The sequence below is a fragment of the Medicago truncatula genome, chromosome 7 (genome assembly GCF_003473485.1).
Source record: "Medicago truncatula cultivar Jemalong A17 chromosome 7, MtrunA17r5.0-ANR, whole genome shotgun sequence".
NCBI classification, from domain to species: Eukaryota; Viridiplantae; Streptophyta; class Magnoliopsida; order Fabales; family Fabaceae; genus Medicago; species Medicago truncatula.
The window spans coordinates 26,281,687-26,396,213 of record NC_053048.1 but is presented as its reverse complement, the minus strand read 5'-3'; the positions used below and the strand labels follow the sequence as shown (position 1 = coordinate 26,396,213).

The following is a 114,527-nucleotide window of genomic DNA, read 5'->3' as shown; positions in this document are numbered from 1 at the left end:
AGTGGATGTCATAATTTAGAAACTGGCTACCAAGATGAGAATGATATTATACTTGTTTATCACACTTACGAGTGGAGCACAAACTAATATCACACTCTGTTTTCAAATAAAAGCAGGTTGTCGTTCTACAACACTAGTCAATGCAGTTGCAAATTTTGATATCCATTACTCTTTCCCACAAGTCCACAACAAGACTACCAAAAAATGACAGACATCGATATAACCCAAGTAAAAAAGAACCATCAATAAGAAAATAAATGAAAAAGTTGAGAGGATCTAGTATCAATTAATTACGTGAAAGTCAATACATATTTGAAAATTTAAATGTTATAGAGGTCAAAATGAAACAGAGGTCATGCCTTTGAAAGCATCAGATCTTACCATTGCATACGAAGAATCTAATTTAAAAAGTAGACATAAGAACTATTGTAAACTATGACATAACTTTCATCAATCAAATAAGAGTTTACATGTTGATGAGGCCCTTGTGCACGAAGCTAGTTTCTTCAAAATTTGGTGCTTGGCATTTGTATCTACGGAAGAGGTACTCTTGATTGACATGGTCTTCAATACTTTTGAATTCTGCATAATATATTTTGCAAATTGAAGCTCACAATCTGTGTATTTATAACCTTTAAGCAAGCATGTCTTGAGTTGTGTTGAAAGGCATTTTGGAATAGTCGTTGGATCCACCCAATTATCCACAACTTCCTCTTCATTCTCAACATCCTATCAACAATTCACATTTTTTTTTTTATAAAAATAGGTCAAAAAGTGGTGAGGTAAAATAAAACAAAATCCAAGACACAAACCGAACCGAACCGAACCTCATGAATGGTAAAATGTTGAAGTTTGGGACAGTGTTTCAGCATTCCTATCAACCACTTCTACTTATCACGATGATTATGCTTAATGATAAGCTCTATGTTGGTTAGATTGTGAAACTGATTATTATTTCCGATAATCCTATCCTGTTGCAATTTAGAAAAGTTAGTCAAACCCTATAAACCTAGAGTGAAAACTCATAGAGGAAGAAAAAAAATCTCCAAATCACAACAGTAAATAAAGTTAGTTAATTAAAATTCATAACCATAATATTATTCTTACAAGTTCTGCACGCAGAATCTGAGCCTCTGTGCAAAGGAGAGTGACCAGATTCATCAAATAAGAAGGTGATTTTGTAATGCTAACTCTGATCAAATTTGGTAGTAAGCTTATAAACTTTTTCACTATAACAGAATTTTCCTGTATAAAAACCCACTCCACATTGTCTACACTTAAATCTTCTGCTTGCAATTCCTCGAGAATGGGACAACCTGATAGAATCTCTACTAAATATTCAAAACGTTCGAAAAGTACACTAGACAAATGGAGAGTTTTGAGCAGAGGGAAATCTACAACCCCGTGAGAAATGTCATTCACTTTAAGCCCTTTCAAATGAAGAGAAACAAGGGTCCTACAACTGAAAATGCTACGAGGTAATGTTACCCTGCCAGGCATTTCAAGATTGAGGTCCTCGATTCCACGTTGTACAGCAGCGTGAACCTCTAAAGCCCCGATACTCCAAAAATGGTGAAGTATCGTATCCGACACGTATCCGATACCGATACGCTCCGATACATCCCGATACGGGTATCGGGCAATTAATATTTATTTTTTTGAAAAACAATGACCGATACGTGTCGGATACGTCCCGATACGCGTATCGGAGAAGTATCAGACAGTTAATATTTATTTTTTGAAGGAAAAAAAATGACCGATACGTGTTGAATACGACTAACTTGTACTCCGACACAGCTTACTTATACCTTGACACTTATCAAGTCTGGCAGCGCTATCAAAATCATAGTCTCTTCTAACCTAAAAAAATATGGTTTCTCGTCACCACATAGCAATAGCTATTCTCTCTTCTAACCATTACCACTGATTGAATTCTACTCTGTTTCTCTTCTCTCTAATGTTATGTTTCTTCTGCTGTTTGTTTTCGATATAAATTAGTGATAACTGTTAAGTAGTCAACATTAGATAAAGATGTTCTTTTTTTATAGTACTTATGATGTTCTCTTTGGATGATACTAATGATGTTTAGCTATATTCTATCTAATTTGTGCGGAAAAAATATGTAATTGTCACTTGTTTTGATCATTTCATTAATGTGAATGTTTGTTTATCATCATTTTTAGTTATGTTTATACATTGTACACTTATACTATTAATTTTAAATTTAATTTTTTAAAAACGTATCGAGTCCGTATCGTATCGGGAGTTTTGAAAATTTTCCCGTATTGCGGTATCGGTATCGTGTCAGGTATCGAGGCTTCATAGGCAGTGGCGTTGCTAGGACCTCGGATCACGAGGTTCAAATTTTTCAACTTCAAGTAATAATTAAAATATATATGTGTGTGTGCATATATATAATAAATATTCAAAAAGAAAAGTATATTATACTAAACAATTTACGTACAAACTTACACATGATTGTCCTCTACGCGGTTTTATATCCTAAAATCGGCGAATAATCAACTCATCGAATCAACTAGCATGGCGGTTCATTGAACTATCGATTAATTTTTTTCCGGAATACTAGAGTATCAAACAAATTAAAGATTATCAAATTTGAAGAATATATTTTTAACCAAGTGATTCTACAATAACCGTCATCGGTTAAATTAATTAAATCACGTAGATTAGTATTGAGTTTTTTTTTGGTGTCAATTAGATAGTCTAATGACTTGAACTTATACATTTTAAATGTGAAGAAACGAGGAGTTTGAGGTTCAAATCCCTACATTTATCATGTAATGTCTCTATCAAGTAAGTTAAGCTCATAGGAATGTATAAAGTTTTTTTTAAGTCATATATAACTAATGACATAGTTTACACATTTAAAATATGAATTAAATGTTGTAAATATATTCCCTCAAAAAAAAAAGTTGTAAATATATGTTACGGGTTGTAATATAAATTGCACTGCACATGTTTTGTTCACGTGTTAGCATTCTAATCCAATGGTAAAACAACTAATCTACCCAAGCAAAGAGATTTGGACAGCAATAATAACAATGTAAACAAGAGGGAATTGTTGGTGCAATTTGGTGCAAACATATATTTTCAGGAGGTTCATAAGTAAAAATTACAAAATAATAGGTGGGGATTGTACATATTGAGGGGTAGCAAGTGCACACCCTGGAATGAACGTGGCTCCGCCACTGTTCATAGGCGTGAACAAATCGATTGATATCTTGTGGCTGGATGCCAGAGGCTTTTGAACATTTGAGGTGGAATGATCGGAGGGGTAAAGTAATGTCTCGTAAAAGAAAGACAGAGGACATAAAATGGCTAAAGGATTCCATGTTTTGAAAGGTTTCGTCTTCGAAGTGAAGAATAAGAACTGATAGCCATAATGGGTTCCATCTCTTTGAGAGAATGCTTGTGATCGCAGCAGTTTTGGTTGGAAGAAAAGAAAGGATGTGCCATATAATTGGATTTGGTAGAGCACTGATCCTATCTTCTTTTGGATTTGAGCGCGACATTTCAATTTCAAAACACTAATCCAAAAGCAGAGTTTTAAACAAAATCGAACTGTGTTTAGAAATTGAGAAGAACGATTCGCTATTTAGAACCCTCTGGATGGGTTGAAATCATGGTAGGTGCAGTGGGTTGAGAGTGGAATATGAATTTAGGGTTTTGTTGGTGCTGAGAGTGGAGAATGGTTTGAGAAGAAGATAGGAGTGGGGGAAAACGGTTTCGTATAACGTGAGGAGTTGGTGTTTAAGTCGACTTACTCTCACTCAGTATATTGTTATTTTTTTTTCTTACAAGTTACAATTGTTTTAAATATGTTTTTTATTTTTATAAAGTATTAGCGAAAAGCCGCGCACGTCTTCCGTTTATAATTGTTTTAAACATATTATTAATGATATTTTTTTCTTTTTTATAAAACTAGTATTTACCCGGCGTTGCTTGGGTTACACATATTTAAGAAGAAAAAAAAGAATTATGTAAAGTATCCGCAAATAAAAATTTTAAAGGATCGTTATGGGACGAATATCTTAATAGGTACACGCGAATAGAACAAAATATACCATATTATAAATACTCGTAAATTTATAGATGCGCAGACAAATAAAATTAACTAAATTTACTAAAAATATTAACACAGAATAAAATTATCTTTTTTTAAGTTTTCAGGACTCGCATAAATCCGTACCCGTTATTAAATTAATAAAATTATACAATTGTTGTTGTGTTACTTGAAAAATTATCTTCTCTTCATGAAACATAATGTTACTCAATTTTCTAATTAATAATTTTTGTCTAATTAGTAATTTGTGAATACCTGATTTGAAGTTGTTGAACTTTATGAATAACAACGTTAATTATTAGTTTTGAATTATTACTGGGTGTGTTTTACTCCCGTTTTTCCTAAAAGTCTAAAATAAAATAAAAATTAAACATAAAATATTCGAAATTCAATAAAAAGTTATATGTTAAATACCACTTTTGGTTCTTTTAGTTTGACAAAATTCCCAACTTAGTCCTTTAAGTTGCGAAAGTTTTAATTAGATCCTTTTAGTTTGACAGAATTCCCAAGTTAGTCCTTTAAGTTTCAAAAGTTTCAAATAGGTCCTTTCAGTTGATAAACTATTTCACCATCACTGTTTCAAAAGTTTCAAATAGGTCTTTTTAGTTTAAACTTAAAGGACTAACTTGGAAATTCTGTTAAACTAAAAGGTCCTATTTGATATTTTTGAAACTTAAAGGACTAATTGGAAATTGTGTCAAACTAAAAGGATCTAATTGAAACTTTCGAAACTTGAAGGAGTAACTTGGAAATTCTGTCAAACTAAAAAGACCAAAAATAGTATTTGGCCTAAAATATATAATAGATAAGATCAAAAATTTGTTGAGATATTATGCCAAATTAAATATTAGTTTTAAAAAATAGAAAAATAATAAAAATATTGAGAATAAACGTGGAAGTGACACATGACATATAAAACCTTACTTTATATATATATATATATATATATATATATATATATATATATATATATATATATATATATATATATATATATATACATGGCAGTGGCTAGAATTCACTTTTTTTAAGGTGAATAAGTGGGGTATATGGGATTCGAACTCTCACTTCTGCATATAATAATGCATGTCCCTGCCAACTGAGCTATTTGGAACGAAATGTAATATATTTAATTGCTCCACATTGAGGTACTCGTTATTCTTCTTTTATTATATATCTTCAACCAATCTCCTCGTTGCCAAATAATAAAATATCTTTATTTTCCTTCCAATTTCCATACCTTTTTTTTTTCCTTCCCTTTAGCACTGAACCAAACAATGCTGAAAAGACCTTTTTTTTGTGTGTATGGAAATGCTTAAAAGACTTGTAAAGCAAAAAATAAAACTTAGAGAAGAAACTTTATTTATCTCATTTACACAACATTTAGTTCAAGATATTGATCTCATTTACACAACATTTAGTTCAAGATATAAAATTGTACTATAAACATGGGATATGGTGAATTTTGACAAGACCATGTTGACAAATAATCGATAAACGCTCTCTAAACTTTGATGCTTCCTTAGTTTTGGTGAATTTTGAAACGCACCTCATATATTACACTTTTTATTTATCAAAGAAAGTTATTATTATATAAAATCTCTTCACCTACATAACCATTCTCCTCCACGAGTACCCTTCAACTTATTGTACATGTCGACGCCTCTTCTTCGCGCAAGCAATCGTGGTGATGACCTACATAGCAAGGCCCACTCCATCCATAACTATCATACACGGGCCTCCCATAAAACTGTGGGGGGCCACCTTGTCCAGGACCATAAACATGCCCGTAAGGAACAACTGGCGAAGGATATGCAAGAATGGACATTGGCGCTGTCTGAGGAAACATTACAGCTGGTGCAGCCGCGGAAGGAAGTGGAGCCGGTGCCTGAGCCGGAGCTGGTGCCGGAGCTGGAGCTGGACTTGGATTTTGTTTAGGCGGGCCAGGTTGTGCAATCGGCTTTGCCTCGGGCACGGGCTTTTTTTCTGGCTCTTTGGGCTTCTCAGGTGCTGGCTTGGGTTTTGGTGGTTCAACTATTTCTATGCTTTTGATGGTACCACCCCCTTGACAACAAATATTGTCTCTTACCTTCTCTGGGCTGCAGCACACCACTCTTATGGTCACTATACCATTCTTCTCATCATATATTTGATCTCGAATTTCTTTCATTCATGAAAATTGCAACAACATAAACAACGCAAATACTAAAAAATTAAGAAGGTATTGTAAAAATAAACAAATTAAGAAGGTTTAAAAAAAAAATCAAGAAACTAAAATTAGGTGAAATTGAATAGGAAAAAAAATACTTGTTGATATAATTTTGTCAATTTTCAATACAAAGTCTATATTTAATGGGAACTATAGCCTAATAATATATTAACACCACCATACAAAAATATGTATAAGGAAAAATAATAAAATATGAGAGTAAAAGAATTATTATTGAAAGACTCACGAGGGTATTTGCAAAGGATCTTCTTGACTTTCTTACAGCATTTTCTACATTGAAGGTCAACCTTGAGTCTCATTATAGCAACCTGCATAAGTTCAAGAAAAGAAAGTTGCTTAATCAAAATTCAAGCATTTAATTTAATGGTAATTACTAGAAGTCATCGTTGTTTTCTTCAGGCGACACCGAGCTCAGCATATTCTGCTTCAGGATGAATGCAGGTTTCTTTGGAGGAGGAAGATCTACAATGTCACTGTTCAGCATAGAAATTACAGCCGCCATGGTAGGTCTGTCTATGGAAAATTCCTGTACACATAGAAGCCCTATGTGTATGGACCTCGTAATATATTTATGATGGATATGATCATATATTTCTGGATCTATCAGTGGTAGAATATTGCCTTCTTGCCATTGAATCCATACCTAAATTGACAAAACAAATGTCAAACATTTGAGAAAACTTTAGAACATCCAAAATTGAGTTAGATGAGAATTTAAGAGACTTACAAATCCTAAAAGGGTAAGAGAGTCGCAGTCATAAAAGCTTGAATTTCTTCTTCCACTAATAATCTCAAGAAGTAAAACTCCAAAGCTAAAGACATCAGATTTATCAGAAAACAGTCCTTGCATTGCATATTCTGGAGACATATAACCACTGCATTGAAGTGCAATTAGATAATTGAAATTGAATATCCAATCCAAGTATGCTACCATAGTTTTGAACAAAGGAAAAGGTGTATTGGTGTACTTACTAAGTACCAACAACTCTTCTTGTATTTTCTTGATCTTCACTCCCTCCAAAGATTCTGGCCATACCAAAGTCTGATATTTTTGGATTAAGCTCATTATCTAGCAAGATATTACTTGGCTTCAAATCTCTATGTATAATTTTTAGTCTGGAATCTCTGTGCAGATACAACAATCCTCGAGCTATTCCTTCTATTATGCTAAAGCGTTTCCTCCAATCAAGGATTTTACTTTTCGAGGCATCTAATAAATCAAAGGTAAAGCTTTGTTACTTTAATTTAAATGTAGCATTATTACAAGGTAAATTGTGTCATCTAAAACTCAAGATTGGACTCCACGCATTGAAAATATAATTAGCACGTTCCAAGACATCATAGCTGTTTAGCAATTGTTCATTGCTACGAAACATTTTCATATATGACGAATAAAGTTTAACCTCAGCTTGAATTGGGTATGGAGAAATAGGAAAAGGAGTGTCAAAGACTAACCAAAGAGAAAAGCATCCAAACTTTTATTTGGCATGTACTCATATATCAACATCTTTTCCTCTCCGTCAACACAGCAGCCAAGAAGTTTTACAAGATTGCGGTGTTGAAGCTTAGAAATGACCGCCACTTCATTCATGAATTCTTTTAGACCTTGTCCAGATGCTTTAGAAAGTCTTTTAACTGCTATTTCCTGACCATCATGCATTGTCCCCTAGAAGAGAAATAAAGATATAGCTAATATTGATAATGAGCTTAAATATCATTAAACTTGCTGAATTTAGTTTACCTTGTATACCGGTCCGAAACCTCCCTGCCCAAGTTTGTTGGATGAGTGAAAGTTGTTGGTTGCAGTTGCAAGCTTGCCAAAATTAAATAGTAATAGCTCTTGGAGTTTAACTTGTGACAGTTCTCCAATCGCATTGTCACTTCGGATGGTTGCTGATTTATTTGAAAATCATGAATTAGTGGTTGGAAAGAAGCATGAAACAATTAAAAAATTGACGGTGATTGTGATTTGAAATTGTTAAATTAAAGAAAACAGAAACTAGCTACTGTAATGAGATTGATTTTATCAAAATTCAGATTGTATATGATTTGAATTAACTTTACTAATATGTAGAAAACTCGTTTATAGTATAATTTGAATCCAATAAGATGATATATTACCATGGTGGTTAGTTCTCCTTCTCCACATGATATACGCACAAGCAAGAACTATGACAGTTCCTGTTAGCACTGTTATAGTAATGATGATGACTTTCATGTTTTTCTCTTTATCTGTAGCCGAGGAAAGTTGAAATTTTTAAAAACCCTAACAGGTGAATTCAATTAGTAGATCAAATAACAACTAGCATACAATGTTTACCAAGTTCTGTGTGTGCTACACGAATATACAAGTCAAGTCCTCCATTTGAGAATTTTTGTATGTCAACTAGGTTCCCAGTCCAAGACATACAACCAATGTCAGCATCATAAGAATATGCAACACAAGAGCAATTCTCCAGACATTGACTTTTGCATGTTTCTGATGACAGTGTGAGAGATGATCCGTCTGCAAAATCGGGAACTTTGACCATCGGCAGTTTCAAAAAACCATCAGCGTTACTGTCTTCACTTGTGTTTTGATTTCTGTATCTTTCGCACTGTTGAAGAGGTGTCCTCCTAACACATCCTTCGGTCCAATTTTGTTTATTCCATTCCTCTTTGTTCCTTGGCTCAAACCCTTTCAAACAGCTACATATTGGTGAGCTTTGTGAATTACAGCTTGCAAAATGTCCACATACACCATAAACATCACATTCCATTTCATGACTATTCCATGTTACTTTCCATTCTTTCTTCTTTTCATCCCACCATTTCTCTTCACAATTTCCTTCTGAACTCAAATTATAGATTATAAGACCAACTGTATCTGATGTTATTTGAAAGAATGAAACATTTCCTTCTCCATCATCTCCAACATGTAAACCACCGAGATAATGAGTTGTCATATATGGAAGCCCTGTAAAAATCTTACCATTCCACGGACCAGTTCGCCAATATGGTTGATTTTCATTCCATATGAACACTTCAGGTATAGTAAGCCTTTCAACACTCAAAGAGAAGCTTCCAATGGATGGATCATAAGGTGTTTTCCATGATGTTTGTTTTACTTTCTCACCTGTTATTTTGTTGCTAGTAAGTTTCATGTTTGGCAGCATTACATTTGAAGGATGCTGGAAACTCTCCCACATGGTTCTTTCTGTTGTGCCTTCAAGTAGTACAAGGTTCCCTGAATCTAAAAGCTTCGAACTTGAATTGGTTGCAACATTCGGTGCGTTGGATGTCCAAATCACCTCTTTCTTTCCGTTCAATACCACGAGATCATTACCATTATCAGATATTTTAACAACACCAGAAGAATCTTTGAGAGGTTGGTCTCTGTTAAGCACCCATAGGATTGTGAAATGAGGCTGCCACCAAATTCCAACATAACGATTCGTAGAATTTTCAGGACTAAAAAAGCCTAAGGTGAAGTTACCACTCTTGGAGCTTAGAGTTTCAGGGTCCTTGATAAACTGAGTTGATGTAATGGTGTCTATGGCATCACTAACATCTAGAAAATTAAAACACAGCATGGTCAAAATGAAGAACATGAACATATTTTTGTAATTGTTGAAATTCATTACTGAGATGATTGCTTCTAGTTATGATAAATTATGAATTTTATTTTTCATAAGTGACTAATTTTCCTGGCATGCTAATAGTCAACAACACGTTTTGATGTGACTTTGCAGCTGCGTATTGAAATTTTCATGCTATGTAATGTATGGTTCACATTATCATGGAGATGGACCACTTATTCAATGTTGTATTTCTTTATATTTTGCATGAATTTATGTTCTTTCGAGTTGACTTTCATTGCTATACTCATGATAGAAAATTGACTTATGTTTCTAACATATAACTGTATTTATTATAGCTTGAAGAAAAAAATGTAATATAATCAAAGGTATATTGGTAAAGAAATAATTTATTTATTTATTTAAAATGAAAAATAGGAAAGAATTTCCCTCAAAAAAAAAAAATTTGCACACATATCTGTTTTCAATTAAAAGCACGTTGGCATTCTACTACACCAGTCTATGTAGTTGGAAAATTTGACATCCATTACTTCTTCCCACAAGTCCACAACAAGACTACCAAATAATTACAGACATTGATATAACCCAAGTAAAAAAACAATCATCAGTAAGAAAAGAAAAAGTTGAGAGGATCTAGCATCAATTAGTTACGTGAAAGTCAATACATATTTGAAAATTGAAATGACATAAGAGGTCAAATTGAAACAGAGGCCATGCCTTTGAAACCATCAGATGTTACCATTGAATACAAAGATTCTAATATAAAAAGTAGACATATAAGAACTATAGCAACTATGACCTAACTTTCATCAATCAAACAAGAGTTTACATGTTGATGAGGCCCTTGTACACGAAGCAAGTTTCATCCAAATTTGGTGCTTGGTATTTGTATCTATGGAAGAGGCGCTCTTGATTGACATGGTCTTCAATACTTCTGAATTCTGCATAATATATTTTGCAAATTGAAGCTCACGATCTGTGCATTCATAGCCTTTAAGCAAGCATGTTTTGAGTTGTGTTGAAAGGCAATCTGGAATAATTGTTGGATACACCCAATTATCCACAACTTCCTCAAATTCCTCTTCATTCTCAAAATCCTGTCAACAATTCAATTTTTTTATATATAAAATTGGAGAAAAGGTGCTGAGGTAAAAAGAAAAGAAAAAGCTAGGCATCAACAAAACCTGATGAATGGTAAGATTTTGAAGTTTGGGACAATGTTTCAGCGCTTTTAGCAACCACCAGTTCCACTTCTCACAATGATTATGCTTAAGGATAAGCTCCATGTTAGTTAGATTGCGAAACTTAAGATGTATGAGGTGACTTGTGTCCTGGCGATTTACAAAAGTTAGAAATCAAATCCTATTTCTTTTAATCACTCAAACACTAGATCCTACCTAGGATCAGAAAGGGTTAAGGTGCAATATCATAACTCAAATTCGTAACACAGATCATAATCGAAGGGCAAAACTATAATTAACAAAGTTTATTAAAAAAAAAATTAACCATAATATTCTTACCAATTCTGCACGCAGAAGTTGAGACTTTGCCCTGCAAAGTAATGCGAGAAAAAGCGCCAAAGAATGGGACGATTTAGTAATGTTTGCTGTGATTAACTTCGGTAAGCTTGGAAACTTTTGTCGTACAAAATTCAGTGAAACAAGCCATTCCTTGTTTCTGACAATTAAACTTTCAGCATGCAATTCCTCTAGAATGGGACATCCAGATAGAAGCTGGATGATATATTCAGCACGTTCCAAAAGTACACCAAACAAGTGAAGTTTTTAGGAGAGGAAAATCCACAACCAGTTGAGAAAGGTCTTTCACTGTAATCCATTGCAAATGAAGAACAACGAGGGTCCTACAGCTGAAAACGCTACGAGGTAATGTTATACTGCCGGACAGTTCAAGATTGAGGTTCTCGATTCCACGTTGTGCAATAGCGTGAACAAATCGATTGATATTCTGTGTCTCAATGCCATAACGTTTTGAACGGTTGAGGTGGAACGATCTAATGGGTAAAGTAATATCTCGTAAGAGAAAAACAGAGGACATAAAATGGCTAAAGGATTCCATGTTTTGAAAGGTTTCGTCTTCGAAGTGAAGAATAAGAACTGATAGCCATAATGGGTTCCATCTCTTTGATAGAATGCTTGTGATTGCAGCAGTTTTGGTTGGAACAAAAGATAGGATGTGCCATATAATTGGATCTGGTAGAGCACTAATCCTATCTTCAGTTGAAATTGATCGTGACATTTCAAAACTCAAAACCCTAACCCTAATCCTAATCCAAAAGCAGAGTTCTAAAGAAAACCGATCTGTGTTTAGAAATTGAGAAACATGACTCACTTTTTGGAGGGACCCAGAAAGCGATTGAGCAAAGGGTTAGAAGAAATGAAATGGATGAGCTGAATCATTTTGTAGATCATTCAAGATGAGAGTTGAGAATGAATATGAATATGAGGGTTTCATGGTGTTGTTGGTGTTTTTGAGACTTTAAAAAGAAGATGGATGGGACATACTGTCGGTGGTGTGTGGGATGTTGAGCTCACAAAAATATTCGGAATTTGTAAAGAAAACATATAATTGAAGAACCAACTTTTAGAACAATCTTGTTGTGCTCTCTTTTTGTTGGTCAAAAAAGAAAGAAAAATGAAAAAAGAAAATAAGAATATAATGTGAGTATGAGAGAGAAGATTGTATAAAAGTTATACAAAAATGTATAAATATCATTTCTCTTAGAGAATTTATATTATTTTTACAATTTTTGAAATTATAATTTTTTTTTGGATTTATATAATTTTAGAATTTAGAATTTACTAACGTTTTCATCGGTAAGGAAATGGATCTATTTCCTTTTCTCTGATACATAGCACTTATTGATGAAATAGTGTATTGATGAATTTCTTGTATTATTTGTGATTTAAAAAATCAGAGGTATTTTAGTACTTTTAAAAATAATAAACAATTCTCTTTTCTCTATTTCTTCTCTCTTTCTCTTATACTAAATTATACATCAAATTTATTCTATTTCTTATTTTTTACTCTTTTACTAACTTCTCTTTCACGTATTTCTCTCTTTAGAACTTCTCTTTTAAACCAAACACACCATTAACTTTAAGTTTCAGATCTTCTCCAAAGAACATTGATACATTTGCATAGGATCCACGTATACAAAGGTAAATTTCAAAAAAGAAAAATATATATTAACTAAAAAACCACACCATCTCTTTTTAAAACAACCTTTAAAAAAGGGTTTTAATGTAATTTTGTTTTTTATTTTTTAAAAAAGCTTAAATCATCACTTAGTACTCCCTCCGTTCTAAAATATAAGCAAAAAAATTTCATTTTCTTTATCTCAAAATATAAGCAAAAAAGATAAACTTTTATGCTATTTTTATGTTTTTTCAAACAAATCATCTTTTCCAATGTAAAATTAAATGCAAGTTGCATTTAATTTGTTCTCCTTTTTATTTTCTCCATAATTTTTAACCAATGAAAATTATTTTTACATCTTTCCATGAAACTTATTCCAAGGAGAACACAAAAAATCATACCTCAAATCACTAAGTGTTAGTTTTCTTAATAAGTGTGAATTAGTGTTTTTTGCTTATAAATTAGGACGGAGAGAGTAACTTATAAACGTTGTCTTGTTCCCTCTAGTATCTTTTTACATGTGACAAGCATTATAAACATATTCGATAGTAGTTGAACGTTTGCTTAATATGTTGAGCTTATCAAAATATTCAGAATTTGTAAAAAAAAACAATAAAAAATTGTAGAATTTATATTAGTTTTGCGTTTTTTGAATTTATATTTATTTAGAGCTTATATTATTTTAGAATTTACTACTATACTATTTTCATTTGTAAAGAATTGAAGAATAAAAATTAAAATCCAACACATATAATGACAGACAATTATGTTGTGGTAAAATATATGAGTAGGAGTATAAATATGATTTATTTACATGTTACATTTACAAATGCACAGTGCATAATTGATGGTAAAATTGTTTTTCTCTAAACTTTTTAAAAAAATAATAATTGAATTCCCTCTAATTTTGAGGCCCTTTGCAAATGACCTTGTTACACTCACAGAGGATCGTCCTATACAAGGTAAATTTCAAAAAATATATACTAACTAAAAAACCACATCATCTCTTTTAAAATTGTAGTGTCTATAGAACTAGTCAAAATAAATTGAATTTTCTGCTAAATACATCAATATATTAGCTACCTCAAGAGTTAGAAGGTATTTTCTCAAGCAAAGATTTTTTTTTTCTTTTTGTTGACAAACTACCTATATAATAACTTTTTTATTTTTACAAATCAAGCAAATAATACTTGTATAAAGCATTATTTATGAAAATTAAATCTTTTTTTCGCATAAATCAGCTATCCTCCATGCACAGATGCGGATGCTAATCCCTCAAAGCTGGTAAAGATCAAATTTCCTGAAAATTGGATATCGCAAAGCAAACTAACTTAATGATCACAAAAACACACCACTTTAGCCTTAGGGAAAGCTGTACAAAGGATTTCTGCTCTTTACCAAAACTGTTTTGCTTGTTCCCAAAATAAATGTTTATATTGCTTATGCGTGAGTTAAGTCACGCTAGTGTTAAATTTGCATGACTTAACTCACATAACGTGAGTTAACTCACGTTGGTTTTCTTATTTTTATTTAGCTTCTTCACTAGTGTTGTCATTTATAATGTGATGCTTACTTTCAAATGAAGTGACATTTCTTTATTGGTATTTGCTCTATTTAGCTTCATAATATATGGCTAGAGGTATTTTATTATGGCTAGAGTTATTTTATTATGATAGGATTGCTTCAAAATATATTAAAAAATGTGCAACCAAAGTGTAAGAGAAAGAATATTGCCGACACTCATAATAAAGCTTTGAAGGAAGCTAAATAAAAGTAAGAAAACTAGCGTGAGTTAACTTACGCTCGAGTTCAGTGTGTGTTTTTCAGTGTGAGTTAACTCACGCAGCGTGTGTTAACTTACGTTGACAATTGCATTAGCGTGAGTTAATATGCGTATGTGTATTTTAGTCATTTACTTTGAGAACGAGCAAAACCATTTAGATAAAGAGCAGAATTCATACAAAGCCCCAACTGGATTCTATTGATTCACTTTATGCAACTATACACACATGACACAACCAACTAATTTCCAAACAAAGTCACAAACAAAACATACAGATACCGGACATGACACGGACACGTGGACACCTATCTTTTATTGCATTTTTTTTTTTTGTAGATTCACACATACACACCTATGTGATACTAATGGAAAATAGAAAATTGTACTTCAATTTTATTTTTGGCAAATAGCAAAATGATATATTCAAACAAAATAAATAAGCATAACTGCATAAGCTATGCCCACAAGATTGCAAGATCCTTAAAAACGACCAAGGCCAATATTGTATTTAGAGAACAAAAACCAACCCGCATTTCCTGAAAAATGGTAAAAGCAGAACATCCATCACAAAGCAAACTAATGATCACAAAAGCACACCAGACACAACCTATGAAGCACATGCTCAAACACGGACACCGGACACGACATGGACACGTCGACACCAATACTCAATAATTTGATAAAATGACATAATTCAATGTAATTATATGTGTCGATATCGTGTCAATGTCAGATACGTATCCGAAACCAGGACAAGCCTACTCCTAGGAGTAATTGTGTATCATAGAACAAAACTAGTCTCCAAAACTAAGGCCATGCCTATTGACACAAGGGGAGGCCCAACTAAGACTTAGAAAAGGAAATCATCCCTTAACTGAATTTGAATTTTGCAATCAGTTTAATCTTTTGTTTTACATACTTTCACTCTACTTTGAACTTGCTCAAAGGTGAACTTTAAAGGCTTTGTTATGATGTCAGTTACATGATCATTTGTGTTGCAATGAAATAGCTTAATAACTCCTTTAATTCTAAATGTTCAATTCTATAGTACTATGTACCTATTAAGAGCTAATAACTAATCCTCACATTAAGCACTACCACACTTCATAGAGATGAAAAATGAAGTGCATACAAGTACTCAGGGCTTTGTTTGACCACTAATAATGTCTCCACCATACTTTCCTCCATTCACGGACCTCGACGTCTCAAGGACAATCCTTTTGTTAAAGGATCTGTATGATTTCTCTCATTTTTCACATACTCAAGCCAGATAATACCAATTTCAGTTAAGTAACAATGTCTTATATGAATATGTCTTCTCTGGCTACTATAAGCACTATTATTAGTCACACAAGCTATAAATACTAGCAATAGACAATAGCAAAGTGCAAACTAGTACAAAACAGAATGCCATAATTTAGTAAATAATAAACGCAGAAAAAATACCAAACCAGCATTCAATTACTAAGTTGAATTACACCTAGAATTAATCAAACAAAAACTCAATAAATGAAGGTTATATATCATAAGAGTAAAATATCTTAGCAAAGATTAGTTCATGTCTCTTCATCTCAATTTGCTTTTCTTGAATAGTGTTAATAAAAGAGCTTAGCAACCTAAATGGTTATATTGTTACCTGATATTCAAATTAATGGAAAAGAAACCAATCAGAATTGTTGTACCATTTAGTCAAGCAAGTGGATGTCATAATTTAGAAACTGGCTACCAAGATGAGAATGATATTATACTTGTTTATCACACTTACGAGTGGAGCACAAACTAATATCACACTCTGTTTTCAAATAAAAGCAGGTTGTCGTTCTACAACACTAGTCAATGCAGTTGCAAATTTTGATATCCATTACTCTTTCCCACAAGTCCACAACAAGACTACCAAAAAATGACAGACATCGATATAACCCAAGTAAAAAAGAACCATCAATAAGAAAATAAATGAAAAAGTTGAGAGGATCTAGTATCAATTAATTACGTGAAAGTCAATACATATTTGAAAATTTAAATGTTATAGAGGTCAAAATGAAACAGAGGTCATGCCTTTGAAAGCATCAGATCTTACCATTGCATACGAAGAATCTAATTTAAAAAGTAGACATAAGAACTATTGTAAACTATGACATAACTTTCATCAATCAAATAAGAGTTTACATGTTGATGAGGCCCTTGTGCACGAAGCTAGTTTCTTCAAAATTTGGTGCTTGGCATTTGTATCTACGGAAGAGGTACTCTTGATTGACATGGTCTTCAATACTTTTGAATTCTGCATAATATATTTTGCAAATTGAAGCTCACAATCTGTGTATTTATAACCTTTAAGCAAGCATGTCTTGAGTTGTGTTGAAAGGCATTTTGGAATAGTCGTTGGATCCACCCAATTATCCACAACTTCCTCTTCATTCTCAACATCCTATCAACAATTCACATTTTTTTTTTTATAAAAATAGGTCAAAAAGTGGTGAGGTAAAATAAAACAAAATCCAAGACACAAACCGAACCGAACCGAACCTCATGAATGGTAAAATGTTGAAGTTTGGGACAGTGTTTCAGCATTCCTATCAACCACTTCTACTTATCACGATGATTATGCTTAATGATAAGCTCTATGTTGGTTAGATTGTGAAACTGATTATTATTTCCGATAATCCTATCCTGTTGCAATTTAGAAAAGTTAGTCAAACCCTATAAACCTAGAGTGAAAACTCATAGAGGAAGAAAAAAAATCTCCAAATCACAACAGTAAATAAAGTTAGTTAATTAAAATTCATAACCATAATATTATTCTTACAAGTTCTGCACGCAGAATCTGAGCCTCTGTGCAAAGGAGAGTGACCAGATTCATCAAATAAGAAGGTGATTTTGTAATGCTAACTCTGATCAAATTTGGTAGTAAGCTTATAAACTTTTTCACTATAACAGAATTTTCCTGTATAAAAACCCACTCCACATTGTCTACACTTAAATCTTCTGCTTGCAATTCCTCGAGAATGGGACAACCTGATAGAATCTCTACTAAATATTCAAAACGTTCGAAAAGTACACTAGACAAATGGAGAGTTTTGAGCAGAGGGAAATCTACAACCCCGTGAGAAATGTCATTCACTTTAAGCCCTTTCAAATGAAGAGAAACAAGGGTCCTACAACTGAAAATGCTACGAGGTAATGTTACCCTGCCAGGCATTTCAAGATTGAGGTCCTCGATTCCACGTTGTACAGCAGCGTGAACCTCTAAAGCCCCGATACTCCAAAAATGGTGAAGTATCGTATCCGACACGTATCCGATACCGATACGCTCCGATACATCCCGATACGGGTATCGGGCAATTAATATTTATTTTTTTGAAAAACAATGACCGATACGTGTCGGATACGTCCCGATACGCGTATCGGAGAAGTATCAGACAGTTAATATTTATTTTTGAAGGAAAAAAAATGACCGATACGTGTTGAATACGACTAACTTGTACTCCGACACAGCTTACTTATACCTTGACACTTATCAAGTCTGGCAGCGCTATCAAAATCATAGTCTCTTCTAACCTAAAAAAATATGGTTTCTCGTCACCACATAGCAATAGCTATTCTCTCTTCTAACCATTACCACTGATTGAATTCTACTCTGTTTCTCTTCTCTCTAATGTTATGTTTCTTCTGCTGTTTGTTTTCGATATAAATTAGTGATAACTGTTAAGTAGTCAACATTAGATAAAGATGTTCTTTTTTTATAGTACTTATGATGTTCTCTTTGGATGATACTAATGATGTTTAGCTATATTCTATCTAATTTGTGCGGAAAAAATATGTAATTGTCACTTGTTTTGATCATTTCATTAATGTGAATGTTTGTTTATCATCATTTTTAGTTATGTTTATACATTGTACACTTATACTATTAATTTTAAATTTAATTTTTTAAAAACGTATCGAGTCCGTATCGTATCGGGAGTTTTGAAAATTTTCCCGTATTGCGGTATCGGTATCGTGTCAGGTATCGAGGCTTCATAGGCAGTGGCGTTGCTAGGACCTCGGATCACGAGGTTCAAATTTTTCAACTTCAAGTAATAATTAAAATATATATGTGTGTGTGCATATATATAATAAATATTCAAAAAGAAAAGTATATTATACTAAACAATTTACGTACAAACTTACACATGATTGTCCTCTACGCGGTTTTATATCCTAAAATCGGCGAATAATCAACTCATCGAATCAACTAGCATGGCGGTTCATTGAACTATCGATTAATTTTTTTCCGGAATACTAGAGTATCAAACAAATTAAAGATTATCAAATTTGAAGAATATATTTTTAACCAAGTGATTCTACAATAACCGTCATCGGTTAAATTAATTAAATCACGTAGATTAGTATTGAGTTTTTTTTTGGTGTCAATTAGATAGTCTAATGACTTGAACTTATACATTTTAAATGTGAAGAAACGAGGAGTTTGAGGTTCAAATCCCTACATTTATCATGTAATGTCTCTATCAAGTAAGTTAAGCTCATAGGAATGTATAAAGTTTTTTTTAAGTCATATATAACTAATGACATAGTTTACACATTTAAAATATGAATTAAATGTTGTAAATATATTCCCTCAAAAAAAAAAGTTGTAAATATATGTTACGGGTTGTAATATAAATTGCACTGCACATGTTTTGTTCACGTGTTAGCATTCTAATCCAATGGTAAAACAACTAATCTACCCAAGCAAAGAGATTTGGACAGCAATAATAACAATGTAAACAAGAGGGAATTGTTGGTGCAATTTGGTGCAAACATATATTTTCAGGAGGTTCATAAGTAAAAATTACAAAATAATAGGTGGGGATTGTACATATTGAGGGGTAGCAAGTGCACACCCTGGAATGAACGTGGCTCCGCCACTGTTCATAGGCGTGAACAAATCGATTGATATCTTGTGGCTGGATGCCAGAGGCTTTTGAACATTTGAGGTGGAATGATCGGAGGGGTAAAGTAATGTCTCGTAAAAGAAAGACAGAGGACATAAAATGGCTAAAGGATTCCATGTTTTGAAAGGTTTCGTCTTCGAAGTGAAGAATAAGAACTGATAGCCATAATGGGTTCCATCTCTTTGAGAGAATGCTTGTGATCGCAGCAGTTTTGGTTGGAAGAAAAGAAAGGATGTGCCATATAATTGGATTTGGTAGAGCACTGATCCTATCTTCTTTTGGATTTGAGCGCGACATTTCAATTTCAAAACACTAATCCAAAAGCAGAGTTTTAAACAAAATCGAACTGTGTTTAGAAATTGAGAAGAACGATTCGCTATTTAGAACCCTCTGGATGGGTTGAAATCATGGTAGGTGCAGTGGGTTGAGAGTGGAATATGAATTTAGGGTTTTGTTGGTGCTGAGAGTGGAGAATGGTTTGAGAAGAAGATAGGAGTGGGGGAAAACGGTTTCGTATAACGTGAGGAGTTGGTGTTTAAGTCGACTTACTCTCACTCAGTATATTGTTATTTTTTTTTCTTACAAGTTACAATTGTTTTAAATATGTTTTTTATTTTTATAAAGTATTAGCGAAAAGCCGCGCACGTCTTCCGTTTATAATTGTTTTAAACATATTATTAATGATATTTTTTTCTTTTTTATAAAACTAGTATTTACCCGGCGTTGCTTGGGTTACACATATTTAAGAAGAAAAAAAAGAATTATGTAAAGTATCCGCAAATAAAAATTTTAAAGGATCGTTATGGGACGAATATCTTAATAGGTACACGCGAATAGAACAAAATATACCATATTATAAATACTCGTAAATTTATAGATGCGCAGACAAATAAAATTAACTAAATTTACTAAAAATATTAACACAGAATAAAATTATCTTTTTTTAAGTTTTCAGGACTCGCATAAATCCGTACCCGTTATTAAATTAATAAAATTATACAATTGTTGTTGTGTTACTTGAAAAATTATCTTCTCTTCATGAAACATAATGTTACTCAATTTTCTAATTAATAATTTTTGTCTAATTAGTAATTTGTGAATACCTGATTTGAAGTTGTTGAACTTTATGAATAACAACGTTAATTATTAGTTTTGAATTATTACTGGGTGTGTTTTACTCCCGTTTTTCCTAAAAGTCTAAAATAAAATAAAAATTAAACATAAAATATTCGAAATTCAATAAAAAGTTATATGTTAAATACCACTTTTGGTTCTTTTAGTTTGACAAAATTCCCAACTTAGTCCTTTAAGTTGCGAAAGTTTTAATTAGATCCTTTTAGTTTGACAGAATTCCCAAGTTAGTCCTTTAAGTTTCAAAAGTTTCAAATAGGTCCTTTCAGTTGATAAACTATTTCACCATCACTGTTTCAAAAGTTTCAAATAGGTCTTTTTAGTTTAAACTTAAAGGACTAACTTGGAAATTCTGTTAAACTAAAAGGTCCTATTTGATATTTTTGAAACTTAAAGGACTAATTGGAAATTGTGTCAAACTAAAAGGATCTAATTGAAACTTTCGAAACTTGAAGGAGTAACTTGGAAATTCTGTCAAACTAAAAAGACCAAAAATAGTATTTGGCCTAAAATATATAATAGATAAGATCAAAAATTTGTTGAGATATTATGCCAAATTAAATATTAGTTTTAAAAAATAGAAAAATAATAAAAATATTGAGAATAAACGTGGAAGTGACACATGACATATAAAACCTTACTTTATATATATATATATATATATATATATATATATATATATATATATATATATATATATATATATACATGGCAGTGGCTAGAATTCACTTTTTTTAAGGTGAATAAGTGGGGTATATGGGATTCGAACTCTCACTTCTGCATATAATAATGCATGTCCCTGCCAACTGAGCTATTTGGAACGAAATGTAATATATTTAATTGCTCCACATTGAGGTACTCGTTATTCTTCTTTTATTATATATCTTCAACCAATCTCCTCGTTGCCAAATAATAAAATATCTTTATTTTCCTTCCAATTTCCATACCTTTTTTTTTCCTTCCCTTTAGCACTGAACCAAACAATGCTGAAAAGACCTTTTTTTTGTGTGTATGGAAATGCTTAAAAGACTTGTAAAGCAAAAAATAAAACTTAGAGAAGAAACTTTATTTATCTCATTTACACAACATTTAGTTCAAGATATTGATCTCATTTACACAACATTTAGTTCAAGATATAAAATTGTACTATAAACATGGGATATGGTGAATTTTGACAAGACCATGTTGACAAATAATCGATAAACGCTCTCTAAACTTTGATGCTTCCTTAGTTTTGGTGAATTTTGAAACGCACCTCATATATTACACTTTTTATTTATCAAAGAAAGTTATTATTATATAAAATCTCTTCACCTACATAACCATTCTCCTCCACGAGTACCCTTCAACTTATTGTACATGTCGACGCCTCTTCTTCGCGCAAGCAATCGTGGTGATGACCTACATAGCAAGGCCCACTCCATCCATAACTATCATACACGGGCCTCCCATAAAACTGTGGGGGGCCACCTTGTCCAGGACCATAAACATGCCCGTAAGGAACAACTGGCGAAGGATATGCAAGAATGGACATTGGCGCTGTCTGAGGAAACATTACAGCTGGTGCAGCCGCGGAAGGAAGTGGAGCCGGTGCCTGAGCCGGAGCTGGTGCCGGAGCTGGAGCTGGACTTGGATTTTGTTTAGGCGGGCCAGGTTGTGCAATCGGCTTTGCCTCGGGCACGGGCTTTTTTTCTGGCTCTTTGGGCTTCTCAGGTGCTGGCTTGGGTTTTGGTGGTTCAACTATTTCTATGCTTTTGATGGTACCACCCCCTTGACAACAAATATTGTCTCTTACCTTCTCTGGGCTGCAGCACACCACTCTTATGGTCACTATACCATTCTTCTCATCATATATTTGATCTCGAATTTCTTTCATTCATGAAAATTGCAACAACATAAACAACGCAAATACTAAAAAATTAAGAAGGTATTGTAAAAATAAACAAATTAAGAAGGTTTAAAAAAAAAATCAAGAAACTAAAATTAGGTGAAATTGAATAGGAAAAAAAATACTTGTTGATATAATTTTGTCAATTTTCAATACAAAGTCTATATTTAATGGGAACTATAGCCTAATAATATATTAACACCACCATACAAAAATATGTATAAGGAAAAATAATAAAATATGAGAGTAAAAGAATTATTATTGAAAGACTCACGAGGGTATTTGCAAAGGATCTTCTTGACTTTCTTACAGCATTTTCTACATTGAAGGTCAACCTTGAGTCTCATTATAGCAACCTGCATAAGTTCAAGAAAAGAAAGTTGCTTAATCAAAATTCAAGCATTTAATTTAATGGTAATTACTAGAACTAATTGGCTTAGTTAAGAGGAATGGAAAAGACATTATATATTTTTTCATTGATGATTCAAAAATATATCAAATTAAAGTAAATATTGTTACTTACCTTCTGCTCCATGGCTTAGGGACAGAGCTTAGATCTAAGGTGTGCTTGCTCAGATAATAAGAATGAAAAAGGAGAAACTGGTTTAAGATAATGACAAATGTAATATAGAAAAGAGATAAAGAACATAAGCTTGAATATAAAGATAGGTGGATGATATTGCATCGCACTCACTAAACCTTCCCACCAATCATATAAAATTTGGTTGGTACTAATGTATTGATGATTCAATATCCCACATGTCATAGTGATAAAATTAATTAAAACTAAATTAATATTAGACTTTATCATTTCATCTTTTATTATTATTAATATGTATTTTTGTTCTACTAGTAATTTTATTTTGAGTTAATTTAGTTCTCAAATTTTTACTAACTTTTTAAATATTATTATATTAAGTTCCTTCATAATTTTATATTTATTTAAACTCTATTCAAATTTTTCACAACTTAATTCAATTAAACTGTTTAAATATCTTTTATAAACTTCAAACATATACCAAATCTCATAATAAAAATTAAATTAAATTTTCCTTCTTTAAACTCTAACTATTATAAGAAAACTCTTCTAATTATATCAAACTTTACTACCATTCCTACCTTTTGTTGACTCGCACATTTCTAACTTTTAAAATCATACCATGTATCAAATCCATCATAAATCATCAAATATCTTAATGAAAAGTTTAAAATGAAGGAAATCGCAAGGAACTTTTTTCTTGGAAATTATCAGAAAAATTATATATTATTTTTTTGAATGGATTGTGCTGAAGTGTAATTGCTACATAACAACAGAAGTAGCTGCCAAGGCTAGTAAAGGAAAGTGCAGACTGAAGTGAAACTGTATATATTTTAGTCTTTGTTATTGGAATGTTGTAGCATTCAGGTGATGAAAACAAAATGTACTGATATAAGACGGGAATTGAAAACTTTGATATAGGGCGTCACTTGTGCCTATCATTTTAATAAAATTTTGGCGTTTTTCAACCAAATAAACAGATCATTAAAGAATCCCCGTGAGCTTAGCTTAGTTGATAGGGATATTGCATTTTATATGTTGGGATCGGGGTTTGAACCCAGACACTCCACTTCTCTGCAATTAAATTGTATGAGCTCTAGCCACTAGGCTACTTGACAAAAAAAAAAAAATCATTAAAGAAATTAATCTTGTAAAAAAAGGGTGAAACAATGAATTTTGCTCAAAGATAAGAAATTGCTTATCTTTAAGTAGAAAGTGAGTTTCTCTGAAAAGAAAAAAAAAAAAAACAAGTTGAAAGTGATTTGAAGGTGTTAGTCTATATGGTCACATAAGAAATTACGATGAAAATGAAAATGTTTCTACCTTGATCAAGCACATTTTTTATCTCAATAACATGAATTGACAGGTCTAGATTAATCATATCTGACGCGAAGAAGATAGATCATTCAATATGTTAACTAATTTCAATCTAACATTGAACTCCTCCTAGAGAACTACTTAATACAAATGCACACATTTCTATAATATGTGATATTAATTGAATATTTATACACCAACGTTATAGTCTATAGTAATAAACTTTGCCATTTATTGTAGGAAATTGAGAGGATCTTAACTCGCCTCAGAGTGTTCATTTTGATTTTTAATCTCTCTTTTTCTCTTGAATTTTGCTCTCTTTTGATACAAAGTCATAACATTTTTCATAAATTGATTATTGCAATTGATTGACAATATAAAATATCTTTACAATAACAATGCATATGAATTTAATCCTTATATGAATTTAATTGATATACTACACTTTTTTGGAGGTTGATACACACACTTAGAGTGTAATCTTTTTTACAGACCAATTTTTATTTTATTTTTATTTTTTTTTAAACTGATGCAAAAGCATCATACCATTAGATTAAAACAAAAAAAGAGTACAAAAAAGAAAAGGGGGACCAAATCAAAACCTTTTCAAAAGGTAGAAAATCTAAAGTTGGACATACCCAACCTGTTCCTATTGTACTCTCCTCTAATGGAGTCAGGTAAGCTGTCAGACCAAAACAAGTCAGAAGAAGTTAATGAAAGATCAATATTTGCAAGACTGTCAGCACAAGCATTTCCCTCTCTAAAGATGCGTGACACAAAAAAACTCATCTATCTAATCCTATACATACAGTAAAGCCACCTGTTTCTAAGGACCCAAGGAACCACAAAAGATGATTTGAAAGTTAAAGTGACCAATTGTGAATCTGTTTCTAACCAAAAGTGAGAATAGCCATTGGGTAATTAAAAAAGACCAATTCAATTCATATGATATGGATAATTAAAAAAGAAGTAATGAAATATCATATACTCCTTCCGTCCCTAATTATAGGACCTTTTTGAAAAAATAACGGGAATTAAGATAGTGGATATTTGTATTAAATATGTTTGTAATTACTATTATTTTTACATTTTATCCTTTAAGAGAGAATTGATTTATGTTTTCAACATGATATTTATTAATGATTGAAGAAAAATATGTATAATAAATAGGGGCATGCATGTAAAGAAATAATTAATGTAGTTGGAAATAGCAAAGGGGTCTTATAAAAAGGAACAAAAAAAATTCTCAAAAGGGTCTTATAATTAGGGACGGAGGGAGTAGTATTCACCAGACGGTAGAATTCGTTTCACTTTGACGTACGTTGCTGTGTGTTTTTTTCTCTCTCATTTTTCCATAAATTTTCTCAACTAGTTCTCCCTCTGTTTCAAAATGAATGAATGTCATTTTAACCAAAAATTATTTTAAAATGAATGTCACTTTACATTTCCAATACAACTTTAATTTTTTTCTCTCAACTTTACCCTCAATAAATACTCAAACTTTTCTCTCGCACAATTTTCAATGCAACTTTAATTGTCTTTTTCTTGGACACTTTAGTAAAAGTGTCATGTCTAATGATTATTTCATTTCATTCCTTAATTTGTATGCAATTGACTAAAATGACACTTATTCTAAAATGAATGGAGTATATTCAAGCTATTGTTGGACACTAAATTAATAGCATCCCTCAATCAAAATATGAATCTTGGTTGGTCACATAGTTAGAGACTAACTATTTATTTGGATTATATTTTAACCCGTACTATTTACGGCACTAATATTATTTAATTATAGCTTTTTGGTCCCTATAAATATAGCAACTTTTCGTTTTAATCACTCTAAAATTTTCATTCAACTTTTAATCCCCTAAAAAATTTCCATCTTCACTTATGGTCCCTATTTTAAAGTAAACTCATATCTAAAATTCATATTTTTTAGGCTAAACTTCACTTTTCGCCCTCTAAGTTTCAAAATGTTGCGATTTTGACCCCCTATTAAAAAAAAAGGCAAAAGTGACCCCCATGTTTAGGAAATATGCTCTTTTGACCTCCTAACATAAGGAAAATATGTTTTTTGACCCCTTATCTTTACAAAAAGTTGTGATTATAGCCCCTTTTTTGGGACACGTAGCGTTTTCTCAGCAATTTTGGGATGAAGGGTGCCAAAATTGCCATTTTTTTAATAAGGGGCCAAAATCGCAACATTTTAAAATATAGGGGGCGAAAAGTGCACTTTAACCTATTTTTTAATATAATTTTGCAAAAAAATTCATAATATTATAAGAATTTCTTCCAAAAAATATTAGAATTTTTTAACAAAACATGAATTTAATATGAATTTTTAACCGTTAAAATGTTTTGTTAAAAAATTCTAATTTTTTTTAGGAAAGATTTTTACAAAATTCTACATATTTCTGCACAATTTCATTAAAAAAAATACTAAAATTAACTCAAAAATAGGGACCAATAAAAGTGATTGGAAATTTTACAGGGACTAACTGTTGAAGGAAAATTTTACAGGGACTAAAATGAAAAGTTGATATATTTATAGGGACCAAAAACATATTTAACCCAAAAAAAAAAAAACTATGATTTAATAATTTAACTTTTTGGTTCATATAGTGACTTGAATTCAGGACATCTCTTTAACCCTAACTCAAACCAACTACCCTAATGATCTTGTAGGGGTTTATTATCAAAATCAAAAGCTGACTTATAGATGTAGTAACATTTGAAGTAGTTCAAAGTCAAATGAATATGGATAAGTTGTTGGTAGTTCAAAATCAAAAGCAGACTTTTCATCAACAGAATTACTGTCACATGGAAGAAGTATAAAACTCAAGATCGTGTCAAAAAAATCCTGCGAAGTCTACAAATGTAGTGGTCACCAAAGGTGACAACTATACCAGAGATACCAGAAGCCAAGGACCTAATCAAAGTTACAGCTACATGAACTCTTCGGATCCTCGAAGATCCATGAAATGGAAGTTGGAACTGTGGTGAAATTACACACAGAAAGACCAAGTCCACTGTTTTAAAAGCTTAGAAGAGAATCTACTCCAAGGGCCAGAAATGTAAGCCACTTTTCAAGAGTCAAGACAATGCGCTAGATGAAGAAAGTAAGGAAGATAAATGAAGAGACTATAGAGAAAGAAAAGTTCATACATTCAGGGAAGGACAAGAATCAAAAGGAAATAATTTCCTCTGAGAAGTATCAAATCATAATATAATTAAGTGCAAGAAACCTAAAGATATGAAAGTTGAGTGTCCTAGCATAATGAAGTAAGGCATGCAGACAGAGTTTTCAACAATAAAAGTAAGAGCCCTCGTGGGCTGCATGGGAAGACTTTAATTAGCTTTCCCCAAGTAGTAATGAGGAAGGAAATGATGAAGCCAACATTTATTGGGTGACAGAAGAGGGTAAAAACTTGAATGCATGAACTTGTACTGCTTTGAAGGTTCTGGGATTATTAGGTTGGGATAGTACTAGTGTTTCATCTCATTGTGTGAGTTTAGTACCACTTGTACTTACTTCATCTCATTTTGTGGCTTTAGTACCGGTTGTACTTATATCTTCCTATATTGACTAAAAACATTTTGTTAGCTGATAAAAAAAAACAAGCATGAATGCAATCAAGCACAAATAGTTTGTTTATCCCAATTCTCAATATAATACAATAATCTATATAAAAACAAAATAAGAGAGATTAGGACATGCATGACCAATAAGAACTCATCATTACCCGCCAATATGACGAATTTTCATTAGATTTCGGCGTAAAACTATTTTACACCAACATCGCATTTCCATTAAACTCTAAATAAATATAAATACAAATATGAGTCACTAAACCCAGAACCCTTATTATCATAATATATTTCCATCTTTATCAGTATCACCAATCACAAGGCAACTTCAGACCAAAAACATCAACAAATTAAATGTTTCTGACACAATGAAGCATGCTTGACATATAAAATGGGTAAACATAAGAGCAGATAGGTATATCAAGCAAATATGACATAGCAGAGAACACATGATCAACATCATCACAAAAATGCTAGTATTCCAAACAAAGATACAATACAAAGTTACTGGCTCTGCATCCAACATCAATCCCATTCAAGGAAACACCAATTATCTGTTGAGTTACCCCACATGACAATAATAAACACATGATTCTAAACTACTAAAAGAAGACAACTAGAATATGAAATACAGATATTTTCAATTTTCCACAAATGTCTAAAACCAACAACACCTTATCAATAATAATAATAATAATAATCAAATCATTGCCTATTTTTTGCTTCCACCAGCATTATTCCCTCCTGCATCCTGACCTGCTTTCTTAGCTGTTTTCTCCTGCAGTGCCTTTGCATCCCTACACAAAAAGGAAAAAACAAAGTTAATATTAAAACATTTAACTAAAATATCTAAATAAAGATAATAAAGTCAAGACACCGATAATAACTTCAGAAAGGGACTAGATTCAATCCAATCAAATGTGTTGGTGTCTTATCGGTATTGTGTGAGAAGCTTCGATAAGAAGTGTCGGTGCTTAGAAAATGTACTTGACAAAAATAGATTAACACAACCTTTCTCTACGTTGTTCAGGGGTCAACCCATCATTCTTTCCAGGCTTTCCTTTAGAACCACCAACTCTAGCTGCAGCCCTTTCACGATCTTTCTCTCTCTGGTTACCGCGTTAGCTTGAAAGTTAAATCCGAACAATACCCATAATAGATTCAAATCAAAAACCCCAAAAAAATCCCTCAAAAATAAAAAACAAACCTCAAAAAAAAAAAAAAAAACTTTTTTTTATTGTTGCAAAGGAAAAAAAGTACAAATTTTTTTCCCAATAAATTGAAAGCTTTGAAATCAAGCAAAGTTCATAAGATTCAAAAACTAAAAGTCAAATTAACCCTAAATTAACGAGAATTAATGAAGAATTAAAGGAAAATTAAAAGGATATGAGTCATGATTGATGATTGATTCTTCAACAACGAAGGGAGATGAGAGTCGATGAAAAACCCTAGAAAATTGAAAACAGAAACATAAATAATTAAATTAACGAATTAAAGAGAAAAGGAGAAAATTGAGAAGAGGAAAAAGAGAGGAACCTGATTAAAGAGGAAGAATGCAGCGAGAGAATGATGAAAATTTTGACAAAGAGAAGAAATTATAGAGAGGTGGGAAACTTTATTTGGACTTTGAAGATTCGTGAACAGCTTGGCAAACAGAACAAATTGACATAAAATAAGGTTTTATTTTGTTTGTTGATAATTTTATTTTAAGATTAAATATGTTTATTTATATCAATTTTTTGTTTTAATATTTTTTAAGTTTTTATTTTTAATCCTCCGAAAATTTCAATCACCATTTTTTATCTCCAACTCTTGTGTAACTTGTATTTTTAATTCTAGTTTTTTAAAAATATTAAAAGAATCTCTTTCAAAAATATTATTTTTTAATAAAATATGAATTAAATACTATTTTCGATTTTATATATAAGAAAAGATTATTTTATTAATGTATCTTGTCTAATCAAGTACATTAATTATTCAATAAATCTAAAAAAAAAAAAAAAAAATCACTTAGGGATTAATTTTTTTTTTGGTGAAGGTCATAAGAGAAAACGAAAAAATCAAAGCTAACTAGAAATCGAAAGCATCAAAGTTGAGCAACGAGAGCAGCCCATCAAGAGGTGTCACCCAAGTTGTTACTCCAAGAGTAGAGTTCCTTCCCAACCTAGCCAAAAAATCCGCACATACATTGCCTTCATAGAGCACATGTTTGAACACCAAACCTGAGAGATGATCCAACAAACTTGTGATTTTAGCTAGTAAAGAAGCATAAGTAGGTTTATGATCTCAGTGGAGTCTGTCTCACACTCAACATGCAACACTGAATTGTTTATCAAAAGGACCAAACCGTTATAAATTTCAAACAACTCAACAATAAGCGCATCGCCGCAACCATCATTAGATAAGAATCCAGCCACCCAATTTCCTCCGGCATCTCGAATCAATCCTCCTGAACCGATGACACCACTTTGGTCACAACTTCCATCCACATTGAGTTTAACTTTACCGAATGGAGGAGCTTTCCATTTGATCTTGATTCTATTATTAACTTTACCCAATGAAGGATTATAAATTTTGACCCAACAATTTTTTTTAAGTGCTAAAAGCATAAAAACAAAAATTACATTTTGTTAAAAATATATGGTGGTCAGTGGTCTAACCCTATTTGTTTATCCAACATGTGATGACCATTTGTGATGTTTTTATTTTGTTGGAAACATTGTACTTTTTTGGCTCCCCCTCTTAAACACACCTTGTGTGTTGATTGGGGTGTTTTAATCTATATTTTTTTACTTCTTAAAAAAAAACACTCATTGTGTCTTGAAGCTTATGTTGATCTTGGTGAGACATAAGAAACCCAACTTGATGAATTTTTCTTCTTCTTATATTATTAATAAACTATTATTCATCAATCGGGTCACAAAAAGATTTCCAATATGGTATTGCAAACAAAAAAATAATAATAACATAGACATATGATTGCATAGTGCTGTGAAAAAAGGTGTCTCAACTTGAAGGCCACCAAATTATTTATTATCCTTAAGTGGAGAATCAGTTCTAAAAATTTGTTAATTAAATTCCATGTGACAAGATGCAATCAACATTCTGTCAACTTCATCAATATAATTATAATGTCAAAAACTATTCTTGCAAACAAATTAAAAATCTAAAATAAAATATGGGTCTTGTTAACGAGTATCTCCGAGCACTCTTTAAGCACTCCTTATGAAAAAATTATTATTTAAAAAAGATAAAAATTTCAATTTTCAATACAATAAATGCACAAATATTCATAAAAACTTACTAGTTTAGGTGTTTAAAGAGTGCCCGAGGCACTCGTTAACATTTCCCATAAAATATATTGCTAACAAAGAATAAATTCGTGTAAACCAAGTTGCTTGGGCTCCAGTGGCAAGGAGCTCCTTCCAAGGACGTACCTAAGGAATACTGGGTTCGATTCCCAAAGGAACAACGCTTGGCCAATGCGCATGCCTCTACGCATGAGCCAGATTAATCGCCCACCTTTGATGGGTTGTAAACCGTGTGAAAGAAAAAAAAAATCCGTATCGAATGAGACCTATAAAATTAACAGAGTTACATTACAAAGAAATCCAAAAATCAACATGAGAGAAAACAAACTAAGGGACAGCAGCAAAGCCAAGTATAAAATTAAGTCTCCAAAAATAATTGTCAAAATCAAAAGCGATATATTTCAATTTTTCCCATAAAACGACCGAAGTTTAACTATTGTAAATTTCCTTGGGCTGAAAAATACTCTTATTTTTTGCTGTAATTACTTAGTGTCTGGGTAGTTTGGAATGAACGTAACAATAGAATATTTAATAGTATCCAAACTACCATTGATCAATTATTAGAAAAGATTAAATTCCATTCTTTATGGTGGTTACAGGTTAATAATGCCTTGTTTGTGCATGACACTCAGATGTGGTGGTCGGATCTTATGTTATGACTGAGTATCGACTGACTGTAATTTTGTAAATATTGTTTGACAGTTCTTTTTAAGGGGTGGTCTTCCAGAACATCTTGTGCTGAAATGGTTCCACTGCCTATGTTTATAAATTCCATTTTGATGTTTTCAAAAAAAATATGAAGAGTCGAATAAATAGTCCCGTTTGGATTGAGCTTATTTTGAGTTTATGAAAAATAGCTTATGTAAATAAATAAGCTTTTATTTTAATATATAAGCTTTTACTAACGAAAATTATCTCTTCATAAACCGTTTTTTCATAAACTACATTAACAAATTTATAAATAGCACATAAAAATTTATTTATTTACATAAGTTATTTTATATAAGCTCTAAAATAAGCTAATCCAAACAGATCAATTTTCTTGAATAAAAGTTGCATTTAACAAATAAGTGATCACACGAGTAAGCCTAGCCGACTTGCAAACAACTAATGCAGGATTAAAACTTTATTTATATAATTTTAATACCAATAACTATTCTTGCAAACAACTAAAATGGCCACTAACTTTAATTAAAATTTGATAGGAATCAAATCTAGAGGGTCTCAATTTTTATAACATCAAAAACATATTTAGGCCTAAAATTTAATATTTAACCACTCATCAGATTCAACTCTCATTAAATTACATGTCGCTTTTATCTTTTACTGTGTGAAGTCTCTCACCTTTGAACAGAGGCAGGGCCGACCCCACTTAAAAAAATTAAATTTTAAAAAATTATTAAAATATTTTTAACTATTAAATAAAATATCGTTGTAGTTCACCCACTTTTTCATCTTAATATTCGTTATTAGCAGACTTTAAAATCCCTTGAAATGCATAGATAATTATTTTAAATTTTCAAGGTATATAATTTAATTTTGTGATGCTAAACTTTGTGTTTAATATATACTGGAAGAAATTTTATGTATAGATTATAACCTATTTTTATGAAACTTTTTTTTTTCCCCGACTCCATCACTGTCTTATAAGCCACCAAAGCTCCTCTCACTTCTTATTTTTGTCTTGCTTTGTACTTTTTGAATGAAGGGATGGAGTTCATAAAATGGAAGAACATAATTTCCATGTCTTCCGTTAAAGTTTTGAATGATTTCCATATCATTTTCTAGGAAAGACATAATTTCTTGAGAAAAAAAGGGTTGACTCATTGCTTATCTATGGCATCACATCACAATGCCCACACGATGGATCCAGATCCTACGTACTATATATAGCTTCCTTTGAAATGTACTCCCTCCGTCCCATAATATAAGCAAAATAACACATTTTCTTTATCCCAAAATATAAATAAAAAAGACAAACTTTTATCTTTTCCAAGATTTTTTTTTGTTATTCTCATGAAATTAAATGCAAATTACATTCAATTTTCTCTTTCTTTCATTTTTTCCATAACCAATAACCAATGAAAATTGTTTTTACATTTTACTATAAAACTTTTTCCAAAGAAAACACAAAAAACTATACTCCAAATTCTTATGTTTTAGTTTTCTTAATAAATGTGATTTTTGTTCTTTTGTTTATAATTTGGGACGGAGGGAGTATGGATTTTTATACATTTGTATTTTTCTCCAAATTAGTAGCATTTTCATTTTCTGCGAAGAGACATTTTTTCACGAGCAAAATGTGGGTGAATTGTGTCAATACCCCAATAACTCAGTACAGCCTTCCATTTTGCTTCCTCTTGTTCGAGCAAACACTACCACGTTTTACAAAACAAAATCAAAATTCCTACAAAACTAACAAACCAATATCTGTGTACCTTGGAACCCTTTATGTAATTTTTTTTCTTTTCTTTTACTGCTATCATTTAGAGGTTGTGACAAAAAATCTATGTTTTGAGCATTGAATGAAGACATAAGATAACACTTTTATGAGGAAATGTCAGGTTCAGAGAACCGTCGAGAGAAGTTTGCTGGCTTGACTCTTGACGACGTCTTAGCCAATCAAAAGAGATTAGCAACTGCACCACCTAGCAAACCATCACCTCCGAAGAGTCGAACGCTTGTAGACACCATCAAAGAAGACGAGATCAACAAAAAAGACCGCAGGTAACAACATATTATTGTAATAACACCATCTTTTCGATTACATTGTTTTGTTTTTAATGAAAAATTATGTTAGTATAGATTGGTCTATGAGAAATCAAAATGCTAGTGTTTAGATGAGATGACATATGTGTATTGTCCTCTTACATTGTCGAGGAAAGACTATGGTTCTCAAATAGTTAGCTCACAGTTTCATTTTCACTGATTTGGAAGATCTTGGAAAGCATTCAAGGACAAGATTCGACTCAAACGCACTGGCTCTGCTTGGACATCAACGATTCATATTCCAACTTCAGATATTCCTATCCAAAATCCTAATAGTAGAAGTTTTTCTCAATTCGGTCGTCGCAACTCAGTCCGAATCCAAACTCACCACGATGACTCAGACATGTCAACCACCCAATCCATGACTCACCAAGGGGACGACCCTGACTCATCGGAGGAGTCCAATCCTCCGGCCACTAGACCACAGTTCACTCGCCGCATCTCCACACGTCTCTCGGTCGAATCACCAGAAAACTCCTCTGGCGGAGGAAATCTCCGGTCGCAACTCTCACGAAGAAATTCCACCAATGTGTCATCAGAGCCGTTTCACCGAGGACGTGTAGTGACTTTTAGAGACAACTTCGATGAGGATGATCCCGACGATGATGACAACAAGAAACCAGCGACAGTGAGGGCACTTTCAGCAAGGGAGGCAGTGGCAGCGCAGGAAGCGGCAGAAGCTGCTGCAGCAACAGAGGTGGAGACTTCAGAAGGGGCTCCAATGATGATGTCACTAATGGACTTGCTGGAGGAGACTGATAGGGAGATGGGATTGGAAGGATCAAGGTATACTTTGAGTGATGAAGAAGACATCAACGATGATGAATGTGAAGATGATGAGGATGGAGAAGGTGCCATGGAAGAGACTTGTTGTATTTGCATGGTGAAACATAAGGGTGCTGCTTTTGCTCCTTGTGGCCACAGTTTCTGCAGGATGTGTTCAAGGGAGCTTATGGTGGCTAAGGGAAGCTGTCCACTCTGCAACAATTTCATTGTAGAGATTCTCGAGATATTCTGATTTTTTTTTTTTTGTTTACATGTTCTGGCCTCTCTTTTAGTTTGAGATGCCTAAATGAAGTTATGAGATAAGGGAAAAACATCAACGTTCTAATTGGGATGATATACATCATCACTATATCAGAACTGCCGGTAATTCAAATAGTTGAACTTGTGATTCCAACAAAACATATAAAAGAACAAGAGCTTAGGTTATGATTCAAATGTTAAAAAACTACTTATACTTGTTTATGGTATGCAAATAACGAGTACATCTGTGTAGGCAACAACAAAAAGCATGGGCTGCATTGATGTAACTGCACATTTTTCATTCTCATTTTGATCAGATTCTAATGATATACCACGGACTTTCATTTAACATTCTGTAAGTAGATTGCTAACATGCAGTAGGTACTAGGTAGGATCAACATTGTAATAAAAGAAAGATTGCATTCCACTCAATTCACTGTGGGATTTAGCAATTAGCACTTTTTCGTCTCTTTCCAGGTATGTGTATATTTACCTATTTAACTATAATGACATTTTCATCAATGTCAACTAATGTACTATTGATGTTTCTTAAAATGAAGCAACACAATTGCTATACACCCTCTGACGAAAAGGACATATATCAGGTTGTCTAACTATGTAAATTTGATCTCCAACTTCCTTGTAAGAGTCCTGATTGCGATACCAAGTCCACAAAGCCCATGTTTCATTTTTTACCTGCATATTACACATTAAAACACTCTGTCAGATATGAGAAAGTGTTCTTATGCACAGCGACGTAGCTAGCACTATTTTTACGAGGGGGCCAAATATAAAGAAGAAGAAAAAAATTAAACACTAATATACGAAACTTAATTAATTTTACTCATAATTAATGAAACTGCAACAAAAAAAATAAACGCTAACAATAGTTATTTATAAAAGTTGTGCTCTAAGGTGTTTTTAGAAGTCAAATTTATCCATAAACACTAAACAAAATAGATTATCAATATTTTTATAATATCATCTCTGTTTTAACCAACAAAATTGTTTGGAGTAGCCAAATAATATTTTAATGGGGTAGCTACGTATATACCTAAGTTAAATATTCAAGATTTTTTTTCTTTTGGGGTAGCCAATGCTACCCCATGGTTGTGAAGCCCTTCGCCCCTGCTTATGCATGTAATGTTAAGTCAATTAAAGGAAGGACATTGAGGTTAAATTTCAAAAATCAAAATTAGACTTTGCAACTATTTAAGAGCCACAAATGTCTTTGTTGGGTTATGATATATCCTATTGATTTCCAAAAGAAAGTGAAAGAAAGGAAAGTAAAAAGAGAGCAGAAAATGAGATGATTTTTTGGATTGTTAAGCAGGAATGAAAGTAGAATAAAAGATATGTAACAGTTTTCTCTTCCTTCATTTGTTAGAGTAAAATGTAAGAAGAAAACATGAATATAAAAATAAAATGGCATCAACATGTATTTAACAAAAAGTAAGGACAGAGTTGAGGGAGAGAAAAAAAAAGAAAAACTATTGTGGTTTGCGACACTTTCTACAACCTTTTTCAGTTTTCTTTCCATTTGGGAAGGATTATAATTTTATGGGTCGCGTTGGTAAATTTTCCCTTCTTTTATACTGTAGCTAAATAGCCAAACTGTTTTAAATATTTAGAAGTATGTGTTTTCATTCCTTTATGCAATTTTTCCATTCTCTTACCCTATTCCAAACAATATTCCAGTGCAAATCAAAGTTGTATTTTGTGACAAATCTAAGTGTAGTATAATGTTAAGCTGCTGATGAGCATTATTTCATAGCATCAGAACCTAAAAGGATATATCAGAGCTTTGAACGCTTAACTTTTCACCAGGTAATATGCACTCGGACATAGCTTGTGAATCAATTTATTGAATGTAACTTTTCTACTACCATGCTATGTTGTATTGCACAAGTGGTTGGGTACAAAGGGATAGTACCTCGAAAATTCCATAGCCAAAGCTACTTTCTCTGAAAGCACTGTAATCTGGCTGCCGATCCCAACAAAACTTTCCCGCTGCTGGGCCAAATGTAAAATTTGTTGCACAAAAGCCACCCATATAAGGGTCAGGAGTAGTTGATGGATCAGGACAGTTATCAGGCTCGTCTGCAAATGGTATTGACATTTTCTCTCGGTTACCCCCATCCCCAACAGTAATATATACAGGACCGCACGGATCTAAACTATAATTATAAACCCGATTGGACCTCTCATAAGCATGAACCTGGTGATCAATTTAAGAAAAAATCAAAAAGCACAAGCTTAGTCCAAAATCATATAAATATTTGACTACCAGTGCACATATACTTTGTTGCTAAACTCTTTATAACATGCTTGTAGTGAATATAGGTGAGAAGCATATCAGACAAAATTCATAATCAAAGCCGATTAAATAAAATAAATGTTCCAACATTTTAAATGGAATGTCAACATTTTATTTATTAGGTTTAGGATAACTCACATGTCCATTGAATACTATATCCACACCATATGAGTATAGCAGCTCTTCCACCTCTATCCGCATACACTCGGCTTCTCTGTAATGAGCTTTATAACTACTATACCATGGTGGATGCCAGGTAGCTACAAGCCAGGGAGTTAGTGATCGATCAACATTAGCAAGATCGCTCTCCAGCCACTTGTATTGTTGACCTGCCAAGGTGAAAAAAATCATAAAGTCAGCTGCACTCGATTAGTTTATGGAACAATTTATGAAACAATTTAGACAGTAGAAGCGTCTGAATATAAATAGAGACCAAAATAGTAACGTGAACATAAAGCATATTTTAAGCACATTCAACAGCCAATAAACCATTCTTCAAGTACGACTAAAATGTTTGTTTCCGTTTCTACAATAGAATATTCTCTTCCTTTTACACTTGCATTGTAACATGTAATATCAGTAACAACATATCGTTGCTCTCCCAAAATTATTAGTGCGTTTGTTTCTCAATATACTAGTCCCTTAAGGTACATTAGAGCCAACACAACAATATGTTGCTTCGTTAAAAAGCTTTGAAATGGATGAAAAAGTATGCAAGAATGCAACAGTTACACAACATATGCACTTGATAGCTGTGTTCTTCTGAATCAAGTTCTGATTCAAGGAAAAAGCTGAGTTTGATCAGATATCATCAAAGGCAGCTGGAATATTTGAGGCATTTAATTCATGAGAAGGGAGTTTCTGCAGACCCAAAGAAGATCAAGGATATGAGGAATTGACCTACCCTGGTGGATATAAGGGATTGGTGGGGTTCTTGGGGCTAATATTAGCAAAAATTTGTGCAGAATTATGGGAAAATTGCCTGGTCTCTTATACGAAAATTTAGAAGGACAATTTTAAATGGGAAAGGGAAGCTCAAGATGCCTTTGTGCCTCTTAACACAGAAATGGTAAGTGGCTACTCTTTTTATATTGGGAGTTTCAAATTTCAAAAAAAATAAAAATTGATATAGATAATTATAATTATGAAAAGGGGTAGGGTGAGTATTAATGCAAGAAAAACTTTAAGGGCCAAAATAAATCAGTGTGTGAGAGAGCGTTGATGGTCACTGAACTTGTTATTAAAAAACAGGGACATTTCAAGGTGCACTATGGTCAGAAAACTTTGAAGTTCTCAGCGGATCAAAGATTTATTTATGTGTGAGGAGCAGTAGAAGTGGATCTCCAAATTGTGGGGATTGATTTCAAGATTCAGTATCAACCTGAAAGGGAGAATAAGGCAGCCGACAGGCGGCATCCTTGCAAAACAGGACAAGGTGTGTCTCTTGAGGAGGGAGACTAACTAAAAGGTGTATGCAAGGAGAAACAAGAGGTGACAAGAGAAAATGAAAAGGTTCCACCATGTAACAAACAACTGAGTTGGCAGTAGGGAGAGTTGTGGGTGTGTGATTAAGACCAAGAGAATAGAAGAACTAAAATGGAATTTGTTAGACAAGGCACTCTCGAATTTCAGATATTTTTTTGTTTCCATTTCCTATCTTAATTCCACAATACAGCTCCTGCTACCCATATAAGTTGAGAATAGCCAAACCATCAAATTAAAGAATTTACTTTCTCCTTTAAATTTCTTTTCACTCTGGCCTATCTTTGAAACAAAGGATACAGATCATTGCCAATGAAAACAATACTTAAAAGTAATAACCCAAATTAAATCTATGTAAGGCACATAACTGAAAAGTGATTACTGAAAAGGGTCGAACAGGAAAATACCTGTTTTTTCGTAATCAATGTAAGCCCCAAGCATAATAAAATGAATGCCCCCAGCATTGAAAGAATAGTAGAATGTGGATGACGATCCACTTTCTTCAGAGGGGAACGCAAACCTGGAACTGTAAGCCACAAATGTCTGGTTTCTAGCCTGTTTTTCAATTTCATGATTTCCTTCTACCACCATTATTGGAACTCTAGACACTAGATTCTGCATAAACCTGGAACCATTAGAAGACACAATTAAAATAAATAATATCACGGTACTTTTCATCATCCACAAACTAATACTCCCTCCGTTTCAAAATGAGTGTCGCTTTAGCCAATTGCACATGGATTAAGGAATGGAATAAAATAGTCAAATGTCATAGCAATTTTACTAAAATAACCTTACTTTATAGGAACAAGACAAACTTAAAGTTGCATTGAAAATTGTGAGAGAGAAAAGTTGGAATATTTATTGAGGGTAAAGTTGGAAGAAAAAAATAAAAGTTGTATTGGAAATGTAAAGCGACATTCATTTTGAAACAATTTTTTTTTGGCTAAAGCAACACTCATTTTGAAACGGAGGGAGTAGTTAACATGAATATTTATTTTTCATTTACCTTCCCCAATAATCCCATCGAGGCTGGTAGGTTTCATGTATAGGAGTTTGTGGAAATGAGCAACTATAACAGTTTGAGCCAGTTCCATTTGTGAGGTACAGATTAGCATAGGTTACATCGCCAATCAATAGGATAAGATCAGGTTCGTTACTAGTCATGTGGCTGATGGTAGTAGTCGTATTATACGTGAGACCAAGATCTCCTACTATTGCAACTCTTCCTGGGTAGCTCTGTGGACCAGTAATTGGCATGGTCCTGAAATGATATATGTCACTCATGGCTTGTAATGAGGGATCGCCACATTGATAATAGTATAGTGTGCTTGGTTCCAATCCTACATATACAGTGGAAACTAGTTTAAAAATCTAAAACATGAAACTTTCATAAAATGATAACTAGCCTTATTACGGTGGAATTAGTTGCATGAAGTGTATAAAGGAACAACAGCAATTTCTTCAAATTCTGCAACAGTATAACGTTATAGTCGCTTTTTAACAATACAGGATAGTGTATTAATGAAACTGCACACATAATGAAATTTTAGATTTTCTCGAATAAACACACATTATATATTGAATGCTAGAGACGGGTGGTACTCATCACACCTGAGGATGTGGCTTTCTAAATTGAGCGGTGCACTTTAGATAGTTAAGTGTGTGTTTATATAAAAACTACAAAATTGTTAAAGTCTTAACATTGATTGAAAAATTAAATGGTGGTAGTACCTTTATATAGTGCAACGTTCACTTTAGACAAGGAAATTACTAAAATCCTATGTTTCTCAAACCCAAAAATAAACTAGCTGGAAAATTAGAAAACCTAAAACAGAATAACAGAAACAGTTATTTGGGTTACTTTGTTCCATTTAACTTAACTAGGAAACAAAAAGCAACGTTCACCTGTGAGCCGAACATGATGGATGATTCCAGAAGTGTAATTCTGAAGACCTTCAAAAGGATAAAGCTGGCTGTACACAAGGGATTCACCCTTTGCTTCATTCACTAATTCGAGTCTTGAAGTTCCATATCGAACAACACTAGAGACAGTTTTAGGGTCCAACGGCTTGATGTTGTTACCAATTTGATATTCCCCTAACAATGATCACATCATCAACAAAGCAAAATACATAACACCGTTCCATAAAAATAGAAAACCGTGTTAATTTATGCTCAAATCATCAACTACTGCTACATCTGTCAAAACTAAACAGAGTATGAACTTGCCACATACAGTTAGTACTTATTTTAATTTTTTTCATGAAAGAAATACAGGAAATAGAAGATGCACTGACAGTGTAAAATAGTTTTACGTTGTCGTCCAATCAGAAATAAACTATCTTATCCTCAGTGCATCACCGTTAAAAGCTATCAAATCAAGAGCACAAAAGCATTATCTACAAAATCAAGAATCATCAAGAATTGCAACCAGACTACAATAGTTATCATACCATCATATATAAGTGCATCTTCTATTTTTTCTAATTCTAGCATTATCATATCATCAACAAAGCAAAATGCCTAACACCGTTTCATAAAAAAATAAAAAACCATATTTATTTATATTCAAATTGTCAACTACATCCCATCAACAAAACTATACAGAGTATTAAACTAGCACATACATTTACAAATTTCCTTATTTTAAATTATTTTCAATAAATAAATAGAGAAAATAGAAGATGCATTAACAGTAAATAGTTTCACAGTAACATCCAATAAACATCTTGTATTCTCACGGAGATATTTTGAAATTAGTTGTATGACATGAAAGATTGATGATTTTTTTATTGGATGACAGTTTAAAGCTACTTTACACTGTCATCATCACCATTAAACTCGAATAAATAAGTAAAAGCTATCAAATCATGAACACAAAGGCATTATCTGCAAAATCAAGAATCACAACATACAGTCTTGAAGGCATCAAAATCTTGTAAACGAGACTGAGACATCAAGAATTTTTTGAAGTCCCTAAAATTAGAAACCTTGCAAATTTTGCTACAAAAATATATTCTTTGAAGATACAGTGGAAGTGTAAAATAAGTTTACACTGACATCCAAAATGAACATCTTGCATTCCTCCGCCTAATGACAAATATTTCGAAAGAGTTTAATGACGATGCACTTACACAGTGTAAAATAGTATTACTCTGATCCAATAAGAAATCACGAGTCCAACTAATTTCAAAATATCTTTGTAATTTAGCATAATACAAGATGTTATTGGATGACAGTGTAAACCTATTTTACGCAGTCAAGTGCATCACAGTTAAACTCAGATAAGTAAAAGGTATGAAATCAAAGAACACAAGCATTATCTGCAAGATTAAGAATCATGAAGATTAATATTGTTATGCTCGCTCATACCTGTAATCCATGAGAGCCAAACGGAGTGATGAGTGGTGGAGAGAGAAAGTGAAATCTGCTCTGGCTGGAAGCCGGTGACCTGACGGCGAACACGGGGATCATCGTCGGGTAAGTCTTCGGTGTCGCCGCGCAAGGAAGTGTCGAAGGGAACGGTGACGGGAAGAAAGGGACCTTCGAGAGTATTTGGAATGTGGCAGTTAGAGAAAGTGAAGAATAGAGGAAGAAGATTGAGAAAGAGAATGAAACGTTGAAGTGAAATGAGTGAGTTCATTGTTGGATAATGGAATGTGTGAAGTTAATTTTGTTTGTATTTGAAGGGAAAGTGTAAGCGCGCAAGATTGAGAGTGAAGAAAGAAATGGTAATGGCGTGAGTGGACTCTGATGATGTCAATAGTCATTCCGGTTTCCGTGGGAACTGCCACGTGCTACTTTCTTTTTTCTATTTTTTTAAATTAATTTAATTTATGTAAGAATATATGTTTTTACATCCGGATTGTAGGAATCGAACTAGGCAGCGGGTAATTTATAATTTATTTTAATCGTACGCCGTAAACATAATAACTTAGGTTAGATTTCAACAGTAGAAATCCATCGATCTAATCTTTTATATTATTGATAATCTAAAATAATCATCTTTTTATTCCCTTGATTTAACTTCTTTGAACATGCTAAATATTAATATTTGTCATTAGAAAAAAAACTTTTCAATATATTCCTTCGACTTAGCCTATTCGAACCTGCTAAACAACTAATCATTGAGTTGATAACAGAACATCCATTGTGGTTATGTTCGACTCGAGAGATTAATCTCTGCAGTTCTCTTTAAAGGATACCTGATTCACACTAAAAAGTTGTGTTTTATTTACTATTGCCTATTATCATATTTTTGACTAATGTGTTTCTATTATGTTGAAGTTGTTGACTGGGTTTGTGCTGACAACATACATCTGCAAAACTATATGAACCGAGCAAAGCTGATCTTTAATCCAACCTATGAGGAATGTGTCAATATGGACAAAAAAAGGTAATGTCTTAATACTACTTATAAACAATACATACATGATAACAAGTGATAATATTGAATCACCCAATCCTTCCTTCAACTCTGACTTAGTTGAATCCCAAGACTAGACTTGAACTAGCACGGGAATTTCTGTACAAGTAATATTGTTGCGTATCTACAAGATTGCTAACATGTAAAATTATTTCTAGAATAATATTATCAATTTACCAGGCTATTTGTAATGTGCACAAGTGACTTATGTGGTGCACTTGAAAGTAACAGTAAACCGTCCACACTAAATCTACTCCCTCTCCTTCCCCGGCCTCCCACTAGCCTTCATTCCCCCTCCAGTGTACACCCAAGGTGATACCAAGAAGTTTTTAATACACCACCCGAGGAGCCATCATTTCACTCTTTTGATAACCAGCGACAAGCACTCACCATCAACTATGATTGTGGAATTGCACGAGACTAATCAAATCATTGATGCTAGGAGCCAAAGGTTCTGATTTGGTACAAGATTCAAAATTAGGGTTTCTGAAGTGCTGGTCGGTGTTTAGGACTCCTAAGTGCAATTTGGATGAACATTTTGAAACCCCAAGTTGTGAATCAATTGGAGACCGTAACAATAAGTGCTGCTGGGGATGGGCAGATTAAGATTAAGGAAAAACTATGACTACATGAAAAATTGATAGGATATTTCAAACTTAATGGAAAGAAGCTTCCTTTCGAAGTTGAAAATCTGAATATTATTAACTGTTTTATTCCATAATAATTTACAAAATAAGCACATGTTCTCCTTGAATTCTAGTCTATTTTAAAAAGCATGTGCACTACAAGTTACAATTTCACAACATAGGTTGAAAACTACTGATTTTCTAGTTTTAATTATAAACAGTAGTCATTATAAGAACTACATCAATTCATTCATTTTTTTCCTGAACAATAACTTCTATTCGATACGAGGCACAACTAACAAAATGAAAAAGGAACCTAAAACAGATAGTTATGGTTACACATAACATATATGCAGGCATGGATATGCAATTTCTGTATCAAATGCATCCATGAAACAAAGCTACAAAAGTAAGGCATAAATAATAAAACTAAACTAAGTTTGACTCAGTTACAAAAACTAAGAACAAACAACTTGGGCTTAGGCCCCACTGCTGTATACCAAAAAATAAAAGCTAAGAGCAAACTTCATGAACCTGTCATTTCAAAAGCTAAAGTATTGGTTGACTTTAAATTTATGTCAACAAAATGTAGCATTTAAACCGCGTCGATTATATAGCAGCTTCAACAAAAATGGCCTGGGAACACCAAATAGTTCCGTCGGCAGGGAAAACAATCTTAAACAAGATAGCCTCAAGTATCTGATATCTGGTAGTTCACAGAAAATAAAGTCAACCCCATAAGTAAATGGGGAAAGACAAAAGCTAGTACTAAACCACCTAGCTAGCCTCGAGTTCTCATAATTGTGATGCTACCTTTTCCACCTTCGGTGAGTATTTTTGTCTTCCCAACGACAGGCTTACCAGAAAAGGCCGATTTCGGATAATCCTCCTTGATTTGCTTTGATTTTGAAGGAGGTGGAGACTGAATGCGCTTATTTATTTCCTTCAGCGTGACATCTCCACGGTCACCACAGGGTTTAACGAAGGCAAATGGATAGGCCACAGAAGAAGATAACCCTGTTGGTGTTTTCATAATAGATTTTCGACCTGCACATGTAAATGTGAGTCAGAGATTTCATGCCATTAGCTGCTATCTACTAAAACTTCTGTCATAAGGAACTTTAGCATTTTATAACATTAATTAATTGATTAAAGACCCCAGCTTTAGGAACAAAAGCACCAGTTTAGTAAAGTATGAAAACAATAGGATTCAGTTTATGATCATGTCATGTCTACGAAGGATCTTTCAATCATGAGAAATTATGTAGACATCTCATTCTAAAACAAGAAAAAAAGACAATATAACTAAGCCTTTTCTCACTAAAGAATACCTAGTCTCCTGTCAAGTATTATTAAAGTCAAAGAAAGACCATATACTGTACATCTCTTTTACAAGTTTGACCTATACATATCTGTCTCCCTCTAGCTCGAACTTTTAGACTACTTTTCATCGAGTCAAACCTCCTTATCAATGCCTCTACGAAGACAAATATGACTTGTTTTAATTCTAGTTAAGTGGAATTGGAAGATATGCGTTTGGAGGCCTGTCTCCACCTTATTCAATATCAAGTGAAAAAATAAACGACAAAAGGATAAAAAAGGTCAAACCTTTGAAGACAATTTTTCTGGGAGTTGAAGAGATTTGAAGCTGAGCCACATTCTGTTCAAATGGTGGTGTTAAATTGCAGATCTCTACAGTAGCAAATGATGTTTTCAATTAAGTTCAGTGTACAGAGGTAAAAATCATGAAAAAGAAAAAGGAAACAAACATTAGAAGACAACAGTGGACAGCAGAGAATGTCTTATACCAGTAGCATCAATATGAACATCATCTGCGCCAGAAAAGTTCCTGAACGAGCATAATTATAAGATTATTTTATATAAATATATATATGCCACAATTGTATTTGCAGTGGTTTTTAGAATCGTACGGATTATCAGGATATAATTGCTGGATTTCAGTATCCTTCAAGCAATCTGCGAGCCACTTTTCAGCTGACTCAAGGTCCTCGTAGTTGGAAGACGAAGCATTTTCTAATGCATATTCCATTGGGTAAAGAATAGAAATAAGCATCCAAATAATTTATCAAAAGTCACTAAAAAAATCAAAGCTAAATCTTGCATGAGGAAAACCTGAATCCTCAGATAGCCATTGCGAAACTTCCGGGAAAATATCCTCGTTGGAGTAGTCCGTCCCCTATATGCATAATGAAACGGTCATACATTCACACAAAAGCACAGTTCTAGTACAATTTTTAACTCTAAACATTTTAAATAAAATCAGTATCGTACACTTGACACACAGAAGTTAAAAGGAACTCGTATTATCGTTACATAAGTGGTAGTGAAACTATCTACAAATCATGAAAATTTGAAGGAATCATAAAAGACTCACCACTATGGATCAACTTAAAACAGAAGGATACTTCACATTATATGTAGGACTTTAGATATCATGTAAAATAAAAAATAGAACACAAATAATTACTACGAAGGATGGGATAGAGACTAGCACAGATTTGAAAATAACACCTCATTATCTTTACAAATGTTTAAGTGAAACAGGGCTCTATGTCAAGCCTGCTCTAAATTACAGTTACCAAAAATTTGCAGCTAAGAGCTTTGAAAAAGTTGTATTTCACCGATGAACCAATACAATACAAGACATTAACACAAATCACTAAAGCTGAACCAATCGTTTCATTTAGGAAAATTATGAAATCTAATATAAGAAATAGAAATCTAACAGGAAAAACTAAAAGAAGATAGACAAAATATGGTTACCTCGACAGCATATGATTTATTCTTTCCATATATATCAACATAATGATAATATCAATGTAGAACATTAACAAAAAATATACACTTTGCATGAGAAATGACTTCACTAGACCCTGCCGTATCAGGAGATATATAAGATTGTCTACAACAGACCCTATGATGTGTCTGATTGTTCTATAGACCCCGCTGTATTGGGAGAAATATCCCACTAGGTATGTTTATGATATCTATACTGTATGCTATGGGTGTGAAAAGTAACTATATATGAAAGCTACCAACACTGACATTTAATTGCAGATATGCTGAAGACATATGTTCATCTGAAAGGGAATGATTCCTATTCTGATTCTGATTGTTGAACTGTAGCATCCGCCGTCTCTTGGCTTGCGAAGAAGTCTCCGAGCATTCTTCTTGATCCTTTTGTATATCATTTGATTCTGAAATGCACTTGTTTAAATTAAAAGGATGGCATTGTATCCACAAATAATAATCATATATTCAGGTGGTACATGTCAATAGTTAGATAAGGTAAAGAAAATTGCCTTTCAGAGAGAACTTACCACTGCCGTTGACACTATATGGAAAATCCATGCAAGCCTTCACAGGGGTTGTTTCATCATCGAGCTCGATAGGAAGGTCTTCAATTCCAGGAACTTCGTTCCACAGCTCTTGTGAAATGTCTGATCAAACAACTAGGATTTCTTAAACATCATTTATTTACACTAAACTTACAATCATAATTATTAGAACTTACCAAAATTTGATGGCTTCTGGAGACAATAACCTTCCTCCCTATGCCAATTCCAAGGAGCCCTAACAATGACACATTCAGAAATTTACGTTATGTCGAAAATACTCAAATTATATGGGGAGTGACTCAGGTGAGAATACCAACTAGTTATGAGAAACGAGAAAACTTAATTTTAACCGTCAAATTAAAATCAATCACTTAGATTACATTTTTATATAAAAAAAAAGGCATGTGAATTCAACTTCTTCGTCCCCCTCTGTGGTGTATTCTTCCTTTCCACCGCCACGATATCTCCATCATAAAAATAGGCTATTCCTAAAAATCTGTCCTAAATGTGCCTTTTTACGAAGCTGGAACCCAATACATTAAGTAACAAAATCCAATTTTTTTTTATGGGAAGTTAGAAGTAGTTCTCAAATGTCAAATGTAGTCGTCAGAATGTCATTTGCATCTTTGCTACGTGTTGTCTTCTACCAAAAGCAAAACTAAATACACCCTAAGTAGCTAGTGTTAACACCACCTGGCAATAGTCCATTATAACAAACCAATGAAGTATTTATAAGGAAAATTTAAAATCATACTAAAAGCCATATGTATCTGTCTCAATTAGGTGGAATTTGGCAATATACAGGAAGTCGAATGGGGTCTATTACGTGGCTAATTCACATAGACATCTTTCATTGTCGACTAACCCATCTTGAGACTTGCATTTCGAGTTAGGGTTTTCAACGATCGCCTTCACACGCTCCTCCATGTCACAACATGTGCGAGGAAGAGCAGCAAGCAGGAACTTTGGACGGATGAAACAAATTAAGTTCCAGTCGCACGCCTCTTTTAATTAAAATTATAACCACAGCCGTTAATTTTAATCCAATGGTGATAATTAAAAGTTCTCGTTTCTCACAGTAGTCGGGGATCCGGGTCCGCTCCCGATCCCTAACATGGATCGAAAAGGAAAATCTTATCATGGAAAAGCGAAAAACGCATAAAAATTGGAGCTACAAATCAATGTGGTTAAATCAAAAGAGGTACCATGTTCTAAATCCCTAATCAAGTATTGTAAAACACACCATAGTCAGAAAACATACACAAACAAATAGAAAAGAACAGAACGATCAAATTTTAGTTCCAGTTAAGAAAAAAATGTTCAAAAAGAATTAAATAACCGACCAACACAATCATAGTCTATCAACATAAATTGAATTGAACAATCTAAATTGCAAAATGAAAGCCACAAACAGTAAAAAAAAAAAAATAATAATCAAACCGATCAGAACCGTTCCAAGCACTAGCACTAGTCATTAATATTTCAAAGCAAAATACAAAATAAATAAAAAATAAAAAAACATGAGAACGATGAAGATCAACGACCACATATATAATTGATTAAAAAAATTAGTTGGAACCAAAATCAAATCAAAATGATGAGAACAGAGAAAAAAACATAACGGAAAAAAAAATCCCCGTAAAGAGTGTTGTGTGTTTGACAACAGAAAGACCGAAATAATAATAAAAATGAAAATGAAAAAGAGAGAGAGAAAAGGGGGAAGAAAAATACTTGTCTTTGTTATTGTTGTTGTTGTAATCCATTTATGTGGTAACACAGCATCAACGAAAGAGGCGTTAATGAGAAATAATAATAACCGTTACAGAAGAGAGACTCCAATATGTTACTGCCGCGACTGCATGAATTCTGCAAATGAGACACCAAAAGGAAGAAACCACCTTATACCTCTATGTTCCCTTTATATAATCATTTTTTTTTTTGTTTTATTATCATTTTATTTTTTTTACCATCTTTGTTTTATAATATTGTTGTCTTTTTTTATTGTTGTTATATTGTTGTCTCATTTGTCAATTTTTTTTACTTTTAAGAAGCTATAAATTAATTCATCTAAATTGGCATCAGAGAGAATTGAACGTGTAAGACTGGAAAAGCACACTTTTAAGTTTTAAGTCAATATCACCAGACCAACCAAAGAGGATTTGTCAAAAAAAAATATTGTTTCATTATATTTTAGAATTGTGTTATTTGAACAATCATTTATACGATAACTTATGGGACAAGCATAGATTTACAAATAAAATCAAGTATTAACACAAAAATCAAAACAATAGATAGAAAAATTAAAAACATAATGTGACTCTAAAAAAGAAAGTTTTCACAAAAATTCTAATAAATTAGTTGTACAAATATCATTTCTCTATATTTTATTGTGATATTATAGTCATCTCACTTGTTAAAAAAAATAGTATAGTCATCTATCTCAACTAACTAGATATTTCTTTTAATTTTACACGGTTTCTTAAAAGATTTTAAGTTTTATTCGGCTCATTCCATCTAAAGTGAGAGAGCAACTCGCTCTATGTAAGAAAACAATTCACTTTAGAGTGTAAAATCGATAATATCAATCGTTAATTAACAAACAAAAGTGGATATTATATTTATATAAGTTTGTTATGATAATAACATTTGATTTTTTTAATTTACATTTTGCTCAGTTTAAAGTATTTGTATATCTAATTTAAAATGGAAGGAGTATAAGGATCTTTTTGTGTAGGTTAATCATCAGCGATTTGGAGAATGATTTTATGCAATCAATAGAGTAAGTAAAGTCATTGTTTCAGGATCAAACTCAATCCTTTCAAGATTTAATTCTTTACACTCTTAGGGTAACAATTTTTTTAAGCAATCAATCATAATTGTTATATTATTAAAAATAGTTAATTGACGTGAAAATAATTAATTGGGCTGATAAGAGAGTCAAAGTTTTTATTTTTATTTTTTCGAGTCAAAGATTTAATCTTCACTCTCAATAAAATAATAACAAGCAGATTATATATATATACACTTCTTTTTTAAGAATATACAAGCAGATTTATTGATATGTATAATTTTGATTGAGATTTATAGATATTGTAATTTATTGATAATCATGTTCTTTTAAAAAAAATTGTTATGTTGTCACACGCTTTTTCCTTCAAAATCTTAGTTTCTTCTCCTTAATCCATCAAAGAGGGGTGATCTAACTCATTTTTCCTTTTCCCTTTTATTGAAATAAGTGATTTTCGCATCTATTTTGTTTTTTATTTTGTGATTTCGTCGTCTTTGTGTTGTTTGTTTTTCTTGTTTCTCTCAGGTATTTGATCGGTTCAGATTGTCATATCAGCTTCGATCCAGTGCAGATTCAATCAATGACTTTGGCGTCATCCACGTTGTAGATTCGGAGACATGATTATTCTGGAGATTTAAATATAGTCATATGGGTAGACAATTGTACTGTGCCGTTTTATGCTATTAACATGGATGTTGTGAGCCTATTCACATATTCATCCTTTTTGTTTTTAGCGAATTTGCATTATATCAATGTACTCTATCAATTTGAATGAATGAATATTTTTTATTTTGTTAAAAAAAAAAAATCATGAATGAAAGAAGAGAAGGTGGAGAAGATAAGTCGCTCAATGAGAAGATGACAACACAAGATACGACAGAGCGCGCTTTATTAACTGGGACCCACCTTACTCTACCATTTAAACATAAATTCCCTGAAATTCGGGTTGGCATGTACATTCCTATTGCTATAGCTAGCTATACCCGTTGTTTGTGTGATAAAATTTAAAGCTATATATTTTTTCATTTTATCAATAAATAATAAATTGGTTTTTATGTTTTTATTCAAGAAAAATTGTGTTCATTCAATTATATCAACGAACATTTATTTTTAAATTCTCATATAAAGTACAATCTGATTCGGAACGATTTGGTTAGAATTGTCATTTTAATTCAGGTATTATGCTTTGGTTCTTTCCTTTTTTTTTTTTTTTTTTTTTTTTTCTTTAGTTTTTCATAAATTTAAAAGTTTGTAGATTTTGTTGTGACCAATTTGAACGTGAATACCATAAACTTATCTTTATTTTTTACTCCCTTTTGCATCTTTGTTGACGACAAATAGGAGAAAGTTCCATCCTAGAGCACGATAGTACATTTATTTGGGCCACAAAGATGGATTAGAAGCTACAAATAATTATTCTTGACATTTTCCAAATAGTACTATTCTTTTTTGACCTTTCGAGAAAATCACCATGTTACCATTTCTTGCCCACCAGATCTCACAATACATCTTCCCTCAAAAAAAAGAAAAAAGATCACAATACATATGTCTCCTCTCAAACTAGAATATCTACAAGAACCAAACATCTTCCCAGTTGCATTAGGGTCTATATGATTATAACATTCTACAATGTATACTGAAGGCCAAGCATTCCTCAAATACTTCTCATGACTTCAATTAATTCCTAAGAACAACCAAAGTGCTATAAAAGAGGAAACAAAGGCTATTTTTCATGTAACGGAGACTTTTGGCTTGGGGAGATATCTTGGCCTACCATCTATAGTATAGTAGGACGAAGAAAGAAGGTGTTATTTGGCTACTTGAAAGATGTATTTGGAGAATAATACAACAATCGTCTGGAAAACATCTTTCAAAGGTGGGTAAAGAAGTCTTAATCGAGTTAGTTGCACAATTTTTTTCCTGCTTACCGCATGAGCACGTTTTTACTTCCTTCCACTTTGAGGGAGGAAATCCAAAGAATGGTCAATTCTTTTTGGCGGGGATCAAATGGAAGACAAGGAAAGAGAATAAAATGGTTGAGTAGGGGACAAATTAACAATGCGGAAGGAATATGGAAGTATGGGTTTTCGTCATGTTTATGGTTTTAATTTGTCTATGCTAGGGAAACAAGGTTGGCGTCTTCTTACCAACCAATATACTATTGTTTCAAGAGTTTTCAAGGATATATATTTTCTTAAAGTAGATTTTTTTAAGGTTCGTGTAGGCCATAACCCAAGTTCTATTTGGCGTAGTATCCATACTTCACATGTTATAATGAGGGAAGGATTGAGGTGATAGCTACGCGATGGACGACTCATCAACATGTGGACTGAACCATGGCTAAAGCGAATGTAAGAGTCCTACCTTACAAGTCCTTTGATTCAAGGTTGTGAATGTATGAAAGTATCAATCTCATAGACCAAAGCGCAAAGTCATGGACAGGGCCGGCCCATAGCCCGTCGAGGATGGGCGACAACACCGGGCCTCCAATTTTTTGGGGCCCAAAATAATTTTTTTTTTATATGTAAGACATGAAAATAATGATTATATATCTATTAAAAGCAAATTTTTTTAATTTGTACAACTTGCTTTAGTGGCGTGACCACTTTTTGTTGAGTGTGAGGTCATGTGTTCAAGACCCACCAAAGTGTGATTTCTAATATTTTTTTTTAAATAACTTATTTAATTTTTTGGGGCCCTGAATTTATTTTTTTTGCATCCCTTATAAAATTAAAACCGGGCCTATGAATTTGTTAAGACGGCCCTGAATGGAGGTAGGATTTGATTAATAGATTGGAATGGACTATGGGAGTTGAAAATTCCACAAAGAGTAAAAATCTTTTTGTGCATACTTGTTAGAGGATATTTTCCGACAAGAGATATGCTTCAAAGGAGAGGAGTTTAACGTACGGATGTGTGTCCTTTTTGTGATGATCATTGTGAAAATAAATGGCATCTTTTCTTGGGTTGTAGTAAGGTGATGGGGGTATGGATAACGACCGGATTGTGGGATAGCATTCGTTCTTTGATGATAAATGCGGCAGATTTTGCTTCTTTCTTTTTTGGTATTTAAGAAAAATTGCAGCAACAACATATAGTTGATTTTGTTATGATGTTATGGTGTATTTGGAAGAGAAGAAATGAAAAAGTATGGGAGGATGTGGAAAACAACAAATATTTATTTGAAAACAACAAATTTTTGACGCAAAATTTTTAAATTAGCCTCCTTAACTAGTGCCCTCAAACATTTTTCTTTGATTTTTTATTAAAGCAAGGCGTAGCTACTCCAATAGAAGCGGAAGTTGTTCAAGCAAGTTAGAGTAGCAAAATCATCCTTTTATTCAATGCAAAATCTCCAAGCAAGTTATTGAAGTTTTTCTATCGACTTAAACAAACTTTCAGTTTGTCAAGGATGCTAATTACCGTTTTATCAGTTTATATTGTCTTACAACTGATGACACTAAAAAAAATTAGTCGACGAAATTCACACTTTTATATTGAAGATCTTAGCTCTTTGGAATTCTTCCTCAAGATTGTGGTTGCTATGCCTTTGTACACACTAAAAGGTTGCTATGTTAAAGAAGGTCAATTAATCTTCTTGTACATATCTTACCAACACTAGGTTTTTTTCTTCTTTATTTTTTTAACTATTTTAAAATGAACAAGCTCATCTAATCTAATTTGTCATCTACTTCATTCTTGTTTGAAAACTAGTGATAGTAATTACCTTACCTCATCATATATGTGAAAATATAGTCACATACTTCCTCTAATTTATAATAATTCATTCCAATTATTTCATAAAATGTCAACAAGAAATAGATAATTCATTTATTTTAGTCTTAAAAACTTGATAATATAAACTACACTTATAGTTGAAAACATGGATTGTTATTTAGATATACTATTGCCAGCTCCACCAGTCGAAAGTGCACTCACATGTTGAATTCACAACTTGAAGGGCTCCAAGGAAGAGTTTCCATCTAGGCCTTTTGCATAATAATATGCAAAGAAATCTTTTATGGTAATGTCTTTGTAGATTGGAGGGTTTTCTTCTGAAAGGAGCTCCTTAATAGGACCATAAACCTTTGATGTACCTTCAATTGGTTCACGAGAATTCACAAAGAAGCTTGCTACTGAAATTCTTGGGCCAATGTTCTGTGATAAGACTCGGTGATAAACACTTACAAACCTGTCATTTGAGATAAGCTGCAACCGTATAAAAGAAAATGATAAATTATTCTCACAAACTTTCATTGAAGAATAAATCAGTGATTTTTTATTATTATGATTTCTAGTCCGTAATTGCAGTTCACTATAATCAAAATAACAAGAAAACGGACTATCTAAAAGATTATGCACAACTTCAAATCATTGACATAAACAAAGACAGAGGATATGTTGAAATGCATAAAGTTTAGATACACATGGTGAAGTTATATGTAACTATTCAAAAATGTCTAATAAAAGCCAGAAAATAGTGGTTGATGGAGATTATCTGAATTCTGAACCATATAGCATGGAAAATATAATACTAACTTGAGAAAAGGGAAAATCATATGAATGTTTAACACATTTGATAATTTAGGTCAGTGCATACTAAATCATCATTTAATATTGAATTTTTATCTTCTAAAATAAAAACAAAACTCTCTTTGGTCCTATGTATAAGAGGCATTTGGGTCTACAATAGTTGATGTATATGGTTAAAAAATTGGATTCTATTTATAAGAGGCATTTGAGTCTACAATAGTTGATGTATATGGTTATAAAATTGGATTGAGTATATCAAGTTTTGTTGATTCAATTTTTTTTATAAATATGATCGGAAGGAGTAGTATTAATTAAAAAAAAATTGAAAAAAAAGTTAATAAATGATTATAGTAATACGAAAAAGTGTTTATATTTCAAACAACTTTTTATCTGAAATAGTATTTATAAATAGAAACAGAGGAAGTAATATTTACTTGTAGAAGATCTCCTACGTTTACGACAAGAGCTCCATGTATAGGAGGGACATTGACCCATTTATCCCCATGAAGAACTTGAAGACCACCAAGTTGATCTTGTAGAAGTAATGTTATGAAGCTAGTATCGGTATGTTTGGCAGTGCCCATAGTTAATTCAGGTTCAGGACATGCTGGATAGTAATGACCTTGAATAAAGAGTCCTTCACAACAATTTAACTCTTTGAGGTAATCACGATCAAGTCCTAGTGCCTCCGACAATAACTCAAAGATTATGAAACCCAAATCCCTTATTTTTTGGGAATATTTAATCACACTATCTCTGCAAAACATGTAAGAAACCCAAATCCCTTAATAGTATTTTCCTAAATCAACCTCTAGAACTACAACGAAAACTCATTAGAAATTGTTGTGCAAGAACATAATTACCTGCATATGGATGGTAGTTCATTTGGTTTGAATGGATGAGGAGCAACAGCAAAACCAATTGTATCTCTCCAATTAGCAGCTTGGCCACTAAACAAGGTTCCATTGGAGAAATACATAACTTTTTTCTTTAAATCACGAGTGTAAAACTCTTTTCTTACATCAACATCTTGTTCATGAAAACTACGGATTCCATGAATCATTTCATCCAAGACATCAATGGGAATATCATGATTAATTACCTGAAAAAATCCACCCACATGACATGCACTTTGAATTTGTTCAATTACCTCGACACGCTGAGCTTGATCGATGTGTATATCTTTGAGGTCTACGATGGGAACACTCAATTTAGAATCACTAGCCGAGTTTTCACCGATATCCAACTTACCGGTATGAAAAATGCGCGGGATCTTTGACACCCCATGCTCCACCAAACCTCTGACACCAGCTTTTGAATCATCAAAATTTTTCACTTCTGTTTTTCTATCATAAGTGGAATTAGTAGATTCCTCTAACTGATTTGTGTTTTTTACCACCATATTGAGAGGAAAACAACACCAAAATAGCACTTTCTTATTGAAAGAGAATTACACAACAAAAGAAACAAGGGTGATTGTGCTGTCTTTTCTGCACACAACCTTTTCTAACGCAATCAATATTTATATGACCAAGTAGGCAACTTTGATCAAGTAGTCAACTTTGATGTGGAAAATAAACATAAAATAACGGAGGACCCCAATTCATTAAAGACATAATAAACATGTGAAAGTTTTATTCAAAGTGTGTCTTTATTAGAAATTAAACAATATATCTAATCCGATCTCATAATTTACAAGACAAAATTGATTTTTTATATTCGTTCAATAAACAATATATCTAATCTTTATTAAAAATTAAATACATCATTTATTAAATAAATATAAAAAACAAAATTTCTCTTATAAATGAGACTTTTTTTTAGAAGTCTTATAAATGAGACTAGAAAGAGTAATAATTTAATTTTGAATTGGGAAATACTTGATAAAATTAATTAAATACAAGGACTGATGAACAAAAATCAAGAATAACACACAGCCACCACTCTGATTTTTTTTCCTTTATATTTTGAGGGAAATATTTTTTTTCCTAAAACAACAAAATTATTATTTTTTCATTAAAATAAAAAACTGTTATACTGAGCGATATTTATTATAGCCAGTTTCGTGGTTTTAGTTAAGGGTTTTTCTATCATGTGCAAATTTGCACATGATAAGAAGTTTAAAGTAGTAACTTTGACTTGGAACTTGTGTTTTTTATATTAAATATGTAACTTTTAATAAATAATTGTTGGTTTTCAATGAAAAGTTACTACTTTTAGTTGCCTTAACATGTGCAATATTGCACATGTTAGACAAACCCTTTAGTTAAAATACATGCGTGGTATATAAAGTTGCTCCTTCAATTGCATGAGAAAAAGAAAAAAAAAATAGCGTAATGTTGTGTATACTGCAATTTTCGTGAAAAATAGCGAAGGTGTATTTTTCCTAAACTTTCCCATTTTCCTCCCATGTTTTCGGGTAAATATCCTCTCCATCTATAAATTTCTCCATTTATTCCATTTAGAGAGATAAAGACACATAAAAAGTAAAAAATAATTAATGATGGTGGAACCCACTTAGTGATAGGACCCACAACTTATTTTTTGTATCTATCTCTTTCTAAATTGCAACAAATAAAAAAATTTATAAATGGAGAGGATGTTGACCATGTTTTCCACCAAATAAGAAAATTGAAAGTTTGACTACCAATTAAAATCCAGATGTTGTTTCGGGATGTTCGTTGTGCTTATCCTTCCTGGATATTGCACTACTCAAAATAATATGGCTAAGTAAGGCAACAAATCAATGCTCCTGGATATGCTCTAATGTTCATTAGTGTTTTAACACTTCTGTAGTTCAATCTCAAATCTCAAATTAACCCAAAAAATAAAAAATCTCAAATTTGAACAACAACAAATCAATTGCAATCTTCCTAGTCACGAGCATCTCATGTCAAATTCCGATCCTCCGCAATCAAACGGTGGGGCTCCAACATCTCTCCTCCTTGATGAACTCATCGTGGATATCCTGTCACGACTTCCTGTCAAAACTCTTATGCAATTCAAATGTGTTTGCAAATCATGGAAAACCCTAATTTCTCATGATCCTTCCTTCGCCAAACTCCATCTTCAGCGTTCGCCGCGGAACACACACCTCACACTGGTTTCAGACCGGTCATCTGACGACGAGTCCAATTTCAGTGTCGTACCCTTTCCGGTAAGTCATTTGATTGAGGCTCCGTTAACAATCACACCCTTCGAACCTTACCACCTATTGAGGAATGTCGCCATTCCTGATGATCCTTACTACGTATTGGGTAATATGGATTGTTGTATCATCATTGGTTCCTGTAATGGATTGTACTGTTTACGCTGTTATTCTTTAATATACGAGGAGGAAGAACATGATTGGTTTCGTTTTTGGAACCCAGCCACAAACACATTATCTGAAGAATTAGGGTGTTTAAACGAGTTTTTCAGGTTAACATTTGGATATGATATTTCAAATGACACTTATAAGGTGGTGGCTTTTTCTGCAGACGAGGTCAAACTTTTTAGTTTGAGTGATAATATTTGGAGAGATATTCCGAATTTTCCCATTGTTCCTTTTGATATTGATGCTAGTCGTTGTCATCCATATGTGAATAATGGTGTTTATGTGAGTGGCACTATTAACTGGTTGACTATTCAAAATAAGACCGAATATGAGTGGAATGATATTTCAATTGATCAATTTCTCATCCTCTCACTTGATCTGACTACCGAGACGTACCAACATTTGCGGCCACCTCAGGGATTTGTTGATGTACCACCTGTTGATCCAGCTGTTACTGTATTGATGGATTGTCTATGTTTTTCTCACCGTTCCAAGGAGACCCATTTTGTTTTATGGTTGATGATGGAGTACGGAGTTCAAGACTCTTGGACTCAATTCCTCAAAATTAGTTTTCAGGACCTTCAAATTGATTATGGCATTAGTGATTCACTGGACTATGGTTCTCAATTGTATTTGTATCCATTTTACCTTTCTGAGAGTGACAACACACTTATAATGGCAAGCAATCAACAAGGCTACGATGGTTATGACAACCATGCAATTATCTATAACTGGAGAGATAAAACGGTAGAGCAAATTACATCTGTTGACAATGAAATATTGTGGTTTCATACCAAGGATTATGTTGAAAGCTTAGTTTCAATCTTTTGAGAGTAAGTTTCTATTCAATGATTTAATTGTTTGAATTAATTTTAAGTGTTTTATAATCATTGAACTGAATGAGTTTGTTTTTATATATTATTATAACTTAAAGATGGTCCTCGGTCCTCCCAAAACGAAATTCAACGACTCTTGAATGATCTTTATTTGGCTGCTATTCAGAACATTTTATCCCAAACTAATGTATGAAGTTGTTCTCAATTTGGGAGGATAAAACATTAATTAAAATTGAAATGCAGGGAAAAAAGTCTTAAAAAGTAGTAGAGTCTAATGTTAAAGCGTGAAACATGTCAATAGGTTGGTTACAACTATCTTTAGACTTGGGCAAATTTATTGATCTATAGATAGATGAGAAAATGAAACATCATTTTCTCATCAAACTGACATTTAATTTCATATAATTCAAAACTTTGTTATAGATAATGATTGTGCTATACTTATACTTTGTAATTGTATTGTACACACACATACATTTGATTTATTCTTGGTTTCGTTTTGTTTATACCAGTTCTCAATGTAGTCAGGAACGAGTTCCAGCGTAGGATCGGTCGGCCGGTGAAAGAACGTAAACACGAGGAACGTAACACGGTTCGTAAGTAGGATCGATAGGTTGTCGATAGAATTGAGAGAAATATATAGGGAAAATAGAGGGAAAACAGGGGAGCCAAGCATAAAAACAGAGATATTAGAGGAAAAACAGAGGAACCAAGCAATAAAACAGAGAAAAACAGAGGAAAAAACGGCAAAAAACAGAGGAAACAAAGCAAAACAGAGAAAACACAGTTCGTAAGTAGGATCGAAGCACGGTCGAGGTGCTGTGGCACGTAAGATCGTGTGATCCTACGTGCTGGGACTCGTTCCTGACTACCTTGGGTTCTAGTATATCCAAACTAATTTTGAACACGATGATTTTTTTATTTTTGTACTTGATAATGATATTGTAGTCAAATCTACCTTTTTATATCATAACTGTCTTGTCACCTGTGGTATTGGCTTTTAGGCATCAAACTTGAAGCTGATTTCTCTCTTATTTTTTTCACAATGGAATGTGGCTTCACTTTTGAGGATTATGCATTCGTTTTTTCTGTGTTTTTGTTCTATATTTTGTTTTAGATGTTTCTCACTCCTGTGTAATACGGGTCTTTCTTGAATCACAGGACCACAACCTCAACTTCAAGCACATCTGGCATTATTGACGGTTGTTGCAGGATGGCAGGAAGAAAGGGAAAAAGAGTCTTATTGGATCTACATTTTCTTCAGTTTTAGTACTCATTTTGTATAAGACATTTACGGCCCTCTTTGAAAGTGTTTGTAGTAATTTACCAGAAAATATATGTTGTTTTGCAACTGTACTCTTATTTGTGTAAGGGCTAATGGAAGTCTTTAACACTTGGTTATTCAAGCACACATTTTGCATGACCATTTGAGTATATTAGTAATATTTTTGTACTTGCGTACGATATTTAATATCAATAGCATGGTTGGATGGCCTTTCTTTGGCATTATCTATGAATTTTTCCTAGGGTTTAAATTGCTCTTGCTATCAACTATTTTCACGCACTTAACTATTTTATTCGGTAGTAAATCCATGGTAGAGGTGCAGGTACAATTACAGGGTCCTCGGCAACTGACTTTGATTTCTATACTTTTTCTTTTCTTCAGTTTCTTGCTTTGTGTTTTAAGCTTGAAATGCATGAATTTTCACGAAAAACTGGTACTACTCGAGGACTAATATACAAGTAGTGTATTGTTGCAAGTATCTCTGTAGATTCCTTGCGACCAGTGACAAACTTACCTCACAGGCTGTTAGGCGATTTTTATATTAGCAACTATTACACTAGCCTAATTTTGGCAGGTTGTCTAAATATGAATACTGTCACAGAATCACTCAATTAAAGTAATTTTACCAAATGCAATTACTTTCCTTATGTTTGGCGTTGATTATGATGATGGTGATGATGATGAGTGTTTGAGTTGGCTCAACTCGAGGGAAGCCAATTCGGTGGTTTATATTTGCTTTGTGAATCTCTGTTGTCTCAATAAGGAGCAGTATTTGGAGGCAGGGATTGGGATTGAGTCCTGTGGATGATGAAGGGTTTTGTGCACAGAAGAGGGTTTCAATTTCAATTCACGAGAGGGATGGTGGTGAGAAGGGTGCCACAGAGGTTGATCTTGAAACATCCTGTAATTGTGGTTGGAATTAATGGCTGAGGGGATTTGTGCTGGAGTGCTCACCATCACAAATCACAATGCCCAGGTATGTAGCTGATCAATATTACACGCTTTAATTTGTCTGTTATATATATATATATATATATATTTTTTTTTTTTTTTTTTTTCCTTTCATGCTCAATATTTGTAAGTTGCAATTTAGTTTTGTTGTTCCAAATTATACCCATTTACTCTGAAAGGTTCAATCGAGAAACAAGACAATGGGTTGGTGACACATAAAGCCCCTGTGGAAATTTGACAACATGGGTTTGTATTGTATAAACGTTCATACTGGCTGAACGGAACCACCCCTTGTTTTTACTTACTGGTGAACATGACTTTGGATTGAATTCCAACTGATTTCTAATTGAACAAATTGAGTTACCATATCACAATTACCATGTTAACAACTAGGTTATCCATGTAGATATTAAGCATAAAAATGCTTTTGGTCATTTATTTATGGCTTTCTTGATGCTTCTTTTGGATTTTTTGAAAGTGTTTATAGAAATTAGCCTCTCTATTTGTGCTGTTTTACAGTTGTATTCCTATTAGTAGTGTAAGGGTCAATGAAAGTCTCCAACTCTTTTAAGTGATTCAAGCACACATTTTGGATTACCATTTGGGTATAATAAGAATATTTTCAGTTGGATAAGATTTGCATAATATAAATATTAATAATCTATGGTTGGGTTATCTTTCTTTGACATTGTCTGCGAATTTTTACATCGTTTTGAATTGCTCCTGCTATCAACCATTTTCACCCAATCAGACTCCATTTTATCCAGTAGTGAAGCCATTGCGAGGGTGCAGGGATAGGTCCCGGTGCAGATCGCAGGTACAGGGTCCTTAGTAAATAACTTTGATTTATGCACAGTCATGTATTTGATCATGTGCTGATGGCTTAAAGGCATTATCTCCTTCTCTGTATGAATTTTCTTGAATTCAGGAGTAGTATATATAGGGAGCGATGGGGGTGAATTGGTTTAATAGGGAGGTGGTGAGGAATGTGGGGAATGGGGAGAGTACTAGGTTTTGGCTAGATATTTGGGTGGGTAATGAGGCACTTTGCCTAGCATACCCGAGGTTTTCTCTATTTCTAGTCAAAAAGATGCTATGGTGGGGGAAGTTTGGGCGGATGGAGAGGAAGGAGGTGCTTGGAATCTAATTTGGAGGAGAAATCTTTTTGCGTGGGAAGAAAGTTTATTACAAAATCTCCTTGATGAGGTGGAGGGATGAGTGAAAATGGGGTCGGTTGATTATTGGTGGTGGAAGTTGGAGGAGGAAGGGAAGTTTTCGGTTTCTTCTGGAATTGGTTATGCCCCATGAGCCTTTGACGGCAACTAAAAAATTGCTGTTTGAGTCGGTGTGGAAAAGTCCGGCGCCCTCTAAATTGGTGGTTTTCTCTTGGCAATTGCTCCTAGACCGTATTCCTACCAAAGTTAATCTCTTTAGGCGGCAAATGTTACCAATGGAGTTTTCGATTAGGTGTGTGTTTTGTGAAGATGTGGAAGAAACGCCGGCACATCTTTTCCTTAATTGTCATTTGATATTCAAAGTGTGGTTGGTGTGTGGTTGATTACACCTCAATCTCTGTTTCAACATTTTGAATGTTGGAGTGGGGAGATTGGGAAGAAAAAACTTTGTTTCGTGGAATTGGGCGGTGTCTAGACTAAAGAGTCCTCCGTGCCTCTATTACGAGTGGTGTTGGAACCCCAAGGAATGTTTATTGAGATAGTTGGGGTAGTTTTAGAGGTGTCCGGGACTCTTGGTGTTGCTGGCTGCTGGTTTCAGCAGGATTTCTGCTACTGTAATGTGGCAGGTTTGCGTTTTTGGCCTGCTGTTTTGCTGGTGTAGGGAGCTGTTTTGGGGGTTTTCAGCTTTTTTGTTTTGGAAGTTGCCTTTTGGCCTTAGTCCTGCGCTTGCCGCAGCCCTATATTGCTTCCTTTTGGCGTTTTTGCCTTCGCCTACAGTTTGTACTTCTCGTATAAGTTGGTGATAATAATATAAGCTGTTCCAAAAAAAGGAGTATTATATATAGATTTTGCGCTTAGTGTCTCTGTTGATGTTTGCAACCAGTGAGGAGCTTGCCTTACAGGTTATTACGTCACACTAGCCTCAATAGTAACAGAATCACTCAATGAAAATCATTTTACGACATTCAGTTGCTTTCATCATATTCTACATCTCTCATTTTCTCAACTTCTAATAATACAAGATCGACCAAAACTAAGGTGTTTGGTCTATATTCATTTTGGTCACTACACCTTTTCCAATATTTATTCTGATGCTCAACGCCAAAGCATTCAAGTAAGGTGTTTGGTCTTTTGTTTCTTTTTGACAATCTTAATTTTAATTTTATTCTTATTCATCCGCATTCAATACTTTAACATGGTTTCTTTATTTTTAATCATAGAAGTAGTTTTCTGTTTGGCTAACAATGATTTTGTATACCTCGTGATCAATTAAAAAATACAAACCTGACATAGATATACAATACTTTTGAGTTAACTAAACTACAATGGTGTTTATTACTGAAACATATCCAAACCATCAAAGCAAATGAAGAAAACAAATATCTTAAAAGTCCATGGACAACCGTAGAATGATGATTTGGCCCTTCGCACAACTATAAGGGAGATATTGATATAACCCCAATCAACCAACCTAGAACAATTTTTATGTTGATACAACAATAGTTGATTTGCATACCCAGATTTAGTGACCAAGTTTTTGAATGAGAGGTTGGTTCCTGAGGTTCATGGGTTTCGGATGGTGGTGGGTCCATGTGAGTGGAGATTATTGCCCTTTGGTTACTAAGGATCATGGGCTTGAAGTGGAGGTTGGTTCATGTGAGTGGAGCTTATCACCGTTTGGTCCGTTTGGTCCACTAAACAAGGTGGTGAGTCGGGAATGAATTGAAAAAGCTGTGAGGAGGATCGTGGAATGATCAGAAAATGAGCAAAATAAATGCATGAAAAACTGTAGAGCAGTTCAAGAGTGTGAATCCTCTTTACCACAATATCACTACCCTTGTTCAATCACTAAAGCAGACTGATAATGAGTAATGCAGGAACACAACTATGGTGGATTTTTCTAATATAATGTAGAATCTGTTCCTAAGAAAGTTTCATTTTATATAATTGTTATCATTTATTGTATTTAAGTTCTTACATAGATTGAGTTATATAGTTGAAGTCTATGAATGCAAGCTTTGTTTAATGTACATGAGCTTATATATAAACTGTCATCAGCTTATTCAGCTGTCAGCATGCATAATGTATACTCTGCCAGAGTGCTTTCCCAGTTTGTGATTCACCCAGCAAAAAACTGGAAAATTGAAAGCATTTTACAGTGTCATTCTTGAGTAAAATTATTAAGTCAGAAGAAGAGTCATGGCAAATAAATTACCTGATTCCCTATTGAGGAAACACCTTGACCTTGGTGAACAATGCATTCAGAACCGGTTCGGTTCTTTTAACCACCTTTATATATTCTTTGAGCCGGTTCGGTTCCTTTAACCCCGACCCAAGTCTGAACCGAACCGAACCCGGCCTTCCCTTTAATTCCTGCACCCCCTTTTATACTGCTGCCCCCCCCCCCCCCCCCCCCACACACACACACACACACACATGCATTTTCTATTTGCTTCTTTTCTGGTTTGTTCATTTTCTATGCATTTTAGTTTTATTTATTTCACTGCATCTCATTTCATTTCATGTTGCATTCTTTTTTTATTTTAGCATCTTTAAATTATTTTATAGCGGTTTAGAATGTAATTAGGCTCTAATGTAATTTATTTCTTTATTTTCGTTTTTTGCAGACCCTAGAATGTATAATAGGCTTTTATGAAATAGTTTTAGGTGCATGTGTGCGTGTATGTTTACTTTTATGCTTAGTAGTTTAGGTCAAAGGTCCTACGTTTTATTTTTATGCTCTGTTAGTTTAATTTTAGTCCAATTATTCAAAAACAACGAAAACATGCAAATAGTACAAAACTTCAAAAACATTTTCATAAACAAACCTTGATCCTAAATCAAGTGATCCTCTTGATTTTATTCTTTCATAAATCAAAATTGCAATCAACATTAATTATTATTTGCCACTTGCCTTTTCATTTTAAAACCCTTTTCAAAACTAATAAAAAACACTCAACAAATCAAACGTCATTTTCCACTTTAATTCCTTATTTTCAAAATAAGCAAGAAAGTTATAGCACATTAATTAAATAAAATCAAGAGGTTGCCGTAGAGTACTACGAACATAAAAGGTGCTAATACCTTTCATTTATGTAACTAACCCCGAACCCATTTTTTTTTTCAAATGGGGTAGTTTTGAACTTTTTTCCCCTTTTTCTTAAAAAATTAAATGTTCAGTCGTGAAATAATCAGTGAGTTAAAAGCTAATCAAATAGCTTTGATCTCCAAAAAATGACGCGACAATACCCTTAATTATTTTGCATTTTTTCTTCAATCAACAATAAATACTATGTTTAAAACATAAACTAATTTTTCCTCTCAAAGAAAAATTTATAAAAACAATAGTAATTATATAAATTTAATACGACTAACAACTTTCTTAATTTAATACATGTTATTTTAACTAAAAGTTATATATTTACTATTTAGGGAAGGAGGTAGTATTGAGCAAAACCTATCTCACTTTTTTTTCTTTCTGTCGGGACAACACTTTTTATAGTTTAAAATAAACAAAAAAATACAATAAACAAACAATATTTTGGTTCTTTCAAAAGAAAAAAAAAAAAAACTAATATTTTGGTTTTCCTAAAAAAAATAATGGAAATTACTTTTTTTTTTACAAGAAAATTACTTATGTATTGTGAAAGACCATATTTCGGCCAAACAGAAATGATATTTTCACAATCATTTTACCTATGTGACAACTTTATCTCTCATACTCACATTATTTTTTGAGAAATGATGTTTGTACAACCAATTTGTGACAACTTTTGTACAACTTTATCTCTAATACTCATATGATAGTCTTATCCTCTCTCTTCCTTTTTCTCTCTCCATTATTTTGACCCATAAGAAGAGAGAAAAATAAGATTGTCACTAAAGTTGTCATGCAAATGGATGTACAAATATTATTGCTCTTATTTTTTTACTTTCTCTCTCTATTACTTTAGTTTCCGTGTCACTATCTACTTTTCTTTGTAAATAGTGGTGGTCACTCAAATGGTTGTTCAAATAACAACACACCTCTTAGCCAAATCACGTGCATACCAACACGACGTTGTTTAATTAAGTTTATGTGAAGCGGAGGAAGAACTGTAGAGTCTGCTCCATTTTGAACACCAAACAACATCACTGCAATCTTCATACTCACCACCGTACACAACACAACCGCCTCTCATGACGAATTCCGATCCTCCGCTAAAGTCTCAGCATTCAAACGGCGGTGCTCCGACGTTAGTTCTCCTTGATGAACTCATCACAGACATCCTTTCACGACTTCCTGTCAAAACTCTTATGCAATTCAAATGTGTTTGCAAATCTTGGAAAACCCTAATTTCTAATCCTGCCTTAGCCAAATTGCATCTTCATCGATCCCCGTGGAACACACACTTAGCAATGGTTTCAAACCGGTCCACATCTAAAGACGAGTTGGATTGCAGTGTCGTACCATTTCCTGTTAGTCGTTTGCTCCAGGATCCATTAACCATCGTACCCTTCTGTCCTTCCATCCGATTTAGGAGTGTCTTCCATTACTCATGGATTTTGGATGATGAGTCTTAATGAATTTCTATTTTCAATAAAATGTCTTATATATGATGCACTATTTCTTGTATCTTTATGAATTAAGTAATCAAAGCACCTTTGCTCGCACGCACGTGCGCACACATTCACAAAAAACGTGGCATTAAATTCATAATTCACAAAAAACATTATTACCAAGACCTCTCGGCAATTCAATTCACTATTAGCGCAGATGTAAAACTAACTCTTTGTCTTTATTAATAATAATATAATTACGAGTTAGATCCAACCACAATTTCTAATCCTATTTATCTTTATTACTAGTACCTATTAGCAATTCAACAATTCACTATTAGCGCAGATGTAAAACTAACTCTTTGTATTTATTACGAGTACCTCTTTATCTTTATTAATAGTAATATAATTTCGAGTTAGATCCAACCACAATTTCTAATACCGTTTGTCTTTATTACTAGTACCTATTAGCAATTCAATTCACCTAACTAACTACAAAATCTAATACTCTTTGTCTTTGTTATTGTACCTATTAGCTATTCAATTCACCGAACTACAATTTTTAATACTCTTTATCTTTATTACTATTACCTATTAACAATTCAATTCACCTAACTACAATTTCTAATACTCTGTCTTTATTACTAGTACCTATTAGCAATTCAATTCACCTAACCACTAACAAACTTTTTAGCAAATGAAATTATTGTGTCGTTGAAATTAATATTAATAGGGATTCACTCCGTTTTTAAATATAAAATAAAATTGATTTTTTAGGTTCATTCATTTAATCATGTATGTGACCCAACATATAAACCACATACATTATTAAATGAATGAACCTAAAAAGTGACCCCTCAAAATTTTCACATTGGAGAAAACACGTTTCATAAGTAAACATAATAAAGGTATTAGTTTGCATAAAATACAAATTAATCCAAAATTACTTTATCAAAATTTATAAATTGGTATGTATAAATTATCAAAGTTATATATTGGTTCTTATAAATTTCAAAATTTGCAAAATTGCTTTCTATATTTTTGTAACATTGAATAATTTAATTACTTTATCAAAATAAAGAGAATTGATTTGAAACATTTAAATAACTTTAACAAAATAAATAGTTTATTGTTATGTAGATGGTGAATGTCTCAAAAGATTAGTTTTGATCAACTTGTATGTTTCCTTCGGTTTTCAAATTGAATGAAGATGTTTTTTTTTTTTTTTTTTTTTTTGTCAAAATGAAAATAAAAATAAAAATAAAAATAAAAACTCCTTCAAATGTGTAGGCTTGGTTTTAATGATGACATAGGGAAATAGGACCACCATAGCTAAAATTAGAATTTGAAAATAACGCAAAGTCTTGATATATACATGTCACTAGGTAATAACTGTATAGCACATATGCCTAACAAATTTAATGGAACATCACTCATTCAAAAATTAAATGGTATAGACTAAAGAAGAAATGAGAGCATCTTACAACTGTATCCACAATAAAAAGAGGTAAGGGGAGAGCATCTTTCAAAAAAATGAGGTAGGGGAAATGGTATTCTAAAGTTAACACAGAACAGAACTAGGGGAGAAAAAAAACCACTTGAGGCCTCTCTCAACATGATGAGTTTTGAAAATTAAAAAAAAACCAGTTAGAGGTTTGTTAGAGTCTGAAGTGTCGAAGGTTTCAGGAATGTTCCAGATCCTTCACAAGCTGGAGTGAAGGGCTTGCTAGAGTCTGGAATAACTCATGTTCCTAGCATGTTCCACACTGGCAAGTTGGACCTCGGCGAAAACTCGTCTAGTGGCTCTGACTTGTGTTTCCCTACAATAGACCTCAATGACATTCACACTGATCCAACTCGGAGATTGGAAGTCATTGGCCAGATTCAAAGAGCCTGCAATGAGTGGGGATTTTTTCAAGTGATTAATCATGAAATCCCCATCTATGTCTTGGATGAAATGATCGAAGAAATTCGTTCATTTCATGAACAAGAAGCTTCTGAGAGAAGAGTGTATTATAATAGAGATTTTAAGAAAAATGTTAGGTATTACTCCAATGCAACCCTATTCAGTGGACAACCTGCAAATTGGAGAGATACAATTGCATATTCTGCTGCTCCAGTTCCCTTCAAACCAGAGGATCTACCTCCCATATGCAGGTAGTTTTAAGATGTCTGTTAGTCATTTTAAAATGTCTGTTATATGCCTTAGAAGTTTTTAAATTGTCTTGTAGTTTTATGACACTTCTTATATGCCTTGGTAGTTTTTAAAAATGTCATGTTTACATCCATGACCATACTTTGTTATATGCTTTAGTAGTTTTTCATCCTAAGCTTCTGTTTGTAACAGCAAGAGTGCCTTTCTGTTTGTGAATTTTCGAATTAACTGAAGTTTTTTCAATAATTATTGTTTAATTGCAGGGATATAATGATACAATATTCTCAGAAAGTTAATGACATGGGATTGAAAATATTTGAGCTATTGTCTGAGGCGCTAGGGCTGGATGAAATGATCGAAGGAATTCATTCATTTCATGAACAAGAAGCTTATGAGAGAAGAGATTCGTTCCTAGTATTGCTTTTGACAATTCAAAAGCAGGAGTGAAGGGCTTGCTTCTGAAAAAACAGATCCGTTCCCAGTATGTTCCACACCGGAGGCGGAAAGTTGGACATCGGTGAAAAATCTGGTAGTGACTCTAACTGGTGTTTCCCTACAATAGACTATAAAGACATTCACACTATTCCAACTCGGCGTGTGGAAGTAATCGACCAGATTCAAAGGGCCTTCCATGAGTGGAGTGTTATATAAAAAGGTTACCCTTAAGGAGTTCCTGACACACTTTTATGCAAAAGGGCTTGAATTGAAGGGAATTCTTGCTTGGAGCCCTTCAAGTTGTGAGCTTGCTTTCGATTCTAATGTATTTCAACAATGACATATATGCCTTATTTGTGTTTCTGAACAATGGCATTTATGCCTCTGTTGTTGTTGTAATAAGTCTTTAAGACTTCAATTATAATGGATTTTGAATGATAACTCTTATGGACTTGCTATTTTCAATAAAATGTCTTATATATGATGCACTATTTCTTGTATCTTTATGAATTAAATAATCAAAGCACCCTTGCTCGCACGCACGTGCGTACACATTCACAAAAAACATGGCATTAAATTGATAATTCACAAAAAACATTATCACTTTATCAACAGACAAATAAATAAGGAATCCTTTGGCAATACAACACTTTGATTAATCTTTGTCCATGCTTCTATTGAAAAAGAATAAAGAAGGATACATTTTATTCCTTAGAATTCAATTAATCCTTCAAAATAAAATGATCAACCCACAAGATTTCCTTGAGCCAATAATCCAAGTTCAATTTCTATCCAAGCTTCTTGTTCAATCTCTATTATTTCTACTCACAAAGAAAATCCACAATAAATTGTTGTTGTAAGTCTTTAAGACTTCAATTATAATGGATTTTGGATGATGAGTCTTAATGAATTTCTATTTTCAATAAAATGTCTTATATATGATGCACTATTTCTTGTATCTTTATGAATTAAATAATCAAAGCACCCTTGCTCGCACGCACGTGCGTACACATTCACAAAAAACATGGCATTAAATTGATAATTCACAAAAAACATTATCACTTTATCAACAGACAAATAAATAAGGAATCCTTTGGCAATACAACACTTTGATTAATCTTTGTCCATGCTTCTATTGAAAAAGAATAAAGAAGGATACATTTTATTCCTTAGAATTCAATTAATCCTTCAAAATAAAATGATCAACCCACAAGATTTCCTTGAGCCAATAATCCAAGTTCAATTTCTATCCAAGCTTCTTGTTCAATCTCTATTATTTCTACTCACAAAGAAAATCCACAATAAATTGTTGTTGTAAGTCTTTAAGACTTCAATTATAATGGATTTTGGATGATGAGTCTTAATGAATTTCTATTTTCAATAAAATGTCTTATATATGATGCACTATTTCTTGTATCTTTATGAATTAAATAATCAACGCACACTTGCTCGCACGCACACACTCACAAAAAACCTAGTTTAATTGCAATTTGATATTACTATTGTGGAGTTGATTTCAAGCATTCGTTTTACTAATTAGTCAAACTTGAATCAAGTTTTGTTTTTCCTTTTGCAGCTTTATTGAAAAACACATTTCCTTGTTTTGTTTCTATAAAATGTTTCTGTTGCATAATATGACACTCTCTTTATATCCAATTATGATTTGATAAGCTAAACTACCAATTAGTTTAGTAAGAAATTTAATACTTTATAGTTTAGACTTAAAATCGTTGGATGACAATAATGTGCGATAGATAAATGAATAAATCTGTTAGGAATATCCATCTTAACATATAATAGTTCTCATGGTAGAGATCACACCAGAACATCTAAATAATTATTTTTTCAATCCTAGATTGTGTTGAGTTAAATAAAGAACCAGAAGATAATATGCAATTACTAAACTTAGAAGTGTTGGGAGAAGGTTCACCCTCATTATTTCCAAGTCTTAATGAGCTTTGTTGGTTAGATCTCTCTTACTGTGAATCCCTCTTGGCCTTCCAACTGAAATCTTCAAGTTAAAATTTCTAAAAAGACTCTACCTTTGTGGCTGCTTTAATTTGGAGAAGTTTGGTGAGATTAAGGAGACTGTAGAAAGTTTAACGGTTCTTGTCTTAAACAGTGCAGCAATCAAATAACTACCTTCATCCTTGCACCATTTGGTTGGGCTTGAAGAATTGAGCTTGCGCTGGTGTCGTAAGCTCGAGATTATTCCGTCTTCCATTGGAAGTCTTGGCAAACTTAGCAAGTTAGCCCTTATCTGCTGTGAATCACTTGAAACTTTTCCAAGCAGTATTTTCAAATTGAAGCTGACAAAACTTGATTTTCATGGTTGCTCAATGCTGAAGACCTTCCCAGAGATCTTGGAGCCTGCGGAAACGTTTGTTCACATTAACTTGACAAAAACAGCAATTAAGGAACTGTCTTCATCTGTGGATTATTTGGTTGGACTTCGAACCTTGTGCCTGAAGTTATGCAGTGATCTGGTGTCACTTCCAAATAGCATTGCTAATCTAAACTATCTATCTGAGCCTGATTGTTCTGGTTGTTGCAGTATTGTGAACCTTCCAGGGAGCATAGCTAATCTCTCAAGCTTAAAACCACTTGATTTAAGTGATTGCAAAAGGCTTGAATGTATCCCACAACTTCCATCATCTCTAAACCAGTTGTTGGCGTATGACTGCCCGTCCGTTAGAAAAATAATTCCAAATTCAAGGTTGGAACTCCCATCAAATTCCGATAAGGACAACTTCATATTTCATTTCACCAATAGTCAAGAACTAGATGAAACTGCTTGCAGTAATATTGGGGCTGAAACATGGCTTAGGATCACCAAGGATGCATACAGATCTGTGTTCTTTTGTTTTCCTGGGAGTGCAATTCCTGGTTGGTTTCCTTATCGTTGTACAGGAGTTTGGTAGCAATGAAAATGGAGTCTCCAGACTGGCTAAGTAATAGCAGGCTTGTTGGTTTTGCCCTGTCTGTTGTTTTGGAATGTCGGGATATGGATGATGCAATAGCAAGAAGTGGTAGCTTTACGTGCAGATTAACATTTGAAGCTGATGGTGGCACGCAAATTCTCGCTAACTATGCCGAGATAAAATACCATTTCTTTTCAAAGGATGGAAGTAGGTTAGTCATCCAAGATCACACATTCATAAGGAAATATCACTTGGACTTTGCTAGCATTGATAATTGGCTCTTTGATGCCCACAACTTCACTTTTGAGTTCAGCAAACATGGTTACCTCTGATATCCTAAATCAGATGTCATGGTGAAAGAGTGTGGAATATGTCCTCTTTATACTAAAGAAATTGATGCCAATGATAATAGTTTGAATTTGAAACTTTTAAATAAAGACATTGAAGAGCCGAGTGGGAGCAATGCTGCATAATGATAAGTTTTTTATGGATGCAAATAAATTAAGATAGGCGACTGCAGGTATGTAATATGTCCTTTGTTGTATATAAACTGGCTAACCACCCATACTTTTCTTTCTTTTTCGAGTTTTAAATGTTGAAGTTCTAATTCTCATTTTGTTTTGTTTTTTTCACTTTGGAATTCATAATTACATGGAATGCCTTGTATGGCATTCCATGGATTCCTTTGTAATGAGATTACCAAGTTACAGTGAGATAAGGTATAAAGTTTCCAGTATTGGCATTTGTTGATTTGCTGTCGAACATGCTATTTCTTATTGATCTTGTTAATCCATTAACTCTGCTATCACCTTGTGTTTAACTTTCTACATTGATCGTTTGCGTTTCAGGTATTTCAAATTCATTTGGATTTTGTGCACGCAACTGTCTTTTTTTAAGTTTAGGCCCTGACTGGCAAGCTTGTCTGCACTATATGAAAAACACCATGATTTATTACTGCTGCAGGCCTGATGTGGTTAGTGTTAATTGTGGTTTGAGAGTTACTAATTTGAAGACCATTTTTATTTTCTGATGTACAGCTTTTCAAAGTTTTGATTTATTGAGTTGTGGAATGGAACAAAGAGAAGTATCAGAAGAAGAACATTTTTAAGTTTTCTTTTTTCTTCTCAAAGTAAATGTATATATTATATGAAGTTAGAAGTACGACTCTTTCTTATCGACAAATTGATACTAAATGATCATTCACCTTCAGTGTCAATGCATGATTATCTCGTAGGCAAATGAGGTTTGATTTTATTGACTCTTTCCCTCTGGTAAGTCGTTTTTATTTCACTTTGCAGCATTTTCTTACATATTGATAAATCATGAGAAGGCAAGAGCAAACTATAATAAAACATATATATATATAAAACTTGCTCAAGCTCAGAATGAGGCATTTTCAAGATTGGCAAGTCTCAGAGTAGGTGTTGTATAAAACATCAAGAATTTCTAGTACTTGTGGTTTAAAATCTATATATACCCAGTGGGAAAGTCTCTAATTTTAATTCTATAATCATCGAAGCAGAGGTCTTTTTCATCATTTGTTGAGTTTAATAGGAGATAAACAAATGAAGTCGTCACGCATTAAATAGCTCTATATTTATTGATTTCCCAACTTGTATGCCCTTGTAAAAAAAAAGTTTATTTTTCTAAATATATTCTTGGCTATAAATATGCAAGGATGAATGATTAAATTTAAAACTTACCTCATTCTCATGTATCAGTTAATATGCAAATATGCATGTGTGATTAAATTTAACGAAACAGAAATATCATTTTAAATGGACTACTTATTTGTGTATGATCAAATATTATCTCAACGTACCAGCACTTACTAACCTTTTTTCAATGTTCACCAATCTAGAAAGTTATTACAACTATACTGAATGCATTAACATTAGGATGCTACATAAAATAACTAGGATTAACATATGAATTATCCACCATTTGTTCTGCTGTTTATTAGGGATAATATAATCCATAGCCACCATTTATTCACCCCTCCATTTGAAATAGTATCTTAGCTGATCATTGCTAGGAAAAATGTGTTTACCATCATCAGATTTAACAGCAAATCTATAGCTAAAAACACTAGATCATCTTTTTTCGTCATGCATAACATGAGCATATTATCATTGCACAAGTTTAGAGAATTTATATTCAGGGTCACTGAATGTCCCTCACAACGGTAAGGGAACCAAGAAGGAACTGCACTCCCTAGAAAGCAATAGAACACAGACCTATATGCATCCTGAAGGATCGTCATATGTGCATCAGCCGCAAGGTTACTTTGAGCCCTTGAATTTAGTTCTTGACTATTGGTGAGATGAAATTTGAAGATGCCCTGATGACTCTGTTTAGAATCTGATGAACTTGTAGTCCTTGAACTTGACACTCTCCTAATGGATGGACAATCAAATGCCCACAAGTGTTCCAGAAATGGTGGTAGCTGCGTTAGACATTCAAGCCTTTTGCAATCAGTTAAATCAAGTGATTTCAAGCTTGACAGATGAGCAATACTCTCAGGAAGGTTAACAATACCACTTTCATGAAATGACAATTCTCGGAGTGATGACAAGCGACCAATGTCACTTGGGATTTCTGATAACTTGTCATAGCCTAAAAAATAAAGCTTGGCGAGAAGGGTTACATTACCAATGTTATTTGTCATAGCCTAAGACTCAAGGTTTGAAGCCCAACCAAATAGTCCAATGATGAAGGAAGCTCTTTAATTGCTGCTTTTGCTAAGCTAATGTGAGCAAAGTTTTCGGCAGGCTCCAAGATCTCTGGGAAGATCTTCAGCATTGAGCAGCCATGCAAATCTAATTTTGCTAACTTCAGTTTGAAGATGCTGCTGGGAAGAGTTTCAAGTGATTCACAGCAGGTAAGATCTAATTTGCAGCAGGTAAGGTCTAATTTACACAGTTTACTGAGACTTCCAATGGAAGATGGAATAATCTCAATCCTTGAGCAATTGTGCAAGCTCAACTCTTCTCCAAATGGCGTAAGGATGAAGGCAGTTCCTTTAATGATGTTTCGTCTAAGATGAGAACCATCAAATTTTCTGAAGTTTCCTCAATTTCTGGGAACTCCTCCATATTCGAGCAACCACGGAGGTAAAGTCTTTTGAGAAATTTCAATTTCAAAAAGTCAATTGGAAGGCTTATTAGTGATTCACAGTAAGAGAGATCCAACCAACAAAGCTCATTGAGACTTGGAAAAAATGAGGGTGAACCTTCTCTCAACACTTATAAGTTTAGTAAGTGTATATTATCCTTTGGAATAGTAAGTTTTTTTTAACACATCACAGGCGAGCGGCTCAAAAGTATCCGAGAATTTCTCAAATATGGACCCAGGTTGTTTGTCGAGACAGTATTGTATATCCTCAGGCAAAATGTATCTAAATATGTCCCCCCGTGGTCTAGTGCGTGAACAAACATTTGATAGTACCCCCTCGTTTGGACTATTGACCGAAAACATCTCAAGGTTGCAACAATTATACAAAACTATTAATCCTGAAGACCTCGAGAGAATATTGCTAGGAATGTTTAAACTCATAAGCCCAACACAGCCATTTAACCATAAACATTTTAGCCTTCTGAGAAAACCAGACGTGTAAACTTGAACCAACTCTCTGCAATGACTAAGAATTGCTTCTTTAATATTTGGACATCTAGATAGGTCTGGTATTCGAATCAGTTTTCGAGAACCACTAAGGTCAAGCTTTTTCAAATTCGGTAAATGCTGGCACAAATCAACAGTACATCATTAGGTAATCACAAAAACTACCGATCACTTCATAAAAAGAATAGCCACTCGCAAATTTAATCCCAACTCCATGTATATAATATGAGTTAATTTGCAACTACTAATCACTTAATTAAAAAAAAAATAATAATCTCTCAAGATACGAGAAATGGTTGTCCCTAAATTTCTTCATCGAGGTTACTATATCTATTAATTTTTATTTTTGAAAAACTTTATCAATTAATATGAGTATTTTTATTATTCTCCATAAAAAATTGTTATTTGATCTTTCTTAATGATTTCAGATTTTTAAGCCTGAATATAGAAAACTGTTGTTGATATTGATTTTCCTAAGTTTGTTTGCAAAAAAATAAAGCTGGCAATACCTGATCTCTCTCCCAAAGTAGTTCAATTTGAGTGTCACGCATGTCAAGTTGAACAAGATTTTCCAGAGAAAAATCCAGCGGCAAAGATCTTTGAGGGAAGGCATCCCAACGAAGAAATCGTAAATCATCTAGAAGACTATCAAGAAATGATGGAATGTGCACTTTTGAGTTTTGATTTTCTCTAGATTTATAGAACTGCAGCATTCTCAGATTATTCATCATTTTGAAAGTTTTGGGATTCAGTTGAACTTTTCTGAATCGGCACATGTCGATGAATATACACTGCACTACATACGCCCCCTAAAAGTTAAAGGAAGGACTTATCAACGGAAATAAAAAAATTAAGTTGAAAAGAAATAACAGCCAAGTGCTTTCAATATGTGATAAAGACATGAAGTACATATGTATAAAAAAAGACTTAAAGTGAATCATTCAACTGTATGTATTCCTTAGCCCTTAGCAGATAAAGGTTTCATGGAGAATGTAAAGCAAAATAAGAAACATAAAGGATTTACCTTGTTCTTTCTTAAAACGTGATAAACATCCCCATGTTTCCATAATTGATTGCGGTTTCCAGTATCGTTGATGAACAATTTCAAGTCCCATTTCCTGTATAAGATCGTGCAGCACAATTTCACCTTTTAGAATAGACATGAGGCCTCGACCAATAAGAATTCTCATTCCAATGGCAGTCGAGAAACCACAGCTATCTAGAGTTTGCTTGACAGTATTCATGTCATGTCCCCTACAGAAGCAAGCTATGTCAAGAAATATATCCTTCTGCTCATCATCAAGCCCATCGTAACTTAATTTCAAGGCACCAAAAATTTCACCTTCAGTATGCTTTTTCAACTTCTCCAAAGCACTTTCCCATTCTTCTTCTGTTCTATTTTGAAGTGAAAAGCCCGAAACTTTGAGAGCTAATGGGATCCCTTTAGCACAATTTAAAACCTTCTCTGATAAACCCATAAAAGCTCCTACGGGATAGTTGTAGAGAATCTTGAAAATTCATCTCATTCACTTCATATATTTCATCAGCATCTATATTCTTAAGTACTTGCATGTCTCTACTAGTCACAATGATTCTACTTCCCCGCTCAAATTCACCATGCCATCCAATTAAATCTTTTAGTTGACAGGTATTGGGTCGCCGTACACGCTGAAAAGAAATTTACTCTAGAATAAACATTTTTTCTTGTCAAAATTTGCACACAGACGATTATAAAAACCTCTGAATTAGTAGATCCTCATAGTTCAAGTTACAAAAATTAGTATGTCAAAACTATTATAACTCAACGCTATGTATATCATTAACTTTAGAAATTTTTGCTTTGGTATCAATCATCAAGCGGTATTTTATGAATACTCTAAAGTCTAAAGTATAAAAAAAGGGATCTTTAACTGGTTACAGCTTACACATAACTAACAAAGTAATATGAAAACTAATAATTCATAATCAAAACAAGGTTGATTAATTTTCCATTTAATTCATAATCAGAATTGCACAGTATTATTGTATTGCCTTATTCAAGGTTGGCTCAATTACTTTTACTTCCAAATGCTAATCATACAATACCATGAATTGAGGTAATAACCAGAAACCTAAAAATCTGAATCAACAGAATAAGAATTGATTTTTGAAAGTTTCAGAATGGTTGTAATCAATACAAATCAGATACAGGCAAACAAAGAAAAAATGTGGATCCTATGCTATACAATCATTATTTTGAAGTAATTGAAGGAAAAATATGTCATTGTTTAAAAGTAACTCAAAGTACACCCTGCCTTACCTTTTCATTCTGACGGTTTGATTCCTCACACACCCAGCTCATTTCAGGTTTGAATTCTTTATCCTTTGCCTCGTCATGAACTCCGTATATACTATTTGGCACAGATAATTGCAAAAATTGTTGTAAGTAATAATCATCTGTAAGCAGTTGTCATATTAGGGATCTGTAGCATAGACGGTAATTAAAAGGAAACCACAATTGTCGTCCAATTTAGGGATTTGGAGCAGTAATATATCATGCAGTTTTCGATTTCAAGCGTCTAGTCTTAAATTTAGAATGGTAAGTTTGTCTTGAAACTTGTGTATTTTATATTAAATATATAACTTTTTGATAAATAATTGGTGTTTTTCAATGAAAATTTACTACTTTTAGTTGTCTTAACATGTGCAATATTGCACATGTTAGACAAACTCATATCGTCTAACAGTACATTTGCAACAAAGTTTCAAAAAGGATAAAGATTATGATTCCAAGAAGCATATATATACCTTATTAGGAAAGTGATGAAGGATGGGAGAGGAAAATTAATATTTAGTGATCTGATTTGTGATATATTGTTGGTTGATGTGTTGATAATGAAGAAAAGAATATTCTTAATCAGTTAATCAGCATCCATTTCTTCAAGAGCTGCTTTGGCTGATGTTTTAGCATCTTCCAGAAGCTCCACTGGAACCTGCACATGATTAATTTCGTAGCACATGATAGATTAACAAGCAGCAAAAACAAACAAAAACAACAATTCTATGCAAACAGTAGCTAAGGTCAGTGTTATAGATGCTGGAAGGCCAAAAATCGACATATAAAACATATGCCATTGTGGCCTATTGGCACCATCACCCTTCACAAACTTTTCAATTAAAATATAAAAACCGTCCACTGACATGCTTGTAATGTACTGAGATGATCTATAGTACACTTCTCATGGTACCAATGAAAGTTTTCAGAACTTTAAATACAAAATATATGAAAACATTCAATATTAAGAAAGGCATACACTAGAAAAGATTGTAACAATAAAGCAGTGATGGCCAAGAAACATTCCACAGATAAATTTCACAAAGGCACGAGTTGAAATGCAATATGTAAAAGAATGTGCATGCACAAATGCTTTCTTATCAATATTGTCAATCGCATATAGCAGATTACAGCAATCTGTTCAAATTACTTTATGCTACAGTGCTATAGCACCACTACTTGACAACACTTGGTATCCAATAAATTATCATGCTACTTACATCTTAGCTACTTCAATAACTCCTTGTCGGCAAGTCGTATACGCAAGCTTCAACTTTCAAATTTCCCTGCCAAGACATTAACAAGATAACATTGTAAAATAAAATTCTATTATGGAAACTGATGCAATATAGCATAAGACAGAAATCACTACAGAAGAATTATGTTAACAAAAAAAAAGGAAAACTCCACAACCCACAGAACCAAATCTAATATGTGACTTTTCATACAACGATAGCTAGACCTTTTCTCACTAGGTTGGATCAGCTAAATGCACTAAACAACACCATAATTTCTTATCATGTCTAAAGATAGTCCCTCTTAATTACTTAACCTACAGTTTTTCTTGATCTCCCTCTACTTATTGGACTACTCTCCTTCTTGCCAAACCTCATTACTAGTATTATTTGTATTTGTCAAAATATAAAGATCAATTTTACACCATACTACTGCACAAATAAATGGAGATCCTGAGGAGTTACACACATAAACCTTATTCAAATTTGTACACATACTTAAACCAAATTATTGCATTTTAATTTTACACCCTCCTTAAAACCACAACAGCAGCAGTCTCATACGAGAGAAACTTGCACTTCAAAAGAAGAGCCTCAAAGATTTCAAAGCGCACATAGTAAGAGATCTATTCAATATTTGCTCCTATCTTGCTCAACCTTCAGCAGCTGATTGTTAAAATTTACAGAGATCCCATGTAGTGGAAACTCAAAGCAGTTACTCCCTCCGTCCCAAATTGTATGTCGCTTTGGAAATTTTTTTTGTCCCAAATTGTATGTCGCTTTACAATACCAATGAATCATTAATGTTACTTTTCCTATTATATCCTTCACTATTTATTGCCTTCTCTACTTCCAAGTCATTCATTTATCTTTCTCATATCATTTATTAAGGACAATTTTGTAAAACAACTCATAATATCTCTTTCCCACACAAAATTAATTACATTTCTTAATACGTGTGAGATGCCCAAAACGTCATACAATTTGGGACGGAAGGAGTATTAGATAATATGGAACATTTCAAAGTCTCAAAACAGTGTGTAAATCATGAAATTAGATCCAAATATTTCAATGTGATAACATAACGTTAGAACCCTAGCTAGCAACAAAACAAAGTTTCAAAAAGGATAAAGATTATGATTCCAAGAAGCATATATATATATATATATATATATATATATATATATATATATACACACATATACATACATACATACATACATACCTTATCAGGAAAGTAATGAAGGATGGGAGAGGAAAATGAATAATTTAGTGATCTGATTTGTGATATATTGTTGGTTGATGTGTTGATAATGAAGAAAAGAATTGTGAGTTTCTAAAAAGAGGTGAATGAGTGGTCTATTATACTATTTTAGGAAAGTGTTTCTAAATAAAAGTTAAAAAATTTTAAAAACACTTTACAAATCGACCCCTAATTTCAAATTTGTAAATTGACCCCTCAAAATTTTCAAAAATTATAATTTGATCCCTAAAAATTTTGAAATTTACAAATCGACCCCTAATTTCAATTTTCAAATTTGGCCCCAAAAAAATTAAAATTTATAAAAGTTGCTCAAAAATGATGACAATGAAATTTTTTATTACTCAATCCAAACAAAAGTATCGAGAAATGAAATTAATTTAATTGAATCATTTAAATTACCTAGAAATTCTCTGAGAGTGTGTTTGGATGAGGGAATGTTTTGAGGAAATTCAAATACTTTGAGGTGAATTTCATTGTTTTGATAATAATTTAAAGAATTTTCAAAATGATGGTAATTTATGAAGTATTTTGTTCAAGTTAAATTTAGAGAATTTCAAATGACACCTAAAAATTCAGAATTTTAAAATTCTTCATTGTTATATTTTTTTTCAAATTTTGCATTTTGGTCCCCAAATTTTTCAAAAAATTCAATTTGACCCCAGTAAATTTTAAAATAATTGCTGAAGGAATTCCCAGAAAAAGTTTGAAATGCTGAAAGAATTATTGGTATTTCCTAGAAGCCTTGTTACATGTGAAGTTTATTCGGAATGATGGAAACTGTTTGTTTAGCTGCAAACTATTCCTAGACAAGATAATAGCATTTGTATTTTATGGTCTCTAGATGTTCCAATGACTGGTTGAGGATGATATGGATTTTGTTTTACCATTCAACAAATTAATGAAAATGATGTTACATATTATCTGAGATTAATGTTTGATGTGTTTATCACAGAATCACAGTTTAGAACTGCACCATGAATTTATAATTTCGGGACTCTTTTTTACAAAGAATAAAAGACATAACAAACTACTGTAACCAACTCCTACAAAATTGTTAATCACCAACAGCTGACAAACTACCAAGTACACATCGATTAACTTGTTCTAAACTGCGATTCCATGATAAACGCATCAAATATTAATCTCAGATGATATGTAACATCAGTGATCATCATTTTCTTTAATTTGTTGAAAGGTAAGACAAAATCCATATCACCCTCAACCAGTCATTGGAACATCTAGAGACCATAAAATACAAATGTTGTTATGTAATCAGTCTAGGAATAGTTTGTAGCTAAACAAACAGTTACACCATTCCAAATCAACTTGACAATCCAACTTAATTTTTACAAGGCTGGAACCGAATGCATTAAGTAACAACAATCCAAATTTTTTCTTGGTAAATTAAAAATAGTTTTCAAATGTTGTCTGCACCTTTGCTATATGTTTTCTTCTTCCATCAAAATCTAAACTCAATACACCCTGAGTAGCTCTTGTTAACGCACCACCTGACTATCGTCCATTACAACAAACCAAAAGAAGTATTTATTTTACAAATAAACACCATACAAACAAATCATAATCAAAAGACAAAAGTAGCAATACAATTGGTTTGGCATAAAACCAATATGCAGAAACCAATAAATGAGAACATTGCAGCTCAGAAATAGTTGGATTTAAAACAATATAAACAAACTTACAGCAACACCAAGAAAAAATCAAAAAATTTATTATAATTGCATAAATCAAACTTAAATCTAGGTAGTCAATCCAGATGGGATCCCAGAGAAGCGGAGCATCTAAGTGAAAAACTGCGACGAGAATGTGAATCCCATCCCACTTCTGATTCCCGGCCGTTCCAGGTGGGAGAGCAGGTTCCCAGTTCGCATGCTCCGGTTCCTGGGTTCTTGCTCCAAGAAAATCACGATTGTACCCTTGAAATTTGAACCGTTTGAAGGGCAATTTCGGTTTTCAACTCCAAACCCTTCCATTCATTACATGTTCTGTTTTTTTTATCGTATGTTTTTTTGTTTGTTACAGTGGAATCAGCTACTACATAATAGACATTAAAAGACACGTTGAATCTCTCCTCTGTTACATCTTTAACTAGTGATCGTTTTATCATATCTTTTTATTGTTCTCTTGTTTTTTATACAATCTCTCTAATGTTCTTATACAATCTATCCTTTGCGACCCCAGCAATCCTGCTACCCGGGATTCCGCTATGCCATTTTTAGGGTCAGCTGCTACGCGCCACTATCCGGGATTGAATACCTAGACTTTAATATGCTCACAAAAACAGCTATGCTCACGCTCTGCATATGAATAACTCCTTGGCAGCTCCAACCAAAACTCTATTAAAACTAAAGAAATTAGACATCAAAAACATTAATGTCTGTTTCATTTATCCATATAAACCAATGCACTATGTTCCATATAAGCCTTTTGAACCATTTCAATTAGCATTTAATTTGTCGATCGATTCTTTCATACCAGGAGTAATTGAGAACACTTAATTGGACGAAATATAGAAGAAAATTCAGCTATGTTCCATATTCAAGAGTCATTTGTAGAAGAAAATTACAACTGCTGATTTTTTCCATAAGTTCCACATCTCAACATCTCCTTGTCTTCCACCACCGCCGGTAAATTGAGGAAGCTGATATATATCATTGAAGTAAATGCGAGAGAATAAAGACATGGATTGAGAGGAGATATGTCCTTGTCTTCCACTTTGTCCATGTTTGGAACAAGCTCTTATAATTTCCTCATTCTTTCACTGATCCTAGTTCTTCATACCTGAAAATAGTTACTTGGAATCATCATTTTCAAAACACTTCATAAATTCAACATAGTCTAAAACTTCAAAAATAATAGCTTCATTCCATTCCTCAATTATTTTGTATGCAAAAGCTTCCTTCAAATATAGTTAGTAATTCATAAGTCCTATCCGCAATACGATATGATAAGATGCCTCCAGAAAATAATTGATTTTTGCATATAAACAAAATTCAACCCTTTCGGCAATGCTTCGAGGATGAGTAACACAGCCTCGTTTCACTCTAATTTTTCAAGGAACAGAATCTGAAACAACTTCTCTATAGCAACCATCTCAGATGAAGTGTTTGGTAAACTCAACTGATGAGATAATGTATGACCATGATTCCTCCTCTCGCCACTTAAATACCATAATTAATTTTAAGAGGCAAATTCAGTGACCTTGGTTTCCCTTAAAGATTCAACAAAAGCATTAACAGGATTTTTTTTAAAAAAAAGCTCACTGTTCCAAAAAAATAAATAATAACTCACAAAACTAAACAGTGAACATACAGTAGTGGAAGGATGATAAATATTGAACACTTAATTCATGAATGTAGGATTATCTGTGTAAGAACAATGACACAAATCAATCACTTCAATTTTTGTTATACACCTCAACATAGGTAAACGACAACTGTAGTATAACTAATACAAGACATCCCAATAACACTCCTAAAATAACCCAATACTCTTAACAAACTGCAATGCAAGTACATTGTCTAAATAAATAAGCATAAACTTTCAATCAAATTTTTACACATATGGCCACTCATATGTGTAAAAATGTAGGTGTATTTTTAAAACTGTGAGCCATGGCCACTCATCGCTTTTTTGTTTTTGTCGTTTTCGATTCATGGCTTCACCCAAGGCTCGTGTGGGCAGTGCTATGGTCCGAGTCCACTTTCCAGGTCTTAGTCAATATGAGAGATTTCTGATGAGTATGGTCTCTGACATTGGTCAACCCATAAAAACAGATCATAATAGGCTTAAGGTTGCTCATGGAAAATTTGCGAGTGTGTGTGTGTTGTGATAGAGCATACTCTTCCTGTGGCTGATGAAATATGGTTGAAAGACCGGTAACATAAGGTAGAATATATGATCCTTGTATTAGTGGTCTTAGGGATGACAAGGTCATTTAAAAAATTGGTCTTCTATGTGTTGAGCAGGTTGGGGTTATTGGTTGCTCTAGAGGAATTTAGTGTTTGTGGAGTCTTTCTCGATTACATGTTATTTCTTAATCAAAATATTACGTGCATCTCTGTTTCAATGCTAACACCTCTTATGGTTGGATTTTAACCATTATTTTTGCTAGTCTGCAAGCTTCTCATCGTTCCCAGATTTGGGCTGAACTTAGAGTTACATTCTACCAGTTTTTTTTTTTTTTTTTGGAAAAAACCAAAGAAACGATATTATAGCATAAGATATGCCAAGATACATAGCAAAGCAAAAAAAGAAACAGACCTCCCACGCCACAAAAAGAAATCATGAAACCTGGTATAATTCCAAATACCCCTTTTGATACACCCCGATAAAGAACTTAGATGCAAAACACCTATCCAAGGCAGAACCTCACACCCAAATGCCAGAAACAATTGATAATTTGATAGTCTTCAAAGATGCCATCTATATGAACTCCCACTATAACATATAATATGCACTGAAATCTCAAACATCAAAGGATCTAGCTAACAATACAACACAATACCAATCACACCAAACTCCACATTAGCTCCAAACCCACCTCACCTACACAAATCTAGCACGAACTGCTGATACTGAGATTCTTGATTTTACTGCTGCAAACACCAAAATAAGCCAAAACAGCACCTCAACACAGCTGAGCCAACACCAACAACCGCATCGAAGCACCTACAAAACAACTCAAGCTGAGAAAACAAATGCGCTCAGACCAACACACAGCTACACCACATATACAAAACCTTGATGTTTCTGCCGAGCACTGAAACCACGGTAACCACATAACTCCACAACTCTACAGATCCACAACACTTATTTTCTGAGCCCTTCAACGAATTTCCAGTCCATAAACATGAACCGATACAGCCCCTCTCCAATCCGAATTCATATATTTCAATACATCAAAGACACTCCAACAGATTTAGAATCCATTGACTTAACAAATATATGAATCTATTCATCTTTATTTCTTGTTACGACTTTTCCAAAACACCCAAACACATGCAAGTTGATGTTAAGGGTAGCAGAGAGCCAGTTCCAAATTCTGACAGCATAAGGACAATCAAAGAACAAATGGAAGGTTGCTTCAGCATGATTCAAGCACAGGTTACAAATAGATGAGAGATTACAACCTCTCTCCATGAGTCTTTCATCTGTAGGCATATTGTCATGCATATTTCTCCAGGCAATTAAGGATCTAGCCGGAAGTATATCAATACTTCAGATAGTTTTGGCCCAGTGCAGCTTCTGAAATGATGGGCTTTGAAAAGATAGGCATCTTTGAGGGAGAGGTCACCAGAAGGAGTGTTGATCCAAAGGAGCATGTCAAGTTTTTTCTCTGCAGGAATGATGACTTGTTCCACAATCTGTCTCAGATTAGGGAAAATGGAGATTAATTTCCCATGGAATGTAATCACTAACTCTGGAGCTCAGAGAGTTGTAAAGGTGAGGTGGGAACTGATAGACTTCACAAAGAGGAGGGCCACACCATCTGTCAGTCCAGAACCTTATACTTTCTCCATCTCCAATCAAAAAACTAGAGTTATCAATTATAATTGAGCATTCATTTTTCACACTACTCCATAACTAAGAGAAAATATGATGATTTATATGCTCCCTTGCTCTAAACACTCTGCTTCTTAGAAAGTATTATTATGCATAACAGTTGAGTAGTTCAACCATGACAGAATCCTTTGCCAAACTGAAGGTAAATCGACATGTACAGAATAAGCAGCGGAATAAAATATTCGATTTACTTTCCTTGGATCATTACGAATTGGAACTTGAACCAGTGATTCGATTGTTACCTTAGAACGATTGGTCTGAAAACGATCGGTGGAATCTGCGAACCGGAATCACGATCACAGCCAAGCAAATAGCAGAGCCTCTATCAAGTCCACACGAACAGTGCTCCTCCAAAACCTCGGTGCTAGCCAAGAAGACGGAAGTCAGAGAACTAGGGTTTCTGCAAAAGAACGTAACCGCAAACTGTTGCACTAGGGTTCTATTTATAGAACTCCTTATGTGCTTTGCAAGTCAAACTCGTTTTTGACTTCATTAAGCCCAATACGAGTTTAGTAAACTTTGCTAAATCATTAGCATTATTTACTAAGCGCACCCTTTATATAAGTCGTACTTATACATATCTCTTTTGACTGTTCTTTGTGTGTGACCCTTTAGGTTCTAGTCACGTTGGCAATAATATTAAATCTAATATTTAATATTATAAACAATGAGCGGTATCTAGCAACACATCATTGCTACCCAAGTGACAAGAATGTCAAGTGATCTGACGAAACCTTTCATGATAATACATATGTGTATAATTACTCCTTTGTCTCAATATCTTCATTGATCCCAAGGCATAGATAGTGTCACCCTTGTATAGATCAATGTTCATTTATCTTGATTCCGAAATATACTATTTAACGAATAAGTCCAATATCTTATATTGACTTAGTTCGGCATGGCCATGCATATTTATAGTCATATTTCATCAAGAGGCCTAAAGATATATCTCCTGTTTATGAGGAGGGACAAATCCCATCTAGGACACTCATGATCCTCGGCATGATTCATCAAGTGCCCATCAACCAACGTTATTGTTATCCTTTTACAGACAACGTTAGAATGGCAACAAAGCACTTGAGTCCACATTTAGAGATCATAGTGGTTTCAGGTCTAAGAGCGATATACATTATTATCATTGTGAGAATATCTTATGACAATTTCATAACTTACTATGTAGTATTCTCACAGTGGGTCAATCCAATATAAATATTACTCCTAATATTTATATCTATGTATAGACTTGATATCTCATATCTATGACCCATGAGATGCGGTCATCAGTCTACATACATAATAGTCTCGACGCTTTGTTATTATCCTTTATTCATATTAAAGCTTTGACTACGGATACATTTAAGAATAGCGTTCTATAAGATAATGTAATCTCATGATTAAGTCACACTTAATATATTATTAAACGAACTATCTATTCTAAGGACTTTATTAACATTATCTAAATATAATAAAGAGTGCCATATATTATTCAATAATAAAAGTCATGATACATAAGATAGGTTTAACATAAACTATTGGCCTCTAGGGCTTACACCAACACAAACCCCCCCCCCCCCCCACCCCCCACACTTGTAGGGCATTCAGAGAATATATGAGCAATATTTTCAACCACATCACACCCATTTATACATCTAATTTGTGACTCCTTCAAAACACCCCTTTTGAACAAATTATCCTTTGTTGAGATCCTATTTTGGAGAATCCTCCACATCATTATCTCCACCTTTTGAACAAAGTCCTCCCATCTCTTTGAATCAGAATTGGAGTCACACTCTTTCTTATCACTGCATGCCTCTTTAATTTTATTATTAATTAGCTAAAAAGGTGGAATGCATGACTGACTAACAGAATCACAATTCACTTCCTCATGATGCACAGCTGAATATGTCTGTCTGGACATGTCATAGTCAACAATAACATCGGCCATCTGTCCATTTACAAATAAAAACAGGGCAACTTAAAGCAACTAGATATAACACATCAAGAAATATTTACTTCGATGAAATCGCAAGTCACAACACCGTCAAATATTATTAATTCTGTTAACAGAGTACGCCAACTATCTCCAAGAGGATATCAACTACTTCAGTTCATGTAAACCAAAGCACAGGAAGGAGGCTCCTTACGGTAGAGCAAGTTAGAAACTACACTGCAGTGGCTCCAGGAGCTATATAATAAGAAGTTTTGTAGCAGAACTCGGCACTAGTGTGGAATCAATGTTACATCTCAATGATTTATAATATAAAGTGAATAAAGATGGATTTTAATTGGTACAAAAAGCGAGATATGTTTAAGCATAAGGATTTTCATTTGGGTGCTTTGATTATTTTCTTAACATATTATTTATATTTTCATCAAAGTTGCAACAAGTTCGATGAACTAACCTGAAACTAAGCCATTTGGTTTTCACATAGAAATTAAGTTTACAAAGTGCATATCATATGACAACAGTTTTATTGCGATTGCGGTCTAATAATATATACAGCTTGAAATCAATTTGGAAAGGTAAGTTGAAGGAACATAACAAAGGAAAATCTTTCTTATTTAGGAAAAGAACCAGACGCCCATGTCATGTCACATAAGGAGTTAGAGACAGAAATCAATAGCAAGAGGGCATTAGTGAGGATGTTCTACAAAGTAAGTTGGTTCACATATTCAATTAATAATTAAGCAGATTCATGAAAAGTATTTATAACATCTTTTTCATAAACTAACTTTTCGAATTGCCAAAACCTAGTTAGTACCCATAAGGAAAATAATTGAATAGATAAACAAATTTGGATTAGGAAATTGAAAGAATCATAAGCACAAAAGCAATCACCCATTCAATTTAGATTAGACATTGAACATTGAACAGAAGCAGAAATAGCGATGAAGAAGGTGAGAGAACTTAAGAACTCGAATAAAAAACGAAGAATGAGAGAAATGAGGAATGGAGTGATTGTAAAGCTAGAATCTGAAAGGCGATGTGCTTGCTTATGCTTATGTGAGAGAGATATAAAGACAAAGATTGTTAGAGTGACTTCAACGGAAAACATGGTTGGCAGGTGTCATATGACAAGCAAATCACCACATGCCACCTCAATGTCGGGAAAATGTCCAAAGTCCAAAACATTCCCCCTTTTGGTTGATCCCACTTTTAACTCAACAAAAACGGAATGATGTTGGACAAGGCAACTTATGCATGCGACCAGGTGGGTTTGGTGGGTCCAAAAATTTTATAATTTTGTTGCTGTTATTTCCAAAAATAAAAATATATTGAGTTCTAAAGTAATATATTTCAATGGACAATATTCTATTCCAACATGTCTTGTGATATTGATTGAAAAGTGCAATAGAAGAAGGACTTTTGGATGGGAAACAATTTAGTTATCCTTTAAAAATGCTTATTAAGGATAAGCAAACTGAGTCTTGCTGATAATCATTTAGTGATTGCATTGCCTAAAACCTATAATCATTTCCAATTTAGGATTTTATAGTTTTAAGTTGTTTTTAGTGTTAATTAATCATTTTGAACTAGTGATGCTTGTTGTGGATGTTTGAACTAGTGATACTTTAAAGCCATCATACTTGACAGAATAAACTTTTTTTTCTTTTCTAAATTTACACAAACATTTACTAAATCCTCCGAATCATGATATTTATGCATTTCAAAAGTTACACAAAATAGTATGTCAAAACTGTAATAATTGAAAGTCTTAAAACACTATGTGAATCATGAAATTGGGAAATGACTTGGTTATTACTACATTGTCTCTTTCTTTGGTCATCAATCATGGTGCAATACTTTATGAATCTCAAAAAATTTAAACTGGTTACAACTTATAAATATAATCAACTAAAGCCTAAAACTAACAGAAGACTTGAGCATGCTCATTAAATAAAACACCTCTATTTTGAGTTTCAACAAAATTTTCACCTCTATTTTGAGTTATATAATTATTTTATTTAATGAAAAACAATGATGCCTCAGAAATGATAAAGATTATGATACCAAGAAGCATATATACCTTAGTAAAATGAATATTTAGTGATCTAATTTGTGATAATGAAGAAAAGAATGAGGAAAAGAGTGGTCTATACTATTTTAGGAAAGTGTTGTGAAACAATGAAGTCAAGTGTAGACACAGTTCAGGGACATTATTATTCCACCAAAGTCACATGACATTGGCCACTAAAAACGTGCCATGTGGCAGCTCTTATTTTTAAAAAGAAGAAAAAATGCTTAATAAAGTGAGAAAACAAAATTGATCCCAAAGAAGTGATATGCAGTAATAGGTAAGTTGGTGCTGCTTTGTGAAAGAAGATGAAAGTTGTTGTTAGCTATCTTTAATTATAATTTTTAAGCTAGTTTTAATTGCCTGTGTCCCTAGTGCCAGTGGTACATTTGATATGTTGATGCCTATAGAGGAGATAGGATAAAAAATAAAATGAAAAGGAAGATAATTTGTTGTCGTATGACCGAAGGATAAAGTTGGTAAATTAAGGACCAATTTGTTTCCCTGCCAAATAATTGATAATAAGCAGAAATTGAAAGTCAAACCATGACATAATCAATTAAGACTATGTTGTAGATAGATTCTTAATTGATACAGACATGACCTTATAAGTTTGTAAATGTTTTTCCATTGTTTGTAATGATCACCTTGGATTTTAAAAGTTGCATTCATGGACCATTTGTCAACATTAAAAGTTTTATTCAGATCATCATGCTTCTAATGCTAATGCAGCTCTTTATTTGGTTTTAGATTCTTCAACGGTTATAGTAGTTATTATAGTACAAAGAGGGATGCTAGAATCTGACGTGGCACCATTAATTGAGAGAGAGTGTGTGAGCAAGTGTTAATAGCATTCCCCTAGTACAAAATTTAAATCAAACTGGTTAAATTGAAGAAAACAGGATTTATAAGTTAACATATTAAAGGTAACCAAAATAAGTAAACATGACTTTATAGTAACAATGGAAATTAAGTTTTTTTTTATCAGCAGCAAAATTCATTTGTGAATAAGATAACCAGTTGAAACTCTAACTAGCAAAAGAGAAATAGGAAGTGGAGGAATTCTGCACATTTTTTTCAGCACTTTCACACGCTTATCAGCAGCCGCGTTTAGAATGTATAGAACAGGGGATGTCACAAAGGGATATGAGAGAAGGATAAAGTTGGTAAATTAAGGACCTATTTGTTTTGTTTCCCTGCCAAATAATTAAGGACCAAGTGGCTGAGACATATAGACTTCTTCATTGAGGAAAGCATTATTTACATCCATTTGCATGAGGGCAGTGAATTCATCAGACATAGCTTGCTTCCATTCATTTTGACGTAAAGCTTGTGAGACACATGTTGGTTCTATAGATGGTGAGCATATCACTCAATTACTCTAAAATTATCCTATCATTATGTGTATCATTTGTTTGTAATAACTTGTAATTAGTTTACATGCTCCTAGCTTTTCCTTGTACGCGCATCTGCCTTGTATATATATATATATATATATATATATATATATATATATATATATATATATATATATATATATATATATATATATATATACTTGTGTTTTAGCTAGTTTGTGAGATTTTTTGTGAATTGATTTGTCAGAAACTAAGCAGAGTTGAAGTTTTTAGATTTGTAATTGATTATTGATTTAACTGATATGTTGTTTTAGCTTGTTGAGAAATGATTAATTAGCTAGTTTGTGAGATTTTGTGTGGGAATTGGATTTCTCAGAATCTAAGCAGAGTACAAGTGTTTAGATTTCTAATTGATTATTGATTTAACCGATGTGTTTTTTTAGCTTTTGATTCAAGGTCTATTTTGTGTTTGCTTGACTAGAAACGATTAATTAGTTAGTTAGTGAGATTTTTCTTGTGAATTAGATTTCTCAGAAAGAAAGCATAGTGGAAGCGTTAAGACAGTTGATTTATATCTAATTGTCTTATATGTTAAATTTTACAGAGTTATGATAGGCAAGCTGAAGTCGATGAATTTGAGCAATCGAAAGCAGGCGTTCAAGGTCTTGTAGAGGCGGGTGTCAGAAGGATTCCAAGGATGTTCTACTGTGACACCCCTGATCAATATCCAACTTCTGGCTGCAATTTCAGCATTACCACCATCGACCTAAAAGGAGTGCATACTGAGGTGATTAACCAGATGCAGAAAGCATGCAAAGCATGGGATTCCAGCTGACCTTCTAGAAAAAATTATTGATGGAGTTCGTTGCTTCAACCAACAAGATGTCAAAGTGCGGAGAAAGTTTTACAACCGCGACAATCAAAAGTTTTATTATCACTCCAACACCAACTTAGCCACTGACAAGTTTGCCAACTGGAGAGACACTATTGGGTTTGCCATGGCTCCTGATCCTCCCAAGCCAGAAGAATTACCTGAAATTTTTAGGTAATGCATTTATTTTAAAATCATTGATTATAAAGTACATGATAATTTCAAATTTTTTGATGATTTATTTGTTTATATGTAGACATTTGATGACGGAGTATTACCGGAAGATAACGGTACTGGGGTCGACATTGTTTAAATTATTGTCAGAGGCCCTTGGCTTGGACCCATCACACCTCCTAAAACTCGGCTGTTCTGAAGGAGTTTTTGTGCAGGGTAACTTTTATCCGCCCTGTCCTGAGCCGGAGTTGACATTGGGCGCGACCAAGCACACCGATCCCTCATTCATCACAGTACTTCTGCAAGACAACCTCAGTGGTCTGCAAGTACTTCACAAGGATGAGTGGTTCGATGTTCCTCCTCAGCATCGAGCTTTAGTTGTCAACATTGGGGATCTCTTACAGGTAAGTGTCGATATTCAAACAAAATGCATCCTTCTTTATTATTTTTCAGTAGAAGCATGAACAAAGATTAATTAAAGTAGTTGTATTGTCAAAGGATTCCTTATTTATTTATTTATTTATTTATTATGTTCTGGTGTGATCTCTATTTTATTCTTATTTTATTCATATTGTTGCAGCTCATTTCCAACGATGCCTTTGTTAGCGTCTTTCACCGAGTTTTAGCAAGTAAGAAAGGGCCAAGAATTTCGGTGGCTAGCTTCTTTGTACACTCCGGTGACACAACTGAAGATTCAGCGAAGTCCTATGGCCCTATTAAGGAGCTGTTATCAGATACAAATCCGGCGCATTATAGGGACACAACCATAAAAGAGTTGATAGAGCATCATTTTAAAAAGGGACTTGACGGAAACTCTACCTTGGAGCATTTCAAGGTAGTGAAATGAAAGAAAGAAGTGGAGGGAAATGACTACCAGCTTATGGTTGCTTATTGGGTTTCTGCTTAGGAGTTGCATCCTTATTTGTTTGCTATAATTAAGTAACTATCCTAGCTAATTATACTGATCTGTTAATGAGTATAGAAGATTCTGTTCTTCTAATATGAGCTTAGGATTGTTTTAGCCTTCTTTCAAGAAGATCAACAACCACTAAATCCAAATTACTTTGTTAAGGCTGAAATCCGTTTGTTTAGATAAACAAAAATCGTGAAGTGGGAAAGAACAATAATAAACATAACCGTTTATTGCATGTTCAATTTTACATATTTGCAGTAAGTATCAAGTTGATATACTGATTTTGCATTATCAGTGCTATAAATACTGATGGTCGAGTGCTTAAATGCTTACCCAAGCCGGTCAAGGCAAACATTTTAAGTTTCCCATGACGACTCTGATCATCATCCTTTGCTTATTACTCAGGAATTTGCTTCGGTTCCTCATGTCACTCCTTTTAAGTTTTATAAATCATGGACAACTCATGACGACTGTCGTCGTTTGGTGACAGAAGTTTGGCGACAACCTGTTTCTGATTGTGGCATGGCTGGCCTTCATAAGAATTTGAAGCGGCTAAAACATGCTTTCAAAGATTGGAACAGGTCAGTTTTTGGTGATGTTATGATGCAGGTTCGTCTTGCTATTGATGAGGTTAACTGTATACAGCTTCTGATTGATATGGCAGGCATTTCTGATGCTTTATATATCCAAGATCAATTTTGGTGTCAAAAGGCTAGAACTCAGAATTTTATTCATGGTGATAGAAATACTTCTTACATTCATCGCGTGGCTTCGATTAAATCTTCTTCCAAGCAGATCCTTTCTTTACGTGATGGTAATAGCACTCTTACGTCTCCTACGGATATTGCTTCTCATATTCTTCAATTAAATTTTGTTATATCATTTTAGGTTCTAATGCTATGAATAATGCTCATTTGCCATATACTGGGATGTTCAATGTTGTATTGTTAACAACTTAACATTATAATTACACTTGGAATAGAACTTTGATTTGCACTTGATATATCATATTCATAATCAAGCAAAGACATTCCTGGCTCTTAAATAGTTGCAGAATCTAAATTTGAGTTTTGAAATATAACCTCAAGGTCATTTGAGTCTTTAGCTTAAAGAACCTTTAATAAACTGAACAATGCGTAATATGCAGGTAAAAAATTGAAAGAAAATAGGATTATATTATATTATAGTATTAATAGACTAGTTAGTATTAATTACTCTCTTATTCAAAAAAAAAAAAAAAAAAAAGTATTAATTACTCTCTCTCTTCCAACGCAACCGTAAAATAGGAACTGAAAACTTGTTTTTATGAATCTAATTCATTCTTCGTTTTGAGTAACAACTGACACATTCTCGAAGGTCCTTCGTAAAAATCGAAAACTATAAATCACTATTTCAAATCCCTTAAATTCAATAATTATCATTCCCCTCTCTTCTTCTTCCACAATCTAAATCCCTAACTGCTTCGAGTTGGTTCCGTGGCACGCGATCTTCAGAAGAGCAGATTTACATGGAGATGGTAGAATCAGTGGTGTCAATTTCTTTCAAGGATCCATCCAAACGTTCTTGCTCAGCTCAGGTACCTTTCTTTCTCTTCCATAATTGATGTCATTATTGTGATTTCGTGCTTGTTTGCTTAGAAACTCGATCTAGTGTAATGCTTATTGTTCTTGGCATGGATTACAGGTATGGATGCATGCTTATCGGTTGGGAAGACTGGTGTGACTGCTGAACCAACATCGACTCAAGTTTTCCCTTATAGAGGACAGTTGGGAACCAGCATTATCTTCCTTCTCAGCAGGGTGCTAACATGAGACCGCCTCAATCACCAGGGGTTAGCAGCTTTTGTGGCAGGTCACCGGCTTCCAGCTGGAGCAGATTTCGCTGTCTCTTGACTCCGTTTGGGTCTCAATTCATTACAGGTATCTCCAGTTTTGAGCAAGATCCAAACTCGAATATTTATGAATTGGCTAATTTTCAGTAACAGTTATATGGTTTTTAATTCACCGTAGAGATTACCTTCGCTTGACATTGCTTAGAATTGATGTGGCCACCAGTTGAGTCACATTGTTCTAGTCATAGAGACATGACGTCGAATCATCATAAGGAAAATAGTAACTGTATATGTGTCATGTCCCAAGTTCATACTCTGTATAGTTTTTATGGAACGGTATTATTCATTTTGCTTTGTTGTATAATAATATTAGAGGAATATCAAATTGTTTGTTAGAGAAAATCGTTATAATTTTATTATCTATGTAGTTTGTTTAATATGTTACCAAATAAGTTTAGTCATTACTCTTCAACACTGGTGTATGGTCTTCCAATGCCCGACTGCTGTCAACACTTTTAATTAACCTTTTGTACACTTATCATGCATTGGTATTGCTGATTTGCAGTTTATTTTATTTTATGAGGTAACTTAGATGTTAGTAGAGCCTCCATGTAACTAATTCCACCATAATAAGGCTGGTTGTCATTGTATGAAAGTTTCATGTTTTAGTTTTTTAAACTAGTCTTCACTGTATATGTAAGATTGGAACCAAGCACACTATACTATTATCAATGTGGAGACCCCTCTCCTAAAGTCATGAGTTATATTTTTTATTTCAGGACCATGCCAACTTCTGGTCCACAGAGCTATCCAGGAAGAGTTGCAATAGTAGGAGTCTCACTTCTAATACAACTACTACCAATACCATCAATCAAATGATTGGTGATGTAACCTATGCAAAACTATACCTCACAAATGGAACTGGCTCAAAATTCTCTGGTTTTTGTCGTGTTTCCCTCGCAGATCAGATTTGGCACACCAATTTGGGTTTTTTCTCGGCTGCAGCCTTGACTTTTGTTTTCCCTTGGCCATGTGTTGCAGACAGAAGCGAACCTGTTCCAGTGCAACAGCAGGTTACAGCACCAAAGAAATCATTTGCAGAGGCACTGGGGGGCAAAAGCATTACTGCAGATCATCAAAGGGGATGCCCTTTGTATCAAGATCATGCAGACTGTTTATGAGAAAGGAGCCTAGATCTAACCAATGATTCAAACAAATACTTAGTTTCTATCACAACATTCAAGAGTTGATAGATACATGGGAAGTGAAGATATGTAGATTACCAACACGTGACAATGTCGCTGACCCACTGACAAAGCCTCTTGCGCAGCAGAAGAATGATAGTCATACTATATTTTTGTGCCTTAGGTGTATTTTTTTGTTGGATTTAGTTCTAGTGGGTCTATAAATAAAACCATTGGGCTGATATGTTTCATAGACACACAAAAACACAAAATCATTGTTTCAAAACCCTATGCGCCATTAGAAATCATGTGTTTTTGATCTCTCGGATTTCGTTCATTCGTATCTAGCACTGTTGATGGAGGATTCTTTTCGCATGGACTGGGTAGAGGTGTTATCGACCGTGAAGTTCTCACAATCATTTTGTGATTTCAACTATAAAAAGGTTCTACACTTCAAGACACAATTGTTTGATACCTAAATAGGGGCGGATCTCTTTGGAAGTGCCACTGCCCCCTCAAGTTTTTATATAAATTTCATATTATGCTTAATATTTCAACAAATGCGTGTTGTTGCAGTGGTTATGCGATTCTTCAATGTGTAAAAGGTCGTGTGTTCGAACCCCTGACACCCCATCCCCAGGTATCAATCAAGCAATATTACCACCACACCAGTTAACAATGTTCAATGTTGGGTGAGGCAGACATTCCTAATTTTATATAACGAGTATTTCATTTGACAAGGTTGTTTTATATTTGAGCTTTTGGACATTTACATTACTTTGATGCATATGCATGACATCTTTATATTTCCAGTTATATCACGTTAATGTTTATTTCAGATCATTTCAATTTTTCAAATTCAAGTTTTGCTTTGGAAACCATTTACTCTATTTTTTTTTTAAAGGACGACATCGAATATTCCCGCCTATGGTGTAATGTTTTGAAGAGAAAAAAATCAGTTGCACTATTAAAAATTGAGGTGTTACACGTTGCTTTATTTTGACCATTATTAGTCCAACTATGATTACTTCTAATTTGTCAAGGTTACCAAAATTCATCTCATCATTTTAATAGTTTATGTTGTCTTACAATTGATGAAAGACTTAATACATGCTTATGCTTTGGTCCCTTAACTTATTTTTGGATTTCATTTTGGTCCCTTAACTATAAAGTGTCTCAATTTGGTCCCATAAATATACCTCCGTTTACCCAGGTGATCCTTTCTGTTAATTTTTAACAGCAAATCTCTAAGGTGAACCATATTTCAAGGTGATCCACCATGGACCTTAGTAAAAAATTTAATTGTAACCCTTTGATTTTTTGTTTAAAAGAGGATTGTTGGATCATGTAGAGTCTATTGTATTTTACTGTGTGCCTATGACACCTAATATTTTTCTCACTTGTGTCCATCTTCTTCATCATCTTAATCCATCTTCCATGAACCTAGAAAAAAACTTAGGCTCTGTTTGGATAAGTGAAAATCAACGGAACGAAACGGAACGGAACGGAATGGAATGGAATAAAGATTCCATTCCATTGTTTGGATACTTTATGATGGAACGGAACTAGTTTTCCATTCCATTGTTTGGAAAGTTAACGGAACGAGTTATAACTTTTTTATTTCAATTTTACCCTTATATTAAAAAGAAGTTGAATTCTCTACTCAATCCAATCAATATGTTGTTATTTTAGCATCATTTGTGAGTAGCAGTAACACATGCAATTTCATTAAAAAAAAATCAATAGTCTTCACTGACGTGAATCCTTTGTATACAAAGCTACTCAAAAACAGTAACAACATGAGCAATATCACACTGATATCTGTTCCATGTCTGTTACAAGCTAATTGAAATCCACTACAAGCAAAATTTTATTGGTAAAGCTAGCACTAACCACCCATAATAGAGGGTTCATAAATTAGAAGAAAAGCATCAAACATGAATAAGATGGGAAAAAAAGAAGAAACGTCACAATTAATTTGGAAAAAGAAGAAGAAATATGGGTTCATAAATAACAAGAAATAACAATAGAAATCTTGGTTCAAATATTAGTAGAAGTATCAAATATGAAGATGAAGAAATATAAGTTAGCTTATTGGAGCAGGTTGGAACAAGAAGAAATGAAGGGGAAAAAAAGAGAGGTAATGGTGCACGCTGGGAATGAAAAATAAGGATCAAGTTGTAATTTTATTATTAGTTAAATAAAGTGAATTAGTTGTCTAATATTTCTTATCACTATAATCACATTTTAAGAGTGCACAATTAAAGTGAATTAGTTGCATAGGTTTGTCCCCTCACTTTACCAATACGAGCAAGACTTCCATATAGTTAAATAAAGTGAATTAGTTGTCTAATATTTCTTATCATCCTTAAGTTTTAATTTTAAACAGAGTATTTCTAAGGGGAATTGAACAATACTAGACAATCAATATTGTACTAGCACCCTGGAATGGAAACCAACATTATATTTTATTTCTCATTTACAATCAACAACTTCTCCCGATCTGTCTCCATCCAGTCCCATATTTTATCACAAGGAGGTTCCTAATTTCTATATAAAATCATTCCTATGAGAAAATTAGGGATACCCATTATCTTACCTTGTCATATATGTAAAACTATATCGACACTTCCTTTTATTTAGAAGTTATTGGTTTAAAGTTTGTAGTTCATTCACTTTATTTAAGAAAATATAATGCCAACAATCATAGATAATTCATTTATTTCAATCTCAGAAACTTGATACATACAGAACATACTTATTGTTGAAGACATGACTTCTTATTTAAAATAGACTATAGAAAGTTCCACGAGTATCAAAAGCGCATTCATATGTTGAATTCACAACTTGAAAGGCTCTAAGGAAGAACTCCCATCAAGGCCTTTTGCATGAAAATATGATAAGAAATCTTGTATTGTAATGTCTTTGTAGATTGGTGGGTTTGCTTCTGAAATCAGCTCCTTAATAGGACCAAAAACTTTTGATGCACCTTCAATTGGGTCACGAGAACTCAGAAAGAATGTTGCTACAGAAATTCTTGGGCCTATGTTTGGTGATAAGACTCGGTGATGAACACTTACAAACTTGTCATTTGTGATAAGCTGCAAGAGTATACAAAAATGATAAAATTGTTAACACAAACTTTAAACTAGGAAACAGTCAATGACTTTGTTTATAGAAATTATTTCTAGCCCACAATTTCAAATCACTATAATCACATTTTAAGAGTGCACAATTTTTTGATACACAATTACACATGATGAAATAATGTTTAAAAATGACATGTGATTAATATTGAGAATCCTGCACTCAATTCATCAACAACATATATGGAATAAGCTATTGTCTCTTATCCACACAAAAAACCCTAATCAATTGGTTTTTTAATAACCAAAGCTAGAAAAGAGTGGTGGAATTAGATTATTTGAACTAATCAAAGTCATAGCTTGGAAATATAATATTTGAGTATAGTGGTAAATCTTATAAAATATTTAACATATTTGATCATTTAGGTCAACCTTTCCACATCATGGTATACTTTCTCCACTTCTAATTTAGTTTTTATATACTTAAGAGCTTTAATCAAAATAAAACATTGATTAAAGGAAAGTTTGATGATGCCTTAATAAAATTAAGGGTCTTACATAAATAAATCTGGTATTGGTTCAAGAAAGGATAAACTTTATTCGTTACAGAAAAACATAAAAACGAGTTACAAGATTAGTCTAACAAATCATGAATAATGTTTCATTTTTTTAATAGATCATAAAAGTTTCATTGATATTAAAAAAATTGTTGATAAACCTAAAACAAAAGTTTAGACTACTTTATACTTTGGATTTAAATATTTACCTGAAGTAGATCTCCTACGTTTACAACAAGAGCTCCGTGTGTTGGAGGAACCTTAACCCAACTATTCTCATGAAGAACTTCAAGACCACCAATTTGGTCCTGTAAAAGTAAGGTCATGAAGTTACCATCAGTATGTTTTCCAACACCCATAGTTAATTCAGGTTCAGGGCATGGCGGAAAGTAGTGACCCATAATATAGATTCCTTCAGCACACTTCAACTCTTTTAAGTAAGAAGGATCAAGTCCTACTGCCTCTGACAACAACTCAAAGATTCTGAAACCTAAATCACTTATTTTCTGTGAATATTCAATCACAATATCTCTGCAAGTATGTAGTCAACTCAACCATGGTTAAATCAATTCAAATGATATAAATTATAAATGAATCATATCATGATCTTATGTCATGTAATGTAATAATAGTGAAATATATATATATATATATATATATATATATATATATATATGTATGTATATGTATATATGCATGCATGTATGTTTTACTACCTCCGTCCCTAATTATAAGATCCTTTTGAGAAAAAAATTTGTCCTTTTTTATAAGACCCCTTTGGTATTTCCAAGTACATTAATTATTTCTTTACTAACATACCCTTATTTATTTTGCATCTTTTTCTTCAATCAACAATAAATATTATGTTGAAAACATAAATTAACTCTCTCTCTCTTAAGGATAAAATTGTAAAAACAATAGTAATTATATACAAATTTAATACTACAACTAACTTTCTTAATCTCCGTAATTTTGGCAAAAGACTCCTATATTTAGGGACGGAGGTAGTACTTTTATTTCAAAATTTTTGATATTTTATAAATCCAATGTTTGATCACTTTTTTCCCAACTAATCTTTCAATTGGGTGAGATACTCATAACTGTATAATGCAATTAATGACAAATATTACGAAAATAAAGTTCATTTAGTCTAAATATATGTTTCCTGCATATGACCCTTATTATAAGACTCTTTAAGAGAATTCATTCATGGATATTAAAATAGTAGATATAGCAATAAATATGTAATAATTGTGTGTTACTTTTCTTAATCACCCCTAAAATTAATGATATCATGAAAATCAAAACAAATTTACATTTCTCAATTATAAATAAGAGTATTTTCATAAAGAAATGGGTCTTATAATTAGGTCAAAAGTGAGTCTTAATTTATTTATTTTTTCTAATATGTGTGCATTAACCTTAAACATCAAGATAAAAATGGAAGTGAGTACATAATAAATCAACCTTTGGAACTAGAATGAATGTTTGTTATGAAATGCAGGGTTAGAATCATAATTAAGACTTAGTACATTACCTGCATATTGGTGGTATTTCTTCTGGTTTGAATGGATCAGGAGCAACAACGAATCCAACTGTATCTCTCCAATCAGCAGCTTGACTAGTAAATAAGGTTGTATTGGAGAAATACACAACTTTTTCCCTTAAATCACGCGTATAAAACTCTTTTCTAACATTAACATCTTGTTCATGAAAGTTACGGATTCCATGAATCATCTCATCCAATACATTGATGGGAATTTCATGATTAATCACCTGAAAAAATCCCCACTCATGACATGCACTTCGAATTTTGCCAATTACCTCTTCACGCAGAGTTGGATTGATGTCTATACCTTTGAGGTCAATGATGGGAATATTCAACTTAGAGTCACAAATTGACTTTGTAGCAATGTCCAACATCTCATTATGGAACATCTGTGGGATCTTCGACACTCCGGACTCCACCAAACCTCTCACACCAGCTTTTGAATCATCAAAAGCTTTCACTTCATTGTATCTATCATAAGTGGAATTAGTGGATTTTTCTACTTGGTTTGAGTTTTTTACCACCATATTGAGAGAAACAACACCAGACAAGCAATGTCTTCTTCCTCTATCATAAAATGTGGAATAAAAGTATAGATAAATGGACAAGAGGGAACATTAATATAAGATGGGGCGAGAAGACTAGATCAAGGCGATCAAGTAGACCTAGTAGGAAATTTTTAAAGACGTAATAAAAAAAATAAACATTGAATGTTCGTCAAAATAAAAAAGAATAAAATAGGCAACTTCAAAAAATTTGAATGTTGGTCAAAAATAAAAGACGACATTAAATGTCGGTCAAAATAAACTTTGAACATTATTATATTGGGTGCGTGCCAGCCTGAAATTGCTTCATGGAGAATTACAATGAGGGGTAAGCTGTCGATTTTTTGTTGTCAATATATCAGTGCTCATAATATGTATAAAAAATAACTAATACTCTAATTTAAAAAATTATTTTTTTTATTTTAGATATGTCTATGTGTAGGCTATATAAAAATTCATTTTCTCGAAAAATGATTTTTATGTTGAAAACAAAATATCTGTAACGAAAGTCAAAGTCTAACTCATCCTTACAAAATCGACTTGTACGGTGAGGAGTGCCTCCTCTTTATAAACTCTTCTCAAGAATCCTATCTATCTGATTTGGGACTAAATCCCTTCGAGTGTTGGCCGCTAACACACTCGCTCACGCTTCAGCCCGGCCTAATGGGCCTGAAGCGTGGACGATGCAAGCCATACGATGGACCCGATAGGCTCTGATACCATGTAACGAAAGTCAAGGCCTAACTCATCCTTACAAAATCGGCTTGTACGGTGAGGAGTGCCTCCTCTTTAAAACTCTTCTCAATAATCCTATCTATCCGATTTGGGACTTAATCCCCTCGAGTGTTGGCCGCTAACAATATCTATTTTGGATTAGCTTTTAAGAAAATCAATTTTAATAGAAAGGACATAAAAACGTGATATACTATGAAGGTGAGAAAAACTCATAAGAAGGGCGGTTGAATTGTGTGGATCTTTTGATGAATTCTTTTTCTGAGTGTTTATAAAACCTGGTCAGAATCTGATGTTGCAGTGGAATACATAACACTAAAGATAAAAGATAAAAAGTCAGAGAGAGAGAGAGGACATACACAAAACAATTTATACTGGTTCCTTCCACAACACAGTAGTAGCCACGTCCCCTAGCACTTTCATGTGATTTCACTATAATAATCACTCTGGATTACAACCTACTCAAGGACACACCAAGAGAGTTCTCAATGCTCAAGCACATATGCAAGAGACTTCTATGCTCTAGGACTCTACCTAAAGACTTCTGCTCAAGAACACCTGCAAGAGACTTCCTTTGGTTAAGCACAACTACTTAAGACTTTACCCTGCTCAATCACAACTTATTGAGACTTCCTAGGTGCTTAAGGTTTCACCAAGAGACTTATATGATCAAGCACGCACGTAAGAGAATTTCTAATATGCTTTCCCCAATTGCAAACAAGTTAATTTGTTCTTACACTATTTCTAACAAATTACTGTAAACTGAACAAATGAACAGAATCACTCCTTATAATTTCTAAGATATAAAATTTGAAAATCAATGCTAAATGTTTTACGCTGTTTGATTTGACAGAGTTTTGCCACAGAAAAATAGATGAGTATTGTTCTTTTTCTTTCTCATATCTTCAACTCCTTTTATAGGCAATGATTTGAGAGCTGTTGGAGAAGAGTGTCAGCACAAAGAGTGTCGTTAAGAAACTTTGATCAAGAATGTTGGTCGTTTGTCTGATATGGATAATCATGTTGGAACGTCCTTTGAATTTCCTTTGTTGAAAGAAAAATTAGATGTTGCTCTTTTCGTTCCTTATGTCCCTTTTCTGGTTGTACACGTAGACAGAAGAAGACAAAAGAACTGCTCTATCAGATACTATGATAGACACAATTCACAGAATAAAACAAAAGCTTATGTGGATTCTGGCTCCCATAGCCAGTCATATTTTGTGTCTGATGTCCTTCACAAATCTGTTGAGATTACTCTCTAACTCCTGTTAGGCATCCTTCTTCTAAGGACGTTGACTTATGGTTGACCCTTCCAGTAGATTTTCCACCATAGTCTTCTAAGCTTCTCAATCCCCTTCTGATGCTCTTCATATGTTCTTTCTTCATGATAAGTAGATCCTGCACACTTGAACATATGTTAGTATTGCAATTGTTCTTCAATACTTTGTTATCATCAAAACCCAAGAGAACTTCTATAAATCATTCTTGTTCTAACATACTAGTGTGTGGGCCTGTGCCCAAAATATAAAAAAAAAATATATACTTATCAAATTTGAATAAATAAAACAAAAGATCAATTTCACCAAAAAACTATCTCACACAAAATCTATACATATTTAACGTAAATTTAAAAAAAAAAAAAAAAAAACTATGAAGTTATAGTTTTTCTAAATAAAGAAAAGAAGTCATGATTTTTTTTTTTTATTATGTTATAGCAACGAAGTTTCTACCATCATTAAACGGTTACTTATGGGGTACACAATATGGATTCACCCCTCCGAACCGAATTTTTTTATATGTAGGAGTCACAGATCGAACTCCTGACCACCTATTTAAGAGGTTCAAGTCCGTTTTACTTACACCAATTCATTATTTGTTGATATTGTACAGTTTTATTAAGATATTTAGGTTTACAAATATCTAGATATATACGTCGTTTGCAAACCAATTTTATTTGAAATCACTGTATTTATCATAATAACGAAATTGTTACAATATTTACAACATAACAATGCATGTATTAAGAATATATTATATTGATATTTAGACAAAAATGAAAAATTTTACTTTTATTTTATACTATCAATATTTTGATTGGGTTTCATTGAATTCCTACAACTTTAATATTAAATCAACATGATATACAATTTTGAATAACCATGCCAAGAAGAAGTTAGAATTTTTTTATGTTTTACAATTGTAATAATGACATATATTGCGAATGGTTTTTTGAAATTATTAAAGAATAACATTCACTCAAGTACAAGTATATGATTTTCAAAGTTTTTAGATTCAAAGTCAATTAGTTTAAATGATCTAGTTATGATGATTTATCGTTGTTTACACCTAAAAGTATTAATCCGGTTAGCCGAAATCAAAAGATAGGTGATTAGATGTTATGCGAGTTTTACCATAGTAGACGGAAGATTATACGAAAGATAAGTGATCAAATGTTATGATTTATCTTGTTTGCTTGAACTAGTTTAATCATTTAATTATTGCTTAGATTTAGACATAAACTAATAATAATTCTTGAGGAATGCTAGCAACACTCTCTTTTAAGCACTCACTCTTTTATTGGATGAAATCAATGTATGTCTTACCACTTTATGTGGGTTCCATTTCCAAAGTGTAGGTCCTAAATTGATTTCACCCAATAAAAGAGTGAGTGCTAGAGAGAGTGCTCAAAAGAGAGTGTTGCTAGCATTCCTCATAATTCTCACTTACTTGGGCGTTTTAAAACCTTCAATTTTCTAGGAATCACCTATGATATTAGGGAGCAGTAACCATTGGAGAGTGTTAGTGACCAAGACATTGGCCTAACTATATTGTTCAAAAGTATTGGAATCAAGTAATCAGTAGTATGATATGCATAATTTGTAGTTACTCAACTAATTCAAGGAAGGAAATTTGACATGACTTGGTCGTTTTCTCACTCTCAAGGAATTAAAACCAACTTCTTTGTCACGTGCAAAACCCATGATTTGTTACTATTAACCTAATCATAATGGCAGTAGTGATTTTGAAACTAGATAATCTACGTAGATAGGAACTTTTTTATATAGACATTACTACTTGATGACATGTTGGTACACTTGCTAGTTATTTTGTTCATCAAGGATATATAAGTGTAAATTAGACACCTAGGGTCAAGGTTTTCTTGAGGCTCAAGAAAACCATCTTTAATCTTGACTACATCTACTACATTCTTATCATCAACAACTTTTTCTTGAGGCTCAAGGTTTTCAACAATAAACAAATCATCATCTACTTCGACAATGACAAATAACCTTCACCAATTGCACGTAACCCATAATGACCATCGTTTATGTTTTCAACCTAATATGATAATCATCTACAGACATATCATGTAGGCCCACAACTGCATGGAATCCACAATAAATTCATGCAGGAACGAAGGGACTTTGTCTTTGTGTGGGATGTTGACTTGATTCGGAGGTGGGTTAGGAGACATATTACTTTTACGTGCACATTTCCTACTTGAGCATGTTGAATTGGACTGTGAAACTTGTGTTTGTTGATCATGGGAGTCAACATAAAAAAGAATAAAATAGGCAACTTCGAAAAATTTGAATGTTGGTCAAAAATAAAAGACGACTTTAACTGTCGGTCAAAATAAACTTTGAACATTAATATAAGATGGGGCGAGAAGACTAGATCAAGGCGACCAAGTAGACCTAGTAGGAAATTTTTAAAGACGTAATAAAAAAAATAAACATTGAATGTTCCTCAAAATAAAAAAGAATAAAATATGCAACTTCGAAAAATTTGAATGTTGGTCAAAAATAAAAGACGACATTAAATGTCGATCAAAATAAACTTTGAACATTATTATATTGGGTGCGTGCCAGCCTGAAATTGCTTCATGGAGAACTACAATGAGGGGTAAGCTGTCGATTTTTTGTTGTCAATATATCAGTGCTTATAATATGTATAAAAAATAATTAAGACTCTAATTTAAAAAATTATTTTTTATATTTTAGATATGTCTATGTGTAGGCTATATAAAAATTCATTTTCTCGAAAAATGATTTTTATGTTGAAAACAAAATATCTGTAACGAAAGTCAAAGTCTAACTCATCCTTACAAAACCGGCTTGTACGGTGAGGAGTGCTTGCTCTTTATAAACTCTTCTCAAGAATCCTATCTATCTGATTTGGGACTAAATCCCTTCGAGTGTTGGCCGCTAACACACTCGCTCACGCTTCAGCCCGGCCCAATGGGTCTGAAGCGTGGACGATGCAAGCCATACGATGGACCCGATAGGCTCTGATACCATGTAACGAAAGTCAAGGCCTAACTCATCCTTACAAAATCGGCTTGTACGGTGAGGAGTGCCTCCTCTTTAAAACTCTTCTCAATAATCCTATCTATCCGATTTGGGACTTAATCCCCTCGAGTGTTGGCCGCTAACAATATCTATTTTGGATTAGCTTTTAAGAAAATCAATTTTAATAGAAAGGACATAAAAATGTGATAAACGATGAAGGTGAGAAAAACTCACAAGAAGGGCGGTTGAATTGTGTGGGTCTTTTGATGAATTATTTTTCTGAGTGTTTATAAAACCTGGTCAGAATCTGATGTTGCAGTGGAATACATAACACTAAAGATAAAAGATAAAAAGTCAGAGAGAGAGAGAGGACATACACAAAACAATTTATACTGGTTCCTTCCACAACACAGTAGTAGCCATGTCCCCTAGCACTTTCATGTGATTTCACTATAATAATCACTCTTGATTACAACCTACTCAAGGACACACCAAGAGAGTTCTCAATGCTCAAGCACAAATGCAAGAGACTTCTATGCTCTAGGACTCTACCTAAAGACTTCTGCTCAAGAACACCTGCAAGAGACTTCCTTTGGTTAAGCACAACTACTTAAGACTTTACCCTGCTCAATCACAACTTATTGAGACTTCCTAGGTGCTTAAGGTTTCACCAAGAGACTTATATGATCAAGCACGCACGTAAGAGAATTTCTAATATGCTTTCCCCAATTGCAAACAAGTTAATTTGTTCTTACACTATTTCTAACAAATTATTGTAAACTGAACAGATGAACAGAATCAGTCCTTATAATTTCTAAGATATAAAATTTGAAAATCAATGCTAAGTGTTTTACGCTGTTTGATTTGACAGAGTTTTGCCACAGAAAAATAGATGAGTATTGTTCTTTTTCTTTCTCATATCTTCAACTCCTTTTATATGCAATGATTTGAGAGCTGTTGGAGAAGAGTGTCAGCACAAAGAGTGTCGTTAAGAAACTTTGATCAAGAATGTTGGTCGTTTGTCTGATATGGATAATCATGTTGGAACGTCCTTTGAATTTCCTTTGTTGAAAGAAAAATTAGATGTTGCTCTTTTCGTTCCTTATGTCCCTTTTCTGGTTGTACACGTAGACAGAAGAAGACAAAAGAACTGCTCTATCAGATACTATGATAGACACAATTCACAGAATAAAACAAAAGCTTATGTGGATTCTGGCTCCCGTAGCCAGTCATATTTTGTGTCTGATGTCCTTCACAAATCTGTTGAGATTACTCTCTAACTCCTGTTAGGCATCCTTCTTCTAAGGACGTTGACTTATGGTTGACCCTTCCAGTAGATCTTCCACCATAGTCTTCTAAACTTCTCAATCCCCTTCTGATGCTCTTCATATGTTCTTTCTTCATGATAAGTAGATCCTGCACACTTGAACATATGTTAGTATTGCAATTGTTCTTCAATACTTTGTTATCATCAAAATCCAAGAGAACTTCTATAAATCATTCTTGTTCTAACGTACTAGTGTGTGGGCCTGTGCCCAAAATATAAAAAAAAATATATACTTATCAAATTTGAATAAATAAAACAAAAGATCAATTTACACCAAAAAACTATCTCACACAAAATCAATACATATTTAACGTAAATTTTTTAAAAAAAATACTATCAAGTTATAGTTTTTCTAAATAAAGAAAAGAAGTCATGATTTTTTTTTATTATGTTATAGCAAAGAAGTTTCTACCATCATTATACGGTTACTTATGGGGTACATAATATGAATTTACCCCTCTGAACCGAATTTTTTTATATGTAGGAGTCACAGATCGAACTCCTGACCACCTATTTAAGAGGTTCAAGTCCGTTTTACTTACACCAATTCATTATTTGTTGATATTGTACAGTTTTATTAAGATATTTAGGTTTACAAATATCCAGATATATATATCGTTTGCAAACCAATTTTATTTGAAATCACTGTATTTATCATAATAACGAAATTGTTACAATATTTACAACATAACAATGCATGTATTAAGAATATATTATATTGATATTTAGACAAAAATGAAAAATTTTACTTTTATTTTATACTATCAATATTTTGATTGGGTTTCATTGAATTCCTACAACTTTAATATTCAATCAACACGATATACAATTTTGAATAACCATGCCAAGAAGTTAGAATTTTTTTATGTTTTACAATTGTAATGACACATATTGCGAATGGTTTTTTGAAATTATTAAAGAATAACATTCACTCAAGTACAAGTATATGATTTTCAAAGTTTTTAGATTCAAAGTCAATTAATTTAAATGATCTAGTTATGATAATTTATCGTTGTTTACACCTAAAAGTATTAATCCGGTTAGCCGAAATCAAAAGATAGGTGATTAGATGTTATGCGAGTTTTACCATAGTAGACGGAAGATTATATGAAAGATAAGTGATCAGATTATATGATTTATCTTGTTTGCTTGAACTAGTTTAATCATTTAATTATTGCTTAGATTTAGAAAAAAACTAATAATAATTCTTGAGGAACGCTAGCAACACTCTCTTTTGAGCATTCACTCTTTTATTGGGTGAAATCAATGTATGTCTCACCACTTTATGTGGGTTCCATTTCCAAAGTGTAGGTCCCACATTGATTTCACCCAATAAAAGAGTGAGTGCTAGAGAGAGTGCTCAAAAAAGAGTGTTGCTAGCATTCCTCATAATTCTTACTTACTTTGGCGTTTTAAAACTTTCAATTTTCTAGGGATCACCTATGATATTAGGGAGCAGTAACCATTGGAGAGTGTTAGTGACCAAGACATTGGCCTAACTATTTTGTCCAAAAGTATTGGAATCAAGTAATCAGTAGTATGATATGCATAGTTTGTAGTTACTCAACTAATTCAGGGAAGGAAATTTGACATGACATAGTCGTTTTCTCACTCTCAAGGAATTAAAACCAACTTCTTTGTCACGTGCAAAACCCATGATTTGTTACTATTAACCTAATCATAATGGCAATAGTGATTTTGAAACTAGATAATCTACGTGGATAGGAACTTTTTTATATAGACATTACTACTTGATGACATGTTGGTACACTTGCTAGTCATTTTGTTCATCAAGGGTATATAAGTGTAAATTAGACACCCAACGTCAAGGTTTTCTTGAGGCTCAAGAAAACCATCTTTAATCTTGACTACATCTACAACATTCTTATCATCAACAACTATTTCTTAAGGCTCAAGGTTTTCAACAATAAACAAATCATCATATACTTCGACAATGACATATAACCTTCACCAATTGCACGTAATCCATAATGACCATCGTTTATGTTTTCAACCTAATATGATAATCATCTACGGGCATATCATGTAGGCCCACAACTGCATGGAATCCACAATAAATTCATGTATGAACGAAGGGACTTTGTCTTTGTGTGGGATGTCGACTTGATTCGGAGATGGGTTAGGAGACATATTACTTTTACGTGCACTTTTCCTACTTGAGCATGTTGACTTGGACTGTGAAACTTGTGTTTGTTGATCATGGGAGTCAACATAAAAAAGAATAAAATAGGCAACTTCGAAAAATTTGAATGTTGGTCAAAAATAAAAGACGACTTTAAATGTCGGTCAAAATAAACTTCGAACATTATTATATTGGGTGCGTGCCCGCCTGAACTTGCTTCATGGAGAACTACAATGATCGTAGAGGTTTTGAGTGTCTCATTTTGAACATTATTTATCACTTCAAATGAAGGCTCTTTGTCTTTTCATCTCTGAGAATCATTTGCTTGCTAACATTATTGGCTTGAAGATTGTTATTACCTTGCTTCTGTGGATCATCATATATGTTTATGATCTCTATCATCGCCATTATCTTCAGAACGGTCATTCTTCTGTAGTTTCTTGCATTGACTCAACGAGTGACCAATCATACCACAATTGGGACAATAGTGAGGCATCCTTTTGTACGAATTCAAATAAGCTTTTGTTTTTGGCAGGGGCGGCCCAATAATCTTCAAAAATAGGTAAGACCTAAAGCTAGTTTTGATATATGAGACAATTTTTGTGTGAACATAAGGTGTTTTTGTATTATATAACATTTAACGAAAATTACAATTTTTTATTGGTAGGCCTAAAGCGAGGGCTTTAGTGGCTTTACCCTTGGACCGACTCTGGTTTTTGGTTGCGCCATCAAGAAGAAATTCCCCACGCTCAAATACTCTTGACTGAGGTCAAGAGTACGGATCCAAACTTGCGGAGGGGTTTGTGGTTGGTTGAAACTGCTGAAATCTGGTGACCATTTAAATACACGAAGAACACCCGACTTCAAATTCCAAGTGCCAATGGACCAAATCTTCATTATATCCTCAAAAGTTTAAAACTGGAACTCGTATGACTCGACCCAGAGGAATAAGCATCAACCAATAGGCTTCGAATACAAATCACGGGATGTAATAGGCTTAGCACCCTTATTCAAAATTAAACACCCATGAAGACTGAACATGTATGCATTCCTCTAATCCCTTTTGCATACTCTTTTTGTGATATCTTGATGCATAGAACTTCACCCTTGACGGATGGCTTTGGTAAATCTTGTGGTTCTATTTCATATGCATTGGTGAGGCTTGTGCAAAGGTGCGTATCGTTGAGCAGTTACTATCAGGTTGAGCTGGCGGTGGCTGAGAAGCAAAGAACGACCATGGCACAATGGCAGCCGTGGAAAGCTTGAGCTCGAAGAAATCTTCCGGACAGAGCATTGAAGAAGATGAAAAAAATTCAAAAATAAATAAATGACATATACTTAAGCATTGATCATAATGGAGAGCTTCATTGTGGATGCTACATGGTCTATTAGTTACAAGCTATGAAACTCAGATATTTAACACAATACAAGTACATATACGATATTATATTGTACTACGATACGTGAAAATTTTAAAACTCAAGTACATATACGATATGATATTGTACAACGATACATGGAAATTTTAAAACTCAATATATGATACAACTAGTAAACGTTGTTAAAAATAAAATTCAAAATTAAATATATAAAGGCATAAAAATGTATTAATACTTAAACACAAATAAAATTGATAAATATGAGGTGGACAAACCATAGGTTTTGATTTCATATGTGTGTTTGAGTGTTACTATTCATTATACATTTTTAATTTATTTTTTTTTAAATTATTTTTATAGAAGGATAAAAAAAAGATGTTGGATCAAAGGAAAAAAAAGAGGAAAAAGATATGCAAAACTATCCAGAGTAAGTCAACTGTGTAACCGTATTGAACAATTTCTTTTCTTTCAAAAAAATAACAATCAATTGCCTAATACTTCTACGATGTGTATCGATTATCGAGCATGTGTCGTATTGGATACTGTCATTTTTGAAGTATCGGGGTTCATAGGTTTGGACGCTATAGAAAAAGTGATTTTGGTAATCAATGATAGAAAACCTTTAAAAAACTAAAAGTTGAAACAAAAATTTAAAAAGAATAAAATGAAAAGTTAACAATATTTTTATTTTGTTAGTGTAAAGTTAATAGTATTTATAAATTATAAGAATTAAAAACATGTCTAACCCTTATATTTATTTATTTATCCACCATAATGAAAATAAAAAATAAAACTAGTTAGGAAAAAAAAATGATATTTTGAGAAGCCACTAGAAACAACTTCAAACAGTTTTTAATTGTTTTTTTTCTTTGGATTCTATTTTTTTAAATCCGTAAAACAGATGAAATTTTTAAAATTGATTATTTTTATTAAAAAAAATGTTTTTTTTTTCAATGAAAAACTGCAAGGAACATACCTGGATTCAGCTCACACGAATTATAATTTTGTTTTTATAAAAATAAGGGTTAATTAAGTAAATGGTCCCCATAAATATTCAGAATTTTGTTTTCAGTTCCTACAAAATAAAATCACACTTTTTAGTCCTTATAAAATTTTCCATAAGCATTTTTAGTCATGTAAAAAAATTTCATCAGCATTTTTAGTCTCCGTCAACAATTTCCATCAACATTTTTGGTCCCTAAAATGCTTAAGAAAAATGTCACAGAAACTAAAAAGTGTGATTTTATTTTGTAGGGACTAAAAACAAAACTGTGAATATTTATAGGGATTAAAAACTTAATTAACCCTAAAAATAATAATAATAAATTTATTATCCCCGTGTGTTTAGCTTAGTTGACATGGACATGCATTGTTATATGCAGGTGTCGCGGTTCAAACCTCGGACACCCAACTTATTCATTTTCAAAATGGTGAATTCTAATCAATAGAGTATTTGACAAAAAAAAAAAAAAAATTTACTCCTTAACATTATGAATATGATAAATAAAAAACAGGTTTGTCTAACATACACAATATTGAACATGTTTAAGAAATTAAAATTAAAAAAAAAATATTGAAAAAATTACATATATAGGTTTTGTCATCCAAAAAAAAGGTCTAGCGGCGTAGTTATTGTTCGCTTGCCTTCTATTTAAGTTTAAATAATGGTTTATATATATAATATAGCGCTTTATTTGCAGTGAAAAAACTTAATTTAAAATACATAAATTTCAATACAAATTTACTACTATTTTAAATTTGTTAAAATGTGCAAGAAAAACCTATTAAGAAAAAACAATTTCAATAAACGAAAAATAGAAAAATAAAATAAAATAAAATAGAGAGCAGCGAAAAGAATGAAGTGTTAAGAAGACTTGTAAGGAACAACATGTTGTGATTTGTGAAGTCTTCTTTCTCTGCTTGCAATAGCCACACGCACGCACGCACTCACACCTCTTATATAGTACCAGTAGTTTTGCGCCTGAAAACGATTTCGATTTTTGTAATCAGAACCAGAATTTTCCAGATCTAATCAAAGCGAAGAAGCGAAGATGAATATTTTCAGATTAGCTG

The 114,527-nt window shown here is 33.1% G+C and overlaps 16 protein-coding genes, 1 long non-coding RNA gene and 2 pseudogenes across 21 annotated transcripts in view; 7 read left to right on the top strand and 12 right to left on the bottom strand.

Moving 5' to 3' along the window:
• Positions 1 to 5,446: 5,446 nt before the first annotated feature.
• On the bottom strand, positions 5,447 to 6,696 carry LOC120576926 (alpha carbonic anhydrase 8-like). The gene is made up of 2 exons (XM_039827673.1): positions 6,541 to 6,696; positions 5,447 to 6,247 (listed from the first exon to the last, which is right to left on the bottom strand). Exons 1-2 carry the CDS (start codon positions 6,626 to 6,628, stop codon positions 5,724 to 5,726), a joined length of 612 nt encoding a protein of 203 aa, XP_039683607.1. The 5' UTR covers positions 6,629 to 6,696; the 3' UTR covers positions 5,447 to 5,723.
• Positions 6,679 to 9,982, bottom strand: LOC25498310 (G-type lectin S-receptor-like serine/threonine-protein kinase At1g11300). The gene is made up of 7 exons (XM_024770902.2): positions 8,635 to 9,982; positions 8,436 to 8,546; positions 8,056 to 8,207; positions 7,770 to 7,980; positions 7,287 to 7,524; positions 7,042 to 7,189; positions 6,679 to 6,957 (listed from the first exon to the last, which is right to left on the bottom strand). Exons 1-7 carry the CDS (start codon positions 9,932 to 9,934, stop codon positions 6,688 to 6,690), a joined length of 2,430 nt encoding a protein of 809 aa, XP_024626670.2. The 5' UTR covers positions 9,935 to 9,982; the 3' UTR covers positions 6,679 to 6,687.
• A 518-nt stretch (positions 9,983 to 10,500) lies between these two features.
• Positions 10,501 to 11,638, bottom strand: LOC112416398 (putative F-box/FBD/LRR-repeat protein At5g62970). Its single transcript, XM_024770113.2, has 3 exons — positions 11,413 to 11,638; positions 11,077 to 11,223; positions 10,501 to 10,989 (listed from the first exon to the last, which is right to left on the bottom strand). Exons 2-3 carry the CDS (start codon positions 11,176 to 11,178, stop codon positions 10,702 to 10,704), a joined length of 390 nt encoding a protein of 129 aa, XP_024625881.1. The 5' UTR covers positions 11,179 to 11,223; positions 11,413 to 11,638; the 3' UTR covers positions 10,501 to 10,701.
• Positions 11,639 to 12,148, bottom strand: LOC112416630 (F-box/LRR-repeat protein At4g14103). Its single transcript, XM_024770901.1, has one exon. The coding sequence runs from the start codon at positions 12,146 to 12,148 to the stop codon at positions 11,639 to 11,641; it is 510 nt and encodes a 169-aa protein (XP_024626669.1).
• Positions 12,149 to 21,961: 9,813 nt separating this feature from the next.
• LOC25498308 (alpha carbonic anhydrase 8) lies at positions 21,962 to 23,498 on the bottom strand. Its single transcript, XM_013593193.3, has 3 exons — positions 23,305 to 23,498; positions 23,056 to 23,137; positions 21,962 to 22,762 (listed from the first exon to the last, which is right to left on the bottom strand). The coding sequence occupies exons 1-3, from the start codon at positions 23,314 to 23,316 to the stop codon at positions 22,239 to 22,241; spliced, it is 618 nt and encodes a 205-aa protein (XP_013448647.1). The 5' UTR covers positions 23,317 to 23,498; the 3' UTR covers positions 21,962 to 22,238.
• A 5,162-nt stretch (positions 23,499 to 28,660) lies between these two features.
• Positions 28,661 to 29,918, bottom strand: LOC25498307 (small EDRK-rich factor 2). Its single transcript, XM_024771591.2, has 4 exons — positions 29,761 to 29,918; positions 29,613 to 29,672; positions 29,236 to 29,344; positions 28,661 to 29,021 (listed from the first exon to the last, which is right to left on the bottom strand). The coding sequence occupies exons 2-4, from the start codon at positions 29,617 to 29,619 to the stop codon at positions 28,937 to 28,939; spliced, it is 201 nt and encodes a 66-aa protein (XP_024627359.1). The 5' UTR covers positions 29,620 to 29,672; positions 29,761 to 29,918; the 3' UTR covers positions 28,661 to 28,936.
• Positions 29,919 to 33,837: 3,919 nt separating this feature from the next.
• Positions 33,838 to 35,518, top strand: LOC25498306 (uncharacterized). The gene is made up of 2 exons (XM_013593191.3): positions 33,838 to 34,262; positions 34,473 to 35,518. Exons 1-2 carry the CDS (start codon positions 34,093 to 34,095, stop codon positions 35,320 to 35,322), a joined length of 1,020 nt encoding a protein of 339 aa, XP_013448645.1. The 5' UTR covers positions 33,838 to 34,092; the 3' UTR covers positions 35,323 to 35,518.
• A 133-nt stretch (positions 35,519 to 35,651) lies between these two features.
• LOC25498305 (purple acid phosphatase 15) lies at positions 35,652 to 42,874 on the bottom strand. 2 transcript variants are annotated; one of them, XM_013593190.3, is made up of 7 exons: positions 42,505 to 42,873; positions 41,038 to 41,229; positions 40,139 to 40,472; positions 39,537 to 39,754; positions 37,786 to 37,976; positions 37,264 to 37,548; positions 35,652 to 36,026 (listed from the first exon to the last, which is right to left on the bottom strand). In XM_013593190.3, exons 1-7 carry the CDS (start codon positions 42,773 to 42,775, stop codon positions 35,880 to 35,882), a joined length of 1,638 nt encoding a protein of 545 aa, XP_013448644.1. In that variant the 5' UTR covers positions 42,776 to 42,873; the 3' UTR covers positions 35,652 to 35,879. The 2 variants fall into 2 exon arrangements, with proteins under 2 accessions (XP_013448644.1, XP_024625211.1); XM_024769443.2 differs by having other exon boundaries at positions 35,884 to 36,024; positions 37,261 to 37,548; positions 42,505 to 42,874.
• Positions 42,875 to 44,501: 1,627 nt separating this feature from the next.
• Positions 44,502 to 49,445, bottom strand: LOC25498304 (protein XRI1). Of its 2 annotated transcripts, none has more exons than XM_013593189.3 (9): positions 49,275 to 49,445; positions 47,720 to 47,778; positions 47,526 to 47,645; positions 47,251 to 47,402; positions 46,318 to 46,381; positions 46,116 to 46,218; positions 45,993 to 46,033; positions 45,793 to 45,876; positions 44,502 to 45,231 (listed from the first exon to the last, which is right to left on the bottom strand). In XM_013593189.3, the coding sequence occupies exons 1-9, from the start codon at positions 49,304 to 49,306 to the stop codon at positions 44,966 to 44,968; spliced, it is 921 nt and encodes a 306-aa protein (XP_013448643.1). In that variant the 5' UTR covers positions 49,307 to 49,445; the 3' UTR covers positions 44,502 to 44,965. The 2 variants fall into 2 exon arrangements, with proteins under 2 accessions (XP_013448643.1, XP_039684039.1); XM_039828105.1 differs by lacking the exon at positions 49,275 to 49,445 and adding an exon at positions 47,924 to 49,076.
• A 4,694-nt stretch (positions 49,446 to 54,139) lies between these two features.
• On the bottom strand, positions 54,140 to 56,374 carry LOC25498303 (1-aminocyclopropane-1-carboxylate oxidase homolog 1). Its single transcript, XM_013593188.3, has 3 exons — positions 55,728 to 56,374; positions 55,299 to 55,620; positions 54,140 to 54,540 (listed from the first exon to the last, which is right to left on the bottom strand). Exons 1-3 carry the CDS (start codon positions 56,264 to 56,266, stop codon positions 54,280 to 54,282), a joined length of 1,122 nt encoding a protein of 373 aa, XP_013448642.1. The 5' UTR covers positions 56,267 to 56,374; the 3' UTR covers positions 54,140 to 54,279.
• Positions 56,375 to 57,515: 1,141 nt separating this feature from the next.
• Positions 57,516 to 60,533, top strand: LOC25498302 (F-box/kelch-repeat protein At3g23880). 3 transcript variants are annotated; one of them, XR_003007306.2, is made up of 3 exons: positions 57,516 to 59,013; positions 59,529 to 59,608; positions 60,178 to 60,533. XR_003007306.2 is itself a non-coding variant. In XM_024771560.2 (2 exons), the coding sequence occupies exon 1, from the start codon at positions 57,755 to 57,757 to the stop codon at positions 59,009 to 59,011; it is 1,257 nt and encodes a 418-aa protein (XP_024627328.1). In that variant the 5' UTR covers positions 57,516 to 57,754; the 3' UTR covers positions 59,012 to 59,013; positions 59,529 to 60,002. The 3 variants fall into 3 exon arrangements, 2 of the variants coding, with proteins under 2 accessions (XP_024627328.1, XP_013448641.1); XM_024771560.2 differs by lacking the exon at positions 60,178 to 60,533 and having other exon boundaries at positions 59,529 to 60,002; XM_013593187.3 differs by lacking the exon at positions 59,529 to 59,608 and having other exon boundaries at positions 57,517 to 59,013.
• An 8,189-nt stretch (positions 60,534 to 68,722) lies between these two features.
• Positions 68,723 to 69,568, top strand: LOC25498299 (1-aminocyclopropane-1-carboxylate oxidase homolog 1). Its single transcript, XM_024770900.1, has 2 exons — positions 68,723 to 69,123; positions 69,385 to 69,568. The coding sequence occupies exons 1-2, from the start codon at positions 68,723 to 68,725 to the stop codon at positions 69,566 to 69,568; spliced, it is 585 nt and encodes a 194-aa protein (XP_024626668.1).
• A 2,327-nt stretch (positions 69,569 to 71,895) lies between these two features.
• Positions 71,896 to 72,477, top strand: LOC25498298 (disease resistance protein TAO1). The gene has a single exon (XM_024770899.1). It carries the CDS (start codon positions 71,896 to 71,898, stop codon positions 72,475 to 72,477), a length of 582 nt encoding a protein of 193 aa, XP_024626667.1.
• Positions 72,478 to 74,246: 1,769 nt separating this feature from the next.
• LOC112416629 (disease resistance-like protein DSC1) lies at positions 74,247 to 80,972 on the bottom strand (annotated as a pseudogene).
• On the bottom strand, positions 75,709 to 76,823 carry LOC25498297 (disease resistance protein RML1B). The gene is made up of 2 exons (XM_024770342.2): positions 76,608 to 76,823; positions 75,709 to 76,218 (listed from the first exon to the last, which is right to left on the bottom strand). Exons 1-2 carry the CDS (start codon positions 76,809 to 76,811, stop codon positions 75,745 to 75,747), a joined length of 678 nt encoding a protein of 225 aa, XP_024626110.1. The 5' UTR covers positions 76,812 to 76,823; the 3' UTR covers positions 75,709 to 75,744.
• A 10,656-nt stretch (positions 80,973 to 91,628) lies between the features above and the next one.
• On the top strand, positions 91,629 to 94,788 carry LOC25498295 (1-aminocyclopropane-1-carboxylate oxidase homolog 1-like; annotated as a pseudogene).
• A 338-nt stretch (positions 94,789 to 95,126) lies between these two features.
• On the top strand, positions 95,127 to 97,594 carry LOC25498294 (uncharacterized). The gene is made up of 3 exons (XR_003006979.2): positions 95,127 to 95,405; positions 95,513 to 95,748; positions 96,440 to 97,594. It is a non-coding gene; the product is annotated as an uncharacterized lncRNA (long non-coding RNA).
• Positions 97,595 to 99,525: 1,931 nt separating this feature from the next.
• On the bottom strand, positions 99,526 to 102,636 carry LOC25498293 (1-aminocyclopropane-1-carboxylate oxidase homolog 1). Its single transcript, XM_013593178.3, has 3 exons — positions 102,025 to 102,636; positions 100,697 to 101,018; positions 99,526 to 99,945 (listed from the first exon to the last, which is right to left on the bottom strand). Exons 1-3 carry the CDS (start codon positions 102,561 to 102,563, stop codon positions 99,685 to 99,687), a joined length of 1,122 nt encoding a protein of 373 aa, XP_013448632.1. The 5' UTR covers positions 102,564 to 102,636; the 3' UTR covers positions 99,526 to 99,684.
• An 11,689-nt stretch (positions 102,637 to 114,325) lies between these two features.
• Positions 114,326 to 114,527, top strand: part of LOC25498292 (ER lumen protein-retaining receptor) — a 4,358-nt gene continuing 4,156 nt past the window's right edge. Inside the window, exon 1 of the mRNA XM_013593177.3 lies at positions 114,326 to 114,527. This exon is cut by the window's right edge and continues 69 nt beyond it. Within this exon, the coding sequence (XP_013448631.1) occupies positions 114,506 to 114,527 (22 nt within the window). The 5' untranslated portion in view covers positions 114,326 to 114,505.

What these genes read in the sequence shown, in the direction of transcription:
- LOC112416630 (XM_024770901.1), bottom strand. Translation starts at nt 12,148, where the DNA reads ATGTCACGATCAATTTCAACTGAAGATAGGATTAGTGCTCTACCAGAT.
- LOC25498299 (XM_024770900.1), top strand. Translation starts at nt 68,723, where the DNA reads ATGTTCCACACTGGCAAGTTGGACCTCGGCGAAAACTCGTCTAGTGGC. An exon ending in GATCTACCTCCCATATGCAG is followed by an intron (nt 69,124 to 69,384) that starts GTAGTTTTAAGA and finishes GTTTAATTGCAG; the next exon opens with GGATATAATGATACAATATT.
- LOC25498297 (XM_024770342.2), bottom strand. Translation starts at nt 76,811, where the DNA reads ATGCTGCAGTTCTATAAATCTAGAGAAAATCAAAACTCAAAAGTGCAC. An exon ending in TACTTTGGGAGAGAGATCAG is followed by an intron (nt 76,219 to 76,607) that starts GTATTGCCAGCT and finishes GATTTGTGCCAG; the next exon opens with CATTTACCGAATTTGAAAAA.
- LOC25498310 (XM_024770902.2), bottom strand. Translation starts at nt 9,934, where the DNA reads ATGAATTTCAACAATTACAAAAATATGTTCATGTTCTTCATTTTGACC. An exon ending in TGTAGCACACACAGAACTTG is followed by an intron (nt 8,547 to 8,634) that starts GTAAACATTGTA and finishes CCTCGGCTACAG; the next exon opens with ATAAAGAGAAAAACATGAAA. An exon ending in GTTTCGGACCGGTATACAAG is followed by an intron (nt 7,981 to 8,055) that starts GTAAACTAAATT and finishes TTTCTCTTCTAG; the next exon opens with GGGACAATGCATGATGGTCA.
- LOC25498298 (XM_024770899.1), top strand. Translation starts at nt 71,896, where the DNA reads ATGCTGAAGACCTTCCCAGAGATCTTGGAGCCTGCGGAAACGTTTGTT.
- LOC25498306 (XM_013593191.3), top strand. Translation starts at nt 34,093, where the DNA reads ATGTCAGGTTCAGAGAACCGTCGAGAGAAGTTTGCTGGCTTGACTCTT. An exon ending in ATCAACAAAAAAGACCGCAG is followed by an intron (nt 34,263 to 34,472) that starts GTAACAACATAT and finishes CTGATTTGGAAG; the next exon opens with ATCTTGGAAAGCATTCAAGG.
- LOC25498304 (XM_013593189.3), bottom strand. Translation starts at nt 49,306, where the DNA reads ATGGATTACAACAACAACAATAACAAAGACAA. An exon ending in ATGGCTATCTGAGGATTCAG is followed by an intron (nt 46,219 to 46,317) that starts GTTTTCCTCATG and finishes AATATGCATTAG; the next exon opens with AAAATGCTTCGTCTTCCAAC. An exon ending in CAGAAAAATTGTCTTCAAAG is followed by an intron (nt 45,232 to 45,792) that starts GTTTGACCTTTT and finishes TTACATGTGCAG; the next exon opens with GTCGAAAATCTATTATGAAA.
- LOC112416398 (XM_024770113.2), bottom strand. Translation starts at nt 11,178, where the DNA reads ATGGAGCTTATCCTTAAGCATAATCATTGTGAGAAGTGGAACTGGTGG. An exon ending in AAAATCTTACCATTCATCAG is followed by an intron (nt 10,990 to 11,076) that starts GTTTTGTTGATG and finishes AATTGTTGACAG; the next exon opens with GATTTTGAGAATGAAGAGGA.
- LOC25498305 (XM_013593190.3), bottom strand. Translation starts at nt 42,775, where the DNA reads ATGAACTCACTCATTTCACTTCAACGTTTCATTCTCTTTCTCAATCTT. An exon ending in TTGGCTCTCATGGATTACAG is followed by an intron (nt 41,230 to 42,504) that starts GTATGAGCGAGC and finishes GATCATTGTTAG; the next exon opens with GGGAATATCAAATTGGTAAC. An exon ending in CATTGATTACGAAAAAACAG is followed by an intron (nt 37,977 to 39,536) that starts GTATTTTCCTGT and finishes TCACCTTGGCAG; the next exon opens with GTCAACAATACAAGTGGCTG.
- LOC25498308 (XM_013593193.3), bottom strand. An exon ending in GATCCTTTGCAAATACCCTC is followed by an intron (nt 22,763 to 23,055) that starts GTGAGTCTTTCA and finishes CATGAATGAAAG; the next exon opens with AAATTCGAGATCAAATATAT.
- LOC25498302 (XM_013593187.3), top strand. Translation starts at nt 57,755, where the DNA reads ATGTCAAATTCCGATCCTCCGCAATCAAACGGTGGGGCTCCAACATCT.
- LOC25498293 (XM_013593178.3), bottom strand. Translation starts at nt 102,563, where the DNA reads ATGGTGGTAAAAAACTCAAACCAAGTAGAAAAATCCACTAATTCCACT. An exon ending in GAAATACCACCAATATGCAG is followed by an intron (nt 101,019 to 102,024) that starts GTAATGTACTAA and finishes ACATACTTGCAG; the next exon opens with AGATATTGTGATTGAATATT. An exon ending in ACGTAGGAGATCTACTTCAG is followed by an intron (nt 99,946 to 100,696) that starts GTAAATATTTAA and finishes ATACTCTTGCAG; the next exon opens with CTTATCACAAATGACAAGTT.
- LOC25498303 (XM_013593188.3), bottom strand. Translation starts at nt 56,266, where the DNA reads ATGGTGGTAAAAAACACAAATCAGTTAGAGGAATCTACTAATTCCACT. An exon ending in GAACTACCATCCATATGCAG is followed by an intron (nt 55,621 to 55,727) that starts GTAATTATGTTC and finishes CATGTTTTGCAG; the next exon opens with AGATAGTGTGATTAAATATT. An exon ending in ACGTAGGAGATCTTCTACAA is followed by an intron (nt 54,541 to 55,298) that starts GTAAATATTACT and finishes ATACGGTTGCAG; the next exon opens with CTTATCTCAAATGACAGGTT.
- LOC25498307 (XM_024771591.2), bottom strand. An exon ending in CCTGAACAACGTAGAGAAAG is followed by an intron (nt 29,022 to 29,235) that starts GTTGTGTTAATC and finishes CTTTTTGTGTAG; the next exon opens with GGATGCAAAGGCACTGCAGG.
- LOC120576926 (XM_039827673.1), bottom strand. Translation starts at nt 6,628, where the DNA reads ATGCAGGTTGCTATAATGAGACTCAAGGTTGACCTTCAATGTAGAAAA. An exon ending in GATCCTTTGCAAATACCCTC is followed by an intron (nt 6,248 to 6,540) that starts GTGAGTCTTTCA and finishes CATGAATGAAAG; the next exon opens with AAATTCGAGATCAAATATAT.